Source organism: Bos mutus, chromosome X (genome assembly GCF_027580195.1).
Source record: "Bos mutus isolate GX-2022 chromosome X, NWIPB_WYAK_1.1, whole genome shotgun sequence".
Taxonomy (NCBI): domain Eukaryota; kingdom Metazoa; phylum Chordata; class Mammalia; order Artiodactyla; family Bovidae; genus Bos; species Bos mutus.
The window spans coordinates 29168758-29308100 of record NC_091646.1 but is presented as its reverse complement, the minus strand read 5'-3'; the positions used below and the strand labels follow the sequence as shown (position 1 = coordinate 29308100).

The 139343-nt window shown below is 41.4% G+C and overlaps 2 protein-coding genes and 1 non-coding gene across 3 annotated transcripts in view; all 3 read left to right on the top strand.

The window, feature by feature from the left end:
• Nucleotides 1–28805: 28805 nt before the first annotated feature.
• Nucleotides 28806–106520, top strand: IL13RA1 (interleukin 13 receptor subunit alpha 1). The gene is made up of 11 exons (XM_070365545.1): nt 28806–28979; nt 35040–35179; nt 40913–41051; nt 42306–42426; nt 55333–55520; nt 58575–58726; nt 64605–64652; nt 64927–65059; nt 68781–68877; nt 72475–72559; nt 104051–106520. Exons 1-11 carry the CDS (start codon nt 28901–28903, stop codon nt 104141–104143), a joined length of 1275 nt encoding a protein of 424 aa, XP_070221646.1. The 5' UTR covers nt 28806–28900; the 3' UTR covers nt 104144–106520.
• Nucleotides 33615–33742, top strand: LOC138986566 (small nucleolar RNA SNORA35). The gene has a single exon (XR_011463379.1). It is a non-coding gene; the product is annotated as a small nucleolar RNA SNORA35 (small nucleolar RNA).
• Nucleotides 106521–136766: 30246 nt separating the features above from the next.
• Nucleotides 136767–139343, top strand: part of ZCCHC12 (zinc finger CCHC-type containing 12) — a 3189-nt gene continuing 612 nt past the window's right edge. Inside the window, exons 1-4 of the mRNA XM_005903818.3 lie at nt 136767–136977; nt 137327–137378; nt 137551–137708; nt 138118–139343. The exon at nt 138118–139343 is cut by the window's right edge and continues 612 nt beyond it. Of these exons, the coding sequence (XP_005903880.1) occupies nt 138228–139343 (1116 nt within the window). The 5' untranslated portion in view covers nt 136767–136977; nt 137327–137378; nt 137551–137708; nt 138118–138227. The remainder of the gene's footprint in view (nt 136978–137326; nt 137379–137550; nt 137709–138117) is intronic.

Here is a 139343-nt window from a genome sequence, read left to right as displayed (position 1 = left end):
ATGACCTTTTCCTTTGTGTAAAAGTGAACTACCACAGCAAACTGCTCCTTGAATAACACAAAACTCTGTTCCAAAACAAACACCTAGAAATGTTGTATAAAATACAACATCACACATAGATATTTCACACTGTGTCCCCTCTCCTCAAACCTCCAGTTTCTCCTGTACCATGTCACTCTCAGCAAATGATCTTTCTTCTGATTTCACTCAAAAAATAGGACTCAGAAGAGGATGTCCCAATCTTCCCTACTGCCAACTCTCCCAAACTCTATGCTGCCTTTCCTCCTGATCTCCCCTCATCTCATGACCACGTATATGCTGATGACTCCCACAGGCATATCTCCAACCCAAATATCTCTGAACTTGCAAATTCTATGCCCAACTGTATCATGTCTCCCCTTGCATATCTCATATTTAACCAGGTCTCTTGATTTCCATCCCCCAAGCCTGCTTGTTTCCCAGAATTCCTCATCTGTGTAAATGACATCACCACTCAATGTTTGCTCAGGCCAGAAACCTAAGACTTGGTTCTATCACCTCTGTCTGTCTCACACACACCCTGTCTTGATCCTTCAGCATATACTTTTGGCTGAACCTTCACAATATACCTGTAATTTTACCCTTTCTTGTCACCCCCATTCTGCTGTCCTGTGCCAAGTCGCTTCAGTCATGCCTGACTCTTTGCAACCCAGTAGATTGTGGCCAGCCAGGCTCCTCTGTCTGGGATTCCTCAAGCAAGAATACTGGAGTGGGTTGCCGTGCCCTCCTCCAGGGGATCTTACTGACCCAGGGATCGAACCTGGGTCTCCTGAGTCTCCTGCACTGCAGGCAGACTCTTTACCACTGAGCCACTGGGGAAGCCACCTCCATTACTACCATCCTAATCTGAGTGACTTTCCTCTCCTGCCTGGCCACCCACAGTAGTCTCCTCACCTATCTCCCCCCATCCACCGTTTCCTACCTTAGAGTCTATTCTCACCTCTACAGCTGAAGTGGGCTTCATAAAACTTAAGACAAGGACGTCCCTGGTGGTCCAGTGGTTCAGAGTCCATTCTTCTGCTGCAGGGGCACAGGTTTGATCCCTGGTTGGGAAAATAAGATCCCACATGCAGCGTGAAGAGGGCAAATACATAAATGAAACGTCAGTCAGACTGTGGCATGCCCCTCTGTTCAAGCCCTCCAGTGGATCTCTTCTCACTCCAATAAAAGCAAAAGCCTGCTACGCTCTGGCTGATCTGGTGCTTTGGGATCTTTGGTGTGCCCCCGATCTCTTTCTCTCTCTCCAGTTGCCCACCATGCTCCAGCGACACACACCCTATTGTTTTTCCTTGAACATTCAGTGTCCACTTCCACCTCAGGGCACTTGGTCTTACTTCTGCCTCAAATGCTCTCACCCAAATGTTGGTAACCACTCGCTCCGCCTCCCAGCAGTTCTCATCCCCTTAGTAAACATGCTTTACTTTTCTCCATCCCAATTCATACCCTCTGACATTACAGTATTGCATTTTCTGGTTTGCTTGTGGTCTGCCTCCCTCAATTAGAATGTAAGCTTCATGCGGGCAGGGCTTTTGTCTTCTTCACTGGTGTAAGTCCTGCTCTGAAAACAGTTTCTGGCTTCATAGTACATGCTCAATAAATAATTATTGAATGACTGTCTGAAAGGCACAGTTGAGAGTACAAGAAAATAAGGTACCAGAAAGGATGAGAGAACTAAAAACTAGACTAGTATATGGGCAACTTGAGATTTGATGAGATTTGATCTCTGTGGCCAAGACTGTTAGCCCCCAATATATATTCTCCTGTGTATCTAAAACCAAACTCCTAATTTTCAGTGGGACAGTCACCCAGAATAAAGACAACCATGACTAAGTTCTGACCAATGGGATATTAAAGAAAATGTCATTGGGAAGTGACTGAGAATCTTCCTTAAAAGATAGCTGCCATGTCCCTTTTTCTTGACCTCTTGCTCTTTTCTGCTGGCTGGAATGTAAACGTGAAAGCTAGGGCCTTCTTGGACTATGAAGTGACCTGAGATACAGAGGCCACATAGACTGGAACAACAAGATAGAAAGAGCTTGGGTGCCTGAGGACATGGTGAAGATAAACACTCTATGCCAGCATGGGCTGCCTTTCTCTGGACTGGTATATGAGACAGTTTGGCTCTTATCAATGTCTCTATTATTTTGGAGTATCAGGTTCAGCTCTCAGCTGAGCCTAATACTAATCAGTTCAATGTACAAACAGAGAGAGGAGCCAAGGCTTTGAGACCAAGACCCTCATATTTAATCATGGACCATTAATTAGTTATTCCCTCAGTGAAATGGAAAATTAGGGAAAACCATGTGTCCACTGGCAGAGGAGACTAAATGAAGAGATTGCCTACCTAGGCCTGGGTTCTGTCCAGAAAAACAGAGTTCCCTTGGGAATTCATAATCACTAACAGGGAAGAATACTGGAGTGAACTGCTATTTCCTTCTCCAAGGGATCTTCCTGATCCAGGGATCAGATCTGCATCTCATGTCTCCTACATTGGCAGGTGGATTCTTTACCACTGTCACCACCTGGGAAGCCCCACTAATAGGGAAGGAGTTTTTAAAATAAGATATAAAAAGCACAACCCACAGGGTAAAATGATAAATCTGAGTATATTAAATTAAAAAACATAATTCTGAAGGACAAAAGACACCATAAATGAAGTTAAAGACATGCCCAAGAATACATAAGAAGCAAAGCAATAGTGCAAGAAAATATAAAGAATCCCATAAATCACTAAGAAAAAGGCAATGTAGTAGAACAATGGGAAAAGACCTGAAGAGGTACCTTACAGAAAACTTTTCTTGACCAACAAACAAATGAAAAGGTGCCCAACCCATATTGATTATCATACTGATTATGGATATGGTCATTAAAATAGTAACTCACCCTTACTCAGACCCTACTATGTGCCAGGCAAACTTCTATGTGCTTTTCATAAGATATCATTTCACATCCATCAAACTGGCAAAACTTTTAAAAGCACAACACATATCAACTTTTGGCAAGGATGTAAAGCAATGGAAACTTCCTGGCACTGCTGGTGAGAATAGAAGTACTTTACAGAGCAATTTGGCAATATCTGGTCAAGTTGAAGGCGCAAATATCTCTTTTAGATGGACATTTAGAGAAATCTATACATATACCCAAGAACTTTTGGAGGAACCCCATTTGTAGTAGGGAAAAAATGGAAAGGATATAAATGTCCTCCATCAAAAGAAAGGATAAATAAACATAGACCTTCTGGAATTCTCTACAACAGCGAAAATGAACTAGAGCTACATGTAGCAACATGAAGGAGTCTCAGAAAGTGCTAAATGAAAATGGTGTTTCAGAATGACACATGTACAGATTACCATTTGTACATAATTTTTTTAACTTTTTATTTTGTATTGGGGTATAGTCAGTGAACAATGTTGTGACAGTTCCAGGTGAACAGCAAAGGGACTCGGCCATATGTATACAAACTTCCCCCACCTGCCTCCAGCATCTAAGCTGCCACGTAACACTGATCAGAGTTCTATGTGCTATACAGTAGGTTCTTGTTGGTTATTCTTTCTAAATATAGCAGTGTGTACATGCCCATTCCAAACTCCCTAACTATCCCTTCCAACCACAAGTTTGTTCTCTGTGTATATAGTTTCAAAATATGCAAAAACCCTATATTATTTATGAATACCCTCACTCTGGTAGTAGTATAAAAATACTCAAGATAAGGGCACTTCTAGGGGAGAGGTGGTGTCTGAGAGACTGAGAAAGGTGCATACAGGTGCATAACGATTTAAATCTTAAGAAAGGAAACTCAGGTACACAAGGCCTAGGGTTACAGTTTATTTTTACCTATGTTTTAAAGTTAACTTTTATTTACTAATTGCTTTTATTTATTTAAAGGCTCCTGACATACTTTTTATTATATTTCAAAAATTTTTTGAATTTATTTATTGGCCTGAGCCTGGTCTTCATTGTGGCACAAGGGATCTTTTCCTATCTTTTCTTTTAAGCTGTGCAATGTAGGATCCTCAGCTGTGGCATGTGGGATTTTTTACTTGTAGCATTCGAACTTTTAGTTGGGGCATGTGGGATCTAATTCCCCGACCAGGATCGAACCGTGAATCCCTGCACTGGAAGCACAGAGTCCTAGTCACTGGACGACCAGAGAAGTTCCTAGGGTTGCAGTTTAACAAAGCTAAGTAACGGGTATATGTGTGCTCAGCATGTTCAGTTAAGTTGCTCAGTGCTGTCTGACACTTTGCGACCCCATGGACTGTAGCATGCCAGGCCTCCCTGTCCATCACCAAGTCCAGGAGCTTACTCAAACTCATGTCCATTGAGTCGGTGATGCCATCCAAACAGCTCATCCTCTCTCATCCCCTTCTCCTCTCGCCTTCAATCTTTCCCACCATCAGGGTCTTTTCCAATGAGTCTGTTCTTCCCATCAGGTGGGCAAAATACTGGAGTTTCAGCTTCAGCATCAGTCCTTCCAATGAACATTCAGGATTGATTTCCTTTAGAATGGACTGGTTGGATATCCTTGCAGTCCAAGGGGCTCTCAAGAGTCTTCTCCAACACCACAGTTCAAAGGCATCAATTCTTCAGCGCTCGGCTTTCTTTACAGTACAACTCTCACATCCACACACGACCACTGGAAAAACCATAGCCTTGACTAAACAGACCTTTGTTGGCAAAATAATGTCTCTGCTTTTTAATATGCTGTCTAGGTTGGTCATAACTTTTCTTCCAAGGAGTAAGCGTCTTTTTATTTCATGGCTGCAGTCAGCATCTGCAGTGATTTTGGAGTCCCAAAAATAAAGTCTGCCACTGTTTCCGCTGTTTCTTCATCTATTTGCCATGAAGTGATGGGACCAGATGCCATGATCTTTTTTCGGAATGTTGAGCTTTAAGACAACTTTTTCACTGTCCTCTTTCACTTTCATCAAGAGGCTCTTTAGTTCTTCTTCACTTTCTGCCATAAGGGCTCAGCATGTTAGTCTCTATATATATATCTGTGGACTTGAAATATTAACAATAAAATATATAAAGAAATAAAAGTAATCCAGTCATTTTGAGAAAAAAAAATAGAAAATGGCTTAAAAATGACATAATTGCATCATCCAAAATGTTAACATTTTAATCTAAGTTTTTTCTTTGAATTCTAATATTTATTGAGCCTGTACTTCATGCTCAGTCAGGATTCGGGACATTGTAGATGCCTTGAACCAATACAACTATGACATCCTGAATGACCCTGCCTTATGTGTTGCCAAAATCTCCAGCATAGGGTTTCAGCTCTGTTAAGAAGTATCTCTAAAATGTAGGTTTAAAGCTTTTCACTGCACAAATATTCAATATTCATCAAAGAGGTCACCCACAGTTTTCTGGAAATGATGGTAACTGATACTTTCATTGAGCGTTTACTATGTGCGAGGATCTGTTCTGAGCACTTTATCTGTATTAACACATCTAATCATCACAACAACTCTCTGAAGTAGTGCCATTATTATCATAATCATCCCTATTTTCAACAGGAAGACGCTGAGGCACAGACAAGTTAAGTAACTTGCACAAGGTCACACAGTTGGTAAATGATGGAGCCAAGATTCAGACCAGACAGTCTGGCTCCAGAGCCCTTGCTCTTAACCACTGTGAAATCTTATTTTCAGTATCGCTAATTTTACAATAATAATGCTTTCAGTTTGTTGTGTGTGGCAAATGGACATGAGTCAATAATTGACCTCCAATGTGGCACTGCCTTAATTTAATTTTGTGTGTGAATGGCTTGTCTCAATCAGAGAGAAAGCTTTTGAAAGGCAGACACCATGTTTTAAGACAATATTTTTTTGTAGATCACTGTGTCATTCAATAGCGTTTTTTGCCCATGGAAAATTTGCAATATTTACTGAATGATTGAAGCGAAATACAAGAAAATTCATGAACCTTTCCACACAGAGGCATAAAAGGTTAATTTCTTAGGTCAATCAGGAAAGATATTCCTCAAGAGACTTTTCTGTGATTTTGTCTTTCATTAATCTTTTTGTTAACAAAAGCATTATTGAAATATGAAGGGAATTTAATGATTTTCAGTATTGCCATTGAGTTGTATGATCATCACCACAATCAACTTAAAACCTTATCATCACTCTGCCTCAAAAAACCCTGTGTCCATTAACACCACTTTGCAGCCTTTCCTCTTTTCTTCCCACATCTCCTCCCAGCCCTAGGCAAGCACTAAACTAGTTTCTGTCTCTAAGGACTTGCATCTTCCAGACATCTTTCAATACGTGTTTTTTGTGTGACTAAATTCTCTCACTTAGCTAATATTTTTAGGGTGGTTGTTGTTGTTCAGTCGCTTAGTTGTGTCCATCTCTTTGTGACCCCATGGATTGCAGCATGCCAGGGTTCCCTGTACTTCACAATCTCCAGGAGTTTGCTCAAAGTCATGTCCATTGAGTTAGAGATGCCATCCAAGCATCTCATCCTCTCTCGTCCCCTTCTCCTTCTGCCCTCAATCTTTCCCAGGAACAGGGTCTTTTCAACTTAGCAGCAGCATGATACTCTGATGGTGGATCTATCAAGCTCTCCTTATAATTCTGTTCATTTTTGCTTTACAAAGATGTATTTTTGAAGCTATTTCATCAGAGGCATGCAAATCTAGAACTGTTATAGCTTCATAGTGAACCATCGAGGGCTTCCTCAATAGCTTACTACTGGTAAAGAATCTGCCTGCCAATGCAGATTCATGGATTCGATCCCTGGGTTGGGAAGATCCCCTGGAGGAGGGCATGGCAACTCACTCCAGTATTCTTGTCTGGAGAATCCCATGGACAGAGGAGCCTGGTGAGCTACAGTCCAAAGGGTTGCAAACAATTGGATATGACTGATGGATTGACCACGTAGAGAACCAAGTTATTAATCATTAAGATGTAATTTTCATTAATGTATGAATGATTTTGGCCTCAGGTTCTGTTTTGACTACTATTAGTCTAACTTCATAAGCTTTCTTTTGGTTAGTAGTGTGTACCTTGTATGTTTCCACACATCCTTACTTTCCTGTCTCTGCTATGTTTTAGATGTGCTCTTGGAAACAGCATAGAGTGCAAATCTCTTTGTTTTCTATCCTATAGGCAATCATTGTCTTTTAACTGTAGTTTAGTTCTAGTATGTTTCAACTTATTTCTACCATCTGGTTTTGTGCTTTCTGTTTGTCCCATTTTTTCTGTTTCTTTTTATCACCTCCTCTTTCGATTTCTTTTAAATGTGTGTGTGTGTGGCTGGGGGGCTCTTCATTGCAAGAGCATGTTTTATTTTTTGTAAAATATACATACTGCAGGGTTTCTTGTCAGGATTAAATGAGATGAAGAAACTCATATGAAATATTTATCCAGTGCCTAACACAGAGAAAGCACAGCTAAATGGGAACTATTATTAGAGGTTCTAGTACTCATTCATCTTTAGTTTTCCCTTGTCTCTTGCAGTTCCACTTCTGTTGTTCTCCTTTCTGCTGACAATATTCCATTTGTTTTCAGTCTGTTTTCTTTCATTTCCCCTTTCCAGGCATTTGATTTCCTGTTTCTGCTCACTCTTCAATCCCTAAGGCAGCTCCGTGGTGAAGCCCTTCAGGGAGAAGTCTGTGTGCTGTGGTTCTGTGGCACAGTAGGTGTGGGAGAAGACAGTGGCACCTTGACTGAATCCCATTCCACAAGGTGATGGCGGTCCCCCCCAACACGGGGCTTCATTTGCGTGTCATTCTAGGCTGGCCACGGTGAAAGTGAATCAGCTGCGATTATCAGTTTCTGTGAAATGGGTCTAACGCTGCAGAACCCACCAGCTAGGAAACAGTTTAATTCCTTGTGTCTCTTCCTAGAGAGGATGGCCGGATCCTGGCTGTCTGCTCTCAAGAAGTTGTCCCGCTGTGAGATTGTGGGGGTCACCATACTAGGAATGTGTGTATGGACTAAGCAGAGCCTGGAAAGAGGAACCATTTGTAGGCAAACACATTGTGGTCAGAAGGAAACTTTGTCATTGTTGTGACAGAACCACAGCTAAATTTAGCAGCTACGTACTTTGTGTGTGTGCAGTGCACATGTGTGATGCCTGGAGAAAGTAACACTTTATGTTTCCAAAAGCAAAATCTCCCCAGACCAAAAAGGAAAACTTCTTCTTACCTCAAATAAATGGTATTTGATTGCCATGATGATTCCTCACCCCACTTACTTCATATCTTCGCTTTTTCTGTGTCCTGGGTAGCATGACATTCTTTCAAAAGACATTATATCACTAGAGGAACACTGGAACTTGGTGGAGTTTTGGGTGTTTTTCTGTTCTCTGGTGCTTTCTGTGCTTGGATTGAAATAAACTGAGGTGTTGAACATCTGTATTTTGAATGGGCTTCACACAAATATGAGAGTCTAATCTCTTTTAAATGAATTAATTTCTTTTAATTGGAGGATAATTACAATACTGTGATGGGTTTTGCCACACATCAACATGAATCAGAACCCCCTTACCACCTCCCTCCCCACCCTATCCCTCTGGGTTGTCCCCGAGCACCGGCTTTGGGTGCCCTGCTTCATGCATGGAACTTGTACTGGTCATCTATTTTACATATGGTAATGTACATGTTTCAATACCATTCTCTCAAATAATCCCATAATCTTTTGATGGCAATTTTGTATATACTTTTATTCTTCACAGTAAACAGTAAATAGATGCTCTCAGTATTTTTTGAACTTTGCTCCAAAAGTCCAGTATCAACTTACAATGTGAATGAGATGCTATACATCTCTGTTAGCATGTACAGTAACAAAAGGCCTCTCTGGGATTCACAAGTTCTAAAAATACAAACTATATATGATGTATTATAACTGTCTTCACCAAAGTGAATGCTTCTGCCAGTGTGGAAAATAGGAGCAGTTTAAATTCTTGAAATCCACAGAAAAAATGTGGAGAAGAAGGTGAGATAAACATATGCTGGAGCTTCCCTGGTGGTCCAGTGGTTAAGACTCTTCCTTCCAATGCAGGGAACATGGTTTCCATCCCTGGTCGGGGAACCAAGATCCTATGTGCCCTTAGGCAACTAAACCTGCATGTTGCAATGAAGACCCAGTGCAGCCAAAAACAATAAAACCCCAAAATATATGCCGGAGACCTGGTGCAGAGTGAAACACACCTGGAGACGTGAGACAGTCTTAGGAAAAAGTAGGAAAAGGAATAGAGGAGAGAGAGGGGGGAAATGGGAGAGTGGGTATTAGAATTTTTTATATTTTTAGGTGCATCAAGTTTTAGTTGCTCACTTGGGATCTTTGACCATCATCGTGACATGCAGTTTTTTTTACAAATTTCATTTTAGTTGCAGCATGAAGGATCTAGTTCCCTGACCCAGGATCGAACCCAGAGCCCCTGTATTGGGAGCATGGAATCTTAACCACGGAACCACCAGGGAAGTCCTGGGCCTTCCAGTTGTAGTAGTCAGGTAAGAATTTGATTTGAAGTGACTCTGAGCGGGTTTCACTTCCCCTAATACGTTCTAGGCCTGTGGCTCTCAAATTTTTTGATCTCAGAACAACTTTAAACTCTTAAAACTTTTGGGAATCGCAATTCGACTTTGTTTCCCCGTCTCCCACAGGTGTTCATCCCAAGGGCACTCCTTCCTTAACATCCTGCACTCTGAACTTCCTCAGAGTTCACTTCCTGGGAAGATTAACCTATGACAAGTGTCCAGCCCAGGAACTTCCATATTCATGCAATGTACTTTCCACAGTAAGGGATATACTTGATTTCAAATAAGTAAATTTAATAACATGTGTGGGGATTATTTGTTTTGTAAACAATTTTTTAAAATCTTGTAAGGTAGTTCTTGGATAATATAGCTTAGGAAAATATGGCATAATCATTAGGGAAATGCAAATCAGAATGACAATGAGGTACCACTTCCCACTCATCAGGATGACTATTATTTTAAAAAGAAAGGAAAAGAACAAGTTTTGACGAGGATCTAGAGAAGTTGGAATGCTGGGTCACTGCTGGTAGGAATATAAAATGATGACGCTACTGTGGAAAATTGGCTACTGTGAAAAGTCTGGCAGTTCCTCAAAAAGTTAAACAGGGTTGTCATATGATCCACGCATTCTACTTCTAGATATGTACCTAAAAGAATTGAAAGCAGTGACTTTAACAGGCATTTGTACATCCACGTTCATACCAGCATTTTTCACAACAGCTGAAATGTGGACGCAGCCTAAACATCCCTTGACGGATGGATGATCAAAATGTAGTGGAATATTATTCATTCTTAAAAAGGAAGGAAATTCTGACAATGCTAAAACAATGATGAACACTGAAGACTTTATGCTAAATGAAATAAGCCAGTAACGAATGGACAAATAGTGTATTATTCCTCTTGTCTCAGTTATCTAGAAGAGTCAGATTCATAGAAACAGAAAGAACAGTGGTGATTGCCAGCGGCTGGAGGGGAGGGAAGATTGGGGAGCTACTACTTAATTCACACAGCATTTCAGATTGGGATGATGAAAAAGTTCTGGAGATGGATATTAGTGATGGGTGCACAGCAATGTGAATATTCTTAATGTCACTGAATTGTACACTTAAAATGGAAAAATTTTGTGTTATGAATATTTTACTACCAAATAATTTATTAAGACTAAGTATAAATATGTCTGGAATCTTGCAATACATTAGTAAGTTGGTTGCATAAAATAGTTAATGAGGCATTCCTTTTTATTACCAAATAATAGTTCATTGTAGGGATATTCACTGAAGGACTGATGCTGAAACTGAAGCTCCAATACTTTGACCACCTCACGTGAAGAGCCAACTAATTGGAAAAGACCCTGTTCCTGGGAAAGATTGAGGGCAGAAGGAGAAGGGGACGAGAGAGGATGAGATGCTTGGATGGCATCACCGACTCAATAGACGTGAGTCTGAGCAAACTCCTGGAGACTGTGAAGTACAGGGAAGCCTGGCATGCTGCAATCCACGGGGTTGCAAAGAGTCGGACACTACTGAGCAACTGAACAACAACAACCACCTTAAAAATATTAAGCTAAGTGAGAGAAGTTGCTGCTAAGTTGCTTCAGTCGTGCCTGACTCTGTGCAACCCCATAGACGGCAGCCCACCAGGCTCCCCCGTCCCTGGGATTCTCCAGGCAAGAACACTGGAGTGGGTTGCCATTTCGTTCTCCAATCAGAGTATCATAGTGGGAGATTTTACCATGTCTCAGTGACTGGCAGGTTCAATAAGAAAAGAAAAAACTCAGCAAGTGCATGGATTTGACCAACACAACCCACAGACTTGATACAATGTAAACACACAGAACACTGGGCTCCATAATTGGAGAATTGCTCCTCAAACACTCATGGAACACTTACAAATATCAGCTATGCATTGTGTCATAAAGCAAACTTAATCAAATCTGCAAGGCTTGGTACCATCCTGGGAAGTGAGGATGCAGAGGAGTTAAGTGCTGGCCTTGGCTTCTGTGACTTAGAAGTGGGGAGGCTGGTCCAGAGAGCCCAAGGCCACGGCCCAGCACCAGGAATGTGACCCACAACGTGGTCTAGCTGAGGTCATGCTTCTTTAAGTAGCAGAGAGTCAAAAAGAGCAATCCAGGTAAGGAGCTGTGGGCGATATGGTATCATTTCGTTGGGGAACTAAATCAAGATAGGTGTTGCTGCTCCCCCGCCCTCCCTCAAGCCTGGTGTTTTCCAAGTGAATAGTGAGACTTCCATTCCTTGCTTGCTGAAGCAAATGTCCAACAGTCTGATAAGCAAAATGACCTCTAAGTTCAATTCAGTTCAGTCGCTCTGACTCTTTGCAACCGCATGGACTGCAGCATGCCAGGCTTCCCTGTCCATCACCAACTCCTGGAGCCTAGCTAACTCATGTCCATTGAATCGGTGATGCCATCTAACCATCTCATCCTCTCTCGTCCCCTTCTCCTCCCACCTTCAATTATTCCCAGCATCAGGGTCTTTTCAAGAGTCAGTTCTTCACCTCAGGTGGCCAAAGCATTGGAGTTTCAGATGCAAATCAGGCCTTACAATGAATATTCAGGACTGATTTCTTTTAGGTTGGACTGTTTGGATCTCCTTGCAGACCAAGGGACTCTCAAGAGTCTTCTCCAACACCACAGTTCAAAGGCATCAATTCTTTGGCACCCAGCTTTCTTTATAGTCCAGTTCTCACACCCATACATGACTACTGGAAAAACCGAAGCTTTGACTAAAAGGACCTTTGTTGGCAAAGCAATGTCTCTGCTTTTTAATATGCTGTCTAGGTTGGTCATAACTTTTCTTCCAAGGAGCTTTTCTTCTTTTAATTTCATGGCTGCAGTCACCATCTGCAGTCATTTTGGAGCCCAAGAAAAGAAAGTCTGTCACTGTTTCCATTGTTTCCTCATCTATTTGCCAAGAAATGATGGGACTGGATTCCATGATCTTTGTTTTCTGAATGCTGACTTTTAAGCCAACTTTTTCACTCTGCTCTTTCACTTTCATCCAGAGGCTGTTTAGTTCTTCGTTTTCTGATAAAAGGGTGGTGTCATCTGCATATCTGAGGTTATTGATATTTCTCCTGGCAATCTTGATTCCAGCTTGTGTTTCATCCAGTCCAGCATTTCTCATGAGGTACTCTGCATATAAGTTAAATAAGCAGGGTGAAAATATACAGCTTTGAGGTGCTCCTTTCCCAATTTGGAGCCAGGAGGTTGTTCCATGTCCAGTTCTAACTGTTGCTTCTTGACCTGCATACAGATTTCTCAGGAGGCAGGTCAGGTGGTCTGATATTCCCATCTCTTGAAGAATTTTCCACAGTTTGTTGTGATCCACACAATCTTTTCTATGCAAATTTTGATTTCTTTTTTGATTTCTTCTGTGATTTGTTGGTTATTCAGCAGCGTGTTGTTCAGCCTCCAGATGTTGGAATTTTTAATAGTTTTTCTCCTGTAATTGACATCTAATCTTACTGCATTGTGGTCAGAAAAGATGCTTGGAATGATTTCAATTTTTTTGAATTTACCAAGGCTAGCTTTATGGCCCAGGATGTGATCTATCCTGGAGAAGGTTCTGTGTGCGCTTGAGAAAAAGGTGAAATTCATTGTTTTGGGATGAAATGTCCTATAGATATCAATTAGGTCTAACTGGTCTATTGTATCGTTTAAAGTTTGTGTTTCCTTGTTAATTTTCTGTTTAGTTGATCTATCCATAGGTGTGAGTGGGGTATTAAAGTCTCCCACTATTATTGTGTTATTGTTAATTTCTCCTTTCATACTTGTTAGCATTTGTCTTACATACTGCGGTGCTCCTGTGTTAGGTGCATATATATTTATAATTGTTATATCTTCTTCTTGGATTGATCCTTTGATCATTATGTAGTGACCTTCTTTGTCTCTTTTCACAGCCTTTGTTTTAAAGTCTATTTTATTGTTTTGAGGTGAGTCTCCTGTAGACAATATATGTAGGGTCTTGTTTTTGTATCCATTCAGCCAGTCTTTGTCTTTTTGGTTGGGGCATTCAACCCATTTACGCTTAAGGTAATTACTGATAAGTATGATCCCGCTGCCATTTACTTTATTGTTTTGGGTTCTGAGTTTATACACCATTTTTGTGTTTCCTGTCTAGAGAATATCCTTTAGTATTTGTTGAGAGCTGGTTTGGTGGTGCAGAATTCTCTCAGCTTTGCTTGTCTGTAAAGCTTTTGATTTCTCCTTCATACTTGAATGAAATCCTTGCTGGGTACAATAATCTGGGCTGTAGGTTATTTTCTTTCATCATTTTAAGTATGTCTTGCCATTCCCTCCTGCCTTGGAGAGTTTCTATTGAAAGATCAGCTGTTATCCTTATGGGAATTCCCTTGTGTGTTATTTGTTGTTTTTCCCTTGCTGCTTTTAATATTTGTTCTTTGTGTTTGATCTTTGTTAATTTGATTAACATGTGTCTTGGGGTGTTTTCTTTTGGTTTATCCTGTTTGGGATTCTCTGGGTTTCTTGGACTTGGGTGATTATTTCCTTCCCCAGTTTAGGGAAGTTTTCAACTATTATCTCCTCAAGTATTTTCTCATGGTCTTTCTTTTTGTCTTCTTCTTCTGGAACCCCTATGATTCGAATGTTGTAGCGTTTAATATTGTCCTGGAGGTCTCTGAGATTGTCCTCATTTCTTTTAATTTGTTTTTCTTTTATTCTCTCTGATTCATTTATTTCTACCATTCTATCTTCTAATTCACTAATCCTATCTTCTGCCTCTGTTATTCTACTACTTGTTGCCTCCAGAGTGTTTTTTTAATTTCATTTATTGCATTATTCATTATATATTGACTCTTTTTATTTCTTCTAGGTCCTTGTTAAACCTTTCTTGCATCTTTTCAATCCTTGTCTCCAAGCTATTTATCTGTGATTCCATTTAATTTCAAGATTTTGGATCAATTTCACTATCATTATTCGGAATTCTTTATCAGGTAGATTCCCTCTCTCTTCCTCTTTGTTTGGTTTGGTGGGCATTTATCCTGTTCCTTTATCTGCTGGCTATTCCTCTGTTTCTTCATCTTGTTTAAATTGCTGAGTTTGGGGTGTCCTTTCTGTATTCTGGCAGTTTGTGGAGTTCTCTTTATTGTGGCTTTTCCTCGCTGTGTGTGGGTTTGTACAGGTGGCTTGTCAAGGTTTCCTGGTTAGGGAAGCTTGTGTCGGTGTTCTGATGGGTGGAGCTGTATTTCTTCTCTTTGTTCAGTCGCGCTGTGGGGAGGGAGGGAGGGATGCTGCAAACAAATAACACTGGCGTGCGCTCGCAGTGCCTCAGCCACACTGGGTCTGCCCCCGCTCACGGCGCGTGTAGCCTCCCTGCCCACACTGCTCGGGCTCTAGGTTGTTCCGCCAGGAACAATCCGAGGCTGGCCCTGGGCTGCATGTACCTTCCAGGTCCAAGCCGCTCAGGTTCAGGCACTCGGGCAGTCCTCAGAGGCGCAGACTCAGTTGGGCCTGAGTTTTGTGCTCTTCCCAGGTCCGAGCAGCTCAAGTGATGAGGTGTTTGGCAAGCGCCAATGCTGCGACTTATCGCCTCCCCGCCACTCGGTTATCTGGGTGTAAAACCGGCGCACCTTCTCAGGCAGATGTTAACCGTCCAGACCCCCAAGAAGTTTTAGTTAGCAAAGAAGCCTGCTTACAGTTTTATAGATAATGTCTCTCTGGGGCTGCGATTGCCCCCTTCCGGCTCTGGCTGCCTGTCACCGGAGGCGGAAGGTCTGCAGCCGGCTATCTCTGTTCAATTCTTTGTTCCGTGCGCGGGCCTGGCGGTGTCTTAGGTTGGGGCTGGCTTTTCGCGTGGTAGATATCCCACAGTCTGGTTTGCTAGCCCAAATTATTTCGCTCAGATAGCGCTCAGGGTATTCAGGCCAGATTCTTACTCTAAGCGATGCAGCCCGCGCCGCGCCTCCCTGCCCAGCCCCCGCTTGCTAATGGCGCGTGCAGGCGTCTGCGCTGCTTCTCCGCTGGGGGAGTTACTGTAGGACTCGCAATCTTCGAGTTTTAATTGTTTATTTATTTTTTCTCCCCGTTATGTTGCCCTCTGTGCTTCCAAAGCTCGGCACAGATTCGGCAGTGAGAAGGTTTCCTGGTGTTTGGAAACTTCTCTCTTTTTAAGACTCCTTCCCGGGACGGAACTCCGTCCCTCCTCTTTTGTCTCTTTTTTTTGTCTTTATATTTTTCCCTACCTCCTTTCGAAGAGTTGGATTGCTTTTCTGGGTGCCTGATGTCCTCTGCCGGCATTCAGAAGTTGTTTTGTGGAATTTACTCGACGTTTAAATGCTCTTTTGATGAATTTGTGGGGGAGAAAGTGTTCTCCCTGTCCTACTCCTCCGCCATCTTGGCTCCTCCCGAAGATCTTTTTCATATAGTTTTTCTATGTATTCTTGCCACCTAATATCTTTTGCTTCTGTTAGGTCCATACCATTTCTTTGCTTTATTGTGCTCATCTTTGCATGAAATGTTCCCTTGCTATCTCTAATTTTCTTGAAGAGATCTCTAGTCTTTCCCATTCTATTGTTTTCCTCTCTTTCTTTGCACTGATCACTGAGGAAGGCTTTCTTATCTCTCCTTGCTATTCTTTGGAACTCTGCATTCAAATGGGTATATCCTTCCTTTTCTCCTTTGCCTTTTCCTTCTGTTCTTTGGAAGTGCAAATTAGCACACTGATGCCCAGAGCGGTGTCACAGCTATGCAAAGATCCTCCTCCTCAGAGAAACACCTTGGATAGAGGGGATGGAGAAGAGGCAGGAGGGACTGGAGATTTGGTGTTCAGATGTAAATCATAACACATTCTAGACAAACAATGGAGGCTTTTCAGGGCCAGAAGCTGCAGGAAACTAACATGCAAATGATGTATTTGCATCTTTAAAGTGAAGAGTCCTGGGTCCTGAGGCACCAGCACAGATGGGGCTGTTGAAGACCTGATGGTGTGTACAGACTGGCCCTGCCTGGGTCAGGGAAGGGGCAGGACCCGAATAGGGCTTTCCTCCAGGGTGGAGAGTGTAGTGAGAAGGTGGCAGGGGTCCTGGCTGAGACCTGGGCTAGTGGCCCCAATGACAGCACCCCAATCTGAGGCCAAAGGACAAGCCCTGGACTAACAATGAGGCACAGCTGCTGCTGCTAAGTCGCTTCAGTCGTGTCTGACTCTGTGCGACCCAATAGATGGCAGCCCACCAGGCTCCCCTGTCCCTGGGATTCTCCAGGCAAGAACACTGGAGTGGGTTGTCATTTCCTTCTCCAATGTATGAAAGTGAAAAGTGAAAGTGAAGTCGTTCAGTCGTGTCCAACTCCTAGCGACCCCATGGACTGCAGCCTACCAGGCTCCTCTGTCCATGGGATTTTCCAGGCAAGAGTACTGGAGTGGGTTGCCACTGCCTTTTCCAAACAATGAGGCACAGAATCCCTGAAAAAAAGAAGAGAAAAGCTAAGAGAAAAATAGCTAAGAAAAGAAGAGAAGCTAAAGGCAAAGGAGAAAAGGAAAGATTTACCCATTTGAAAGCAGAGTTCCAAAGAATAGCAAGGAGAGATAAGAAAGCCTTCCTCAGCGATAAATGCAAAGAAATAGAGGAAAACAATAGAATGAGAAAGACTAGAGGTCTCTTCAAGAAAATTAGAGATACCAAGGACACATTTCATTCAAACATGGGCACAATAAAGGCCAGAAATGCCATGGACCTAACAGAAGCAGAAAATATTGAGAAGAGGTGGCAACAATACACAGAAGAACTACACAAAAAAGATCTTCATGACCCAGATAACCATGATGGTGTGATCACTCACCTGGAGCCAGACATCCTGGATTGCAAAGTCAAGTGGGCCATGGGCAGCATCACAATGAACAAAGCTAGTGGAGGTGATGAAATTCCAGTTGAGCTATTTCAAATCCTAAAAGATGATGCTGTGAAAGTGCTGCACTCAATATGCCAGCATATTTGGAAAACTCAGCAGTGGCCACAGGACTGGAAAAGGTCCGCTTTCATTTCAGTCCCAAAGAAAGGCAATGTCAAAGAACGCTCAAAATACCACAGGATTACATTCATCTCACACGCTAGCAAAGTAATGGTCAAAATTCTCCAAGCCAGGCTTTCACGGTATATGAACCGTGAACTTCCAAATGTTCAAGCTGGATTTAAAAAAGGCAGAGGAACTAGAGATCAAGTTACCAACATCTACTGGATCTACAAAAATCAAGAGAATTCCAGAAGAACGTCTACTTCTGCTTTATTGATTATGCCAAAGTCTTTGGCTGTATAGATCACAACAAACTGTGGACAATTCTTCAAGAGATGGGAATACCAGACCACCTGACATGCCTCTTGAGAACTGTGTATTCAGGTCAAGAAGCAACAGTTAGAACCAGACATGGAACAATAGATTGGTTGCAAATTGGGAAAATAGTATATCAAGGCTGTATATTGTCAACCTGCTTATTTAACTTATATGCAGAGTACATCATGAGAAATGCTGGACTAGATGAAGCACAAGCTTGAATCAAGATTGCCAGGAGAAATATGAATAACCTCAGATATGCAGATGACACCACCCTTATGGCAGAAAACGAAGACCTAAACAGCCTCTTGATGAAAGTGAAAGAGGAGCGTGAAAAAGCTGGATTAAAACTCAACATTCAAAAAACGAAGATCATGGCATCCAGTCCCATCACTTCATGGCATATAGATGATGAAACAATGGAAACAGTGAGAAAGTTTATTTTGGGGGTCCAAAATGACTGCAGATATTGACAACCACCATGAAATTAAAAGAAGCTTGCTCCTTGGATGAAAAGCTTTTGAAATCTTTTACCTCAGATTGGGAGTTGAACCCACATGGCTGGGACTTGAACCCAGCCAAAACTGTGCTTGGGACTTGAACCCATGTGGCTGTGGCTCAAACCCAGTGAAAACCCTCCTTGGGACTTGAACCCATGTGGCTGGGGCTCAAACCCAGCCAAACCCCACAGTACCTGGTTTCAGGACCTAATGAAACTTAGCTACTTGATGTCTCATCGCAGAAAGAATTCAGTGAGAGACAAAGTGACAGGTAAGAAGTGGATTTATTCAGATTCAGAGAGAAGCACACTCCACAGACAAGTGTGGGCCATCACAGAGGGTGAATGTGGCCTCCATGAAATCTGGCATGGTCACTAGGGAGAACAGTATGGAGATTCCTTTAAAAACTGGAAATAGAACTGCCATACAGCCCCGCAATCCCACTGCTGGGCATACACACCAAGGAAATCAGAATTGAAAGAGACATGTGTACCCCAATGTTCATTGCAGCACTGTTTACTGCTTACTGCTTACTGTTTACTGTTTACTGCTGCCAGAACATGGCAGCAACCTAGATGTCCATCGGCAGACGAATGGATAAGAAAGCTATGGTACATATACACAATGGAATATTACTCAGCTATTAAAAAGAATGCATTTGAATCAGTTCTAATGAGGTGGATAAAACTGGAGCCTATTATACAGAGTGAAGTAAGTCAGAAAGAAAAATACCAATACAGTATATTAACACATATATATGGAATTTAGAAAGATGGTAACGATGACCCTATATGCTAGACAGCAAAAGAGAAACATATGTAAAGAACAGACTTTTGGACTCTGTGGGAGAAGGCAAGGATGGGATGATTTGAAAGAATAGCACTGAATCATGTGTATTATCATATGTGAAATAGACCACCAGTCCAGGTTTGATTCATGAGACAGGGTGCTCAGGGCTAGCGCCCTGGGATGACCCAGAGGGATGGGATGGGGAGGGAGGTGGGAGGGGGTTTCAGGATGAGGAACACATGTACACCCGTGGCTGATTCATGCCAATGTATGGCAAAAACCACTACAATATTGTAAAGCAATTATCCTCCAATTAAAATAAATTAATTAATTAATTAAAAAAAGAAATGTGGCATGGTTAGTTTTTATAGGCTGGGTAATTTCATACGCTAATGAGTGGGAGGACTATTCAAACTATTTTCAGGGAAGGGGTGGAGACTTCCTGGATTTGGGTCACCGCTCACTCCTTGGTCTTTTAATAGTGCTGAGGAACTGTCATGGCACCTCTGGGTGTGTCATTTCACTTGCTGATTGAGGATTAAGGTCAAGTCTTGTCTGCCATTTGATCGCATTTGATTCTAATCAGTTTATGTTGTGTCCTTGGGCTATGTTATTCTTTCAAAAGTTGTGCCTTGCCCCTTTCCCTCCTGTTACACTGTGACCAACATAGACAGCATATTAAAAAGCAGAGACATTACTTTGCCAACAAAGGTCTGTCTAGTCAAAGCTATGCTTTTTCCAGTAGTCGTGTATGGATGTGAATGTTGGACTATAAAGAAAGCTGAGCACCAAAGAACTGATGCTTTTGAACTGTGGTGTTGGAGAAGATTTTTGAGCGTCCCTTGGACTGCAAGGAGATCAAACCAGTCAATCCTAAAGGAAATCAGTCCTGAATATTCACTGGAAGAACTGATGCTGAAGCTGAAACTTCAATATTTTGGCCTCCTGATGCGAAGAACTGACTCATTTGAAAAGACCCTGATGTTGTGAAAGATTGAAGGCAGGAGAAGGGAACAACAGAGGATTAGATGGTTGGATGGTATCACTGACTTGATGGACATGAGTTTGAGCAAGCTCCAGGAGTTGGTGATAGACAAGGAAGCCTGGTATGCTGCAGTCCATGTAGTTGCAAAGAGTTGGACATGACTCAGCGAGTGAACTGACTGACAGAGGCCCTTCCTCCAAAGAGTCAGAAAGCAGAAAAGGGTCAGTTCCATAGAGGAAGGGTTTGTGGCCTGAAGGGAATGAGGCCATGGAGCCCCTGCAGGTGATATTGAATGCTCTCAAGGGGAGAGAGAGTAGGGATACCAGGCCCCAACCCCCGATCCCCATGTATTCTTTGTAGCAGAGTGCCCCAAGTTGTTTGGCCCACAGAAGAATCAGCCTCTAGGCCCCTGTGATCTGATGGTGGAGCCCGTACTTTGCCTAGAGGCTGACCCTGTTCCTGATTGCCCAAACCTCAAACTGTCCTTCCACTACCTTCTTCCCTCTAGGCAAGAATGAAAAAGTCTTGATGACTCATCTTAGACCACCAAATCTCCTAAACACCACATGTGTTATGTATGTCACTACCTGGTTCATGAAAATCTCCTTATTGCGTCTGAGATCCAGCCATAAGCTGACTACTATTCACTCATGTGCTCTCTCCCTCCTTCCACTTCTCCAGCTCCCTCCCCACTTCTTTCTCTAAGTTCTGGTCATCCTTTAAGGTCTAGTTTAACTCCCATCTATTCCAAGAAGCTCTCACAAGCAATTCCAACCATATTGGTTTGTCTTGCCTTTCTCTGAAACCTGTAACACAAAAGAGCATTTCATTTGCTTCATTTTCTCTAGTTGTTTTCTATGTCTTTCCGTAACTTACGTTAGTAGTTCCCCAAGGGCAACAGCCAGAACTATTGCCTTTTCTTGGTTGGTTGGTATCCCTGACAGCACCTAGCAAAGTGTAATTTATTTGTTCATTCAAATATATTTATTGAGTATGTACTATGTGTCAGGTATAGTTATGAGTGTTGTGGATACAGCTGGGAACAAATCAGAGCAAATTCCCTGCCCTCCTGAAGCTTACTTTTGACTGTAGAGAGACAGAGTGACCCATGATGGGAGATAGGGAGTATTGATGTGGTTTTCAATTTTCAAGGAGGTGGTCAGGGCAGGCCTCAATGAACAACGATCTGAATGAAGGGAAGGAGTGGGGCAAGAAGCAGAGGACATAGGCATGGCAAAGGCCCTGAGGCAGAAGTGCAATAGGCCTGTGTGAGGAGGGGACTGGAGGTCTCTGGGACTAGAGGAGGGCACACTGGGGGACAGCAGTGGGAAATGAGGTTAGCAAGGTAGGATGCGGTAGGGCCTTGGAGGCCATTGGAGAGTTCTGAGGAGAGGAGTGCCTCATTGATTTCAAGAGTGGAGGTTCCCTAAAAAACTAAAAATAGAACTATCATAGGATCCAGCAGTCCCATTTCTGGGCAAATATCTGGAGAAAACCATAATTCAAAGAGATACATGCATCCTAGTGTTCATTGTAGCACTACTCACAATAGCCAAGATATGGAAGCAACCTAAATGTCCATCAACAGAGGAATAGATAAATAGGATGTGACACATTTATACAATGGAATATTACTCAACCATAAAAGGAAATGAAATTGTGCCATTTGCAGAGACATGCATGGACCTGAAGACTGTCATATAGAGTGAAGGAAGTCATAAAGAGAAAAGAAAATATCATATAATATTGCTTACATGTAGAATCTAAAAAATACTAAGTCGCTTCAGTCGTGTCCGACTCTGTGTGACCCACAGACGGCAGCCCACCAGGCTCCCCCGTCCCTGGCATTCTCCAGGCAAGAACACTGGAGTGGGTTGCCATTTCCTTCTTCAATGCATGAACGTGAAAAGTGAAAGTGAAGTCACTCAGTCGTGTCCGACTCTTAGCAACCCCATGGACTGCAGCCTACCAGGCTCCTCTGTCCATGGGATTTTCCAGGCAAGAGTACTGGACTGGGTTGCCATTGCCTTCTCCGATCTAAAAAATCAAAGGCTACAAATGAACTTATCTACAAAAAAGAGAGTTACAGACATGGTTACTGGGAGGTAAGGGGAGGGGTAAAATTGAAAATTGGGATTGATAAATATACACTACTATATATAAAATAGACAACTACTAAGGACCTACTGTATAGTACACAGAACTTTGCTCAATACTATATAATGACCTATATGGGAAAAGAAGCTAAAAAAGATTAGATACGTGTACATGAATAACTGATGCACTTTGCTATACACTTGAAACTAATACAGCATTGTAAATTATAACCCCAAAAACATTTTTTAAAGAGTCAATTTAATCACTGCTGTCAAGTGTAAAGACGTAGAGATCAATGGGTTTCAGGACATTGATGAAGACTCTGCTCAGCACCTTGCTACTCTGCCTAAGGTTAAATTCAGAGGATCCCATCACAGGCCTCTTGTGTCAACAGCATTGCCTTGAGTGTACCCCCGCGACATTTCTAGACAAAAAGCACTTGCTGAAGAGCAAAGAACCTATGAGTCAATTAAACCCAGACTGATCAGGTTACATCCATCTTTATAGTCTCCATGGTGCCACACTGTGTCTTCCCTCTAGCCATCACAAATAAACTCAGAACTTGAGTAAGATTATTGTGCTTGCATGCTATACACATGGCTTCCAGAGAAGCCCCTGCTTGTTACCCCTTCCAATCAGATTGCTGGCCCTAAGCTCCTTCTAGGTAGAAATCCTGGAATCACTCTGAACAGTCTCTGGCTTCCAGAAACCTGAATCCAGTGGGAAAAATGGACATGCCTACAATCCTCTGTATTATTTGCTACAGTAGAGGAATTTGTCAAGTGCCACGGGTACTCAGGGGCTTCCCAGGTGTTGCTAGTGGTAAAGGACCCGCCTGCCAAAGCGAGAGAGGTAGGAGAAGAGGGTTTGATCCCTGGGTTGAGAAGACCCCCTGGAGAAGTGCGTGGCAACCCACTCCAGTATTCCTGCCTGGAGAATCCACATGGACAGAAGAGCCTGATGGGCTGCATTCCAGTGGGTTGCAAAGAATCAGACAGGACTGAAGTGAGTTAGCACACAGCACACATACACATGACCTATAAGGGTGAGGCGATAAGGACCTGAACAGAACAGCAGAGGTGAGGATGGGAGGAGAGTAGATCTGAGAGGTGGTTTCCCATCTAAGTGTTGTTGTTGAGTTGCTCAGTTGTGTCTGACTCCGCGACCCCATGGACTGCAGCACACCAGGCTTCCCTGTCTTTTACCATCTCCTGGAGCTTGCTCAAACTCATGTCCATGGAGTCAGTGATGCCATCCAACCACCTCATCCTCTGTCGTCCCCATCTCCTCCCACCTTCAATCTTTCCCAGCATCAGGGTCTTTTCCACTGAATCAGCTGTTCGCGCCAGGTGGCCTAAGTATTGAGCTTCAGCTTCAGCATCAGTCCTTCAGTGAATACTCAGGATTGACTTCCTTTAGGATTGATTGCATTTAAGTGAGTGCATTGCTAATAGGTGGAATGGGCAAACTATTTACACTAGATTCAGGGAAAGGAGGTGTCAAGGATAAGTTTTAGCATTCATGTCTCACTGGTTTTTGGTGGGCAGGGGGACGGTAGCTGGCTCGGGATGAGGTTCAAAAGATAACAGAGTATCCTAGCTCAGAATTTCTCAACTGTTGTCTTTTTGTACTGGGGAAGTGTACTGTAGGTGACTGTCCTGTGCCCACTAGATGCTAGTAGCATACACCCCCACACTTCAAGTCATGTCCCCCCAAAATATCTCCAGACCATGCTGCCAAACGTCCCCTGCAGAGGCAGAATTGCCCGTTTGGGAACCACTGCTCTAGTGACAGGAGGGAAGTTCCCTCTTTGCTATTTCCCTTTTTGCTTTGCATCGCAATGGTGATGAGGGTCTGTTCTGGTTTTGCTTAATAAAACGTAGAAGACCTTTTGTGAGATTTGCCCAAGGGGCCAGAATTCTTGGTTAAGCCCTTAGTCTGTGCTGGGGTCTTGTCCTTTATGAACTTTGGAGGTGGCGTCTAACTGGCTAGAAGGAGATTTGACATTGGAAAGAAGGATATCATTCTCTCTTCCCAGATATTTTCTTGTGCCCTTTTCTAGGGCTTCCCTGGTCGTAGCAGTAAAGAATCCACCTGCCAATGCAGGAGATGCAGGTTCAATCCCTGGGTTGGGAAGATCCCCTGAAGAAGGAGATGGCAGCCCACTCCAGTATTCTTGCCCGGGGAAATCCCATAGACAGAGGCACCTGGAGGGTTATAGTCTAAGGGGTCACAAAGAGTTGGGCATGAGTTAGTGACTGAACAACAACAAGTCCTTTTCTAACTCCACTTACAGAAAAGAAGAAAGCCCTAGGGAGAAGGGTAAAGATCAAGAAAGCCAACTGGATGCACCAGTCAGCCCAGAACTCCAGCCCCACCCAGTCAAAGCAAAAAGAGCTGTGATTGGGAGTCTCATACCCAAGTCATTAGGGCACGATGGATTAAAGGTTAAAGCTCAACCTGATGCTGACTCATCAGGACTTTGATTACACAAAACCAAAATGAAAACTCTGTTTACTGCAGTCCCTGGAAAGTCTTCCTTTTTTTTTTTTTTTTGAAGCAGTCTTTTTTTTTTCATTTATTACTTTTTTTTAAATTTTATTTTATTTTTAAACTTTACAATGTTGTATTAGTTTTGCCAAACATCGAAAGGAATCCGCCACAGGTATACCCGTGCTCCCCATCCTGCACCCTCCTCCCTCCTCCCTCCCCGTAAGTCTTCCTTTTGTCTTCATCTTCTTGCAGACCCAGGCAGTGGCCTAACTCAATCCAAGACGGTCTTTGAATAAATGTACACAGAGATTACAAATAAGAGTTTGATGCTGAAGAAAGAGCCTTCCTAACCCTTGCCTAGCCCTACCAAAAAATTCTTTTTTCAAATGTTGCTTGATGTTTAGGATCTAGAGGAAATGAAACTGACTTATATATAAGACTCTTACTCAGGACAGCAAGCCAGGACTACCTTGGCCATGCCACTGCCTGGGTTTTTTTTTTTTTTTTCCTCACAGTGCTCACATTTTCAGGGCCTTTTCTGGAGGCTAATGACAAGTCATGATCCTATTTTCCAATCATTTGCTGCCATTACTGCTCATTTTATTAAGTACTCGCTCAGTCTATGCAAGACAATGCCCATGGTGGCACTCAGCCATTCCCCAGGGACTCCTGTTCCAACTGGAGACTTCTTTGAAGGCAGATAATATAATCATTTTGGAAACATTATTATAAACTTATTTATGTTATGTTATAAACATATAATGTTTATAGCAAATGTCAACAAGTGTATGTGTGTGGTGATGGGGGAGGGGATTCTTACATTAGAGGGTGACTGGCCTATTTGTGGGGGGATTTAGAAATAATAGTAATATCTCAGTTCTGCTGGTTTTGATAGTTTACATAGTGTTTTCATAAACATTATTTTGTACAGTAATGTACACATGCAAAGGCTTCCCAGATGGCTCAGTGGTAAAAAAAATCCATCTGCCAATGCAGGAGACACGGGTTCAGTCCCTGGGTCAGGAAGATCCCCTGGAGAAGGGCATGGCAACCCACTCCAGTATTCTTGCCTGGAGAATCCCAGGGACAGAGGAGCCTGGCAGGCTACAGTCTATGGGGTCACAAGAGTCAGACACAACTTAGCTACTAAACAACAACAACAAAAATATACACTCAAGAATTTATTCTGAAAATTGAACCAACAAGACTCAATATCTCAAGATTCAGAGCAGGCAGGCCTGCCTTCTGGAAGTCTCTCCTGCCTCTGCTCTCCAATAACTTGTCCCTTCTTTGTGTCCCACAGTTCCCTGTTCTTGCCCTTATGATCTCCCCTCACAATGACTGCAACTTTTTGTTGGCAGGGCCTGCTTTTAATGACTGTCTACCTCAGTTTACTGAACTTGAGGGTCTAATACCAAGAGTGAGGCCATTGTTTTGGATAGGTTAAGCATTCCCGTGCCCTTTGAATAGACTCTGCATGTGTGCTACATCACTTCAGTCCTGTCTGAATCTCTGCGACCTATAGACTGAAGCCTGCCAGGCTCCTCTGTCCATGGGATTTTCCAGGTAAGAATACTGGAGTGGGTTGCCATGCCCTCCTCCAGGGCATCTTCCCAACCCAGGGATCAAACCCGTGTCTCATGTCTCCTGCATTGGCAGGCAGCTTCTTTACCACTAGTGCCACCTGGGAAGCCCCTGTGTAGACTCTAGACTAGGTGTACTATCAGTATTTTTATTGCTATACTTTTTGCAACAGATTTTAGGTGCGTAAATTGGCTTAATTCAACAAAAATACATCCCAGTTAGCGGGTCTCATCATCCGTCCAGACAAGACTCTTTTTTTTTGGCAGGGTAGGGGGAGCTTCCCAAGTGGCTCAGTGATAAACAATCTGTCTGCCAATACAGGAGACATGGGTTCAATCCCTGGGTCAGGAAGATCCCCTGGGGAAGAAAATGGCAACCCACTCCAGTATTCTTGCCTGGAAAATCCCATAGACAGAGGAGCCTGGCTGGCTGGCTACAGTCCATGAGGTCACAGAGTTGAACACAACTAAGCACCTAGCACACAATGACAAAATAATCCCCTCCCAGTGGTGTCCATGACCTTATCCCAGACAACTGTGCATATGTTTGTTACCTTATATGGCAAAAGTGACTTTGCAGGTGTGATTATATCAATGAGTTTCAAAAACTAGTTTTTATTGACATATAGGTGATTCAATGGCACCCCACTCCAGTACTCTTGCCTAGAGAATCCCATGGACAGAGGAGCCTGGTGGGCCACAGTTCATGGGGTCACTAAGAGTCAGACACGACTGAGCGACTTCACTCTCACTTTTCACTTTCATGCACTGGAGAAGGAAATGGCAACCCACTCCAGTGTTCTTGCCTGGAGAATCCCAGGGATGGGGGGGCTGGTGGGCTGCCGTCTGTATGGGTCGCAAAAGTGTTGACTTAGTTGATTTAAAATGTTGTTTTAGTTTCTACTGTACAGCAAAGTGAGTCAGTTATACATATACATAGATCCACTCTTTTTAAGATTCTATTCCCATATAGGTCACTACAGAGTATTGAGTAGAGTTTCCTGGGCTATACAGTAGCTTTTTATTAATAGAAATCAAGGATTTTGAGATAGGAAGATGATCATGGATTATCTAGGAGGTCCTATATATTTTTTCCTTTTACACTAAAAAAATTTTGTACACAAATTTTAAAAGATTACCCTCCATTTACAGTTATTACAAAACATTGGCTATATTCCTTGTGGTGTAGAATACGTCCTCGCTCCTACCTAACACCCAGTAGTTGGTACCTCCCATTCCCCTACCCCAACCACTAGCTTCTCTAGAGCTGGTGGGTCCAATCAAATCACCAGGATTTTATAAATGAAAAAGGAAGGCAGGAGGGTCAGAGTCAGAGAAAGAGATGTGACAAAGGAAGCAGAGGTCTGAGTGGTGCAGGAAGCAGTCAAGGAATGTAGCAGTCTCTAGAAGCTGGGAAAGGCAGGGAAATAGATTGACCCTCACACCCTCCAGAAGTGAACACAGGTCTGCCTACAGCTTGACTGGAGTCCGATGAGACTTCTGACCTACAGGATTCTAATATGAATATCATAAAACTGGGTGGTTTAAAGCCACTAAATTTGTGATAATTTGTTACAGCAGCCACAGGAAAACTAAAGGGTTCTTCCTCCATCCTCATCATCCTTAATCCTCACAATCACCCACTTTCAACGTATTCAGTGCGTACTTTTCCAGCTCACCTTCCATCTCCCAATATATATCTGTAAAAAAGAAGTGTATAGAAAGTTGGCTGTGAGTTTTTAAAAATCCAAGTACATAGCATGGTACTCTGTTGTGCTCAGATGCTCAGTCCTGCCTGACTCTTTGCGACCCCATGAATTGTAGCCCGCCAGGCTTCTCTGTCCATGGGATTCTCCAGGCAAGAATACTGGCCTGGGTTGCCATGACCTCCTCCAGAGGATCTTCCCACCCAGGGATCGAACCTGGGTCTCCTGCATTCCAGAGGGATTCTTACCAACTGGCCCACCAGGGAAGCCCAGTATGGTACTGTCTCTCATATTTAACATTTAGCTTTTTTCTTTCTTTCTATGTTCAACTTCACATTATGTATCACCAGCTCTCAAATATACCTTCTGTCCCGTTCACAAAGGAGGCTTCCACCAAGTGCCCTCTTTGGTCTTCCAAGTGCACCCTGTGAAGTCAGGCCTGGGATTTCTAACCCTGGAGTCAGAGTTTTAGGAAACAAGGGCTCAGAGGCCAACGACTGCAAGCTGAGACTCAGAGGCCGCCCTGCCCTGCCCGGGTGCTCGGCTGGACACGTCCGAGGTTCCTCCGGGCTGCACACAGTTCGCACCGAGCCGGGCGGCGCAGAGGCCTGGCCGCGACGAGGTCGGGGCCGCTCTGCCTGGCCGGCGATCGAACTCCCGGGGCGCGACGGAGGCTCGGCTGCCGCGGGGCCAGGTGTCGCGCCTCGGAAGCCGCTGCTGGAGCCGCGGGCGCCCCGCCCCTCGGCCGGCGCTGGCCGCGGGGTTACCTGCGGCCGGTGGGCGGGGCGGCCCTTCCCGTCTGCGCCGGCCCCCCCTGCCTCCAGGGCGGCGGAGCCGGGAAGTGGGAGAGGGAGCGAAAGAGGCGGAGACTGCGGCGGCTGCAGCCCGGCCGGGCTCCGAGCGAGCGGGGGGCTGCATGGAGCGGCCGGCGCGGCTCTGCGGGCTGTGGGTGCTGCTGCTCTACGCCGGCCGCGGCGGCGTGGCTGCGCCCGCGGGTGAGTTCGGTCCCCAGCCGGGGCAGCGGGAATCGCGGCCGAGAGGCCCGCCGGGGCGCCTGGGGCCGAGGGCCGCGGCGGAGTCGGGGTCGAGGGCCCTCTTCGGGACAGCCCGCGGCCGCGGCGGCAGGCGCCTCCCGCGCCCGGCTGGAGCTTGGGGGACCCGGGGCGACCGGGCTTTCCCGGATCCCGGGCGGCGGGGGCGGCGGGGCGGGAGGACGACGACTTGTCGCCGCACTTCCCTTGGTCGTCGGGCAGCGCCGAGGAGCCTGGCGCTAAGGCCTGGGGCCCGAAAGGAGTTCGCGGGGTCGGGGGCGGGAGTGTCCCCGTGGCCCGGAGCGGGGATGAGGGGCTGGGAGCCCGCGGGGACGGCGACCAAGGTCCGGGAGTGCGGGTGACGCGCCGAGGCTCCTTGCGCGGCGGGTCCAGCGAGGTGGCGGCAGTCGAAGGGAACCTCTGAAGCGCCTAGTCCCTGTAGCAAAGGACGGGTCTCCTCTGGCGTACAAGAAATCCATGGGAAATCCGGGGCACCATCCGCGTGGAAGCCTTTTTCTTTAGTAACCTTTGTATTTTGGAATAATTTTCGATTTACAGAAAAGTTGCACAGATGCATACTCTTCACCTGGTGCGGCCATTTAAATGAACCAACCAGTTACTGTGAAAACTTGTGGGGAGGGGCACTAATGAATTCCTGAGGGACAGCTTTTGGCCTGAGCGACCTTCTGGACGTTTTTTTGGTGAAGATAGTTAGGTTTTATTGTCACGTTGACACAAACACCCACAATTTGTTTATTGCTTTTTCAGCCAGTGCCTTGGGCTTTGAAACCCAAGTTGAAATGTTGATTAGGAAACTTGGATGCCCTCTATTGATTCAGTCAACAAAACCTATGCCCACTCTGCGTGCCTTGTGCCAGGCAGTGTTCTAGGGGCAGAGAATACAGTGATGAGCAAAACAGAGCAAGTCCTTGCCCTTTGGAGCTGGTATGCTATTGGTAGAGTCAGCTTAAGCGGGGGGCGGGGGGGGGGCGGTAAATTATAAGGTCTGTTAGAGGGCAGTAAGTACTATGGAGAAAAACAAAGCAATCTAGGGGTTTGCCATTGTAAATAGGGTGGACTACGTAGACTGCCACTGAAAAGGCAGCATTTGAGGAGAGACTTGAGGGAAGTTTGTAGTTTGCCAGTTATTCATTCAAGTGCCTGCCTTCTTTAGTACTGAGCCAGGTGTTGTGCATTGGCTTAGAGCCTTGGAGTATATTGTGTAATCTTGTGTTCCTGCTCCTAGTTCACTTGGGGGGATCTGATTTCCATATCATGGGGCAGCTACAGTGCAGAGAAGGGAGGGGGGTCACCTTTCCCTTCGGTTGTTGTCACTGAGTTATTCAGTCACGTCCAACTCTTTTCCGACCCCATGGACTGTAGCCCTCCAGGCCCCTCTGACCATGGGAATTTCCCAGGCAAGAATATTGGAGTGGGTTGCCATATCCTTCTCCAGGGGATCTTCCCGACCCAGGGATCAAACCCGCATCTCCTGCATTGCGTTGTATTGCAGGTGGGTTCTTTACTGCTGAGCCAGCAGGGAAGCCACCCATCTCTGTAGTCTCCTGATTGTCACCGTGCCACTGCAGTCCCCTCCCTCCTCCAGACTCCCTCTCCTACACACCTCACACCTGGAACAACAAACAGCTGACTCTAGCTGATACTGGCAATCCCCAACTAATCAGTTTTGTCACAGAGGTTCATTGGCGACTTGGTTACTTAGAAATACAGAAACTTTTTCCCATTGGAAATATTGATACAATTGCATTAAGATATGGAGGGGGGAAAAAGGCAAAACAAAACAGGGGACTTGACTGTTATAATGGTCTGACCTTACCCAGCTGTGGGACTTCAGGACTGGTCATTTCCCTCCCTCGTGCAACAGTGTTCTCTGTGAAAGGAGGTTGAACTCCATAAGGTTTAAGGGCTCCTCCAGCTCTAATCGTTTGAGTGTTTATAAAAATGATTAGGTTACCAGCTTAGTTTTAGTCTGTGTAGATTGGTAAGCCCACATTGTGGCATTCTTAATAACAACTAGCATTTCTATAGTGCTTACTCTATGCCGGGCAGCGCTCTAAGTTTTCCACGTGACCTATTTCAGCTTTCCACAGAACCTCTCCTGTTGGTGCTGTTACCATTCTTGTTTTGTATAGGAGGAAACAGGCACGGCAAGGCCCAGAGGCTTGCCCAGAGTCTCGTAGGTGGTAGACTGCAGGAGGGAGCTAGGCTGCTGACCCCAGCAGTGGCTTCCAGAGACCGTGCCCCTAACCACTGCACTCATTGCCTCTCTCTGCAGAAATGAGGAGAGTCCTTGGCTGGGAGGGGAGCTGGGCCTCTCCCAGAGCAGCAGGGCAGGCCTGGTGGGCATTCACGCAAGTATGTACAGGCCATTGGTAAAAAGCGAATGATCATGTATTGGAGACTTGCTTTATGATTGCCAGACTGTGTAGTCCAAACAATAGGTACCACAGGCATTCAGAAGAGGGGAAACTGAGGGCTGGGAATTCTGAGGAAGAACTGAAATTTGAGCTAGACTTTTAGGGTGGGTGACATTTGAGTTGGTGGAGGAGAAGTTACTCCCAGTTTGGGAGGCGAGCAGGAGCACAGGCCCAGAAGTAACGGTGGTGGTGCCCCTGTGGGCTCAACGAGGAGTCCGGCTTGGCAGGAGGGTGTATTGGCCAAACCAGTCAAGGCAGAAGGGCTTCATTTGCCCTTGAGGCTGAGTTGGGGTGCAGAGGGAGGGAAATGACACTGGAAGAGAAGTCAACAGGGAGACTTGACTGAGTGTGGGGCTGGAGGGAGAGGGGACTTGCCAGAGTGCAAAGCTCCGCAGGAATCTAGGATTGGAGGTGGCCCCTAGAAAGATGGGTCCTGCACGCCTTCTGTCCAGGCTCGGGCCTGACTGCTGTATGTCTGCCTGCCTCACGGGACACAGCAGAGCACCTGAGTATGATCAGGATAATAAGAGAGGTGTTGCAAGGAAAGCACTGAAAGAGGTTGATGATTAAGATGTAAAGGAAGGAGATGGATGACTCACGGTAACCTGTGATTTCCTTGACTTTTCCCGACATACGCATGCTTCTGCCAGTTCCTGTGACTGAACGAGAGACAGCACAAGCTTTGAGTTAAGCCTTATTATTAGAGACAGCATTGATCGTATTCATTCAAAATTAGAGTGGAATCTTGCGCTAGATGACCATACAGACTCACTTGAGGTTTGAAGTTTAGTCAAGGGTAGTTAACTTGAGTCCCCCTGGCTTTCCCACTCCCCTTTCCGGCCAGTGATCAACCCCTAAGAAATGGTTGGAATTAGGTGCCTAAGAAAAGTTTATCAGGCAGATAAGCTTGTTCTGTCTCTAAGGCCATGGGCAGATTATCAATTCCATAGAAAACCAAAGCAACCATTCAGAACTGTTGGTCTCCTCAAAAAGAAAGAAAGCACATAGCATGTATTTACATAGCCCTTATTCTGTGCCAGGCACTGTTTGGGGCTTTTCATCTGTCGTAACTCATTTAATCCTCATAATAACCATTTTCTTTGGGTATAATTATCATCTTCATGTTATAGATGCAGAGAGAGGCAGAGAGGTTAAGTAACTTGCTGGCTAGTAAGTAATAGAGCTGGCATCTGAGTTCAGGCAGCCTGGCTCCATAGTCTGTGCTCTTAATCACTACACTACGCTGAAACGAAATGTCTTACAGATGAAGAGCTGTTAGAGAGCTTTACAAGAAGCACAGTCTCCACTTGTTTATGAGTATGTCTGGATGTATTATACCCACATACATGTATTCAGATACGTTTAAACATTTGCAGATTGCATTTAAACTTTCTGTGAGTGTGTGTGTTTTAAATAGGAAGTAGAAGAATCTCAAGAGAAATGGAAGGAACTATTAGGGGAAAAAAGGATGGCAGAGAGCCATAAGTACCTAAAATGTAAACGAGTTAGAAGATCTGACTAAAGGATGTTTGTGTGTGTGTGTTAGTCGCTCAGTCGTGTCCTACTCTTTGCGACCCCATGGACTGTAGCCCACCAAGCTCCTCTGTCCATGGAATTCTTCAGACAAGAATATTGGAGTCAGTTGCCATTTCCTTCCCCAGGGGATCTTCCCGAGCCAGGGATCTACTTCAGAACAAATGGGCAAAAAAGAAATCCATTTGAGAGATGGGAAATAGGGGAGGCTAATATTCCATTAAAATACCAAGGTTAAAAGATAGATTTTAAAAAGTCTTAAACTACCTTGAAAATTGGGGTATGATTTAAAGTGAACCATAAATAGGTAATATTTTTATTGTGAGGGCTTTAATTTCTGTGTGGGAGTGGGAGGTGGGTGAGAAGGCAGTATGTCAGGAAGGGCTAAACCAGCTATCCTGGACTTTTGGTGCAGTGCATTTCTGGAAACTGCACAGTAAGGGAGTTAATCCTAAAGTAGAGTGTGGTCTCCAGTAGGAACAATGTTTTCATTAAAGGCTGTATACCTGATAAATGATTTGTCTTCAAAAATATCATTGATGTGATGTCAGAAAGGCCAAAATGGAATAACTGTATATCAAGTCCTAACTTAAATCCTAACTTTTAATCACTTAAAATCTTAACTTAAAATCATTGTCACCTGACCCATTGGTGCCCCCTGGCACCAGCTGTGTTTAAATGCAGTGCAATAGGAACTCCCTGCTTCTACAAGGACTTGGCCTGCTATGGGCTGCTCCTCCCCACAGCTGGGCCTTTGGTCTACCTTTCAGAAATGCTAATGGTAGTTGAGTCAGGAATGGTGGGCTGAATATTGAGAATTCATGGCCGGTGCAGGCTGCCGTGTAGAAAACTGATTTTGCGGGGAATCACAACTACATAGTGCCTGTCGGGTTGATGTTTTGGGACAAATGGCATTTTTTTGTTCAGTTAAAAAGGAAGGTAATGCTATAAATATTGCATATCATGTAAGAGGCCCAGAGCACTCCAAAGTGTTGGCATAGAGTATAAAATATAACTACCTATTGATAAGTTAATATAGCTGTAGTTTTTAAGTAATTAATAATGATTAAGTTTCCATTAGTTTAAATAACTGAGTTTTGCAATAATTTTCAACTTATAGAAAAGTTGCAAAGATAGTACAGAGAAGCCCTTATCCAGTCTCCTTGCGGCGGGGCGGGGGGGCGGGGGATGATTTTGGTAGTCCTGGCCTCAGGAGAAGTTCTCAGGAAAGTTTGAAATGATATTTCCTTTCCCTCTCTGTTTCCTTCCCTGCATTTGGCAGAAGCATGAAAACTCCTTTCCCTGGTCCTAAAGCTGAATCCAAAATAATAGAGTCAGTAAATACTTGGTGGAGACAGTGGTGGGTTTTCTCCAAATGAAACACATTTTTCAAGACATTGGTTCACTGTTTCTCCTCTTCTCTTCCCTCTTCAGATTTGCCAGAGCTACAGTTCCAGCTGTTTAGTGTCAGACCTCAAGGGAGCAACCAGGGCTGTTAAATCTCTCTCTCAGTACTTCTTTGGAATAGTCATTAAAAAACAATTACCAGGTCACGTTAGCAAGCACAGTTAAAGATGAGGCACTTCAACACATTCGCAGAACTGCTGAGAGGGAAGTGTCTATATGGAGTGCCCTTTGGTGAGCAAGTGTAGGGGACTCCAAATACCCACAGGAGGAAAAGTTGGATGTTTAAGAATATACTGTCCTCTGGGTTCACTCTATAGCAGATGATGCGGAATGGGAGCCATACTTCCTGGGTTTGCATCTCAGCTCTGTCATTTACCAGCCATGGGATATGGGGCAAGTGACTCAAAGCCCTTGTCTTGGTCTCCTCATCTTTACAAGCTGATAGTCCCTGTCTTCTAAGGTTGTGAGGGCTGAGCAGATTCGTTTGTGGAGAGTATTTATGATACTACCTGGGTCAGTAAATGTTAGCTCTCATTAACTCAGTTTTATGATTCCTGGCCTCTAGGACTTGGAGGAAAAATGAAATGAACCACTGAAAACACTGGCTGCTGTTGATAAATGTGTTTCCTGTGCTTGATTTGAACAGAATCTCAGCCACCTGTGACAAATTTGAGTGTTTCTGTTGAAAACCTCTGCACCATCATATGGACATGGAATCCTCCTGAAGGAGCCAGTCCGAATTGTAGTCTAAAGTATTTCAGTCATTTTGGCAACAAACAGGATAAGGTAAGTTTTCTGGAACAGATCACACTGATAAGGTAAAGTGATCAACTGTGAGTTGGAGCTAAGAATGAGCTACATTCTAATCTCACTTCAAAGTGGGGTTTTTAGAGTCGTGTCCAAATTTTTTTTTTTTTCACTTGCATCTTTTTTTTTTTTAATTTTTTTTATGTGGAAAATTATGAAAACAACTATGTCCAAAACTGAACATCAGAAAATATTTGCTAATCAAATACAATTGAGGTTATTAATCTCTTAGGAAATATTAGGTATCGTTGTCTAGTAGGCACTCCATAAATAATTAATTATGTTAAAATTAGTTCCTATAGGCACTCCATGAATAATTAATTATGTTAAAATTGGTTTCTGTGTTGTTGCCTGAAGCATTGTATTTATATAAGACTCTCAGTTTCTCAGGGAATTTTCTCATTTACCATCCATTAATCACATGCACAGGTAGATATGCAAGATCTATGTGTTGCCAAAGAAAATAGCCATGACAGGTGGGATTGACTAAAAGATTCCCTGATGTTTGAGGAAAAATGAGAGAAACTTTCAGCTTTTCCCAGTTGGATGTGCAACCAATTTCAGTGAATTTTTGTTAACAAGATTTCAGATTCTTTATGATAATCGTATTTAACTTAAATTTCTCTTAAGAGCCTTATTGGTTTGTAGCCCCTTATAATTGACAGGTTCCTCAAAGCATCATATTGTCTGTTCAGAACTGTTTTATACCTGTATACACTCCTTGGTTTCTGCATCTGCAGACTCAACCAACTACAGGTGGAAAATATTCAGGAAAAAAAAAAAATCCCAGAAAGTTCCAAAGCAAAACTTGAATTTTTCAAACTGTCAACTATTTCCATATCATTTACATTGTACTAGGTATTATAAGTCATCCAGAGATTAAGTATAGGAGAGGATTTAAGTATAGGGCAGAGGTCATATGCAAACACTGAGTGAAGTGAGTGAGGAAGTCGCTCAGTCGTGTCCAACTCTTTGCGACCCCATGGACTGTAGCCTACCAGGTTCCTCCGTCCATGGGATTTTCCAGGCAAGAATTCTGGAGTGGGTTGCCATTTCCTTCTCCAGGAGATCTTCCCGACTCAGGGATTGAACCCAGGTCTCCCGCATTGTAGGCAGACGCTTTACCGTCTGAGCCACCAGGGAAGATCCAAACACTAGGCCATTTTAAATAAAGGACTTGAGCATCCACACATTTTGGTGTCTACAGGAGGCCCTGGAACCAATGCCCCTCCCATGTAAGAGGGGTGATTCTTCTTTCAGTGTGTGGGTGGGGAAGATGGAAGATGTTTGGGGTTGAGTTTGCCCAGGATTTTGAGGAGGCCAATGAGAAGTTGTTATTAATGACAGTACTTCGGCTCAGTGAACTGTGGAATCATCACGTCCAGGCAGTTTGGTGGCAGGAAGAGTCCGGAGAACTAGTTAGTGCACCATGCAGCTAGCTCAGTGGCCTGGGGTAAAGTCCTTAACCTCTCTGAGCCTTCATTTCCTTGTGTGTAAACTGTGGCTTTATACTTCTCTGGCTTGCTGGGACACCAAAACTAATGTATGGGAAAGCTTAATGAAGTGAGGATGAAATGGGCTCTCCCTCCCGAGGGGAACTTGCTAATCTGCCTTCCCACAGAGGTGTTAATTGTAGTTTAGATGTCGATTGATAAGAGGCTGGTCAGTTCCAAGTATTTGCCTTTTAAGAGAGGTCCTCCAAATGCGGAAGCCAGTGAAACTCTGGTAGACCAGTTCCCCTTTTCACACTGTTGGCTTCCTCTTGTTCCGAAGGATGGGCCTTGGACAGTTGGAGTCTTAGTGACAGCTTCTGGTAGTTCAGCCTTCAGAAATTACAGGAAAGACCCTTTTTAGTGTGTCACCTAAATAATCTAACTGAAACCCCCAAGAGAGGTCACCATCTTTCTAACAGGGCCTTGTTCAGTAGCCTGTCAGCCATGCTCAAGGATGAGTCAGCTAGATATGCTGACATGCCAGCCTAGAAATGGGGCTGACTCCTTAGTATAGTTACAGAAACTTAGACATAAAAGTAACTTTAGGAGGCAGTCGAATCAGAATTGGGTTGGAAATTTTGTCTTTTCCCCTTTCAAGTCTTGTGGCCTTAGGCAGGCAAGTCATTTAACTTCTCTGAGCATGAGCCTCCATTTTCTTATTTGTAAAATGCTGGGGTGGGGCGGGGGAAGGCTAGTAAAAGTACTTACTTCGTATGAATGGTGTACATTTATGAAAGGAGATAATGTTTGTGATATACCTGGTACAGAGTTTGTGTTCAATAATTGTTAGCTTTTATTATGATTACTGTTGGATCGAATCATGTAAAATTGTTTCTTTTATAGGTCATCTGTATGGTTGAACTAGTATTATTGTTTAATCTTGGTCCCTCCCTTTTGCTCCCAAAGAAACCTATAAAGGGTGGCCTCTGCCTAAGGCCTACTCATTTATTGCAGGCATTTGCAGCATTGAAGGCTACCAATGTCAGGACCGTGATAAACACAGATTATCCCTTCCAATCAGTGATGGGGGATTTCCTGTCTGGTCCTTTTGAAGTTTACAGTCCTGAGTCTGAGAGTCAATGGCAGGAGAGATTTTCTTCCCCTCACACTGTCCTTTGAATATAGCATTAATGTCGTGAGACCACACTGGGATGTATATATTGTTATTGTTTAGTCACTAAGTCGTGTCTGACTCTTTGCAACCCCATGGACTGTAGCCTGCCAGGCTTCTGTCTCCATGGGATTTCTCAGGCAAGGATACTGGTGTGGATTGCCATTTTCTTCTCCAGAGGATCTTCCTTACTCAGGGACTGAACCCATGTCTCCTGCTTGGCAGGTGGATTTTGTTCCACTGAGACACCAGGGAAGGCCCATGCTTTGAAGCATATTGATGCAGTGGCATTATAATAGTTTGTATGTGTTATGGTGTTTTTGTGACCATCTAATGGTCCCAAATTGCTAAATGAGGTAAATCATTGAGGTCATTTTCAGTCTTCAGATTGGAGAAACATTAAGATGAGACATAGAGAATCGTAGAAAATTTTTTTAAATAGAAGACTAGTCCAAATGGCTGCCCTCCACCAGTGTTTTAGCAATATCTAATAGGATCGGGCCTCAGATTTTAGATTTCTTTCATCATCAAGAGACAGGTGAGTCTCACTCGGTGAATAAATTAAAAGGCTGTTGTTCTGTCTAGGCATCCAAAGAAGCTAAAGATCAAGCTGACCCCCCTTTCCTTCTGAGAAAGGATTAGGAATTGGGAAAGCTGCAACCTAGCCAAATGAACATTGGTCTTGAGGGGGAAGGATTGGCTCAGGACTCTGGCCTTGATTTTTGATTAATTTTCAAAGGAGCCCAGACTCTCTGAGGGGTGGAGCATAATGTCATACAGCAGCTACCAGTTGAATGAGTCACCACAGCCGAAAGTCACGTGGGAGCCATCAGACATACTTCATCAAGATCTGCTGGGAGGGATTTGGTTCCTGGTCTGATAGAGGCACACTTGATGTGGCAGTCATTGACAACTGGGATTCCTACTTTATTCATGCCAGTTTAATATTATTTGCCTTGAGCTTCAGAAGAGAATTTTTTTAAAGTATTTTCTTTTCCCCTACCATGTCGTTTCTAAGTTATTTTATTATTCATTTGCCCAAAACAAAAGGTTCAGATTTAGGTACTAAAGTATGTTTTTAATTTAAGAAATTCTATTTATTAAAAATATTTGCGTAATAAAACTCAGCCCACTCACTGGAACAATATCTAGTATAATAACTGAGATTTTTCATTGATGATTCTCACTGATGGCATTTGACCATGCATTTTCCCCTGGGTGTCCTCAAATGGCAAACGCAACTTCCACACAAGAATTATCAAGGATTCTTGGTCAGGACGGCTCCTTCAGGGGTATATGGGACTTTTGCTGAGTAAAATAGTGTGGTTGGTGAAATGTGCATTCAGAGCTTCCCTGCCGTCATCACCAAAAATCCTGGGACTGGTCGTCAGTTTCACCGGTTGAGAAACCTTATTTCCTCAGCACACATTCATCAACGCAGGGCCAGTTCCTTACTTCATCATGGGAACAATAATGCCAAAGCATTCTCAAGAGTGTTTCAAGAAACCTCATTTCCTCAGCATGTATTCATCAATCCAGGGCCAGTTCCTTACTTCACCATGAGAACAATAATGGTGAAACAGTCTCGAGAGGCTTCTGTTGGCACAGCTGGTATGTTCCATCCCTGTAGGCAGCAACTGTATGGAAAGCAAAATGATAAGTAGGTTCCTTGGCAAGGAGTCAGGAATTTGTTGTGAAAATGTACTTGGCTCAGAATAGCTGGAGGCACCACTGAGGGTAGGCATGGCTTTGCTGCTGGGACAAACTGACTCAATGTTCATGGACCGAATCACCTTTTCTCCCCATCACAATTTTGTTTGCAGACATTTCTTTTTCTCTTTTTCCAGGGCTGACCAACGAACTCCTCTTTTAGAGTGCTGTCTTGCCTAGTCCTTAGAGCTATTCAGTATCTCATAAAGTGTTGTTTTTTCCCTTGTGTCTTTGCTATGGTTTGTTGCTTGATGATTGGCTGGCTACCTCTCAGAGGACATCCTTGGGTCCTCATTTTGAGAGTCTCTCACAGTCGCCTTCATGCTCAGCTGCTGGCAGGCATGTGAAATGGCAGAGTAGCCCCTTTAGAGTGGTAGATAGAGGTAACACTGACAAAATTTCCTCTTCATGGCTCTCAGCACGTATATAAAAGGAAATGCTGTCTCCAACTTGAGTCAGAAAATATTACAAAACAGGAAGCGCCTTGGAACTCTGATTAAAAGCAGCTCCATTCTTAATAATTCCAACTCTGTCACCTTGGAAAATGTGAATTTCCTGAAGAGTCCTTTAATCTCATTATTCTAAATCATAATAACAAGACTTGTGATTTTTATCTGTAGGCTGTCTGTAAGTTGGCTGTGGTTCCACAAAGCTTATCTACCTTTCAGAATAAGAGTGTGCTGCACTCAGTGCACGTGTCAGCCCTTATCATTCCTATGTTTATGTGAGATTGTCAAAATGGTCAGTGCGGAAAGATGTTTGGTGAAAAAGTCGTTCCTCAGCCCTCAGGCTCCTCTTCTTTACTTCCTCTCCTCAGAGGTGACCAGAGTTGCCAGGTTCTTAGACCAGTTCATTTGACCTTAATCTTGATGTTATACTACGTCTACTTGGAAGTGAATTTTTATAATCTCACTGTGTTTCCTTTGAGTTTGCTCTTAGACAGTTGACATGTTAGCATGGTAGGTTTAGAGAAAATGTCATGATGTTTATACATGAAAATGTGAGGAACTGTCTCTTGTTTCTACCAAGGTTTCTCAATGGTGGCACTACTGCCATTTAATGTAGGGTAATTCTTTGTTGTGGGGGGAGGGAAGGCTGTCCTATGCCTTGTAGAGGGTTTAGCAGCATCCTTGGCCTCTGCCCACTAGATGCCAGTAGCAATTCACTCTGCCCCCGCCCCCCCCCCACCAGTTATGACAACTAAACGTGTTTCTGGACATCAACAAATGTTATCAACGGGGGGGAGAACAGAATCACACCCAGTTGAGAATCACTGAACTGCATACCATTTACTAACTTTTCATTTTCTTTACACATTTCAACATGCAAATGTTTTATTACATAAATGTATTTCTGTGCATTGGCTACAGCAATACCTTTTACATTTCTTTACCTTAGAAAATTGCTCCAGAAACTCATCGTTCAAAAGAAGTGCCCCTGAATGAGAGGATCTGTCTGCAGGTGGGGTCCCAGTGCAGCACCAATGAAAGTGAAAAGCCCAGCATTTTGGTGGAAAAGTGCATCTCGCCCCCTGAAGGTAACAACCAAAAGCACTATCTCTTGGCATTTAGAGAATACATCCAAATTATCTACCTGCTTATGTTCAGTGTTCATTAATTCATTCCATTTTCAAACACTTGAGTCTAATAAGTGTCAGGCACTTGTACTAGATGATGACAACACACTGATAACTGTGAGATGCTCACAGACAACTTGAATGACCATGCCTGGTAGTTATAGAGTACCGACTAATTTGGAAAGTAATACACACTGGCACACCCTCACATGCACACATGCACGCGCACACATGCCTTTCCCCTGAATTGAGCTTCTTAAGCTTATTCTGTGAAATGACAAAGGTGTGTATTATTATCCTGATTCATTTTATGAGGAAAAAGGAAACTGAGTGAGTTGCTGTAGATCTTCAGATCCTAGATCCAGTGCCTTAAAAAAATAACAAAAATATTATTCAGTATGGGTAAGAGGCTGGGAGCATGGTTTATAACAACTTAACCTCCCCTATTCTCATTTCCCGAGGAGTTTAATAATCTGAATAAAGCCTAAACTGTATTATGACCAAAAGGTGGTTGGTGATACAAAAAATTGTATTATGGCAAAAAGTAGCCTTTTAAGGATCACGATAGATAGCAGGTTTGAATTTTAAACAAAGGCATTTAATTTAGAGATGTTATATCGTAACTTAAAAGGCTTTCTAAAGGTAGAGATTTCAGGTCAATAAGATTTTCTGGCTCCTAAGACCATAACACCATAACACGCAATAGGAAGTGACTAAGAGTTATATTTTGTTTACCTTTCCCCAAATTGCTTCAAGAGGAATGTTTGTTTAATTTTTAAAACAAGATGTGTCAGTATTGCTCAATTGACAAGAAGGTAAATTATAACTCAGTAAATGTATTTTTTTAAACAACAAGTAGATATAATGGTTGTTTATGTTTTCACATTCATTTGGGAAACTTCCTAGTCATTTCCTATGATTGAAATATTGTTTGACCTTTAAACTCTCTCTCCAGTTAGGAGTACAAGAGTTAGGGTCCCTCAATAGTAAAGATGTCTTCTTAATCTGAGGAGATGAGAGAGAAAGTTGTGAGCAAATTAGATTTGGGTTTTCTCCCTCCTGGGTGCCTTCTGGGTCAAATGGGACTGAGAAGTTAGGGGTCAGCTTTCTGGAGAAGCAGCCTGAAGCACCCTCATCACGCCCAGCCCTCAGAGTGATTGGCTAGCTGGCACTACAAGGCGAGGACAGTTGTGAACTCTTAGCTGGATGTTCTAGGTGATCCTGAGTCTGCTGTTACTGAGCTCCAATGCATTTGGCACAACCTGAGGTACATGAAATGCACTTGGCTCCCTGGAAGGAATACAAGTCCTGACACTAACTACACTCTATACTACTGGTGAGTATGGACTGTACACTTACTTACTGCAGAGGGACTGACTGTGATTGCATTGGGAACCTTTGAAGCTAACCTAGTTAAAACATAAACAGAATACCCTATTCCTTTCTACAGTTTGCTCTAATGAAAAATGCATCTGCTCTTGGTGTCTCATTAAAAAAAAAAAAAAAAAAACCTTAACAAATAATTATAGATCCACTGGTATGTTGCAAAAAATATCCAAAGAGATCCCATCTACCCTTCACCCAGTTGCTTTCAATGGTAACATCTCATATATATGGTGCAGTATTAAAACCAGAAAATTGACATTGGTACAGTCCACTGACCTTATTCCAATTTCACCAGTGTTCCGTCCAGGCATTTGGATCTGTGTGTAGTTCTATGCAGTTTTATCATATGCAAAGATGTAGAACAGTTCCATTACCACAAGGATCCCTCTAATTGTCCTTTTATTTATTTTTAAAAATCAGTTAATCTGTTTGGCTGCACCTGGTCTTAGTGGCTACATGATAGATCTTTAGTTGTGGTATGTGTGTCTAGTTCCCTGACCAGGGATCGAACCCAGGCCCCCTGCATTGAGAGTGAGGAATCTTAGACACTGGACCACCAGGGCACTCCCAAGTTGCCCTTTTATAGCTACACCCACCTCCTTCCTGCACCCCTCTCCCCACACTCCTCTCCCCCAAGTCTCTAACCTCTGGCAACCACTCATCTGTTCTCCATCTATAATTTTGTCATTTAAAGAATGTAACAGGAACAGAATCATACAAAATATATTAATAACTGTCAGAGGCTGACTATATTTTTCAGTCTCTGCATAATACTCTGGAGATCCATCCAAGCTGTTGTATATATCAATAGTCCATTTCTTTTTCTTGCTGTGTGGTGTTCTATGATATGGATGTATCAGTTTGTTTGACCTTTTATTCACTAAAGGATATCTCGGTTATTTTCAATTTTTTTGCAAGTATGAGAAAGCAGTTATAAATATTCATGTTCAGGTTTTTATGTGAATATCACTTTTCAGTTCTCTGGAACAAATGCCTTAGGGTATAATTGCTGGATCATATGGTAATTACACATTTAGTTTTATTAAAAAACCACCAAATTATTTTCTAGAGTAACTGTATTGTTTTACATTCTCACCAGCAATGTATGAGTGATTGGTTTTTATCTTTCAAAAGGAAAATTATATCATTCCCAGAGTTAAAAAGTAGTTTACTGCCCCAGAGAATAACTTGTATTTCCTATGTGTGACTGTATCTACAAAATTTGTTAAATTTCTAAATTAATCTTTCATTATTTCCTTTCATTTGGAGCCTAGAATTGATTATTAACAACAGAACAGGGAAGAAAGAACCAGGTTAATCAACTGAATTTAGTAAAACCTGAGCATACATAGTGGCTAAAGCTCTGAATGGTGAGCAGAAATAAGAAACCCGTCTTTTTACTCCTGAAGCGTCATTGTAGAGGTGACAGCGCTGGACACGGTAGTTTATATACAAAGAAGAGTGCGTGATGGAGGCTTGCAGAAGTGCAGACAGGCGTGTGAGGAGTGAGGGTGGAGCTTGGCATGGTGGTGGAGCGAGGTGAGAGGCATTGCTGAATGGGTGGACTGCCCAGATGGGGAAGTGTCTCTGAGGCTGGAGGCTGGCGCTGAGGCAGAATGGTCTCAGGACTGGGAGTATTTCGTTTATGTGATTCCAGGTAGGGAAGCAGGAGGTCTGATGTTGGCAGGGTGCCCTGCACCTGGCCTTGTCCCCCCATCTGTCATTCATTCAGACTGTTTCTGAGAGAGTGGGGTATGGAGGGCCACATCCAGAACTTCTGAAGTTATAGGATGAACAGGGCCTTTATCCTGGAATGTCCATTTTGCCCAATGACTGGATGAAAAGTATGAATATTTTTGGTATGTGACGACCCTCGTGGCTATATCATGGAATAGGACACCAAAAAATCACATGAATTTTTGAACAGAAACCTCCCAGGTGACCTGGAGGTTGGCATTCTCTCTCTTCCCCTGTCCCCAGAGGTGCTCCCAGGCAAGTTGAGGGGCACTGCAGGCGAAGGCAGACAGCATTGAATTCACGTGGTTCAGTCTGGAGTCCCCCTGACTCCCCAGTACAGATCATTCTCATGTGAGGTCTGCAGTTTCACTTGCCTGCTGGTGGTACCTGTTGCTTCTCCTTTACTTTAAGCCCTTCAGTGGTTCCTGGCGCCTACAGTCTAAAGTCCAAACTCATCAGCAGGAGCAACAAAGCCTTTTATGCTCGCTCTCCTAACTGGCTCTGTCGCCTCAGTGTCATCCTGCACCCACCACCCAACCCACACTGAACTTCTTTCAGTTCCTCAAACTCACTCTTCAGACACTCAAACAGAAGAGTGGCATACAGACCCAACATTCAGGCAGAATAGTGGAATCACTCTGCATGCCCTTGTGGCCCAGGCCTTGCCTGTTCACCTGGACGCTTCTAACTTGTCCTTATCTCAGCTCAGGCACCTCTTCCCTTCCAGAAAGCCTTCCTTGACCTCTCTAGCCTAGGTACGTGCCCGGTTGTCATGTACCATAGTACCTTGTACTTTCCTGTGTCATAATACTCAGCACATTGCAATGTCATTTCCTGTTTACTTAGTGGTCATCCTCTCCAGGCTACCGTCTCCCTTGAGAGCAGGGGCTGTGTCTTATTCCCCCACACCCCATGCCTGACACATGGGAGGTGCTCTGTGAATAGGTTTTTGAACGTTTGGTAGTATCCAAAGTTAGACAACATTCAGGATTGGGGTGAGGACTTAGGGGGCAAGGATAAGCAACTCAGGAGCATTATAATTCAGGAACAAAAAGAGAGAAGGATGGAGTAGATCTGCCTCCCCAAGAACTAAGCCTTAAAAGAAGCAGCCTGGCCCTGGTAATGTTTTGGTGAAGTCTGGAAAGAGCCGTTACTATAGGCTTAGGATCCCTGAGTTTATTATGCTATTAATTCCCCTTGCTTTTCCTAGAGTTGTTATTGGTAAAATCACAGGGAAAACCTTCAAAGAATCTATCTTTAGCAGGGACAGGGAAAGGAAGGGAAGAAGTCTTAAAACTTTGTCTCAGTCCACAGCAGACCGTGCAGGAAAGTAACCTAAATATAGAAATTAGGGTAGCTCTGAGGCAGATGATAGCCTAGCCCTTGGAGTTCTTATTAGACAAATTTAGGGAAGTGCCTTGGAACGTGTTATTATTTAGTGGCTCAGTGTGTCTGACTCTTTTGCAACCCCATGGACTGTAGCCCACCAGGCTTCTCTGCCCATGGGGTTCTCCCAGGCAAGAATACTGGAGTGGGTTGCCATTTCCTCCTCCAGGAGAACTTCCAGACCCAGAAATCAAACCCACATCTCCTGCGAGTCCTCATTACTTATCTGTTTTATATATAGTAGTGTGTCGTGCTCAGTCACTCAGTTGTGTTTGACTCCCTGTGACCCCACCAACTGTAGCCTGCCAGGCTCCTCTGTACATGGAATTTTCTAGGCAAGAATACTGGAGTAGGTTGCCATTTCCTCCTCCAGGGGATCTTCCCGATCCAAGAATCAAACCTGCATTTCCTCCATTGGCAGATGGATTCTTTACCCTTGAGTCACCTGGAAAGCCCCACCTTGGGGCATATACCAGCACAAAATGAATCTTACTGCAGATTACAAAACTAGCATCCCCTCTGGATGAATAAATTATCAAAAACTGGCCCAATCAAATAAGAAGGCATTCTTCTTCCTCTGGACCAAAGTGTTCAACTTCAGGGCTGATGCAGCATCTTACCAAAGCTGACCGCAGACGGTGCTTGGGCTGGTTGGCTGGCTTTCAGCCCTTAGTTCATACTGTGGTGCAGGGATAAGCTACAACCATGGGATGGCATCCATCCCAAGATAGTGGGGGTTCGCTGGCACCCAGAGGTGGGGGGAATGCAGCAGGGATACCACTTCTTGTCATACACATTCCCAGAGTCGGTCATCAGCGTGGACTCTTCCTATAACATAGACCTGTACTGTCCAATACAAGAGCCACTAGTCACACATGACTGTGTTTACATTTTAATTCAAATTAATTAAAATTAAATCAAATTAAAACTTAAGTTGCTCAGTTTTACTAGCCAGTTTCACATATGGCTAGTGGCTCCTGTACCAACAGCACAAATTTCCATAATCCCAGAAAATTTTATTGGACAGGCTGGTATAAATTCTGTATCTTTTGCCCTTACCACCTTATTCTCTTTTCTGGAGCCATACTGCTTGGGTTCAAATACTGACTCTCTTACTAGCAGTGTGATTTGGGGCAAGTTACTTCTCTCTCAGCCCCAGTTTTGTAATCTGTAAAATGGGAGTAGTAACAATAGTGCTGCCTCTTAAGGATGTTTTGAGGGCTGTTATATGAAGAGTGTTTGGAGTTGGCCTAATTGCTAACATCTGTAGAGTAACCATGTAATGAAAGTGAAAGTGAAGTCGCTCAGTCGTGTCCAACTCTTTGTGACCCCATGGACTGTAGCCCACCAGGCTCCTCAGTCCATGGAATTTTCCAGGCAAGAGTACTGGAGTGGGGTGCCATTTCCTTCTCCAGGGGATCTTCCCAACCCAGGGATCGAACCCGGGTCTCCCGCACTGCAGGCAGATGCTTTACCGTATGAGCCACCAGGGAAGCCCATATAGCATGCAATACGTGCTAGCTATATGGTTTTTTATTATTCATCCCCACTCCCTTGAGGATGCAGCCGGTACACAGAGCTGACCTCTTCCACCACCTCACAGAATTGGCACCTAGCCCACCCCTGTTCCTCCCCACTCTCCCCTGGAGAGATCCTTTCCAATCTAAACCACAGAAGAAAGACACGTGGCTCATTCATTATCAAACAGTCAGAATTGGTTGAAGTACCAGTTTAAAATCACCTCAAACAAACTGCGAGAGACTGTTTCCCTAATCTCCAGTCAGAAAAAGATGGAGTCATTTTGAAGCCCCAGGGCGATGACTTCCAGTCCTTCAGGGATAGTCTGGCATTGAAGGGAGCCTGACCTTAATAGCTACAGACTAGCCAAGCCAATGAATTTTAGGGAATTTCTTAACAAACTAATCATCTTTACAGTGCAGGAAATAGTCTTTAATTTGTCCATTTCCTCCTTCTGTCAGCAGAGTGATTGTGTGGATTTCAGTGTGTGGTTTTTAACAGGAAGCACTAAAATGCCTCCTATCTTAGGTTATCATCTAATCTTTCACAAGATTTCAAAAATTTTATCTTCAAAATCAGTATTTTCCCTTTTGTTATTTTTTTCTGAAGTACAACAAAAGATTTTTTTTACATTTCTTATCTGGATTCCATGAGAATATGTGAAATACTCAGGGTACAATGAAAAAGGAATCTCAAAGGTTACTCATTAGACGAGTTCCTTTCATTATTGAACAACGTTAACTTTCTACATAGTTCTCTTTAGTTATGTAACAATAATGTCGTAAGTTTCTTCAGTTTCTATTTCTGTGTGTGTGCAAAACATTTCAGGCCTCTCTGATCTAAAAACTAGTCATGGCTGTAACTTAGTTTTTAAAAAACTGTTTTCATTCATGAACCACAGGGGCCAACAACTAGGAGAAAAAATTTATATACTATCTCTTAAAGGACAAGGTCACTTTCTATATTGAAGCATTTCTTTGAACAGCCTTTGAAGAAGTAAATACATTAGATCTGAATTAAAAAAAATTTTTTTTTGTTTTCGTTTTTTTAAAAAGACATTATTTATAGCAGTTCTAGGTTTACAACAAAATTGAGAGGAAGGTACAGAGATTTTCCATATACCCACTGCCCCTACAATTAATAGCGTTCCCCATTATCAACATCCCTCACCAATAGTACATTTGTTACAATTGATGAAGCTACACTGATATACATCACCACCATCAGAATTCTACATAGTCTATATTAGGGTACACTCTTGGCCTTCTACATTTTATGGGTTTGGACAAATGTATGACATATATCCATTGTTATAATTACCATACAGAGTACTTTCATTGCCTTAAAAATCCTCTGCGTTCCACTAATTCATCTCTCCCCTATTCCAACCCCTGGCAACCATTGATTTGTTTATTCTCCTAGTTTTGTCTTTTCCAGGATTTCATCTGGTTGGAATCAGACAGTATGTAGCATTTTCAGATGGACTTCTATCACTTAATAATACACATGTAACATTCCTCCATATCTTTTCATGGCTTGATAGTTCATTTCTTTTTGGTGCTGAATAATACTCCACTGTCTGGATGTATTACAGTTTATGTATCCATTTAGTGACTAAAGGACATCTTGATTGCTTCCAAGCTTTGTCAATGATGAATAAAGCTGCTTTAAACTTTTGTATGTTGGTTTTTGTGTAGATATAAGGTCTCAATTTCTTTTGGTAAATACCAGAGAGCACAATTACTAATCATATGGTAGGAACATGTTTGGTTTTGTAAGAAACTGTCTTCCAAAGTGCCTGTACCGTTCTGTATTTCCACCAGCAATGAGCAAGAGTTCTTGTTGCTCCACATCCTCATCAGCATTTGATATTGCCGATGTCTGGATTATGGGCGTTCTGACTGGTGTGTAGTGGTATCTTGTTGCTTTCATTTGCATTTCTCCGATGATATGTCCTTATTTGTCATCTGTATGTCTGTGAAGATCTTTGGCTCATTTTTTAGTTGAGTATTTTGCTTTATTGTTCAGTTTTATGAGTTCTTTGTATATTTTGGCTAACAGCCCTTTATCACATGTGTCTTTTGCATACATTTTCTCTCCCGCCCCTCCAGTGTTTGGCTTCTTTTCTTATTCTCTTGATATTATCTTTTGCAGAAGTTTTTAATTTTAATGAAATTCAGCTTATCAGTTATTTCTTTTAAAGATCATGCCTTGGATATTGTATCTAAAAAGTCATCACCATACCCAAGATTGTCTAGGTTTTCTCCTATGTTATCTCCTAGGAGGCTTATAGTTTGGCACTTTACATTTAGGTCTGTGATCCATTGTGAGGTTAGCTTTGTGAAGAATATAAGGTCTGTGACTAGATTCTTTTTTTTTTTTTAACATGTGGATATCCAGTTGTTCCAGCACCATTTGTTGAAGAGACTATTTGTGCTCCATTGTATTGCCTTTTCCCCTTTGTCAAAGATCAATTGACTGTATTTATGGGAAAGATCTGCTTTTTATAAGACTGGATTTGTAGCACAGTCCCCTGGAGAATTGCTGTCAAAATGCTTATCTTAGTCCCTGGGCAAAACCTTCTAAGTAGGATTCTCTGGGAGAGGGGTTGAGGGACTTGCATTTTTCAAATGATCACAGATGATTCTAAAGTAAACAAATCAAGGGTTTGGGACTCTTTCCTCTTAGTTCATTTTCTACATTGTCTTCCTTTTCTGCAGAATGTTTGCACATCTCCCTTGTGACTAATGATGTAAGGCTTTACTCTGTGTATTCTTCTAGTTACTATAAAAGAGAATCCTTTGATAACTTTGACAAAAAGTGTAATGAGCACATTCTGTCTGCCTGTACTGTGCTGGATGATTACTGGGGAAAGGTCTACATAGACGTTTTTGGAAATAAGAAAGAAGATATCAGCATTTAGAGCCACATAGTAGAGTAAGACACTTAGAAAGACCTCATGCTATGGAACACTGATCTGGCAGTGGTTCAGTTCAGGTCAGCCACTCAGTCGTGTCCGGCTCTATGCAACTGCATGGAATCTAGCACGTCAGGCTTCCCTATCCTTCACCATCTCCCAGAGTTTGCTTGAACTCATGTCCATCAAGTCTGTGATGCCATCCAACCATCTCATCCTCTATCATCCACTTTTCCTCCTGCCTTCAATCTTTCCCAGCATCAGGGTCTTTTCCAATGAATCAGTTCTTCGCTTCAGGTGGCCAAAGTATTGGAGCTTCAGCTTCAGCATCAGCATCAGTCCTTCCAATGAATATTCATGATTGATTTCCTTTAGGATAGACTGGTTTGATCTCCTTGCAGTCCAATGGACTCTCAAGAGTCTTCTCCAACACCACAGTTCAGAAGCTTCAATTCTTTGGTGCTCAGCTTTCCTTAGGGTCCAACTCTCACATCCATACATGACTACGGGAAAAACCATAGCTTTAACTAGATGGACCTTTGTTGGCAAAGTTATGTCTCTGCTTTTAATATGCTGTATAGGTTGGTATATATGCTGTATAGGTTGGTCATAGCTTTTCTTCCAAGGAGCAGCATATTTTAATTGCATGGCTGCAGTCACCATCTGCAGTGATTTTGGAGCCCAAGAAGTCTCTCACTGTTTCTACTGTTTCCGCATCTATTTGCCATGAAGTGATGGGACCAGATGCCATGATCTTTGTTTTTTGAATGTGGAGTTTTAAGCTAGCTTTTTCAGTCTCCTCTTTCACTTTCATGGATCACAATAAACTGTGGAAAATTCTGAAAGAGATGGGAATACCAGACCACCTGACCTGCCTCTTGAGAAATCTGTATGCAGGTCAGGAAGCAACAGTTAGAACTCGACATGGAACAACAGACTGGTTCCAAATAGGAAAAGTAGTCCGTCAAGGCTGTATATTGTCACCCTGCTTATTTAACTTATATGCAGAGTACATCATGAGAAACGCTGGACTGGAAGAAACACAAACTGGAATCAAGATTGCCGGGAGAACTATCAATAACCTCAGATATGCAGATGACACCACCCTTATGGCAGAAAGTGAAGAGGAACTAAAAAGCCTCTTGATGAAAGTGAAAGTGGAGAGTGAAAAAGTTGGCTTAAAGCTCAACATTCAGAAAACGAAGATCATGGCATCTGGTCCCATCACTTCATGGCAAATAGATGGGGAAACAGTGGAAACAGTGTCAGACTTTGTATTTTTGGGCTCCAAAATCACTGCAGATGGTGACTGAAGCCATGAAATTAAAAGACGCTTACTCCTTGGAAGGAAAGTTATGACCAACCTAGATAGCATATTCAAAAGCAGAAACATTACTTTCCCAACAAAGGTCCGTCTAGTCAAGGCTATGGTCTTTCCTGTGGTCATATATGGATGTGAGAGTTGGACTGTGAAGAAAGCTGAGCGCCAAAGAATTGATGCTTTTGAACTGTGGTGTTGGAGAAGACTCTTGAGAGTCCCTTGGACTGCAAGGAGATCCAACCAGTCCATTCTGAAGGAGGTCAGCCCTGGGATTTCTTTGGAAGGAATGATGCTAAAGCTGAAACTCCAGTACTTTGGCCACCTCATGCCAAGAGTTGACTCATTGGAAAAGACTTTGATGCTGGGAGGGATTGGGGGCAGGAGGAGAAGGGGACGACAGAGGATGAGATGGCTGGATGGCATCCCTGACTCGATGGACGTGAGTCTGAGTGAACTCCGGGAGTTGGTGATGGACAGGGAGGCCTGGCATGCTGCGATTCATGGGGTCGCAAAGAGTCGGACTTGACTGAGTGACTGAACTGAAAGAGGCTCTTTAGCTCCTCTTCACTTTCTGCCATAAGGATGGTGTCATTTGCATAGCTGAGGTTGATATTTCTCCCAGCAATCTTGACTCCAGCTTATGCTTCATCTAGCCCACCATTTCACATGATGTACTCTGCATATAAGTTAAATAAGCAGGAAAATAAATAAATAAAAAGCAGTTAAATAAGCAGGCTGACAATATACAGCCTTGAGGTGTTTCTTTTCCAATTTGGAACCAGTCCATTGTTCCATGTCTAGTTCTAACTGTTGCTTCTTGACCTGCATACAGATTTCTCAGGAGGCAAGTCAGGTGGTCTGGTATTCCCATCTCTTTAAGAATTTTCCAGGGTTTGTTTAGATCCACACAGTCAAAGGCTTTGGCATAGTCAATAAAGCAGAAGTAGATTTTTCTGGAAGTCTCTTGCTTTTTCAGTGATCCAAGGGATGTTTGCAATTTGATCTCTGGTTCCTCTGCCTTTTCTAAATCCAGCTTGAACATCTGGAAGTTCTTGATTCATGTTCTGTTGAAACCTGGCTTGAATAATTTTGAGCATTACTTTGCTAGCGTGTGAAATGAGTGCAGTTGTGCAGTAGTTGAGCATTCTTTGGCATTGCCTTTCTTTGGAATTGGAATGAACACTGACTTTTTCCAGTCCTGTGGCCACTGCTGAGTTTTCCAAATTTGCTGGCATATAGAGTGTAGCACTTTTACAGCATCATCTTTTAGGATTTGAAATAACTCAACTGGAGTTCCATCACCTCCACTAGCTTTGTTCATAGTGGTGCTTACTAAGGCCCACTTGACTTCACATTCTAGGATGTCTGGCTCTAGGTGAGTGATCACACCATTGTGGTTATCTGGGTCATGAAGATCATTTTTGTATAGTTCTTCTATGTATTCTTGCCACCTCTTCTTAATATCTTCTGCTTCTGTTAGGTCCATATCATTTTTGTCCTTTACTGTGACCATCTTTGCATGAAATGTTCCCTTGGTATCTCTCATTTTCTTGAAGAGATCTCTAGTTTTCCCCATTCTATTGTTTTCCTCTATTTCTTTGCATTGATCACTGAAGAAGGCTTTCTTATCTCTCCTTGCTATTCTTTGGAACTCTGCATTCAAATGGGTATATCTTTCCTCTTCTCCTTTGCCTTTAGCTTCTCTTCTTTGCTCAGCTATTTGTATGGCCTCCTCAGACAACCATTTTGCCTTTCTTTTTCTCAGGATGGTCTTGATCACTGCCTCCTGTACAATGTCATGAACCTCTGTCCATAGTTCTTCCGGCACTCTGTCTATCAGATCTAATCCCTTGAATCTATTTGTCACTTCTGCTGTATAATCATAAGCAATTTGATTTAGCTCATACCTGAATGGTCTAGTGGTTTTTCCCTACTTTCTTCAATTTAAGTCTTAATTTTGCAATAAGGAGTTCATGATCTGAGCCACAGTCAGCTCCTGGTCTTGTTTTTACTGACTGTATAGAGCTTCTCCATCTTTGGCTGCATAGAATATAATCAATTTGATTTTGGTAGGGACCATAAGATGATGTCCATGTGCAGAGTCGTCTCTTGTGTTGTTGGAAGACAGTGTTTGCTATGACAAGTGGATTCTGTTGGCAAAACTCTGTTAACCTTTGCCTTGCTTCATTTTGTAGTCCAAGGCCAAACTTGCCTGTTACTCCAGGTATCTCTTGTCTTCCTACTTTTGCATTCCACTCCGCTATGATGAAAAGGACATCTTTTTTGGGTGTTAGTTCTAGAAGGTCTTGTAGGTCATCATAGAACCATTCAACATCAGCTTCTTTGTCATTAGTGGTTGGGGTATAGACTTGGATTACTGTGAAATTGAGTGGTTTGCCTTGGAAATGAACAGAAATAATTTTGCTGTTTTGGGATTGCATCCAAGTACTGCATTTCAGAATCTTTTGTTGACTGTGAGGGGTACTCCATTTCTTCTAAGGGATTCTTGCCCACAGTAGTAGATATAATAGTCATTTGAATTAAATTTGCCTATTTGGGTCCGTTTTAGTTCACTGACTCCTCGTATGTCGATGTTCACTCTTGTTGTTTGACTACTTCCAATTTACCTTGATTCATGGATCTAACATCCAGGTTCCTATGCAGTGTTGTTCTTTACAGCATTGGACTTTACTTCCTTCACCCGTCACATCCACAACTGGGCTTTGTTTTCTCTTTGGCTCCATATCTTCATTCTTTCTGAAGCTATTTCTCCACTCTTTGCCATATTGGACATTTACCGACCTGGGAAATTCATCTTTCAGTATCATATCTTTTTGCCTTTTCATACTGTTCATGGGTTCTCAAGGCAAGAATACTGAAGTGGTTCACCATTCCCTTCTCCAGTGGACCACGTTTTGTCAGAACTCTCCACCATGATCTGTCTATCTTGGGTGGCCCTACACGGCATGGCTCATAGTTTCATTGAGTTAGACAAGGCTGTGATCCATGTGATCAGTTTGGTTAGTTTTCTGTGATTGTGGTTTTCATTCTGTCTGCCCCCTGATAGGTAAAGATTGTGTTTAAAGGACACTAATAATGTCAGAGAGGTCAATCTGGAGAAGACATGAAGCCTCAAGTGATTAGGGCATGAAATAGGGTGAGAGGAATATCATAGAGAATTCCAGAGGGTTTGCAAAGAAAGAAGTAACCGAATTTGGTGATAAGATATAAAAAAGAGGGGAGGGGTGATTTCAGAGGCTCTAATCTAATCAAGGAGCCCAGAGAAAAATGAGCTCTGGCTGATGGCAGTTGGGATGGTTAGAAAAAAAGGCAGTTTGTCCAAGAAGAGGGGACATCTGTCTTGGCTGTTGAATTTGAGGCAAGAGTGGAACTCTAAAGTGGAGCAGTTAGAAATCTGGGACTGGCTCCAAGGCAGTAGGTCAGGATTAGGAATCCTCAGTGCAGAAATTCTAGTTGAGGAGTGGAAGTGATAAATGGGCGAGTGGATGAGGGAGTAAGAAATAGAGAAGAATACACAGAGGGCTGAAGACTGGGTGTGAATTCTGTGAGAATAGAAGAAAGGAAAGGAACAAGCCAAGAGAACAAGGAAGGAGCAGACAGAGGGACTAGGGAAACTTGGAATTGAGCAGATAAGGCATTTTCAGGAAACATAAAATTTGTCCTCCTGGCTTCGTACTGTTTCCCATACAGAAGAGGAAAAAGAGTCAAGACTCCTATGGTTTCCATAGCTATTGAAAATACAATATTCATGAAAAAGGAACATTCATTTCTTCCTCAAGTGTGAAGTGGAGCCATGTTATAAAATAGGGCTTTAAAAAAAAAGCTACCCTGCCAAATTGCAAATATGGCTTTTCATGGATATCTTTAATCATTTAAAAACAAACAGACATCTGTATTTGTTTCTTGCATATGTGGTTAAAAAATAATGCAGAAGGTTATCTCATTTTATCCTGTAGGCACAACAGCCTGGGAAAAATTCTTCAGTGTGAAAACATCTACAGAGAAGGCCAACACATTGCTTGTTCCTTTAATCTGACTAAGGTGAAGGATTCCAGTTTTGAACAGCACAGCGTCCAAGTAATGGTTAAGGACAATGCAGGAAAAATCAGACCATCCTTCAATATAGTGCCTTTAACTTCTCATGGTAAGTTTTAGAAGTACTCCATGACAGTGTGGATGAAAGTGTTATGTCATCAATACGCATGATAAAAAAAATGATGATTTTGATTTGAAGATCTTCCCAGAAAAAAGGGACTATATTTATGTATATTTTTCTTTGTTCCTTGTTAAAGTAGCAAGCTTGTAAATTCTCATATTTCTTGTGCATATATGCCACATGCTTTATCCATATTTACTTATGCATATGCTGAGCCTTAGAGCAAGCAGTTAGTTGTAGAACTGAGATTGGAGCTCAGGTTCTCTGACTTTTTTAACAGTTTTAAATGTTTAGTTATTTATTTGACTTCACTGGGTCTTTGTTGAGGCATGCGGAGTCTTTGATGTTCATTGTGGCAGATGGGATCTTTAGTTACAGCATGTGGGATCTGGTTCCCTGACCAGGGATCAAACCCAGGCCCCCTGCATTGGGAACATAGAGTCTTAGCCACTGGAGCACCAGGGATGTTCCTCTCTGACTCTTAAGATCTATTCTCTTTTACTTACACTCCAGAGGATGATGCTGCAGAATAAATGTGATTTAATATAGTTGCTGAATAATCTGTCTCTTTGTTTAACAACAACAAAAAAGCTTAGACTGGAGATGGAGTGATCAGGATTGATATTCAAACTGTCTAACATTTTGAGTAACCCAGGCACGGATCAATGAGAACAACCAGTGCAGCTGAGTTTCGGCCCATTACAAAGAGCCCTCAACTTGAAAACAAAATACCTGCTTAAGGTCACTTTGGATATGGCATATACACTCTAATTTCCTCTTCATCTATAAAAGGGGGTACATAGTCCCTCTGGAACTCAGAGGATTGTTGTAAGGTCCAAATGATGTGACATATGTAAAGGCATTTTGTATATCTCTAAAGCAGAGTCATATGTGCTTAGTCACTCAGTCGTGTCTGACTCTTTTCAACCCCATGGACCATAGCCCACCAGGCTCCTCTGTCCATGGGGATTCTCCAGGCAAGAATACTGGAGTGGGTTGCCATGCCCTCCTCCAGGGGATCTTCCCAACCCAGGAATCGAACCCAGATCTCCTGCATTGCAGGCAGATTCTTTACTGCCTGAGTCACCAGGGAAGCCACATTATATTTACTTATTTGCTGTAGTATCACAACAGGGAGCTCTGATTCTAGCTAAAGTGGTACACAGAAAATTTACAAGCAAATAATCATGAATTGACAAAGGTTCCCAAGTCTGTGAGCAGAACACTATTTACTGCCCTTTCAGACAGTCGTGGAAGTGAATTCTAATAGTGCACCCAAGGCAGCTTAATTTGTAAGCCAGGGAGTGATGTTGAGGCAACTTGCCAAATGGGATCATTTGAAGCAAAGCCCTTCTCTCTCCTCCCCCTTGCTTGGAAGCATGTCCTCAATGGACCTTTTAAAGCTCATTTTGCTGCTCTTCTACCTAGAGATGAGTGGTGCTGTAAGAGATGAATGGGAGATTCTTGTTAGCCAGAAGAGGATGCTGTGAAGTTGTTTTCTGTTAATTGTCCACTCTCTTTTGTTGCTTGGTCTTAAGCATAATTGACTCCTGAAAAACTAAATTGACCAGGCTAATTTCTCTTTTTACTTTCTTTTAAATCATGGTTATGATTATATAACATTAAATATGCCATCTTAACCATTTTCAAGTGTACAGTTCAGTAGTGTTAAATATATTCACAATGTTGTGCAGTAGATCTCTAGAACTCTCTCACTTTGTAAAACTGAAACTTCATGCCCATGAAATACTAATTCTCCCTCCCCCGGCCCCTGGTAACCACCTTCCTACTTTCTGTTTCTATGGCTTTGACTGCTTTAGATGCCTCTTATAAGTGGAATCATACAGTATTGGTCCTTTTGTAATGGACTTATTTCATTAGTATCATGTCCTCCAAGTTCATCCCTGTTGTTGTTTAGTCACTCAGTCATATCCGACTCTTTGTGACCCTATGGACTATAGCCTGCCAAGCTCCTCTGTCCATGGGATTTTCTAGAGTGGGTTGTCATGCCCTCCTCCAGGGGATCTTCCCAGCCCAGGATCGAACTCACATCTCCTACATCTCCTGCATTGGCAGGTGGGTTCTTTACCACTGCACCACACGAGAAGCCCTTCATTCCTGTTGTAATCTATGACAAAACTATGCTGATGTTTTCATTGTGGTCTTTGATTGGCATAAATGAGCGCTGGCTGGGGGAACCCTTTGTACCTGATGCCCCTCAGTACCATCAGGAAGAGTCACGTCTGGACCCAAGCACTTCTTTACCCCACCCCCTTGTTGTAGCTAGATGTCTAGATTATACCCCAGCCATGCCCTAACCAGATGCAGGTCAGAATCTGCATCATCTGCCAGCCCGAAGATGTTCCTTAGATCTATTTTACTACGCAGTTTAAGCTTCCTACAAGGGACTTTCCTTCTGGTCCAGTGATCGGGACTCTGAGCTTCCACTGCAGAGGACCCAGGTTCAATCCCTGATCAGGGAAATAAGGTCCTGCATACTGTGTGGTGTGGCCAAAAACAAGAAAAAGAAACAAAGAAAAAAAAATAAGCTTCCTACATTAACTGTGATTAATCAGAAATTCTAGAACTGTATGTCTGATCATGTAAGGCCATTAAAAGCATCAGACCTATTTTGATTTACCTTTGTGACCTTCATTGTCTCTACGTATAAGTGCTGTGCCGTGTTTAGTCGCTCAGTCCTGTCCAGTTCTGTGCAACCCCATGGACTGTAGTCTGCCAGCTCCTCTGTCCATAGGGATTCCCCAGGCAAGAATGAGGATTTTCCCAACCCAGAGATCGAACCCAGGTCACCCACATTGCAGGTGGATTCTTTACCATCTGTGCCACAGGGAAGCCTAAGAATACTGGAGTGGATAGCCTATCCCTTCTCCAGGGGAATGTCCTGACCCAGAAATCAAACCGGGCTGTCCTACATTGCAGGCGGATTCTTAACCAGCTGAGCTATTAGGAAAGCCCATATGTGTATCTCATCAAAATTAACTCTGGAAATTAATTTGTATTCTTCTGTTTTTTGTCTTTCAGTGAAACCTGATCCTCCACATATTAAAAATCTCTCCTTCCAAAATGGTGACTTATATGTGCAGTGGACAAATCCACAGAATTTTCAAAGCAAATGCTTGTCTTATGAAGTAGAAGTCAATAACAGCCACGCTGAGACACATGATATTTTCTATGTAAGTTTTTTTTTTAGATAGTTGTTATTTAGAAATTTTTCTTGCATTTGTTACAGTATAATAAATTGAAATATCAATGAAAAATAGCTTATAGATTTGTCACCCGATGATAATGGTTTCTCTGAAACAGCGTGTGGTGGAAGGTTTGATGGTTTATGATAGTATTGCCTACAAGAGTTCAGGCATTCCTTAATGTATTTGCTGAAAAGTCTTTTTACTACATGTCTGTCGTGTACTACCAGGCACTATTTTACGTGCATGTGACACCTGATAAAAAAAAAAAAAAAAAATTTGCCCATGAAGCTTACCTACTAAAAAATAAGTACATAAATGAGCAAACTAATTTTAGAGAATGAATGCTATGCAGAAATTTAAGTGGGGTAATGGCAAGGCCTGAGGGAATATTAGGTAGGGTAGGTATCCACAGTGATAAGATTTGAGATGAGACCAGAACAATGAGCAGGAGCTAGCCATTTGATGATCTGGAGGTGGAGGGGACAGCGTGGTCAAAGACTTAGGCAGGAATGAGCTTGGCATGTGTGAGAAACAGGAGACTGGCATGACCAAAACATAGTAGGAAGAGGTGTCTGAGCCTAGAGCCGAGATCAGATTATGTAGCTACTTAGAGGCTCCAGTATGGCTGTTCAGTTTTTTGGAGTTTGTAGCAACTAGAGTAGTCAATACTGAGTAGTTAGTATTTTTTGGATAATGTACATTTATGCTCTTTAGAATCTAATACAAAACAAGCAGATTAGAGGTCCCTGTGGAGTAGGAAATGGCAACCCACTCCAGTAATCTTGCCTGGGGAATTCCATGGACAGAGGAGCCTGGCGGGCTACAGTCCATGGGGTCGCAAGGAGCTGGACTCCACTGAGCGACTGAGCATATACACATGCATTGGAGCACTGGGCCTAACAGGGTGTGGCATAACCTCAGGGCTCAGTTGCATTGTTATGCTCTAGAACAGAGATCTCAAACTCAGACCTCAGACATTTTTGTTTGGACCACAAAACGAAGTGGGGTTTTGTTTGCTTGTATATTACATTTGATTTTTCTGCCCAGATTGAAAACTGTGGTACCTGAGGGTATAGTTGCCATAAGGTGGCGCCTTAGGACCACTGGAACTGTGCCACTCACTTGTGTTACCTGCCTGGGCCCTGTGTCCATTTGAGTTTGAGAGGTTAGAAACCATGGGCTTTTACAGGAGTCCTGCATCTCACATGTGGGAAGATCCCTTGGTTCACTTGTTTTAGCTCGTCATGGGAATTTCGAAAACTAAAGTATTTTATTTACTAAAATAAGCCACTGTTGACAGGCTGTAACTCTTGAGGGAGCAACCAGGTCCACAGCTGAGCAGAGCTCTTCTGGGCATTTGCAAATGAAAGCATTTGTTGAAGCAGAATAATCATTTTTCATCCCAGAAACCAGGGTCTCCAAATAATGCCACAAAAGGAAAAAGCAAAGGGCTTCCATGCGGGGAGGGGGTGAGGCTTGAATTTATAACTGAGTTATCAGAAAGCCAAATATGCTTGACTATTCCAGCCTTGACTGCTCTCTTCTGTCTGAAATCCAGAGACACATGCCACTTGCATTACTCACTTGGCACTAAATGATGTCCTGCTAGCTACCCATGATCTTGACTAAAAATATAAGCTCCTGTAAGGGGGAGGAGTTAGGTGGTGTTTACTTTGTACTGTTCTGGCTACTAATACCAGCTAATGTATTAAGCAATTGCTGTGTATTAGCTATTTCAACTGGAGAAGGAAATGGCAACCCACTCCAGTATTCTTGCCTGGAGAATCCCAGGGATGGAGTAGCCTGGTGGGCTGCCACCTATGGGGTCGCACAGAGTCGTACGCGACTGAAGCGACACAGCAGCAGCAGCAACAGCAGCTATTTTAATAAGTACTTTATCTGAGTTGTCTCATTTAGTCCTCACAGTAACCCCAAGGATCTAGGCCTGTTACAGATAGGAAAACTTCAGTCTCAAAGATTATTCCTAAGGTCACATTTCTAGTAAGGGTTAGAATTCAAGATTTCAGCAAAAGTCTAACTCCAAAGCTTTTATTCTTAACCCCCTAGGGACCACCTCAGTACTTCCTCTTGCTAGTAATAGCCATCACTTATTGCTCATGATGTATTACAAATACAGTCTTCTATGTACTTCTTATAGAGTTGCTCATAGCAATCCATGAAATTGGTTCCTTTTTAACCTATGTTTTAGTGAGAAACAAGGCTCAAAGAGCAAGTTGAGTAACTTGCTACAGGCCACACAGCTAGTAAGTATGACTTCAGAGGTTGGTCTCCAGGTATTACATTTTAACCAAGAACACTGGGTATAAGACCATGTGTACAGTTGTCACTTAATAAATTCTTATTGGATTGTTACCTTTTTAAAAAAAAAAAAAACTTCTGAACTGAAGAGAGCATATATACTGTGGAGTTTATCCATCAAAACCAGAACTGTAGTCAATTTGGAATTAACTCTGTTTATACACTTGAGTTTAATGTTCTGTATCTTAGCAGATGTTCACCAGCTGCTCCATCCCCTAGATTGTCATCAGCTTTTTGTGTGCACACTGCTTTTGAGCTCAGCTGGTTAGACCCTTTCTTGGTTCTTCTTGCAAGACTTTTTGAGGAGCTATTTGGCCTGGTGTTCTAGTTAAGAGGGGGAAGTAAACTGGAGCATGAGCTGGTGCCATCCATGGCTCTGGGTCAGGGGTCGCTTATGACAGAATCATAAAGCATGGAGTGACTTATCTTTGGGCATGCCCATTCCCGCCAGCTATCCACTTGGTAATCTGTGTCCTTGTTTCCCTTTTCTCACGGAAGTATCTGAGCAGCTGATAAACTACACAAGGAGATTTACATTTGAACAAGAGCCCAGAACCATCAATTTACACAACAGGCCTCTGACTCCATATGGCCAGCACTGGGGTACAGTAACCCCCGAGTAGCTTTTTCTCTGACCTTATATGAAGTATTGACAGGATGGCTCATCATCATTCAGTTGGCCTTTCACTCTTCACAAATGCTGGTAGGAACCATTCAGTGAATGACATTGAATGCCCCAAATCATAGCATGTGTTCTAGTCTTTGTCCCATGTTTAAACATCTCTGATAGAAGTTGACTATTTTTTCCATCTGTACTGAGGTATGATTGGCAAGTAAAAATTATATGTATTTAGGTTGTACAATATTATTTTAAGGTATACAAGGTTATAATAATCATATACATTGTGAGATGATTATCACTTCAAATTAACTCATTCATAACCTCACAGACTTAGCTTTTTCTGTGGTGAGAAAACAAGATCTCTCAGCAAATTTCAGGTATACAGTACAGTATTATTAACTGTAATCATCATGTGAAAGTTGCTCACTTGTGTCCAACTCTTTGCAACCCCATGGACTATATAGTCCATGGAATTCTCCAGGTCAGAATACTGGAGTGGGTAGCCTTTCCCTTTCCCAGGGGATCTTCCCAACCCAGGGATTGAACCCAGGTCTCCTGCACTGCAGGTGGATTCTTCACTAGCTGAGCCACAACAGAAGCCCAAGTATACTGGAGTGGGTAGCCTATTCCTTCCCCAGCAGATCTTCCTGACCCAGGAACCGAACCAGGATCTACTGCATTGCAGGCAGATTCCTTACCAACTGAACTATCAGAGAAGCCCCATTCAATCCTCAGAATTCATAACTGAAAATTTGTACCCCTGACCAACATCTTTCCATTTTCCCCACTCCCCAGCCTCTGGCAGTTACCATGCTGCACTGCGCCTCAGTAAATTTGACTTATTTGAATTCCATATACAAGTGAGATCATATAGTATTTGTCTTTCTCTGTCTAACTTATTTCACTTAACATAGTGCCCTGAGGTTTCTTCCATGTTGTCACAAATGGCAGGATTTCCTTGGGGTTGCTGAATCATATGATAGTTCTATTTTTAATTTTTTGAGAAACCTCCATACTGTTCCAAAGTGACTGCAACGGTTTATATTCCCACCAACAGTGCATGAGGGTTCCTTTTCTCTACACCCTCTCCGGCACTTGTTATCTCTTATCTTTTTGACGACAGCCATTCTGTTATCAACAGTGTAAGATGATTGTGGTTTTGATGTATATTTTGCTAATGATTAGTGTATATTTTATACACTAGTGTATATTAGTGATATTAGTGTATAATAGTGTATATTAGTGATGTTGAATGTCTTTTCATGGACCTGTTGCCAAAAGTAGACTATTGAAATGAAGCAAGAGACTTTCATGTGTTGATTTTGAAATATCTGCATTTTAGGAACTGGTTATTCTCTTTACATCGTACAGCAAGTGACTTAAATTGTGTAGAGGAGAAATTTGCATTTTCTTTTGTTTTCTCTAACTCAGTCATTTAAAAACAATAATTTTGTTTAATGTTTTTATTTTTGGCTGTGCTGGGTCTTTGTTGCTGCATGGGCTTTCCTCTAGTTGCAGCAAACAGAGGCTACTCTTTCTTGTGGTGTGCAGGCTTCTCATTACTGTGGATTCTCTTGTTGCAGAGCATGGGCTTTAGGGCACACGGGTTTCAATAGCTGTGGCACATAGGCTCAGTAGTTGCAGTCCCCAGGCTCTAGAGCTCAGGCCCAATAGTTGTGGCTCACGGGCTTAGTTGCACCCCAGCATGTGGGATCTTTTTGCACCAGGGATCGAACCTGTGTCTCCTGCATGACAGGTGGATTCTTTACCACTGAACCACCAGGCAAGTCCTAACTCAGTCCTTTTTTGATATTTGATATGTTATTGGGCTTCCCAGGTAGTAGTGCTAGTGGTAAAGAATCTGCCTCCCAGTGCAGGAGGCGCAGTTTCAATCCCTGGGTCACGAAGATCCCCTGGAGAAAGAAATGACAACACACTCCGGTATTCTTTTCTGGAGAATCCCATGGACAGAGGAGCCTGGTTGGCTACAGCCCATGGGGTTGCAAAGAGTGGGACACGACTGAGCGTCTGAGCACATATTCTCAACAAGGGAGCATATTTTTAAACTATGTATTGCTATGTAGTGTACTATAGAAAAATTGCAGAAGGCATTATGGACAGCTCAGTGATTCTTCACAAATGATTTGTCACTTACAAAACCAGCTCCCCATAAGCTCAATCGTGACCTCTTTTGGTCACTACTTTCCCAAAGAGCACTTATTATGTGGACTTCGAATCCCACTAGTGCCACCTGAGAAGCCCTGTATTGGGATGTAGCCGATGAACAATGTAGTGATAGTTTTAGGTGCACAGCAGAGTGACTCAGCCATACATATACACGTATCCATTCTCCCCCAAACTCCCCTCCCATCCGGGCGGCCACATAACATTGAGCAGAGTTCCCTGTGCTGTGCAGTAGGTCCTTGTTGGTTATCCTTTTTAAATATAACACTGTATACTTGTACATCCCAAACGTCCTAACTATCCCTTAGCCCAACCCTTCCCCCTGCTAACCATAAGTTCATCCTCTAAGTCTGTGAGTCTGTTTCTGTTTCATAAATAAATTCATTTGTATCATTTATTTTTTTAATTTTTATTTTTAAATGAAGGATTATCACTTTACAATGTTGTGTTGGTTTCTGCCATACAAAAACGTGAATCAGCTATAAGTGTACATATATCCCCTCATTTATTTTTAGATTCCACACACAAGGGTTATCCTATGATATTTCCTCCCTCCATCTGACTTACTTCACTCAGTATGACAATCCTAGCACCATTTATTTTTTTAAAAACCTCCCTTTTTCCCACTATACCTGGTCTTCTATTAATGGTATAAAAAAAACTTGTTAAAATGCTTAAATGATATAAAATATGGTCTTTAATTTCTTTTGAATTTATGTATTTTTTTATATTTTTGAGGTTGAAGAGGCCAAATGTCAGAATACAGAATTTGAAGGAAACCTAGAGGTCAGTGAATTCAACTTGAGCTATTTGGACTTAAACTCAATGGTAATTGGTGATGAGGCATATCCTAAATTTGAACTGCTTTAAGGAAAACAAAGTACTTTGTTCTATAGATTATTGCCAATTTTCTTTTTCATGAGTTAAAGTCAGATAATTTACATTGCAATACGAAGTCTTTGTCATATACAGAACTTGGCAGATAATTATATTTAGGATTCAGAAGCAGAGAAAGAGAATAAACTGGTAATATTCCTTGTGTTTTTATCTTGTATCTAAGGGTACAATTTGTTTCATGGTTCCTGGTGTTCTTCCTGATACTTTGAACACAGTCAGAATAAGAGTCAAAACAAATAAGTTATGCTATGAAGATGACAAACTCTGGAGTAATTGGAGTCAAGCGATGAGTATAGGTAAGAGAATGGGATTTCATTAAAATTTAAACCATTGATGCATGGAAACTAAATTGAGGCAGAAAACATTATGGGAAAGCACTGTTCTTCATTCTTGACATCAGCCAGAGAACACTCACAATTGAAATATACTTTCTGTTTAATTATTATCAAGTCACTCAGAGTTAATTTACATTATGCAGCTCTTTGAAAATTTGCCATCCAAATGATGTTATTCTCTCTTTTGTCCTGTTTCCATCTTTGCCAACAACCTGAACAAAACTATAGAAGGCAGGCATGATTAAATCTGCAGATTGTGCAGTGCTAGAGGACTATCCTATGTGCTGGTAACAGAATCAAGAGTATGACAATGACCTTGATGACATTTTATTGAAATAAACCTGTATCTGGGATTCCCTGATAGCTCAGTTGGTAAAGAATCCACCTACAGTGCAGGAGACCCTGATTCGATTCCTGGGTTGGGAAGATCCCCTGGGAAAGGGAAAGGCTACCCACTCCAGTATTCTGGCCTATAGAATTCCATGGACTGTATAGTCCTTGGGGTGGCAAAGAATTGGACATGACTGAGTGACTTTCACACTTTCAGGTTTGAAAAAAAAAAGTTTCACTTATTAATTGCTAGAATCAAGTATAGGATTGAAAAGACATGTGCCTTATGGATACATGTATTGTAGGGTGGGGGCTAGGGTTTTATTAGATGGTAAGCTCAAAGTGACTCAACATCAGACCCTTTAAATGTCTCCCAAAGGCATATATAATCATAGGCAGCAGTGATAGTACAGCATCCAGAATAAGGGAATGCTACAGCGTGTGGCACAATGTCCTGGCCACATCTGAAGTGTGCAGTATTCCATCCTGGGCACCACATTGTAAGAGGTATATTAGGAGACTGGAATTTTTCCCTGAAAGCGTAATCAGGATGTTGAAGAATGTTAAAATTTGGGGAGGCACAGTTAATGAAGTAAGCCTAGGGAGTCATGTTTGCTGAATTCTAGTATTTGAGGTAGTGTCAAGTAGAAGAGAGAATAGGCTGTCTTTTGTGTGTGTGTGTGTGGCTCTATGGGGCAAAACAGGACCAACTTAAGAACTTCCTAACAGCTACCTTGGAGAAGGCAATGGCACCCCACTCCAGTACTCTTGCCTGGAAAATCACATGGACAGAGGAGCCTGGTAGGCTGCAGTCCATGGGGTCGCTAACAGTCGGACACGACTGAGCGACTTCACTGTCACTTTTCACTTTCATGCATTGGAGAAGGAAATGGCAACCCACTCCAGTACTCTTGCCTGGAGAATCCCAGGGATGGGAAGCCTGGTGGGCTGCCGTCTATGGGGTCGCACAGAGTCGGATACAACTGAAGTGACTTAGCAGCAGCAGCAGCAGCAACAGCTACCTAACAATAAGAGAAGCAGGCTATTGAAGTAATCAAGCCCTATTAATTGAGAGATTGAACAAGCTATATGCCAGGCTACATTATATTGCATAAGAAATTAGTGTCTTAAAAAATAGATATTCACTATCTCACAGTTTCCATGGCTCAGGAATCTGGGCACAACTTAGCTAGGTACCTCTGGCTCAAGTTCTCTCATAAGGTTCCAGTCAAGCTGTTGACTGGGTCTGTGGTTCCATCTGAAGGCTTGACTGGTGCTGGAGAATCCACTTTCAAGATCACTTATATGGTCATTGCAAATCCTCATTTTCACACTGGCTGCTGGATGGAGGCTTTAGAAGGTTTCATTTTGTGCCTCCAAATGATATGTTCAAGTTGCAATTCCTCATCCATATGAATATGACCTTATTTGGAAATAGAATTTTTACAGATGTAATCAAGTTAAGAGGAGGCCATAAGGGCTAAGTGAAAAGTGAAAAGTAAAAGTGTTAGTCTCTCAGTTGTGTTTGACTCTTTGTGACCCCATGGACTGTAGCCTGCCAGGCTTCTCAGTCCATGGAATTCTCCAGGCAAGAATACTGGAGTGAATTGCCATTCCCTTCTTCAGAGGCTTTTCCTGGCCCAGGGATCAAACCCAGGTCTCCTGCCTTGCAGGCAGATTCTTCACTATCTGAGCCACCAGGGAAGCCCTTAAGGGCTGAGAGCAGGTCCTAAATCCAGTGACTAGTATCCTTATCAGAAGAAGAGAGAATACACAGAAACAGAGAAGGCCATGTGAAGATGAAGGCAGAGATTGGAGTGATGCAGCTACAAGCCAAGGAATGCCAAGGATTCTTGAGAGCCACCAGAAGCTAATATTTTGGCCTTCTGGCCACCAGAGCTATGAGAGAATATGTTTCTATTGTTTTGGGTCAACCAGTATATGGCGATTCTTTACAGCAGCTCTAGGAAACCAATACGGAGGTCTCTCTCAGTCCCTTACCACTTGAACCTCCCCACAGGGCTACCTTATGACATGGCAGCTGGCTTCCCCAAGTGAGTGGTCCAAGAAAGAAAGAGCGTATGAGAGAACACCCAATATGAGAACCACAGCCCTTTATAACCTCGTCTCAGAAGGGACATTCCATCACTGTTGTGGTTCACACATTTAGTCTGCTGCTGCTGCTAAATCACTTCAGTCGTGTCTGACTCTGTGCGACCCCACAGACAGCAGCCCAACAGGCTCCTCTGTCCCTGGGATTCTCCAGGCAAGAACACTGGAGTGGGTTGCCATTTCCTTCTCCAATGCATGAAAGTGAAAAGTGAAAGTGAAGTCGCTCAGTTGTGTTCAACTCTTAGTGACCCCATGGACTGCAGCCTACCAGGCTCCTCCATCCATGGGATTTTCCAGGCAAGAGTACTGGAGTGGGGTGCCATTGCCTTCTCTGACACATTTAGTCTAGCCCACCCTAAAGGGGAGAGAATTACACAAGGGTGTGAATATCAGGAGGCAAGGATCATTTAGAGTCATCTTAGAGGCTGCCTAACACAATGCTAGGCCCTGATGATGCTTTCCAGATGTTCATGCCCTCATGGAAAAGATGAGGATATAAATAGACATATGCCATTCTAAGTGTTAAGTGTAGCAAGGCAGTTAATGAAAGGATTTGGAATTGGACAGTGCTGGGTTTTAGGCTTGACTCCATTACTTATTAAACCCTCTGGACAAGCCATTAAACCTTTCTCAGCCTTATACCTCTCATCTGTATAAATGGGAAATAATATTATCTATCTCTAGAACTTCCCTGGTGGCTCAGCAGTAAAGAATCCACCTGCCAGTACAGGAGATATGAGTTTGATCCCTGGATTGGGAAGATCCTCTGGAGGAAGAAATGGCAACCCAGTCCAGTATTCTTGCCTGGAGAATTCCTTGGGACAGAGGCGCCTGGTGGGCTGCAGTCCATGGGGTCACAGAAGAGTTGGACACTACTTAGCAACTAAAACAATGACAACAATAATGCTAAATAACCAATAAAACAAGATAATTGGTGTTAATGAGATGACATATTTTAAAAATATAACTTCTTTGTTAATAGTGTCTAAAACCAATTAAGATATCCTGGTTTCAGATAATCCTTAAGGTGCTTATTCATTCATGGAATTTTAGAGTAGGACTCCCCCCTCCCCACTAGTAACATAACAAAAGACAAGAGAATTGAAGAATTTAGGGGAATATGTTGGTGTAGAGGGCAGAAATAGCTGTAATCTCGTTAGTCTAATATAACAAGATTGCTTAGTTTATTTCTCAAAAGGTTTTATTTCTCATGTCTTTCTGTTTGCTTTCCATTTTCCAGGTCAGAAGGCCAATCAGACATTTTACATAACCACATTACTCATCATTCCAGTCATCGTTGCAGCCGCAGTCATTGTCCTTCTGCTGTATTTGAAAAGGTAAGGCAGCTGCTCAGGCAGGCTTTCTGCTAGCCTGGCTACTATTCTTTGTGGGTGTGTTTGATGTCTTCCCAGTGTGTTGGCAGCATTTTGGCTATACCTGGCTTTTGGTAGGATGGCGTGGCAAGTATTACTGTGCCCATTTTCTAGTGAGCAAAGTGTTAGTCTTCCAAGGTGCTTCTCAGGCAGCGCTCTGTTTGTACAGTTTTAGAATGTTGATAAGACTTACGTTCACTCAACTCCCTAAAACACCTAATTTGTCAACCATTACTTGCTAGCTCTTAAGTTTTAGAAGTGGAGATCATTACCAATTAAATGACTTGTCTAATGTGAAGGCAAAATGAGTTGCTACTTAATGCTATAGGATAAAGTACTTCAAGTTCTAAGACATGATACTCATTCTTGGAGAATTTTTTACTTTCTTGATTTCATCATAGGGACTAGTCTGGTGCTATTATTTGCTCTTTCAGGAAAATACCTAAAGTTGGAATAAGTTTACTAAGCTGGTTCTAGAATCAATATTTTATCATTATTTCAGTATTCTTTAAACATGCATGTGTTGAGTGCCTATTTATGTGCCAGCTCAGTTCAGTTCAGTTGCTCAGTTATGTCTGACTCTTTGTGACACTATGGACTGCAGCACGCCAGGCTTCCCTGTCCATCACCAACTCCCAGACCTTGCTCAAACTCATGTCCATTGAGTCGGTGATACCATCCAACCATCTCATCTTCTGTCATCCCCTTCTCCTCCTGCCTTCAATCTTTCCCAGCATCAGGGTCTTTTCCAATGAGTTAGTTCTTCACATCAGGTGGCCAAATTATTAGACTTTCAGCTTCAGCATCAGTCCTTCCAATGAATATTCAGGACTGATTTCCTTTAGGATTGACTGGTTGGATCTCCTTGCAGTCCAAGGGACTCTCAAGAGTCTTCTCCAGCAGCACAGTTCGGAAGCATCAATTCTTTGGTGCTCAACTCTCACGTCCATACTTGACTACTGGAAAAACCATAGCTTTGACTAGATGGACCTTTGTCAGCATTATGTGCCAGGCACTCTTCTAATTGCTAGAGCTGTGGTGCTGAACAGGACAAAATCCCTACCTATGGGTTCACATAGTGAGTAGTAAAGTTATAGAGTTGGGCTGGGGAGAAAGGCTAGGAAGTGATATGAGGCTACACTTACATGGAATGCCAGGCAAGGCCTCTCTGAGAAAGTGACATTTGAAGACAGACTTAAAGGAGTTAGCCAGTCAGATATTCAAAGAAAGAACATTCTAGGCCAAAAGAACAGCAAGTGCAAAGGTCCTGAGGCTGGAATGAGCTTAGTGTGTCTTGTTAGAGGAGAGCATACAAGGGGGGAGAACAAGAGGATATGAGGCAGGAGAGGCTGGCAAGACCAGATCATGTAGGCTGTGGCATGGAATTGAGATGTTATCCTAAGCATGATGGGAAAATATTAGAGAGTTTTAAGCAGGAGAGGGATGTGATTGGATTGACTGTCATAAAGGATCGTTGTATTGTTGAGTGAAGACTTGACTTGGACAAGAGTAAAAAGCAGATAGACCAGTTGAGAAACATTGTAGTGCTTGGGTGGAAAGATGAGAATAGTGTAGGCCAGGAGGTTTGCAATGAAGGTAGTAAGAAATATTCTGATGCAGGATGTATTTTGTGGAGAAGGCAATGGCACCCCACTCCAGTACTCTTGCCTGGAAAACCCCATGGATGAAGGAGCCTGGTAGGCTGTAGTCCATGGGGTCGCTAAGTCGGCCACGACTGAGCAACTTCACTTTCACTTTTCACTTTCATGCATTGGAGAAGGAAATGGCAACCCACTCCAGTGTTCTTGCCTGGAGAATCCCAGGGACGAGGGAGCCTGGTGGGTTGCCGTCTATGGGGTTGCGCAGAGTCGGCCATGACTGAAGTGACTTAGCAGCAGCAGCAGGATGTATTTTGAAGATGAAATTAATAATAGCACTTGCTGATGGCTGCTTGTTTTTGGAGGTTGTAGGAGTAATTGAGGATTCAAGGGATAACTCTTAGATTTTTGGCTTCAGCACCTGAGTGAATATTGCAGCCTTTTACTGAGATGGGGAAGATTGGGAGGAGATCTGACTTTAGGGAAAAGGTGAGAACTTCAGTTTTGAACATGATAAGTTTGGAATGCCTATTAAATATCCAGGTAGAGATGCTGAATCATTACCTGTATACATGAGTATACAGGAGTTTAAAGAAGAGGTTTGGGCCAGAGTTAGAAATTTGGGAGTCCTCAGCATATAAATAGATTTAAAGCCCTAAGACCAGAAGAGAGTGCTCATAAAGTGAGGGAGATAAAGAGGGCAAAACACTGAACCCTAGGACACATCAATATTTAGAGACCTAGGAGATGAGGTAGGTGCACCAGAGGGTACTGTTGGATTGGCCAAAAAGTTCGTTTGGGTTTTTCCACACCATCTTACAGAGAAACCTGAATGAACTTTTGGGCCAATGTAATACTATCAGATGCAAAAACAGAATTCAGACAAAACGGTAATTCAAAAAGATACATGCACTGCTATGTTCATAACAGCACTCTTTACAATAGCCAAGACATGGAGACAACCTAAATATCCATTGACAGAGAAAGGGATAAAGAACATGTAGTATATTTATACAGTAGAATATTACTCAGCTATTAAACAATGAAATAATGCCATTTGCAGCAACATTGATGCAGTGGGAGATTATCATTTGTCATATGATATCACTTATTGTGGACTCTAAACTGTGACACAAATGAACTTATTTGTGAAACAGAAACAGAATCACAGACATAGAGAATAGACTGATGGTTGCAAGGGGGAGGGGTGTGGGGGAAGGGACGGATTGGGAATTTGGAGTTAGCAGATGCAAACAATTATGTATAGAATGGACAAATAATAAGGTCCTACTGTACAGCATAGGGAACTATATTCAGTATCCTGTGGTAAACCATAGTGGAAAAGAATATACGTTTATATGTATAACTAAGTCACTTTGCTGTACAGAACTAATTAACACAACATTGTAAATCAACTATACTTCAATTAGAAAAATTGAAAAAAAATTTAAAATAGAAGACGAATTAGAAAAAGAAAAGAAAAATTAAAGAGGAATGTCCCCTGTTCTCAGATTTTTTTTTAAAAAATTATAAACAGCAGGCTCCCATGTGATCTGTGATAAGTAAAACACCATTATTATTTAAATGATAGGGTATAACACACACACACACACAGGCCCACACACACAATTATAACTATGTGAGGTGATGGATATGTTAATTACCTTGATTGTGATGATCTTTTCACAATGTACACCTACATAAAACTCACTTTGTACACCTCAGATTTATACAATTTTTGTTTGTCAAGTATACCTCAATAAAGCTGGAAAACCCACACTTGATACTCTTGAGACATTGATTTCTCAGCGTGCTTTAGAAATTTCTTCACAACTGCATTATCACTAAAGATGACTTGCGTACCATGTCTTTTGTCTAAGCCCTCTTTTAATATGGCTGTATTTAAGAGGAACATTTCTATGGACTGGAAGATTTGATCAGAAATGTCCCTGTTTTCTTAAAGGCTCAAGATCATTATATTCCCTCCAATTCCTGATCCTGGCAAGATTTTTAAAGAAATGTTTGGAGACCAGAATGATGATACCCTGGTAAGTACTGACTATATGGGGTATAAAATTGATTTTTTGAGGGGAGGCTATAGGATTAAAAAAATTTTTTTTTGGTAAAATATACATAACATAAAATTTACCATTTTAACCAGTTTTAAATATCAGGTCAATGACATTAAGTACATTTACAATGTTGTTGGACCATCCTCAACCATCCTCACTATTTCCAGAATGTTATCATCATCCTAAACAGAAACTGTACCTGGTAAACAATAATTCTCCATTCCCCTCAACACCTGACAACCTCTAATTCTGCTTTCTGTCTCTATGAAGTTGCCTAGTCTAGGTACCTAATATAAATGGAATCCTACAATATTTGGCCTTTTGTGTCTGACTTCTTTCACTTAGCATAATGTTTTCAAGGTTCATCCATGTTGTAGCATGGGTCAGAATTTCATTTCAAAATTGGTTATTTTAAAGTACATTTTGTCTAAAAGATTAAAGAACTGATTTAAAATGCTGTATCTCAGGCCAAACATAATATTTAAGAAATCCCCAGAATACTTCACCCAGTTTGTATTGCTGGGCTTCTTTCTCTTTCTGGGGAAGAGAATGTATTTGATCCAAACATGCAGGGGGAAGAGCCTCCTTTATGAAACTAAACTGATAGGTAGGTCTTCTGACTCTTGGATAATCTTTCAAATTTAATTTGGGGAAATATAAACATAAGATAAACAGTCAAAGGGCTTCCCTCATGGCTCCATGATAAAGAATCTGCCTGCAATGCAGGAGACACAGGAGATGCGAGTTTGATCTCTAGGTCAGGACAATCCCCTGGAGGAGGAAATGGCAACCCACTCCATTATTCTTGCCTGGAGAATCCCATGAACAGAGGAGCCTGGTGAGCTATAGTCCTTGGGGTTGCAAAGAGTCACACATGACTGAGCTACTGAGTACACATGCATGCAAACAGTTGAGTTCGATTTTATTCATGCTATTGCCTGGAAAGCTGGCCTCAGAAGACACGGAACTAGAGCAACCTCTTACCCCCCGAACTGTTAGAGTTAGGTGGCTACAGATACTCCTGCTGGAATTTATGGCTGGGAGAGCTAAGACCTTGTGGGAACAAAAGAGTTTGTGGTTTCTCTGATAAATACATTCACCCAAATAAGATAATAAAGACACTAAATAAAATAAATATCAATATTATTGTATGTATCTTAAAGTAATCATTTCAGGCATAAGACACTTAATTCAGGGAAATAGTAGAACATAGTAGATAATAGCTTGTGCTCTGGAGTCAGATTGTCTGGATTCGGATCTCTGCTGTGTCATGTACCATCTATTTGACCTTAGGTAACTTCCTTAACCTCCCTGTGTCTCAGTTTTCACACTTGTAAAGTGAAGGTAATAATAGGTGGCACTAGCAGTAAAGAACCTGCCTGCCAGTGCAGGAGACATAAGAGATGTGGGTTCGATCCCTGGGTTGGAAAGATCCCCTGGAGGAGGGTATGTCTATCCACTCCAGTATTCTTGCATGGAGAATTCCATGGACAGAGGAGCCTGTCAGGTTACAGTCCACAGAGTTGCAAAGAGTCGGACATGACTGAAGCAGTTTATCATGCATAATGTTGTTATGTGGATTAAATTAATACATAGAAACTCCTTAGTGTGCCTGGAAATTACTTTATAGGTGCTTAGTAAATATTAGTGCTTGGTGCTTCACAGGTGGCTCAGTGGTAAAAGAATCTGCCTGCAATGCAGGAGACCTGGCTTCGTTCCCTGGGTCGGGAAGATCCCCTAGAGGAGGGCATGGCAACCCTGTCCAAAATTCTTTCCAGGATAATCCCATGGACAGAGGAGCCTGGTAGGCTACAGTTCATGGAGTTGCAAGAGTCAGACATGACTATTGTATTAACTTTTTAGTTAACAACTAAACAACCACAACAAATGTTAGTGCTTAGTATTACTATTGATAATACTTTCCATTTCTCTTTAATGCCCGAACAGTTCTTATAATAACGGGTGGTTCACAGTGGCAGTGATGCTATGTGGCTAGGGAAGGAAGGCACAGAGGCTCGCATGCTGGATCTTTTTCACCAAATCAGGGTCATAGACAGTGGGTAACTCTGCTATATAGGGCACCACTAGGCAGGGAGATCCAGAAGTCAGCTGCCTAATGAAGGACTCATATATTGTGACCGAGGTGGCTGTGGCAACCAGTGGTTCTTCACCTTTGAGTCACAGTTGACTGGAATGCTTGTAAGAATATAGAATCCTGGGCCCTGTTTCAAGAAGTTCGAACTCACTGGTCTGGGATGGTTCCCAGGAATCTGCACACTTAACAGGAGCCCAACAGTGATGCCTTTCCTGGCAAGATCATTCACAGACCACACTTTGAAAATCACTGTTACCGATATTTTCCTTAGGATTACCCCTGTGTCTTCATTTTACCAGCTGCTGTGATAGATGCTGGAGGCTAAGAATTGTGCAAGTATTCTAATAACACCTGTAACCAGCGACTGGCAGTCTCCCATGTGTACACAGTGTATTCAGTGCTCCATCTTCACACCCACCCTGTGGTGTCAGTGCTCTTAGTAGCATTTTGTAGATGAGGAATTGGAGCCTCAGTGAGGTTAGATAACTTTACTGTAGTCACACAGCAAGGAAATAATAAGGTGGGATTTGACCAAGAAGTGTCTGATTCTAGAGTTCTCTCTTTCCACCATGCTGCAGGGCCTTTTGTAAGACAGGATGTTTGTCCTCAAGAGCCTCACAGTCTCCTTAGAGTTCTGTGTGGTAGAAATACTGGGTTGGGATAGAGGAGTTCCCAGAAATAGATTTGGAGTCACATTTTGGTTGGTCTCTATGAGAAGGTAATAGGAATATCATTCTTTGGGGTTTTGTTTGTTTGCTTGTTTGTTTTTAAGTTTATTTATTTTAATTAGAGGCTAATTACTTTACAATATTGTATTGGTTTTGCCATACATCAACATGAATCCTTTTCATTGGCATGGCCAATGATGCTGATGCTGGGAAAGATTGAAGGCAGGAGAAGGGGACGACAGAGGATGAGATGGTTGGATGGCATCACTGACTCGATGGACATGAGTTTGAGCAAGCTCCAGGAGTTGGTGATGGACAGGGAAGCCTGGCATGCTGCACTCCATGGGGTCGCAAAGAGTCAGACACAACTGAGTGACTGAACTGACTGGCCTGGCCAAAAAGTTTGTTCAGGTTTTTCTGTAAGATGGAATGGAAAACCCTAATGAACTTTTTGGCCAACCTAAATAGTTAAAATTGGAGTAGAGTTGATTACAATGTTGTGTTAGTTTCAGGTATACAGCACAGTGATTCAGTTATACATATACATGTATCTATTCTTTTTCAAATTATTTTCCCATTTAGGTTGTTAGGTAATATTGAGCAGAATTCCCTGTGCTATATGGTAGGTCCTTGTTGGTTATCCATTTTAAATATATCAATAGCGGTGTGTACACGTCAATCCCAAACTCCCCAGTCTATCCCTTTCCCCTACCCTCCCTGCCCCTGGTAACCATAAATCTATTCTGTAAGTTTGTTCTGTATTTCTGTTCTATAAATAAGCTCATTTGTATCATTTTTTTTAGATTCTGTGTATAAGCAATATCATACAATATTTGTCTTTGTCTGACTTACTCCCAGACAATCTCTAGGTCCGTCTAAGTTGCAAATGGCATTCTTTTTAATGGCCAAGTAGTACTCCATTGTATAAATATACCACATCTTTTTTATCCGTTCCCCTGTCAATGGACATTTAGGCTGCTTCCATGTCTTAGCTACTGTAAACAGTGCTTCAGTGAACACTGGGGTGCATATATCCTTTTGGACCATGGTTTTCTCCAGATATATGCCCAGCAGTGGGATTTCTGGATCATATGGTAGCTCTCTTTTTAACTTCTTAAAGAATATCCATACTGTTCTCCATAGTGGCAGTACCAATTTACATTCCCACCAATGGTGTAGGAGGGTTCCCTTGTCTCCACACCTATCATTCTGACAACAACCTGAAGGGAATGAATTAGAGACAGGAAGTGCTATCACAGTTGCTAACTGATAATCTAGTCCTGAATTTGTCCCATAGATGTTTTGTTTGGCCAGTGTAGTGTATTTAAAAATTTTCAATTTGGGATCTTAAGCAGGGCATGGACTACCAATTCATCTCAGGCCCTACCATTCCCAATTCCCACTGTGGTTTCACACATTGACCTAACATGCTAGACCCCTGAAAGGCATTTGAGTTTGCTACCACTCTTAGCAGAATGAAGACAGGCAAAGTGCCATGACACAAATGCCTAATGTCTGTGAAAACGTGTTTGGACTCATTGATATATATGAGACATACAACCAAAGATATATGAATTTCCAGCTTATTAAATTTCTAAAAAGTGCTAATATCCAGTGTTAACAAATGGATGGGGGACTGGTACTCTTCACACACCACTGGTGGGCCTGTAAAATGCCCTTCTTTCCAGAGAGCAACCCAATAAAATGTAATCAGAATCATCTTCAATATTATAATTATTTCTTTAGGAATTTATTTTAGGAAAATAATCCAACAATGACATAAGGATGGCCAATGCAGATTTTGTTTCTAACACAAAAAATTAGAAGCCAAGGAAACATCAACAGTCAAGAATAAGTTTTTTAACAAGTTAGGTTTTCAAAGCATTTAGTGTCCTAACAAAATACTTACGACATAAGTATAAAAAACGTATCATAAATGTGTAGTGTATTACAATCCTAATTTTTATAAAAATTCATCAATATATACATAGAACAATGAGTGGAAGGAAATAGGTCAAAATAATCATCTCTGGGCAGAAAGATTGTGGATAATTGATATTATTTTGTCTCTCCATGTTTCTGAAATTTCCAAATTGCCTGTAATGAGCATGTATTACTTTTATAATAAAAAGAAACTCCATACAAGTCATTAAGGGAAAAGCGAATATCATGGTCATCCAAGCCTGTGAGATAATAGGGATTCGAACTTAGGTGGTAGCAGAGGCGATTGATGCAAAAGACATTATTAAAGGGAACTCATTATGACTCAGTGACTCTGTGTGGGTGATGAAAGGTGGTGAGAGTAAAAAATAATTTCAGGGTTTCAAGTCTGGGTGATAGAGTGAATGATAATAACATTGACAGCAAAATCAAATCAATTATCTTTCTCAGAGATGGGAAAATTGCTTTTTTTCAATTTGCTGTCTAGAGGATAATATGTTGTCCCGATGAGTCAGATAATTCTGTAATTTAGTGAGGCGGATACACTGACAAGATGGACCACTAAAAGCATAAGATGTTTTTGTTTGTGGTGGCTGCAGACCATTAAATAAAATCAGTGTTTAAAACTAAAAATATAATAAAAGTGCCAGGCAGGGGAAAGGATAATAGAACAAATCTCCATGTTTGCTTTTTAACTGGATGACTAATCTACTTTCTCTACATGACAATAATCCTCACAAACTGAACTGCATATACTAGCGGAAAGACTGTCATTTTACTTCTAGAACCATTGAATTATGAAATGAATAATTACAGCATGAACATTGCCCGAGAGGTCATCTAATGAGGTATATGTTTACATGTTTAGTTGCCTTTAATTATAAATTTTCAAAACTCTAGGTTCTGGTCCAGGCCCTCACTTTTAAGATGGAGACACTGGGGGCCGTGGAGAAATTTCTTAAGGACTATCACATAGACAGATAATTCCAGAACCTGCACTAAAAGTCACTGTAGCCCAAAGTGACCAGCTTCTAATCCCAAGAAATAATCCATGCCCTTTCTAAACACTTTCTTCTTCCATGCTGTGCCATCAGTAGTGGTACTTAAAATGTATTTAGGTGTGGCTACCAATAAATTAAATCTTCTGTATAGTTTTCCTTAAGGTTTCTAGTGTTTTGACAATGTTTTGTTTATCACTGTAGTAACATTTTGGCCAACAGCATTTTTTCCTGTTGCTTTGCTGTTTTCCCTTTCTTTGTGACTAATTGGGCCACTGGCCATATTTGGGGGTGGGTGATTTGCAGAGGGAATTGCTTTTCTTCTGCATCTGCATTTCTTTTCATCCCTAAAATATTATCTATTCTTCCCCTGCTTCTTGGAAACCAATTTTATTTTCAGTCCTGTGCCAGTTTTGAATTCCTGATTAGAAAACAGCCTTTTTAACTTGAAGTTGACTTCCAAGTACTGCTGAATTTTTTTAAACCTCAGTATGTATCTTTAAAAGCTAAGATCGCTTCTTAAATAGCCAAAATAGCATGGCCTCACTTTAAAAATGATTATGTCCTTAATATCGTCTAATACGGGCTTACCAGGTAGCACTAGTGGTAAAGAATCCGCCTGCCAATGCAGGAGACATAAGAGATGCAGGTTCGATCCCTGGGTTGAGAAGATCCCTTGGAGAAGGAAATAGCTACTCAGTCCAGTATTCTGCATTGGAGAAGGAAATGGCAACCCACTCCAGTGTTCTTGCCTGGAGAATCCCAGGGACAGGGGAGCCTGGTGGGCTGCCGTCTGTGGGGCTGCACAGAGTCGCACACGACTGAAGCGACTTAGCCAGTATTCTTGCCTAGAGAATCCCATGGACAGAAGAGTGGGCTACAGTCCATAGTGTCGCAAAGAGTCAGACACAACTGAAGCGACTTAGCATGCATGCACATCATCTAATGCTCAGTCCATATTCCAATCTTTCCAGCTGTCCCAGGTATCAGGAGACAGATAATATCCAGTTGTCCACCCATAGTGAGGCTAAGCTCGACCACTGTATTTAAGATGGTGATAACATGTCGTCTCCCCTTGCCACTGGAAGATAATCTGTGTGGTGTTATGTTAGCACCCTGTCAACTCTTCAGCTGATGCTTTTTATTGGTCACTTAGTATCCTTGCTTGATTCAATAATCTCACTAGTGGTTGTGAAATGATGATGATTTTTCTCATCTATCATTTAATCTACATTTCTAAGCTGACAGTTTCCTATAAGCACTGCTCTCAATTATCAGCTAGGCTCCTTTTAATTGTTCTGGAATTCAGTTTCTGCTAGAAAGGCAGGAAATGTATTTAATTCTTTCCCTTTAATTATCAATTTTTAAAGTGAGGGTTTGAATTGATAACCACCTCAACTGATATCAAATTAGTCCCCTCCATACCACATTCAGCTAGTTCTTTTTAAGCTACAGTGATTTGAAGGCATGGGGATTTATGATTCATATTGTGCAATTTTCTGTTGTGAATGTTGCTCTGAAAAAGACAGAGGCACGTAATCCATTGACTTTCACATACAAGTCCAGTGTTTTGTGTGATGCTAAGGTGCATGAAGCCCACTTCACCCCTGTGGATAGTTCACTGCAGGAAATAACTAAATCTTGAAAGCACTCTTCAATTGAGACTTGATGTTCCATTATTCTACGACTTTTATTTCTTTCTTTAAAAAATAATAGTTACATACATGTTATTTTTCTAGGATGACTACCAACTAAAAACTACTTGTGTTCACCACCCAAACACCTGTTATATTTTCACCTAGGATGTTTTTCATCTTTGGCCATTATTCTGTTGTTGATTATCTTATTTAAAAAATCAATCGGGTAAGAATTGAGTTGTGGACTGTAGTTTTGTGGATTTAGGTTTTTTCTACAAGTAATTTCAAAATTAGACTGACATATAATTGGATAATAGGCCAGAGCTTTTGCTTTTGTCCCTTTAACCTTATGTGAACATATTCGCAGACATAGTGCTCAAAGGCCCTGTTGCTGATGATGGGTAAAAATGAGAGTAATAAAAGTTTCAGGAATAAAAAAAGGCAATTAAAAAATTAATGTATTTTTAGAAGCCATTTCTGCTGCAGTGTGCAGATTGCTTTTTTCCTGTCCAACACAGTTTAAGCATTGAGTCTAATGAGCAGAAACCAATGAAAATGTAATATTCAGGTTACTTTTTTTTTTAATTAAAATCATTTTTACTGTCATCCCTTGGTATCTGTGGGGATTGGCTTTAGGACCCCCTCAAATACCAAAATTCATGGATGTTCAAGTCCCTCATATAAAATGGTGTAGTATTTGCACATAACCTATGAATATCCTCTGGAGGACTCACTGCACTTTTACCGGTAAATGGAAAAATAGTAACAAAAATAGTAATAACAGTTCATATTTATTGAACTTTTGCTCTGTGTCAGAAACTTGTCCAAGTCTTTCCTTCATTAATTTGTCCCCCTTATGCAGTAGGTTTTATCTCCACTATACAGATGAAGAAAATGAAGTACCAGAGGGATTATGTGTAACTCATTTGAGGTTACACAGCTGCTACCTAGCAGAGCTAGGATCTCAACTAACAAGTGTTTGAGCTGGGATATGAACTCAGGCATTCTTATCCTCTGGTCCACTGTTTTCAAAAAATATATTTCTTTTTTTTGACTGTACTGGGTCTTAGTTGCAGCATGTGGGATCTTTGATATTAGTTGCAGCATGTGAACGCTTAGTTGTGGCATGTGGGATCTAGTTCCATGACCAGGGATCAAACCCAGGCCCCCGGCATTGAGACTGGGGAGTCTTAGCCAATGGACCACCAAGGAAGTCCCCTCCAGTCCACGCTTTTATTTTTTATTTTTTAATATAAATTTATTTATTTTAATTGGAGGCTAATTACTTTACAATATTGTACTGGTTTTGCCATACATCAACATGAATCCACCATGGGTGAACACATGTTCCTCATCCTGAACCCCCCTCCCACATCCATCCCTATACCATCCCTCTGGGTCATCCCAGTGCACCAGCCCTGAGCATCCTGTATCATGCATCCAACCTGGACTGGTGATTCATTTCACATATGATATTATACATGTTTCAATGCCATTCTCCCAAATATCCCACCCTCGCCCTCTACCACAGAGTCCAAAAGACTGTTCTTTACATCTTTGTCTCTTTTGCTGTCTCACATACAGGGTTATTGTTACCATCTTTCTAAATTCCATATATATGTGTTGGTATAATGTATTGGTCTTTTTCTTTCTGACTTATTTCACTCTGTATAATATGACTCCAATGTATTCTTTTTAATGGCTGAGTAATACTCCATTGTGTATATGTACCACTGCTTTCTTATCCATTCATCTGCTGATGGACATCTAGGTTGCTTCCATGTCCTGGCTATTATAAACAGTACTGCGATGAACATTGGGGTACACATGTCTCTTTCAATTCTGGTTTCCTCGGTGTGTATGCCCAGCAGTTGGATTGCTGGGTTGTATGGCAGTTCTATTTCCAGTTTTTAAAGGAATCTCCACACTGTTCTCCATAGTGGCTATACTAGTTTGCATTCCCACCAACAGTGTAAGAGGGTTCCCTTTTCTCCACTCCCTGTCCAGCATTTATTGCTTGTAGACTTTTGGATAGCAGCCATTCTGACTGGCATCAAATGGTACCTCATAGTGGTTTTGATTTGCATTTCTCTGATAATGAGTGATGTTAGGCATCTTTTCATGTGTTTGTTAGCCATCTGTATGTCTTCTTGGGAGAAATGTCTGTTTAGTTTTTTGGCCCATTTTTTGATTGGGTAGTTTATTTTTCTGGAATTGACCTGCAGGACTTGCTTGTATATTTTTGAGATTAATTCTTTATTTTTGCTTTTATTTCCGATATTCTGGGAGGTGGGTCATAGAGGATCCTGCTGTGATTTATGTCAGAGAATGTTTTGCCTATGTTCTCCTCTAGGAGTTTTATAGTTTCTGGTCTTATGTTTAGATCTTTAATCCATTTTATTTTTGTGTATGGTGTTAGAAAATGTTCTAGTTTCATTCTTTTACAAGTGGTTGACCACTTTTCCCAGCACCACTTGTTAAAGAGATTGTCTTTTCTCCATTGTATATTCTTGCCTCCTTTGTCAAAGATAAGGTGTCCATAGGTGCGTGGGTTTATCTCTGGGCTTTCTATTTTGTTCCATTGATCTATATTTCTGTCTTTGTGCCAGTACCGTACTGTCTTGATGACTGTGGCTTTGTAGTAGAGCCTGAAGTCAGGCAGGTTGATTCCTCCAGTTCCATTCTTCTTTCTCAAGATTGCTTTGGCTATTCGAGGTTTTTTGTATTTCCATACAAATTGTGGAATTATTTGTTCTAGCTCTGTGAAAAATACCGTTGGTAGCTTAATAGGGCGGAGAAGGCAATAGCACCCCACTCCAGTAATCTTGCCTGGAAAATCCCATGGACGGAGGAGCCTGGTGGGCTGCAGTCCATGGGGTCACTAAGAGTCGGACACGACTGAGCGACTTCACTTTCACTTTTCACTTTCATGCATTGGAGAAGGAAATGGCAACCCACTCCAGTGTTCTTGCCTGGAGAATCCCAGGGATGTGGGAGCCTGGTGGGCTGCCGTCTATGGGGTCACACAGAGTCGGACATGACTGAAGCGACTTAGCAGCAGCAGCAGCAGCTTGACAGGGATTGCATTGAATCTATAGATTGTTTTGGGTAGTATACTCATTTTCACTATATTGATTCTTCCAATCCATGAACATGGTATATTTTCCATCTATTAGTGTACTCTTTGATTTCTTTCACCTGTGTTTTATAGTTTTCTATATATAGGTCTTTAGTTTCTTTAGGTAGATATATTCCTAAGTATTTTATTCTTTTTGTTGCAATGGTGAATGGAATTGTTTCCTTAATTTCTCTTTCTGTTTTCTCATTACTAGTGTATATGAATGCAAGGGATTTCTGTGTGTTGATTTTATATCCTGCAACTTTACTATCTTCATTGATTAGCTCTAGTAATTTTCTGGTGGAGTCTTTAGGGTTTTCTATGTAGAGGAAAATGTCATCTGCAAACAGTGAGAGTTTTACTTCTTCTTTTCCAATTTGGATTCCTTTTATTTCTTTTTCTGCTCTGATTGCTGTGGCCAAAACTTCCAAAATTATGTTGAATAATAGTGGTGAAAGTCGGCACCCTGTCTTGTTCCTGACTTTAGGGGAAATGCTTTCAATATTTCACCATTGAGGATAATGTTTGCTGTGGGTTTGTCATATATAACTTTTATTGTGTTGAAGTATGTTCCTTCTTTTCTTGCTTTCTGGAGAGTTTTTTTTTTATCATAAATGGATGTTGAATATTGTCAAAGGCTTTCTCTGCATCTACTGAGATAATCATATGGCTTTTATTTTTCAATTTGTTAATGTGGTGTATTACATTGATTGATTTGCAGATACTGAAGAATCTTTGCATCCCTGGGATAAAGCCACTTGGTCATGATGTATGATTTTTTAATGTGTTGTTGGATTCTGATTGCTAGAATTTTGTTAAGGATTTTTTCATCTATGTTCATCAGTGATATTGGACTGTAGTTTTCTTTTTTTGTGGCATCTTTGTCAGGTTTTGGTATTAGGGTGATAGTGGCCTCATGGAATAAGTTTGGAAGTTTACCTTCCTCTGCAATTTTCTTGAAGAGTTTGAGTAGGATAGGTGTTAGCTGTACTCTAAATTTTTGGTAGAATTCAGCTGTGAAGCTGTCTGGTCCTGGGCTTTTGTTTGCTGGAAGATTTCTGATTAGAGTTTCAATTTCCATGCTTGTAATGGGTCTGTTAAGATTTTCTATTTCTTCCTCATTCAGTTGTGGAAAGTTGTACTTTTCTAAGAATTTGTCCATTTCTTCCAAGTTGTCCATTTTATTGGCATATAATTGCTGATAGTAGTCTCTTATGATCCTTTGTATTTCTGTGTTGTCTGTTGTGATCTCTCCATTTTCATTTCTAATTTTATTGATTTGATTTTTCTCCCTTTGTTTTTTGATGAGTCTGGCTAATGGTTTGTCAATTTTATTTGTCTTCTCAAAGAACCAGCTTTTGGTTTTGTTGATTTTTGGTATGGTCTCTTTTGTTTCTTTTGCATTTATTTCTGCCCTAATTTTTAAGATTTTTTTCCTTCTACTAGCCCTGGGGTTCTTCATTTCTTCCTTTTCTAGTTGCTTTAGGTGTAGAGTTAGGTTATTTATTTGACTTTTTTCTTGTTTCTTGAGGTATGCCTGTATTGCTATGAACCTTCCCTTAGCACTGCTTTTACAGTATCCCACAAGTTTTGGGTTGTTGTGTTTTTCATTTTCATTTGTTTCTATGCATATTTTGATTTCTTTTTTGATTTCTTCTGTGATTTGTTGGTTATTCAGCAGCTTTTTGTTCAGCCTCCATATGTTGGAATTTTTAATAGTTTTTCTCCTGTAATTGACATCTAATCTTACTGCACTGTGGTCAGAAAAGATGCTTGAAATTATTTCAATTTTTTTGAATTTACCAAGGCTAGCTTTATGGCCCAGGATGTGATCTATCCTGGAGAAGGTTCTGTGTGCACTTGAAAAAAAGGTGAAATTCATTGTTTTTGGGTGAAATGTCCTATAGATATCAATTAGGTCTAACTGGTCTAGTGTATCGTTTAAAGTTTGTGTTTCCTTGTTAATTTTCTGTTTAGTTGATCTATCCATAGGTGTGAGTGGGGTATTAAAGTCTCCCACTGTTATTGTGTTATTGTTCATTTCTCCTTTCATACTTGTTAGTATTTGTCTTACATATTGCAGTGCTCCTATGTTGGGTGCATATATATTTATAATTGTTATATCTTCTTCTTGGAGTGGTCCTTTGATCATTATGTAGTGTCCTTCTTTGTCTTTTTCCACAGCCTTTGTTTTAAAATCTCTTTTATCTGATATGAGTATTGCTACTCCTGCTTTCTTTTGGTCTCTATTTGTGTGGAATATCTTTTTCCAGCCCTTCACTTTCAGTCTGTATGTGTCCCTTGTTTTGAGGTGAGTCTCTTGTAGACAATATATATAGGGGTCTTTTTTTTTTATAGGGGTCTTGTATTTGTATCCATTCAGCCAGTCTTTGTCTTTTGGTTGGGGCATTCAACCCATTCACATTTAAGGTAATTATTGATAAGTATGATCCCATTGCCATTTACTTTATTGTTTTGGGTTAGAGTTTATACACCCTTTTTGTGTTTGCTGTCTAGAGAAGATTCTTTAGCATTTGTTGGAGAGCTGGTTTAGTGGTGCTGAATTCTCTCAGCTTTTGCTTGTCTGTAAAGCTTTTGATTTCTCCTTCATATTTGAATGAGATCCTTGCTGGGGACAGTAATCTGGGCTGTAGGTTATTTTCTTTCATCACTTTAAGTATGTCCTGCTATTCCCTGCTGGCCTGAAGAGTTTCTATTGAAAGATCAGCTGTTATCTTTATGGGGATCCCCTTGTGTGTTATTTGTTGTTTTTCCCTTACTGCTTTTAATATTTGTTCTTTGTGTTTGATCTTTGTTAATTTGATTAATATGTGTCTTGGGGTGTTTTGCCTTGGGCTTATCCTGTTTGGGACTCTCTGCATCCCAAACAGGGAAGTTTTCAACTATTATCTCCTCAAGTATTTTCTCATGGTCTTTCTTTTTGTCTTCTTCTTCTGGGACTCCTATGATTCAAATGTTGGGGCATTTAACATTGTCCCAGAGGTCTCTGAGATTGTCCTCATTTCTTTTTTTTTTTTTTTTTTTAATTTTAAATTTTTTATTTTATTTTTAAACTTCACATAATTTTATCAGTTTTGCCAAATATCAAAATGAATCCACCACAGTTATACATGTGTTCCCCATCCTGAACCCTCCTCCCTCCTCCCTCCCCATACCATCCCTCTGGGTCATCCCAGTGCACTAGCCCCAAGCATCCAGTATCATGCATCGAACCTGGACTGGCATCTCGTTTCATACATGATATTTTACATGTTTCAGTGCCATTCTCCTATATCTTCCCACCCTCTCCCTCTCCCACAGAGTCCATAAGACTGTTCTATACATCAGTGTCTCTTGCTGTCTCATACACAGGGTTATTGTTACCATCTTTCTAAATTCCATATATATGCGTTAGTATACTGTATTGGTGTTTTTCCTTCTGGCTTACTTCACTCTGTATAATAGGCTCCAGTTTCATCCACCTCATTAGAACTGATTCAAATGTATTCTTTTTAATGGCTGAGTAATACTCCATTGTGCATATGTACCATAGCTTTCTTATCCATTCATCTGCTGATGGATATCTAGGTTGCTTCCATGTCCTGGCTATTAGAAACAGTGCTGCGATGAACATTGGGGTACATGTGTCTCTTTCCCTTCTGGTTTCCTCAGTGTGTATGCCCAGCAGTGGGATTGCTGGATCATAAGGCAGTTCTATTTCCAGTTTTTTAAGGAATCTCCACACTGTTCTCCATAGTGGCTGTACTAGGTTGCATTCCCACCAACAGTGTAAGAGGATTCCCTTTTCTCCACTCCCTCTCCAGCATTTATTATTTGTAGACTTTTGGATCGCAGCCATTCTGACTGGTGTGAAATGGTACCTCGCAGTGGTTTTGATTTGCATTTCTCTGATAATGAGTGATGTTGAGCATCTTTTCATGTGTTTGTTAGCCATCTGTATGTCTTCTTTGGGGAAATGTCTATTTAGTTCTTTGGCCCATTTTTTGATTGGGTCATTTATTTTTCTGGAGTTGAGCTGTAGGAGTTGCTTGTATATTTTTGAGATTAGTTGTTTGTCAGTTGCTTCATTTGCTATTATTTTCTCCCATTCTGAAGGCTGTCTTTTCACCTTGCTAATAGTTTCCTTTGATGTGCAGAAGCTTTTAAGGTTAATTAGGTCCCATTTGTTTATTTTTGCTTTTATTTCCAGTATTCTGGGAGGTGGGTCATAGAGGATCCTTCTGTGATGTATGTCAGAGAGTGTTTTGCCTATGTTCTCCTCTAGGAGTTTTACAGTTTCTGGTCTTATGTTTAGATCTTTAATCCATTTTGAGTTTATTTTTGTGTATGGTGTTAGAAAGTGTTCTAGTTTCATTCTTTTACAAGTGGTTGACCAGATTTCCCAGCACCACTTGTTAAAGAGATTGTCTTTAATCCATTGTATATTCTTGCCTCCTTTGTCAAAGATAAGGTGTCCATATGTGCGTGGATTTATCTCTGGGCTTTCTATTTTGTTCCATTGATCTATATTTCTGTCTTTGTGCCAGTACCGTACTGTCTTGATAACTGTGGCTTTGTAGTAGAGCCTGATGTCAGGTAGGTTGATTCCTCCAGTCCCATTCTTCTTTCTCAAGATTGCTTTGGCTATTTGAGGTTCTTTGTATTTCCATACAAATTGTGAAATTATTTGTTCTAGCTCTGTGAAGAATACTGTTGGTAGCTTGATAGGGATTGCATTGAATCTATAAATTGCTTTGGGTAGTATACTCATTTTCACTATATTGATTCTTCCAATCCATGAGCATGGTATATTTCTCCATCTATCAGTGTCCTCTTTGATTTCTTTCACCAGTGTTTTATAGTTTTCTATATATAAGTCTTTAGTTTCTTTAGGTAGATATATTCCTAAGTATTTTATTCTTTCCGTTGCAATGGTGAATGGAATTGTTTCCTTAATTTCTCTTTCTGTTTTCTCATTATTAGTGTATAGGAATGCAAGGGATTTCTGTGTGTCGATTTTATATCCTGCAACTTTACTATAGTCATTGATTAGTTCTAGTAATTTTCTGGTGGAATCTTTAGGGTTTTCTATGTAGAGGATCATGTCATCTGCAAACAGTGAGAGTTTTACTTATTCTTTTCCAGTTTGGATTCCTTTTATTTCTTTTTCTGCTCTGATTGCTGTGGCCAAAACTTCCAAAACTATGTTGAATAGTAATGGTGAAAGTGGGCACCCTTGTCTTTTTCCTGACTTTAGAGGAAATGCTTTCAATTTTTCACCATTGAGGATAATGTTTGCTGTGGGTTTGTCATATATAGCTTTTATTATGTTGAGGTATGTTCCTTCTATTCCTGCTTTCTGGAGAGTTTTTATTATAAATGGATGTTGAATTTTGTCAAAGGCTTTCTCTGTATCTATTGAGATAATCATATGGTTTTTGTTTATCAATTTGTTAATGTGGTGTATTACATTGATTGATTTGCGGATATTGAAGAATGCTTGCATCCCTGGGATAAAGCCCACTTGGTCATGGTGTATGATCTTTTAATGTGTTGTTGGATTCTGATTGATAGAATTTTGTTAAGGATTTTTTCATCTATGTTCATCAGTGATATTGGACTGTAGTTTTCTTTTTTTGTGGCATCTTTGTCAGGTTTTGGTATTAGGGTGATGGTGGCCTCATAGAATGAGTTTGGAAGTTTACCTTCCTCTGCAATTTTCTGGAAGAGTTTGAGCAGGATAGGTGTTAGCTCTTCTCTAAATTTTTGGTAGAATTCAGCTGTGAAGCTGTCTGGACCTGGGCTTTTGTTTGCTGGAAGATTTTTGATTACAGTTTCAATTTCCGTGCTTGTGATGGGTCTGTTAAGATTTTCTATTTCTTCCTGGTCGAATTTTGGAAAGTTGTACTTTTCTAAGAATTTGTCCATTTCTTCCACGTTGTCCATTTTATTGGCATATAATTGTTGATAGTAATCTCTTATGATCCTTTGTATTTCTGTGTTGTCTGTTGTGATCTCTCCATTTTCATTTCTAATTTTATTGATTTGATTTTTCTCCCTTTGTTTCTTGATGAGTCTGGCTAATGGTTTGTCAGTTTTATTTATCCTTTCAAAGAACCAGCTTTTGGTTTTGTTGATTTTTGCTATGGTCTCTTTTGTTTCTTTTGCATTTATTTCTGCTCTAATTTTTAAGATTTCTTTCCTTCTACTAACCCTGGGGTTCTTCATTTCTTCCTTTTCTAGTTGCTTTAGGTGTAGAGTTAGGTTATTTATTTGACTTTTTTTCTTGTTTCTTGAGGTGTGCCTGTATTGCTATGAACTTTCCCCTTAGGACTGCTTTTACCGTGTCCCACAGGTTTTGGGTTGTTGTGTTTTCATTTTCATTCGTTTCTATGCAAATTTTGATTTCTTTTTTGATTTCTTCTGTGATTTGTTGGTTATTCAGCAGCGTGTTGTTCAGCCTCCAGATGTTGGAATTTTTAATAGTTTTTCTCCTGTAATTGAGATCTAATCTTACTGCATTGTGGTCAGAAAAGATGCTTGGAATGATTTCAATTTTTTTGAATTTACCAAGGCTAGCTTTATGGCCCAGGATGTGATCTATCCTGGAGAAGGTTCCATGTGCACTTGAGAAAAAGGTGAAATTCATTGTTTTGGGATGAAATGTCCTATAGATATCAATTAGGTCTAACTGGTCTATTGTATCATTTAAAGTTTGTGTTTCCTTGTTAATTTTCTGTTTAGTTGATCTATCCATAGGTGTGTGTTCTCATTTCTTTTAATTCGTTTTTCTTTTTTCCTCTCTGATTCATTTATTTCTACCATTCTATCTTCTACCTCACTAATCCTATCTTCTGCCTCCATTATTCTACTATTTGTTCCCTCCAGAGTGTTTTTGATCTCATTTATTGCATTATTCATTATATATTGACTCTTTTTTATTTCTTCTAGGTCCTTGTTAAACCTTTCTTGCATCTTCTCTATCCTTGTCTCCAGGCTATTTATCTGTGATTCCATTTTGGTTTCAAGATTTTGGATCATTTTCACTATCATTATTCAGAATTCTTTATCAGATAGATTCCCTATCTGATATTCCTCTTTGTTTGGTTTGGTGGGCATTTATCCTGTTCTTTTACCTGCTGGGTATTCCTCTGTCTCTTCATCTTGTTTATATTGCTGTGTTTGGAGTGGCCTTTCTGTATTCTGGCAGTTTGTGTAGTTCACTTTATTGTGAAGTTTCTTGGCTGTGGGTGGGGTTGTACGGCTGGCTTATCAAGGTTTCCTGGTTAGGGAAGCTTGTGTTGGTGTTCTGGTGGGTGGAGCTGGATTTCCTCTCTCTGGAGTGCAATGAAGTGTCCAGTAATGAGTTATGAGATGTCAATGGGTTTGGAGTGACTTTGGGCAGCCTGTATATTGAAGCTCAGGGCTATGTTCCTGTGTTGCTGGAGAATTTGTGTGGTATGTCTTGCTCTGGAACTTGATGGCCCTTGGGTGGTGCTTGGTTTCAGTGTAGGTATGGAGGCATTTGATGAGCTCCTGTCGATTAATGCTCCCTAGAGTCAGGAGTTCTCTGGTGTTCTCAGGATTTGGACTTAAGCCTCCTGCTTCTGGTTTTCACTCTTATTTTTACAGTAGCCTCAAGACTTCTCCATCTATACAGCACTGTTGATAAAACATCTAGGTTAAAGATGAAAAGTTTCTCCACAGTGAGGGACACCCAGAGAGGTTCACAGAGTTACATGGAGAAGAGAAGAGAAGAGGGAGGAAGGAGATAGAGGTGACCAGAATGAGATGAGGTGGAATCAAAAGAGGAGAGAGCAAGCTAGCCAGTAATCACTTCCTTATGTGCACTCCACAGTCTGGATCACTCAGGGATGTTCAAGGAGTTCTACAGAGAAGAGAAGAGGGAGGAAGGAGACAGAGGTGGCCAGGAGGATAAAGGGGGGAATCAAAAGGAGAGAGACAGATCCAGCCAGTAATCAGTTACCTAAGTGTTCTCCACCGTCTGGAACACACAAAGAGATTCACAGAGTTGGGTAGAGAACAGAAGGGGGAGGGAGGAGATAGAGCCGACCTAGTGGAGAAAAAGGAGGATCCAAAGGGGAGAGAGCAGTCAAGCCAGTAATTTCGCTCCCAAGTAAAAATGGGTACTGAAGACTGGGTTCTTAAAGGTACAAAACTGAGAATAAATACCAAAAAGCAAAGATTAAAAATCTAGAGTAGAGGTTGGAATTTCAAGAATACAATATTAAAGAAAAAGGAAAAAAAAGTCACAAACATTATAAAATATATACATAAGTTTGCTTTTAAAAAATAGGTCTCTCTTTTTTTTTTTTGCAAAGTAATAGTAGGTTATAAAAATGAAAATTAAAGGAGTAATAGAGGACTTAAAAATAGAACAATTTTTTTAAAAAATTAAAGAATGATAGTAAAAATATATCTAGGACTTTCTCTGGTGGTGTTGTGGGCAGTGTGGGGTCAGTTTATTTTCGGGTAGTTCCTTGATCTGGCTTATATTTCTCAAGATCTATAGGCCCCTTCCTATGTAGTTTGGTGCCTACTACAGGATCTTAATCTATTGCACCTGTTACTTCCAAGGAGGTTCCCTCCATTTTAGCTTCTTCTGTTTGCTGATCTCTTCAGTGTCTAATTTCCGCCCTGGCACAAGGGGGCGGTGGTGGACACTTTTTTAGGCTCACTTGTTCAGTCATGCTGTGGGGAGGGAAGGACGCTGCAAAAAAATAACACTGGCATGTGCTTGCAGTATCTCGGCCACATTGGGTTTGCCCCTGCTCACGGCGTGTGTGCTTTCCCTGTCTACACTGCTTAGGCTCTAGGTTGCTTTGCCAGGAACTGTCTGAGGCCAGCCCCAGCTTGTATGCACTTCCCAGGTCTAAGCCACACAGGTTCAGGTACTCGGGTAGTCCTCAGAGACACAGACTCAGTTGGGCCTGTGTTTTGTGCCCTTCCCAGGTCCGAGCAGCTCAGGTGACCAGGTATTTGGTGAGTGCGGTAGCTGAACTTATCGCCTCCCCCATCCCTGCCTCTTGGTTTTCTGGGTATACAACCAGTGCACCTTCTCAGGCAGATGTTGACCGTCCAGAATCCCAAGAAGTCTTGGTTAGCTATGAAGCCTGCTTGCAGTTTGGTAGATAATGCCTCTCTGGGGCTGCATTTGCCCCCTTCCGGCTCTGGCTACCCTCGTCTGCCTGGCACCGGAGGGGGATTGCTGGTCTGCAGCCGGCTAGCTCTGCTCAGTCCTTTGTTCTGTGAGCCGGCCTGGTGGTGTCTCAGGTTAGGGCTTTTCACGTGGTAGTTATCCCACAGTCTGGTTTTCTATCCCAAGTTAGTTCCCTCAGATTGTCCTCAGGGCATTCAGGCCCAGTCCTTACTCTAAGCAATGCAGCCCAAGCCTCCCTGCCCAGCCCCTGCTTGCTCGTGGTGAATGCAGGCATCTGTGCTGCTTCTCCGCTGGGGCAGTTACTGTTGGGCATGTAATCTGTGGGGTTTAATTATTTATTTATTTTTCCTCCCAATTATGTTGCCCTCTATGGTTCTAATGCTCACCACAGACTAGGCAGTGAGAGTGTTTCCTGGTATTTGGAAACCTCTCTTTTTTAAGACTTCTTTCCCAGGACAGAGCTCCGTCCCTACCTCTTTTGTCTCTCTTTTTATCTTTTATATTTTTTCCTACCTCCTTTCGAAGACAATGGGCTGCTTTTCTGGGTGCCTGATGTCCTCTGCCAGCATTCAGAAGTTGTTTTGTGGAATTTTCTCAGCATTCAAATGTTCTTTTGATGAACTTGTGGGGGAGAAAGTGGTCTCCCCATCCTATTCCTCCACCATCTTAGGACCGCCCAGTCCATGCTTTTAACAAATCATAGTATATAACATGTTTTAATAAAATGCTCACATCTTTATTTGAATTTAACAGAAGAGAAAGAAACAGGTGGATCTGAAGGAATTTCTGAACTTTTGACAAAGCTATAAAATAATTTTTAATGATTATCAAATATAGCAAATTTTCCATATGTTCTTCCCATTATCTCCCCATTCTTGAAGTTGTCCAGTATCTACATGTCCAATGCATAAGGTCATTATGTACTATATTTTCTCCATTATAGCCCTTTTTAGTCTTAATTCTGTATGGTATGTATTTGATGCTAACTCACATTCTTTCTGTTGATGTCATTCCAGTAATTTTGGTTTCATGAAGCACCAAAAGTTTTCTCAGGATTCATGAGACCAACATTTCCTGAATTATTTACACACTGATGGAGTTTCCTTCATTAATAATTGAAAGTCATTTTAGCTAGATATAAAATCCTTGGCTTACATGTTCTTGCCTTGGGTGTCTTAAATATGTCATCCATTTTCTTCTGGCATAAATGTTGTCAAAGTCTACTGACAATTTTCTCTGTATTGAAACACTTGGTCTTTTTTGCCTGGTTGTCAAAAGACTTCTTTCCTTCAAGTCTAATAATGTTATTAGGATATGTTTCGGTGTTAGTCATTCTGGGTTGATTTTCCAAGGTATATAGTGTGCCTTTTCAGTATGTAGTTTCAAATCATTTTTTTAAATTTCAGTAAAAATTTCTTTGCTTATAAACTTTGTTATTCTGTCCCCTTATTTTATTTGCCTGTCTTCTATGTTTGTCACATCCTTTTGATAACTTTCTTTTTGATTATTTTAATCTCATTTCTTTTTGATTTAAAAGAAATCTTATTTAATTAATTCTTTTGATTTAAAAGAAATTTTCATTGTCTGTTTCTCTTAAGGTATTATCTGTTGTGTTTATTTGCCCATGTTTCCTCTAGCTAGTCTTCATTTCTGAAATGATTATTTTCTTTTACTTCTGTTTATTGGGTTTTACCATATAATTTCTCTGTTGCTCTTATTTTGAATTTTTATATTTTTTGATATCATGTACATTTTCCCATATCACATAACTTTTCTTAATATCTTTTCACTAGTTTTAAAACATTAGATTATAATTTTCATCTATTTTTTGGTGGACATCTTTCTGGCCTGCTTTAATTCTGTAACAATATTATTCTGTTGCTTATTTTTACATGAAAGTAGTTTCCCTGAAGTTTTAGAAGGAGGCTTGATTTAGGATAGTTTTTTTTTTTCTCCTAATTTCACAGCAATAGAGTTCCATCTTCTATTATTTTTGCCAATTTAATTATAGTAAATTCCTTTCTGAAATCTGACTCTGCCTGTTCACCTCCTCTACTTTTATCTGGACTCTGTAATTTGTGTCTCCTGGCTCTATCCTAACCAGTGTGGAGTCTGTTTCCATCAGTTTCTCTTCAGGGTAGACTTGGCCCAGGAAGGGAGCTTTGGGTGGTTTTGAGAGTTCAAAGGGCCCAGGTGGCTCCCAGGCTGTCCCATGGTCTCCTTGCATTTGGTCACTCTTGGACAATGCAGACTCCTACCAGACTCACTCACTTCATACATCAGCTTGCTGACATTACAGTGAGTTGTCTTAGAGTCCTGACATCTACCAGAGGCCCTGCTGATTCTGTCTCCAGACTCTCCTGTAACTAATACGATCCTGCTCTTCTAGCATCTCTAATTTGGCCACCCAGTCATATTTCAGGGTTCATTGGAGCATCACTTTGATCTGGTCTTATTGCAGACTATGTCTGTGGATTTTAGCTTTGCCTTCCTACTTAGCATGTGGACTTACCTTTCCTGCTTGTGCTTTTTATTGTGGCATTTGGGGAAACAGAAGAACTATGCTGCCTTGAAATATATACATTACCATGTGTAAAACAGATAGCTAGTGGAAAGTTGCTAGATAACACAGGAAGCTCAGCCTGGTGCTCTGTGAGGACCTAGAAGGTAGAAGAGTGGGCAGGATAGAAGGGTGGGGTGGGAGGAGAGAGACTCAAGAGAGAGGGGATATGTATATACTTATAGCTGATTCATGCTGTCATAACGGCAAAAACCAATATAACATTGTAAAGCAATTATCCTTCAATTAAAAAAAAAAATTATGCTGCCATCCATGACCTTCCTCATAGGATTTCTCTGTAAACTACAGACTGTGGGCCAACTCCTGTCTGCCAGTTGTTTGCATATAGGCTGAAAGCTGCAAATGGTGTGTATACTTTTAAGTAGTTGAAAAAATCTAAAGAAGAAAATTATATGAAATTCAAATTTCAGTGTCCATAAAGGTCAGTTGGAACACAGCCATGCCTATTCATCTGTATATGGCTGCTTTCATGCTACAGCAGCAAAGTGTCAATATCATGATGCACTTGATCAGTTCCCTATTATTGGCCATTTAGATTAATCTAAATTTTATTATTATAGGCATCATTTCACAGCTAATATTAACATATATATTTCATTACTTTCTTGGGATAAATTGTTACAGTTAAGATTGCCAGATGAAAGGAGATTATATTCATTTTAAACTCTTGAATTGCCATTGACAAATTGTCATCCAGAAAGGATATACAAGTTAAATATCTATTAATATTAAGGATACTGCTTAAATAAATTATAGTGTAGTCATACAATGAAATATTATACAGAGGTTCAAGAAAATGAGGTAGGTCTATTTTACTGATGTATAAAAATATATAATATATGCTGTCTCATTAAACACTCTGGTTCAATATCTAGGGTATGATTCCTTCATATTAAGGAAATGGTGGCATTAGAATACACATACTTAAGATGAGAACTTTAAGGATTAACTCTCAACAACTTTTATATATAACATATGTGTTAATTATCATGTTGTACATTGCATGCCTAATAATTTGTTTATAACTGGAAGTTTGTACCTTTAGACAGCTTCATCCAACTCCCCTTCCCCCCTAACTTCACCTCTGATAGCCACAAATCTGATCTCTTTTTATGTGAGTTTGTTTGTTCATTTTTATTTTATTTTATTTTTTAACTTTACAATATTGTATTGGTTTTGCCAAATATCGAAATGAATCCACCACAGGTATACATGTGTTCCCCATCCTGAACCCTCCTCCCTCCTCCCTCCCCGTACCATCCCTCTGGGTCATCTCAGTGCACCAGCCCCAAGCATCCAGTATCGTGCATCGAACCTGGACTGGTGACTCATTTCATACATGATATTAGACAGCAAAAGAGACACTGAGGTATAGAACAGTCTTATGGACTCTGTGGGAGAGGGAGAGGGTGGGAAGATTTGGGAGAATGGCATTGAAACATGTATTCCTAGATATTTAATTCTTTTTTGCCCATTTTTGAAGAGTTTTAATCATAAATGGGTGCTGAATTTTGTCAAAGACTTTTTCTGCATCTATTGAGATTATATGGTTTCTATCTTTCCATTGGTTAATATGGTGTATCACCTTGATTGATTTGCCTATATTGATGAATCCTTGCATCCCTGGAATAAACCCAACTTGATCCTGGTGTATGAGCTTTTTAATGTGTTATTGAATTCTGTTTGCTAAAATTTTGTTGAGGATTTTTGAATCTATGTTCATCAGTGTTATTGGCCTGTAGTTTTCTTTTTTGGTGTTGTCTTTGTCTGGTTTTGGTATCAGGGTGATGGTGGCCTCATAGAATGAGTTTGGAAGTGTTCCTTTCTCTGCAATTTTTTGAAAGAGTTTTAGAAAGATAGGCATTAGCTCTTTTCTAAACGTTTGATAGAGTTCTCCTGTGAAGCCATCAGGTCCTGGGCTTTTGTTTTTTGGGAGATTTTTTATCACACTTTCAATTTCACTGCTCGTAATTGGGCTGTTCATAATTTCTATTTCTTCCTGGTTCAGTCATGGAAGATTGAACTTTTCTAAGAATCTGTCCATTTTCTTCCAGTTTATCCATTTTATTGCCATATAGTTGTTTGTAATAGTCTCTTATAATCCTTTGTATTTCTGCATCATCTGTTGTAACCTCTCCTCCTTCATTTCTAACTTTGTTGATTTGATTCTTCTCTCTTTTTTTCCTGATGAGTCTGGCTAAGGGTTTGTCAATTTTGTTGATCTTCTCAAAGAACCAGCTTTTAGTTTTATTAATCTTATTATTGTTTCTTTCCTTTCTATTTTATTTTGGCTCAGATCTTTTGATTTCTTTCCTTCTACTAATTTTCAGTTTTTTTGTTCTTTTTCCAGTTGTTTTAGATGTAGAGTTAGGTTGTCTATTTTGATGTTTTTCTTGTTTCTTGAGGTAGGATTGTATTGCTATCAACTTCCCTCTTAGAACTGCTTTTGCTGCATCCCATACATTTTGAGTTGCTGTGTTTTCATTGTCATTTGTTTCTGAAATTTTTTTATTTCCCTTTTGATTTCTTCAGTAACCTGTTGGTTATTTAGAAATGTGTTGTTCAATCTCCATCTGTTTGTGTTTCTTACAGTTTTTTTCTTGTGAAAAAAATCTCATCTCATCTCATAGCATGGTCAGAAAAGATGCTTGATACAATTTCAATTTTCTTAAATTTACTGAGGTTTCTTTTGTGACCCAAGATGTGGTCTATCCTGGAGAATGTTCCATGTGCACTTGAGAAGAAGGTGTATTCTTCTGCATTTGGATGGAATGTCCTGAAGATATCAATGAGATCCATTTCATCTAATGTATCATTTAAGACTTGTGTTTCATTATTAATTTTCTGTTTTGATGATCTGTCCATTGGTGTGAGTGGGGTGTTAGTCTCCTACTATTATTGTGTTACTGTCAAATTCTCCTTTTCTGTCTGTTAGTGCTTATCTTATGTATTGAGGTGCTCCTATGTTGGGTGCATAGATATTTACAATTGTTATGTCTTCCTGTTGGATTGATCCCTTGATCATTATGTAGTGTCCTTCCTTATCTCTTGTAATATTCTTTATTTTGAGGTCTACTTTGTCTGATATGAGGATTGCTACCCCAGCTTTCTTTTGCTTTCCATTTGCATGGAATATATTTTTCCATCCTCTCACTTTCAGTCTATATGTGTCTTTAGGTCTGAAGTGGGTTTCTTGTAGACAGCATATACATGGGTCTTGTTTTTGTATCCATTCAGCCAGTCTGTGTCTTTTGGTTGGAGCAATTAATCGGTTTCACTTAAAGTAATTATTGATATATTCCTAATGCCATTGTCTTAATTGTTTGGGGTTTGTTTTTGTAGATCTTTTTCTTCTCTTGTATTTCATTTGTTGTCGGAGAAGGCAATGGCTGAAATCCCATATGGAGGAGCCTGGTAGGTGCAGTCCATGGGTATATGACTGAGCAACTTCACTTTCATTTCAACCCACTTGTTCTTGTCTGGAGAATCCCAACAGCTGGTTTGATGGACATGACTGAAGCGACTACTGAATTCTCTTAACTTTTGCTTGTTTGAAAAGTTTTTGATTTCTCCATCAATTTTGAATGAGATCCTTGCCAGGTAATCTTGGTTGTAGATTTTTCTGTTTCAGTACTTTAAATATATCTTGCCATTCCCTTCTGGCCTGCACAGTTTCTGCTGAAAGATCAGCTGTTAAACGTATGGGGTTTCCCTTGTGTGTTATTTATTGCTTCTCCCTTGCTGCTTTTAATATTCTTTCTTTGTGTTTAGTCTTTGTTAGTTTGATTCATATGTGTCTTGGCATGTTTCTCCTTGGGTTTATCCTGTATGGGACTCTTTGCACCTCTTGGACTTGATTGGCCATTTCCTTTTCCATGTTGGGGAAATTTTCAATTATAATCTCTTAAAAACTTTTCTCATACCCTTTCTTTTTCTCTTCTTCTGGGACCCCCATAATTCTAATGTTGGTGCATTTAATATTGTCCCAGAGGTCTTTGAGACTATCCTCAGTTATTTTCATTCTTTTTACTTTATTCTGCTCTTCAGTAGTTATTTCCACCACTTTTTATCCCAGCTAACTGATCCCTTCTTCTGTTTCAGATATTCCGCTATTAATTCCTTCTAGAGTATTTTTAATTTCAGTAATTGTGTTGTCCGTCTCTGTATATTTATTCTTTAATTCTTCTAGGTCTTTGTTAGTTGATTCTTGTATTTTCTCCATTCTGTTCTCAAGGGTTTTGATCATCTTTAGTATCATTATACTGAATTCTTTTTCAGGTAGTTTGCCTATTTCCTCTTCGTTTATTTGGACTTTCTGTGTTTCTTGTTTGTTCCTTCATTTGTGCATTATTTCTCTGCTTTTTCATTATTTTTTTTTAAACTTATTGTGTTTGAGGTCTCCTTTTCCCAGGCTTCAAGGTTGAGTTCTGTCTTCCTTTTGGTTTCTGCCCTCCTAAAGTTTGTCCAGTGGTTTGTGTAATTTTCATATAGGGTGAAATTTGTGCTGAGTTTTTGTTGTTGTTGTTTTTCGTCTCTTGGGCAAGGTTGAATGAGGTTGGAATCCTGCTGCTGCTGATTTGGTTTGTAGTTTTGTTTTGTTTGTGGGGATGAAGCATCCTGCACAGGGTGTTACTAGTGGTTGGGTGATGCTGGGTCTTGTATTCAAGTGCTTTCCTTTGTGGGATTTCTCACCCTTTGATACTACCTAGGCTTAGTTCTCTGGTCGTCTAGGGTCTTGGAGTCAGTGCTCCCACTCCAAAGGCTCAGGGCTTGATGTCTGGTCAGGAGTGAAGATTCCACAAGTGGTTTGTTATGGCATTAAGTGATATTAAAACAAATATCCAAGAATGAGCAACCAAAGATGAATCTCAGACAAACGGCAGTTACAAAATCAGGCAAATAATAATTAAAATAATGGAATATACACATAAACATATACACCCATAAACAAAATCAAAACAGTCCAACAAAAACAAAGTACAATAGATTCACCCGGCAAACAAAGGAAATAAAAAATTTATGTAACAGTTAAGAAAAAAACTTGGAACACATGTACACCCATGGCTGATTCATGTCAATATATGGCAAAACCACTACACTATTATAAAGTAATTAGCCTCCAAGTAAAAAAATAAATTTTAAAAAATAAATAAATTTAAAAAATAGCTTTAAAAATTAAAAATAAAGGAAAAAAAAAAAAAAAAAAAAAACTGCAAAGTACAAAACTAAAGCAAGGTTCCAAGAGGGGAATAACCAATGAAAACAAAACTAACACATATGTTGAGAGGAAAGAAGGGGAAGAAACACTAGATATGCAAAATTAAATAAAGGTAGATAAAGAAGACTTATATATGTTAAAGATTAACTGCAAAGGGAGAAGAACTTTAGGAAAAGCAAATAAGGAATAATTTTAGGAAAAACAATAATAGGTTTAAAAAATTGAAATTAAAGAGAAAAGAGAAAGGAAAAATCCAAAAGAAAAAGAAAAAAAGGAAAACTTCACAGAACTGCAAATGGCCAACATAGAAGCAAAGGTTTATAACAATAAAAAGTGTTATTGAAAAGAAAAACCTCAAAAGCTTAATTAGATTTCATAGTGCCAATAAAATTTAGAACTACAATGGGGGGGAGGGGGGGATGCAAAGGAATAAAAAAGGAAAAGAAAAGAAAAAAATCCAAAAGAAACTTCAGAACAATTCAAAACATAAGAATAATAAATGTTTCTCTTGAGCCACTGCTGTCAGAGTCCTTTTCCTTGCTGGGAGTCACAGTCCACCTCACCTCCCTAGGGTGCCCCCCAACACCGTGCTGGTCTCTGGACCTGCTGTGGAGGTAGCTCAGATTCTAATCTGGTCCTACTTCTGTGTGTTCTTGCCTCCAGTGTACACAGCTATCAGAACTAGTGCATTTTTTTTTTTTTTTTTTTGGGAGTTATTTTCCTTTTATATATTCTGTAGACACAGAGTCTGCCTAGTTGATTGTGTGGATTTAGTCTGCAGCTTGTACAGCTGGTGGGAAGGTTTTGGGTCTTCTTTCTTAGCCACACTGCCCCGGGTTTCATTTTATTTTACCTCTGCCTGTGGGTCACCCATGGGGTCATCCACTTGGGTTTGCTCCTGAGGCTGCCCTGGAGGATTTGGGTTCTGCCCCAGTGAGGGCCAGTTGTGGAGGTGGTGCAGCTGCTTGGGTTGCAGGGGTTCTGGCAGCACCAGGTACTCAGGGGAGTTGGTTGCTAGGGCAGCAGGAAATATAGTGCTCTAGAAGCATATGGCAATGAGTATTGGCCACTCCAATATTCTTGTCTGGAGAACCCCCTGACAGGGAAACCTGGCAGGCCACAGCCCACAGGGTCGCAAAGAGCAGGAAACAACTGAAGTGACCCCATGCATAGACCGAAGACTTTTTTTTTTTTTTTGCTTGTGGTAGATCTGCCCCAGTGAGGGTTGAGTGTGAAGGAAATGCAGCTACTTGGGTTGCGGGGACCCTGGTGGCGCCAAGGGTGCAAGGACATGGACTGTCTCAGCCACATGAATTATGGCCCTATCAGAGTCTTTGTTTTTTTCAAGCCTCTGGTACCTGGTGATCAGAAGGCCTCTTTGGCTCTTCTTTCTCCATAGCTCTGCCCATTCAGGCACTTTTAGGGCTCCCTTGCCTGGGGTTCTTCTGTTGTTCACATGTCAGGCACATAGAGGGGCCCCCATGGGTGGGGTCTTATTCTGTAGATCAGCACATCAGGCACTTAAAGGAGCACCCTGGGTGGGGTCCTGCTCTGTAGTTCAGTGCAGTCAGGGGTTTGATGGGCCAGCCTCTATTGTTCAGCTGCCAGATGCTGGCCTGTGGGGAGAGAGGCTATGTGATGGCTCCACCCCCTATGCATGACTCAGCAGTATCACCTTGCTTCCATGGCTGCCTGGCTTTCCTCCACAGGCATTTCCCACCACAGTCTCCTCCCTCACATCCCCTTGGTCCATCTCTCCACAGTCAACAGCAGCCCTCACCCTGGGAATTGCTCCACAATCCCAGCGCTCCAGCTCCCAGCTGCTGTGCCTTCTAGGGGACTGCGTCCCTGTCCGGGGTATGTATGGCTGTGGCAAGGACTGTCTGATTCTCATTCCATTTAGGCTGCCACAGATCAGCTGTTTCACCCTCAGCCTTAAATGTTTCTCCTCTGACTCAATTGCCCCAGTGTGCCCAGACCCCAGGGCAGGTCCAGTCCCACTCATGTCCAGTCTTAGTAACATTCCTGTTTCTCCCCCTAGTTCCTTCGTCCTACTGAGTTTTTGCGTGGTTCTATATATTCTTTTCTGCTGGTCAGGTACTCCTGTTGACTCTGAGCTGGTGTTCTGCATGCACTTCTGTGTCTGAAGGTGTATTCCTGATGTATCCAAGATTTACATACCATACATTTTATTTTTATGTGTACAGTTACAAGAGTTTTAGCCAATGTATGCAATTTTGTAGCCACCACTCCAATCAAGATATAGAAAACTTCCATCATCCCTCCAAGTTCCCTCATACTCTTTTACAGTACACCCCCTTCCCTGATCGTGTACCCTTGCAACCGTTGATCTGTTTTCTATCCGTAAGTTTTTGCCGTTTCCTGAATATTATATAGATGGAATCATGATTAAAGTGAATGGGGAAAGTGTTAGTCCCTCAGTTATGTCTTACTCTTTGTGGTCGCATGGACTGTAGCCTGCCAGGCTCCTCTGTCCATGGGGTTTTCCAGGCAAGAAAACTGGAGAGGGTTGCCATTTCCTTCTCCAGGGGATCTTCCCAACCCAGGAATCAAACCTAGGTCTCCTGCATTGGCAGGCAGATTCTTTACCATTTGAGCCACCAGGGAAGCCCAAAATAATCATGCAACCCACAGATTTTTGAGTCTAGCTTGTTTCACTTAGCATGATGTTGCTGTGTTGTTGTGTATCATTGCTTTTATTTGTATTGAACCATTTACTTGTTTAAGGACATCATGACTATTCCTGATTTTTGGCTTTTATGAATAAAGGTCCTATAAACATTCATGTAGAGGTCTTTGTGTGGACATATTTTCATTTCTCTTCGGTCAGTACCTGGGAGCGAGATTTCTGGGTCATTCAGTAAGTGTATATTTTGTTCTATAAGAAACTGTCAGACTGTTTTCCATAGTGATTGTGCTATTTTACATTGCCACCAGCAATATATAAGAAGTCCAGGTACTCTGCATCCTTATCAGCACTCGGAATTGTCAGTATTTTTTTATTGTAGCCTTTCTACTAGGAGTATCACGGTTAAATATTTAGGATAATTTGGATATTTTAAACAGTGTTTCCCAACTCATCCCTCTATATGTGCTTTAAGACTGGATGCTCCTGACTTGCTGGGTCCATCTCTAGTTGCACAACATGAGGCAGCTAAATCATCATTGTCATTTGTTTTTGGTTTTTTTTCTTTCCATTTACTTCTCTAGTCTTACAGAACCAGAAAACAGCAGAGCAGAAAGGAGCTTAGAAATAATCTAATGCAGGGATTGACAAACTTTTTCTGTAAAGAAGAAGATAGTAAATATTTTTGGTTTCACAAGCCACTGGGTCTATTACAGCAACTCAGCTCTGCTGTTGTAGCGTGAAAACAGCCATAGGTGATACAGAAACAAATGGACGTGACATTTCATCCTTTCCTCTGACTTGGAAGGAAGGAAGGCAAGGACTAGGATATTGGCTTTCACCATAAGAGACACACTTAACTTGAGTTCAAGATGTGCTTACTTTGTATGCACAATTCCCTTTTCTTGCATGAAGTTGTTAATGCAAGGTCTTTCAAAACTTTTAACTGCACTGTCTTCTAGGATATTTTGTACATTGCCGTAAACCTTGATGCCTTCCTGAGCCTCTGACAGCTCTGGAGCAATGGTCAAATTTGAGCAGTAAAAAAATAGAGATAGAAACAGTTGAAGTAAGAAAAACATGTCACTCTTTCATTCTTCTACAAAAGACTTTGTTTCCAGTTTTGGAGCTGTATGTCCACAGAAGTTTACCTTTTGAGATAGCTATTAACAATCCCATGCTTTTCTTCTTGATAAATTCATTTAATTGTCCAAACAGATGAAGATTCTTGGGTCAAAACAAACAAACAAAAACCCCAAAACAAAAAGGAAAACATACACTCGGGGTTCCATGAACACAAACCTAAAAATAAGCAGTTACTGCAGGTACTCAGGAAAAGAACACGGTTTAAAAAGTCATCTTGTGCTTTTTTCTCCCTTCCAGCACTGGAAGAAGTATGACATCTACGAGAAGCAAACCAAAGAAGACACTGACTCTGTAGTGCTGATAGAAAGCCTCAAGAGAGCCTCTCAGTGACGGAGATAATTTATTTTAACCTTCAATGTGACCTTGTGAAGATTCATTCCCTTCTCCATTTATTATCTGGGACCTTGTTAAAGGGAAACTGAAACTACTGGACCATTTCAAAACAGGCAGCTCATAAGAGCCACAGGTTTTTCTGTTGAGTCGTGCACCGAAAAACTAAAAATAATAGGCCCTTTGGAGAAAAGAACAGACTCATTCTTGTTGAATTTTAAAGGCAGACATCTTTTGCGAAGGCTTCACACTAGGGGGCAAAAGCTAGAAAGTGATGATGGCAGTCGAGTTAATCTTATCAAGAATTGTGACAACTTCCTGAGGGATCTATGCCTGCTTTGAATTCTTTTTCTCAGATAATACCAACACATATTATTTGTAGGAGAACTCATTTTGGGTGCAAATGCTGAAGTCAAACTTGAGTTATAGAGAACATCTAACAAAACAGAATTGATAGAATCTGTTATCTATTGTTTGGGATCCCACTGAGTTGGGGCTACGGCTATTAAAACTCTTTAATAGTATGGAACCTTCATCCCCTCCAGCAGCATTTTTCTCTGCTTTGAAAGGCCCAGGCATCCGTGTCAGCCAGCTGTGACTACAGAAAAAGCAGAGGCAGCTTCTTTACTGAGAACTTTTGAAGCCATTGCAGGCTTTTAATGGCAGTGGAGGCAGAACAACTTATTGACTATTAGAGTTTGAAGGACACAGTTTCTAATGATGAATTTCTTCTTCACCACTGCTATTCAGATCAAGTATTTAGCACACGTCCGGATTGTATTGGGCCTCCAGCTGTGAAGCGCTGACTCCCTCAAAGAATTCACAGTCTAGTTGGGGCTCGATCAGTTTTTTCTCCCCACTAGTCATTTTCCAGACGTTTCAGCTCCCCACTCCCCACCCCGATTTCCCCTTTTGCATTCTCCCTCTGTGTATTCTTTCACCTCTCATTAGCAATTAGAATATAAATCTGCTCACAGCACCTAGAGGAGCACGGAGTAATTTGCATCTCAGGACAAGTGTGAGTAGATTGAGAAACAATGACTAATTCTCGCATATTTTTTAACTTCTATGTGAGTCTGCATTTATTTGAAGGTTTTCAGCATTTACTGTTTATGCATTTTCTACACAGAAAAGAAGTATTCTCTTCACTTAGAACTTTGATATTTGCTTGAGAAAAAAAGAATAGTTATATCTTTCTCTTTTCCCTTACTCCCCCAAATGGTTATTAGCAGGCTTCATTTCTAATACTGATAGCCAGCCATCCCAGGCTCCAACGTTAGTCCTTTGTGGGGTTTTTTTGTTTGTTTGTTTGTTTTTTGCCTATGTTAGGGCTCCATCCTCACCCATCCCCACAACATATTCATATGTGTGTATATATATATATTCCCTCTATTTCTACTTCCTCTATATTCAGAGTATGGAAATGAGAAGTCCCCCTCCTCACATAGACTCAGATTACTGGTAGGAATTTGAGAACTCTATGTCACAAGTTCTCCAAACATTCATTCATTCATATTAATAAGATAGTGCTAGTTCCAGTTCCTGCTCTTAGGGGGAAGGGAGATAAGACATCCCTACTCTTTACAGGTTTGGGCAAAAGTGGCAATGTCTTTGCACCACAGTGGAGGAGAAAATTAGGGATCATGGCAATGGCAGATGTCAAGATGTTTCCTCCCTGCACTTCTATATTTGAGGTCAGGTTGAGGCTGGAAGACAGGCATGGATGTTCCATTCTGCCCTACTGTTCTCTAGAAAGAATATTTGGTTTTCCTGTGTAGGGAAGAGATTATTATTTCCTAGCCAGATCTTATACTTCCAGAAAACACAACACCTAAATGCCTCACCCAAAGCCATTTTTCCTGTCGTCCTACTTAGATGGCAGTGGTGGGGGATGCTCTAATATTCTGATGATCTAAGGAACTACTGATGCCAGACAGTCCTGCAGCCTGGGAGTGGGAAAATTGTGTTTTGTTTCCATCTTGCTCTTTTAGTAGCAAAATAGTTGGGGGAAAAAATGGGGTGGTGAATTATGAAAGTGCCTATGGCTGTTTTATAATTCCTGAAAAGTGATCCCCAGGTCTTGAGAGCAATTGGATACTTTAATACATCAGCTTAATTCCCACTACCTATAGGAAACTAGTAGATTTATGTACTATTTGATGTCTAACCTATATTTTTTTTTTCTCCACATAGCTAAGTAAACCCACTGTAAAAATGGTCATTCTTATTCTTTCATTCAGATAAGTCTTTTCCTCATCTGGCACAGAAGGGATACATGAAACTATGTTAACATTTTTGGTAATGCCTTCAACTGGGGATCATTTTAACTTCTTGCAGAAAAGCTTGAGTAAAATAAATATTGTTTTTTTGTATGTCACCCAAATGTTTTCCTTTTGTCTTATTTCGAAGAAAGTGTTATGAGGAGTAGGTGGCAGAAAAAAAAAATGGAGTTAAAAGAATGTAAGTTGGGAAAAAATTCCAAGACTGCTAATTTATCTTACAACCATTTATCATGAGCTTCTCTGCTGTTCTTGGCATGCCTGGGTTTTCTGATAAAGGTGTGCATGTGGTTTAATATTAGCACAGCCTTTGCAAACAGTACCTAAAGGGACATAAGTGTTTGATAAATCATGGTTCTAACAAGGGAAATGGGGAACTGGTCCTTTCTGATTTTAAGCTTCCAGTAGAGAACAGTGTGGGCTTCCCTGCTAGCTCAGCTAGTAAAGAATCTGCCTGCAATGCAGGAGACCCTGGTTTGATTCCTGTGTCAGGAAGTTCCCTTGGAGAATGGATAGGCTACCCATTCCAGTATTCTCAGGCCTCCCTGGTGGCTCAAACGTTAAAGAATCTGCCTGCAATGTGGGAGACCTGGGTTCGATTCCTGGGTTGGGAAGATACCCTGGAGGAGGGCATGGCAACCCACTCTAGTATTCTTGCCTGGAGAATCCCCATGGACAGAGGAGCCTGGCAGGTTACAGTCCATAGGGTCACAAAGCATCAGACACAACTAAGTAAGCACAGCACAGAGTGCAGTGTACCTAGGAAGCTGTCATGGTATATACATGATGAGGGAGCTCTAGTTATGAATGAATCACATAAGCAAGTTAGATTTGAGACTAAGAAATTCCATTTACAAAAGTTTCCCTTTTAAGAAGTAGTAATATATATCCGTGTTTTCTTTAACTACAGCAAAATGGTTTGAATGTCATGGAGAGTTTCTCATTTGTATTATGTTCTAGGAGTGGGTCTTTAATCTGACATTTGTCACTTACCCTGCAACTTTCCAGGATCCAAGCCCTAGGGTATGGATAGGAGGTGCTGGTCTGGGTCAGGTTACTTTTGTAATTATTTAAAATGATGCAGGAAGATTCTGGAAATCTGTCTCCAGGTAAGTATAGTTTTGATTAAGAAACTGCCTTTTGATTCTCTATACATCAACACTATTAGGACAGAAAACATTTAACTGGGGGCCCTTGAGATTATATATCTGTATGAGATCTATAGAAAACAAATTCCTGTAGCTACAAATGTGTTCACCTCATCTCAGGGCAGAGGAGCCAGAACGATCTAAGCCCATTTGCTTTCCAGGATAATTTACCATTTTGTCATTTCCATGCAGTCCTACTCTTTTACAAGCACAACTTTGTGCTCACGTGAGTAGTGTTTCATGCTACTAGAATATTAATAGTTTTAGAAGAAAGTAATAGTTTTAGAAGAAAGTAATACTTTGGCCACCTGATGCGAAGAGCCAGCTCATAGGAAAAGACCCTGATGCTGGGAAAGATTGAAGGCAAAAGGAGAAAGGGGTGGCAGAGGGTGAGATGGTTAGATACCAACAACAACTCAAGGAACACAAATTTGAGCAAACTCCAGGAGACAGTGAAGAACAGGGGAGCCTGGTATGCTGCAGTCCATGGGGTCACAAGAGTTCGATTTGACTTAGCGACTGAACAACAACAGAACACTTATTTCAGAGACTCTATTTTCTTGTAAATCCTAATGATTAGATCAAGCAATAACAGGTTTTGTAAATACTGTAGCAAAATCTTGGCATGCTTCTACTTCAAGTGAGGGAGGAGTTTTGCTGACACTTGGATGTACTTTTGTATCAATCCCCAACATGATTTCTTCCTGAAGGTTCTTTGGCCTTAGCTGTCTTTTCTAGGTCACACTTGGTTTGCCATTAGCAACAGGAAAATATTTCACTGCTAGTTTTCAACATTTATTAGGTAGACCATTATATAAAAAGAGAAAATTAATAATTACCCAGTAGCTACTGTCTGCCAAGTTACATGTGTTATTTCACTAAATCCCCATATGAGTCCTATGAGATAAATTGTGCTATTATCTTCATGTTACAGATGAAGAAAGCAAGGCATAATGTGATTCAGTTGGGAGTGCAAGATCACATAGCTCATGACTGGGACAGAATTGGAAAACAAGTCAGCCTGACTTTAGAGCCTGTATAATACTGCCAGTGATGTACTTATTTGTCCTAGGAGACTAAAGAAGAAATATCTTATTTCAAATTATTACCAGATTTCTTATCAACTGGAAGACTAAGAATTTAAAGCATTTCGTTGCAAAGTGAAGTGAAAGTGAAGTTGCTCAGTCGTGTCCGACTCTTTGCAATCCGTGGACTGTAGCCCACCAAGCTCCTCCGTCCATAGGATTCTCCAGGCAAGAATACTGGAGTGGGTTGCCATTTCCTTCTCCAGGTTCTTTTCATTGCAAAGTGAGCTTTTATACACTGTCTTAAGATTCATTTGTGCATTCATTCCTCTATGAGCCAGGCAGTGTGCTAGGCGCTAGGAATTTAGAAGTGGGTAAGGTGTGTTTTGGTATCAAGTGGTTAGTGGGCTTTTCTGGTGGCTCAGATGGTAAAGAATCTGCCCACAATTTGGGAGACCCGGGTTCAGTCCCTGGGTTGGGAAGATCCCCTGGAGAAGGGAATGGCTACCTACTCTAGTATTCTTGCCTCGAGAATTCCATGGACAGAGGATGGAACACAGTCCACAGGGTGGCAAAGAGTCAGACGTGCCTGAGCAACTAACACTTTCACTTTCAGGTGGTTAGTCAGGGAGAGGCTACTTTGTACAGGGAAAGAGACCTGGATTAGAATTTAGAAGTTTCAAATGACTTTGACAGGTATCTCTTCCTATCTGCATCTACTTCCCCATCTAGAAAGTGAGATGTTAGACAGTGATTTATCATCCCATCCAAGGCTCATAACAATGGCCATAAGCTGTAGAGCTCATTTAGAAGTGAGGATCTTTGCTGTGTGCACTAGCAATGGCATGGGCAGCTTCCTTTCTCTCTCTCAGCCTCAGTATTCTCATCTGTAAAATGAGGAGGTTGGACTAGATTGGCTCTGTTCTGATATCCTGCAAAAATTAAGATGATGACTTTTGTTTTACATATCAAGAGAATATGTTTATGGTTACCGCCTATTCTTGCTACAGTAGATAGCTAGCTATCAGCAGTATCTGCCAAAAATAACCAAAGTTGGTCCTTTAATGCAACAGTAAGAACAAAGGAATTGATACATTGGAAGAATCCTGTGATTCATCCAAATCAGAATTTTCCCAAGGGCCCAGCCATGGTTGTACCTAACAAGTATTTCTTAACATGCTTTGCAGTCTTAGGTCATTTTGCCTAGAAGTGCCAAAATGGACTTTGTATAATATAGATTGCTTGTACATCTGCTACTATATCTGATGCATTCTCTAAAATAGTCCCTTTGAATTCAATACTTGGAAGTTGGGTCATTGCAATTAACTTTTGGGATTTCATTTGATCAACGTAAAACATGTACCTAATTTTAAAAGTCTTTGTGGACAAAGATCCGTATAGCCAAAGCTATGGTTTTTCCAGTAGTCGTGTATGAATGAATGTGAGAGTTGGACCATAAAGAAGGCTGAGCACCAAAGAACTGATGCTTTCAAACTGTGGTGCTGGAGAAGACTCTTGAGAGTCCCTTGAACAGCAAGGAGATCAAACTAGTCAATCCTAAAGGAAATCAGTCCTGAATATTCATTGGAAGGACTGATGCTGAAGCTGAAGCTCCAATACTTTGGCCACCTGATGTGAAGAACTGACTCACTGGAAAAGACCCTGACGCTGGGAAAGATTGAAGGCAGGAGGAGAAGGGGACAACAGAGGATGGGATGGCTAAATGGCATCACTGACTGAATGACATCACTGACATGAGTTTGAGCAAGCTCCAGAAGATAATGAAAAACAGGGAAGCCTGGTGTGCTGCAGCCCATGGGGTCGCAAAGAATCAGAAACAACTGAACAACAACAATTTTAAAAATCAAAGAATACCACGGGGCTTTAAAAAAAAAAAAAACAAAAACAGTTCCCCTGCTCTGCCACTCTTATGCTGATTCCTCCTCCCAGGGGAGAGGCTCACACCCTAATCCTTGGAACCCATGACAATGTTACTTTACATGGCAAAGTTCAGTCACTCAGTCGTGTCTGATTCTTTGTGACCCCATGGATTGCAGCACACCAGGCTTCCCTGTCCATCACCAACTCGCAGAGCTTGCTCAAACTCATGTCCATCGAGTCGGTGACATCACCCAACCATCTTATCCTCTGTCGTCCCCTTCTCCTCCTTCCTTCAGTCTTTCCCAGCATCAGGGTCTTTTCCAATGAGTCAGTTCTAAGGACTCAGCAAATGTGGTTAACATAACAGAATTTTAAGTGGGGAGATTATCTTGTATTATGAGAGTGGGTCAGATGTGGTCATTTGAGCCCCTAGAAGCAAAGAAATTTCTCTGGTTGAAAACATAAGAGGAGGAGAGATTCAAAACACAGAAAGGACCCAAAATGTTGCTGGCTTAAGGATGGAAGAAGCCATGGACAAAGTGTTGGAACCGCATCCTGCCAGCAACCTGAATGAGCCTGAAAACAGACTCTCCCCCAGTTCCTCCAGAGAGGAGCACAGGTTGGCAAGCCTGGTGTGATTTCAACCTTGTGAGACCCTGAGCAGAGAATTCAGTCATGCTGGGCTGCCCTTCTGACCTGCAGAAATGTAAGCTAATAAATTTGTGTTATTTAAAACTGCTTTTAACATCTGTAGCTGTTTCTTTTGGCATATAACTCTTTACTTTGGAATAATACCCTAATACTTAATGCTATTTCTTTATTTTTACTTAGGCTTAGAGATTATCTATTTCTAAATTTCTACTATAGAAGCTGAGGAACTAGCTTTACATACACACCACATGCACCCATAATTCCCTGCCACAAATGCAACAAATTTGAGCTTAAATATTCAGTATTTACATTATATCATATAATTATTGGTCTACAGTTGATCCATGTAAAATGCCATTAACTGTAGTGCATTTATTTTGTGATTCCCAAATCGTCTCTTTTGCTTTGATTTGTTTTTTTTTCTTCCAGTTTTATTGAGATATAATTGTCATACAGCAGTTCGTAAGTGGACAGCAAGGAGATCAAACCAGTCAATCCTAAAGGATATCAGTCCTGAATATTCATTGGAAGGACTGATGCTGAAGCTGAAGCTCCAATACTTTGGCCACCTGATACAAAAAACGGACTCATTGGAAAAGACCCTGATAACTGCACAAGATTGAAGGCAGGAGGAAAAGGGGACGACGGAGAACGAGATGGTTGGATGGCACCACTGTCTCAATGGACATGAGTTTGAGCAAGCTCCAGGAGATGGTGATTGACAGGGAAGCCTGTTATGCTGCAGTCCATGGAGTCACAAAGAGTCGGACATGACTGAGTGACTGAACTGACTGACTGACTTCATAAATTTAAGGTGTACAACATAATGATTTGATTTGCATATATCATGAAATAACTTCCACAATAAGTTTAGCAAACATCCATCATCTCACATAGATACAAAATTAAAGAAATAGGAAAAAACAATTTTTTTCTTGGGGTAAGAACTCTTAGGCTCTATTCTCTTAACTTTCACATATAACATACAGCCATGTTAATTACATCAATATTTATCATGTTGTACATTATATCCCCAGTACTTGTTTTATCTTATAACTGCAAGTTTGTACCTTTTGACTGTGTTCATCCAATTCCCCTGCCCCCTGCCTCTGGTAACCACAAATCTGATCTCTTTTTCTATGACTTTATTTGTTTGGTTTTGAAGTGTAATTGACCTATGTTGGTTCCTGTTACACAACATAGTGATTCGATGTTTCTATATATTGCAAACTGATCACTACAGTAAGTCTAGTTACAACATGTCACCATACAAAGATATCACATAGTTAGTGACTATATTCCCCACACTGTACATTTGGTTTGATTTGTTTTTCTATAAACCTACCATGTTGGCAATTTGATCTCTGGTTCCTCTGCCTTTTCGAGTCCAGGCTCAAACTTTCTATCAAAACCATTAAACTCCACTCAGTATGGTCAAGTATATTAGGTAATCTATGAGATTCTATTTTTCTTAGAGACAACCCTGCCCTCCTTCTCCATTCTGGAATGGTTGCCCTCTTTGTCTACTACCCAGCTGTCATCCCAGGAATTCCCTTTGTTTCTCTTCTGTGTTAAATTCCATTTCCTAGATCTTAGGTTGTCCTCTTGATTGCTTTATGATCTAGTTCTGCTGGACCATACCCTGCACTAACTTCTTAGGAAGATTACATGGGAGGTAATTTGAAGAAAACCTTTCTGTGTCTGAATATATCTTCATACATCATTCAGAGTTTCACCAGCTGAAGAATTCTTAATTAGAAACAATTTCCTGTAAGAATTTTGAAAACTTTATCCCAATGTTCTTGGTTCTAGTGTTGCTTTTGAAAAGTCTGATGTTCTATTGATTTCTTTTTTTTTTTTTAAGATTTCTTATTTTTTTGTATATAACTTTTTTTCTACAAACTTTAAATGTTCTCTTTTGATCTTTAGTGTTTTAACATTAAACAGTAATATACCTTCTTATCCATTGTCTTCCATTTACTGGGCTGGGCTTTTGTGAGCCCTTTCAATCAAAAAACTTATCTTTCATTTTTGAGACATTGTATTATTTCTCACATATCTTTTTTGTTTTCTCTATTTCTAGAACTCCTAAAAATTGGATATTGTATGTCTTAGACTGATTCTCTCATTTTCACATCTTTCATGCTCCAGTTAATCATCTTTTGGTTCCACTTTTGGGAGGTTTCCTCAACTTGATCTGTCTGAGCTTCAGTTCTCATCTGTAAAATGGTGATAAAAGGACCTACCTCATCAGGTTATTTTGAGATATTGATGAAATAAACCATGTAAAGTGAACTTCAATAAATGATGGCTATAATTGCATATACTGTTTTTCTAGCATCAATTCCTTTTTCCTTCTTATGTGAAAATGACAATCCTAGTGGCAGCAATATATCTTGCTTTTACAATATCTTATTATACTATTAACCTTCATTGTACTGAATTTGTAATAGCATGACATTTTCTAATTGTAATGTTTTAGAAAAATATGGTATAAATCCAGTTAGCAATATTAAAATCTTAGAATGCTAGAACTCAAAGCTTAACTCTTGTTTACATTTCTAAAAATGCTTAAGATTAAAAGTAGGGTTCCCCCCCCCTTTTTTTTTTCTACTTTTCAAGCTGCTGGGGAAAAAAAAAAAACACTCCACAGATTCACTTTCTCCCCTCACCCCTGGGGTAGATTAAAAACTGGAAAAATAATGCTATATAGCTACTCCTTGACAGTAAAATAGGTAGTTTGGTGCCCAACTCACCATTTTCTCACTATGGGAGTGCAGTGTAAACCTTGAACCTGGATTAGCTATGACCTTCACAGCCAAGAGCCAGTCTGTCTGCACATAGGGATCCCATGGAGACCAGAACTAGAATTATAGAGAAGGCCTATAAGTCAGGGACGATCTAACTTTGTTTTCTCTATTTATTTATTCATTTTTTCCAACCAGGAATGGTGTTAAAACTGTGTGACATGGGCACCAACCAATCATATCTGATGCCAGCTGTAATTTCTTGGTAGAGTTATACTGTGTGTGTTAGTCGCTCAGTTATATCTGTCTCTTTGTGACCCCATGGACTGTAGCCCTCCAGGCTCCTCTGTCCATGGAATTTTCCAAGCAAGAATTCTGAAGTGGATTGCCATTCCCTTCTCCAGAGGATCTTATGGACCCAGGGATCGAACCTGAGTCTCCTGAACTGTAGGCAGATTCTGTTTTTTTAACTTAAAAAAAATTATTTTTTTAAATTAAAAGATAATTGCTCTACAGAATTTTGTTGTTTTCTGTCAAACCTCAACATGAATAGCATGCAGATTCTTTACCGTTTGAGCCATAGGGAAGAGTTATACTAGAATGTACATTTATTGAGTGCCTACCATGTCTGCCTGCAATGCAGGAGACCTGGGTTTGATCCCTGGGTCGGGAAGATCCCCTGGAGAGGGAAATGGCAACCCACTCCAGTATTCTTGCCCAGAGAATCCCATGGACGGAAGAGCCTGGTGGGTTACAGTCCACGGGGTAGCAGAGTCGGACATGACTGAGCGACTTCACTTTCACTTTCACCATGTCCCCATCCTGTACAATGCTAGGCAACTCACTTCCTTCCTCTTAGTTTCTATTTTCTCTCCTGGGAAAAGGAGTAAGTGATCTACAGGAGCCCCTTCAGGTCTGCCATCCACCATCATTAAAATGGTAACTTTTGATTGTTTTTAGACCAAAAATGAAAGCAGATATAGAAAAATAGCAGCTAACCCAAGACTTGTAGATTTCAAAATGTAGACAAAAACAGAAGATGATTCTATAATTTACTGTTTGACTTGAGAATTGGACCAGGAGTGAATTCTAAATGCCTTATCTCCATGATGTTTCCAAAGGCACTAGAGGGGAGACAAAGCCAGCTTGACCCAAAAGGTGAGTTTGTTTTACAGCTTTTACGTTCCAGCTGCATCTCACTAGCCCTCGCCAACATGCATACACAGGATCCCTTCCTTCTTTTGAGTCTACTACTTTCTCGCAGCATTCTCTCTCCAGCTACTACCACTCCCAAATGCTCTCTCTCTGTGGCTGGCAGTCACTTGTCCACTCTGGCAAGAATCTATGTTCCAAGCCTTTCCCAACTTCCTCTCTTTTCAGATTTACCTGCCTCATTTCATCTTCCTTTTGGCCTCCACCTCCTTTAAGAAATTTGATCAGTTCATCTTTGCTAAAGTCGAGGATGGCCAAGATATTTGTGGATAATTATTCCTGGATAAGATTCATATATTTTGGAAAATCATTTATTATGGAAAAGTTCCAGCATAGAAGTAGAGAGATTTTTACAATGAATGACCAACATGTACTCATCATCTGGCTTCAACAACATGGAAAATCTGGTTTCAGCTAAACCTCCACCCATTATTTACTCCACACACAATAAATTATTTTAAAGTAAGTCCCAGGGACTTCCCTGTGGGTCCAGTGGTTAAAACTTCACTTTCCAATGCAGGGAGTGCAGGTTCAAATCCCTGGTCAGGGAGCTAAGATTCCACATGCCTTGTGGCCAAATAATAATAATAATAAAGCAGAAGCAATATTGTAACAAATAAAAGCTTTGAAAATGGTCCATGTCAAGAAAGAAAAAAAGCTAAAAAAAGTAAAACCCAAACACTATCATTTCATCAGCAAACATATCAGGGCATACATCTCTAAAAGCTGAAGACCCTTTTATTTTAAAAGTTACAGCAATACCATTATTGCACTTAAAAATGAATAATAATTACTTAATACTACCAAATATCCAGTCAATGTTCATATTTCCTTAATTGTCTCATAAATCTTTTTTAATTTGTTCAAGTGGGGATCCAAAAAGGCTCATGGTGGATTTTTGAATACTGATGCTCTGTGATACTTAGGGGCAAGGATTTGGAAACAAACAATCGTTGGCCCTTAAACCATACAATGTTGACAGCCAGTAAAGAATATGACCCTGTCACCACAAAGTAGCTTTTTTTCCCTTTCCAGATTGCTGTGACTAAACATTAGTTAAATGTCCAATTGGACGCCAGAAATTCTTTATAAGAACAGTAAGACATCTGTGAAATAAGTGAAAACTCAAGTTTGGCCTTGAAATCGCAAAGTTCTTACACAACATTGTTTTATTGGGGGAAAAAAAAACCCTGCAAGCTTGCATGCACACACACACACATACACACACTCACCCAAATGCCAACTTTTAATATATTTAGGGAATGGTCTTGCAAATGGCAGTACAAAGCATACATGTGTTGCATCGTTTTTTTCCCTCAGGATAATGACTGATATAAGCATATTGGAAATGTGATACTGAAAGAGCACTTCAGCATGGATTAAGACCAAAATAGTGCAACCCCTTTATGATATTTTTAAATGCACTGAAAATCTGAAAGCAAAGCAGAAAAACAGGTTTATGAGTCTGAATATTAAGCTCAGAAAAGTTATGCATGGTTAAGTACGTGCTCCTTAAACCTGCTGAGTGTACACTTAGTCATGCGGCTTTCATTAAGTTTCTGCCTTGAATACCATTGGGAAATATTGATATACACCATGTCTGTTACTGGCAGGATCAGTTCAGTTCAGTCGCTCAGTCGTGTCCGACTGTTTGTGACCTCATGAATCGCAGCACGTCAGGCCTCCCTGTCCATCACCAACTCCTGGAGTCCACCCAAACCCATGTCCATTGAGTCGGTGATGCCATCCAGCCATCTCATCCTCTGTCGTTCCCCTTCTCCTCCTGCTCATGATCTTTCCCAGCATCAGGGTCTTTTCCAATGAGTCAGTTCTTCACATCAGGTGGCCAAAGTATTGGATTTTCAGCTTCAACATCAGTCCTTCCAATGAACACTCAGGACTGATCTCCTTTAGGATGGACTGGTTGGATCTCCTTGCAGCGCAAGGGACTCTCAAGAGTCTTCTCCAACACCACAGTTCAAAAGCATCAATTCTTCTGTGCTCAGCTTTCTTGATAGTCCAACTCTCACATCCATACATGACCACTGGAAAAACCATAGCCTTGACTAGATGAACCTTTGTTGGCAAAGTAATGTCTCTGCTTTTTAATATGCTGTCTAGATTGGTCATAACTTTATTTTCAAGGAGTAAGCGTCTTTTAATTTCATGGCTGCAATCAACATCCACAGTGATTTTGGAGCCCAGAAAAATAAAGTCTGACACTGTTTCCACTGTTTCCCCATCTATTTCCCATGAAGTGATGGGACCAGATGCCATGATCTTAGTTTTCTGAAAAAAAGTTGAACTTTAAGCCAACTATTTCACTCTCCTCTTTCACTCTCATCAAGAGGCTCTTTAGTTCCTCTTCACTTTCTGCCATAAAGGTGGTGTCATCTGCATATCTGAGGTTATTGATAGTTCTCCCGGCAATCTTGATTCTAGCTTGTGCTTCTTCCAGCCCAGCATTTCTCATGATGTACTCTGCATATAAGTAAAATATATATAAGTTAAATATATATTAATATATATAAATATATATTTATATTAAAATATAAGTTAAATAAGCAGGGTGACAATATACAGCCTTGAAGTACTCCTTTTCCTATTTGGAACCAGTTCCATGTCCAGTTCTAACTGTTGTTTCCTGACCTGCATACAGGTTTCTCAAGAGGCAGGTCAGGTGGTGTGGTATTCCCATCTCTTTCAGAATCTTCCACAGTTTATTGTGATCCACACAGTCAAAGGCTTTGGCATAGTCAATAAAGCAGAAATAGATGTTTTTCTGGAACTCTTTGCTTTTTCCATGATCCAGCAGATGTTGGCAATTTGGTCTCTGGTTCCTCTGCCTTTTCTAAAACCAGCTTGAACATCTGGAATTTCTCAGTTCACGTATTGCTGAAGCCTGGCTTGGAGAATTTTAAGGATCATTTTACTAGTGTGTGAGATGAGTGCAATTGTGCAGTAGTTTGAGCATTTGTTGGCATGGCCTTTCTTTGGGATTGGAATGAAAACTGACCTCTTCCAGTCCTGTGGCCACTGCTGAGTTTTCCAAATTTGCTGGCATGTTGAGTGCAGCACTTTCACAGCATCATCTTTTAGGATTTGAAATAGCTCAACTGGATTTCCATCACCTGCACTAGCTTTGTTCATAGTGATGCTTCCTAAGGCCCACTTGACTTCGGACTCAGGGATGGTGGGTTCTAGGTGAGTGATCACATCATCGTGATTATCTGGGTCGTGAAGATCTTTTTTGTATAGTTCTTCTGTGTATTCTTGCCACCTCTTCTTAATATCTTCTGCTTCTGTTAGGTCCCCACCATTTCTGTCCTTTATCGAGCCCATCTTTGCATGAAATGTTCCCTTGGTATCTCTAATTTTCTTGAAGAGATCTCTAGTCTTTCTCGTTCTATTGTTTTCCTCTATTTCTTTGCATTGATTTCTGAGGAAGGCTTTCTTATCTCTCCTTGCTATTCTTCGGAACTCTGCATTCAAATGGGTATATCTTTCCTTTTCTCCATTGCTTTTCGCTTCCCTTCTTTTCACAGCTACGTGTAAAGCCTCCTCAGACAGCCATTTTGCTTTTTTGCATTTCTTTTTCTTGCGGATGGTCTTGATTACTGTCTCCTGTACAATGTCACAAACCTCTGTCTATAGTTCATCAGGCACTCTATCTATCAGATCTAGTCTCTAAAATCTATTTCTTACTTCCACTGTATAGTCATAAGGGATTTTATTTAGGTCATCCCTGAATGGTCTAGTGGTTTTCTCCACTTTCTTCCATTTCAGTCTGAATTTGGCAATAATTTAGGATATACCAGCAGGATAGAGCAGATATATTGGTGTGAAAAAAAAAAAGTGATTAAATTGAACCATGGAGTCTGGGAACAGCATTCCTGCTGCCAGGGTCTGCTGCATTCCACTTTTTTAAATTCATTCATTCAAGAAGTCTTTAAATGAGTATAGATTATATTTAAGATGCTATTATTCAAAGAAGAATAGCATATGTTTTCTGTCTTAATGTTTTTCATAGTCTGGGGCAGGGATGGAAATTTGTTTCATTTGGTGACCGGTTCTGCCTAGAGTACTGTTTCAAGAAGGATTTTGAGATAGAATTTGGATCCAGTAGGATTACAGCTAGGATCTAATAATGATGTCTCTTATTGGGTGCTGCAGGGGGATGAGATGAAGAATTTGTGCCACACAGTTGCCCTCCTGGGCTAAGGGATAGAAGGAAGTATTCATCTATATAAATAATCAAATATGCTAAAAATTAGAGCTAGAAAAAGAGGTCCAAATCAAGTGCTGTGGACAGGCAAGGTATAGAGTGACATGGGTTACGTGGCTGGGAGGAGAGCTAGAAAAATTTCTTAAAGAAAGTACTGGTTGATCTGCATTTTGAAGTGTGAGTAGAATTTGAAGAGATTATCAAAAGGGACACTCTTATCCTTGAAGGAGTTGGAGTGAAGGCAGAGATCATGGTGCCAGGATGGAATTTGGAGGCGAGATGATGGAGACAAACAGATGAGAGAGGAGCTCAGGCAAGAGGTGCGAGGGTCTCCTGTGCCAGAGAAATTGGAGAACAGGGTGCAGATCTGAAATATTTTAGAGGTGGACTCACCAAGAATGGATGGAAGGTGTCTAAGATGACAGACAGGACATCCCGGGTCGTCCAGTGGTTAAAATGCCACACTTCAAACCAGGAATGTGGGTGCCATCCCAGGTCGGGGTAACTGAGATCCCTGCATGCAGTGCAGCACGGCCAAAACAAACAAACAAAAGATGATAAATGTGCGCCTGCACACATTTTGGTCAGTAGCTACAAGACAGCAAGGGCAGCATGAAAGATCTCAATTTAGTGCTGTGATGCCAGACTGGAAGCAGTCTGTGGTCAAGGTGAAGCCCTTTAAGAAAGAAATGATACTATGGAACATCTGCCCCCAGGTTTCTTCCCTGGTGACAGAGAAATAGATCTGGCGGAAAAGATCTATTGATCTTTTGTGGCTTGAGTGGGGGTGGGGGATGAGGCAGAGGAGAAATAGGAATTCTGTTTTGGACATGTTGACATGGATTATTGGAACCATTGGGTCATGATTTCTATCAGGGTGGAGGGCACTCGGGGGTGACAGTGAGAGGAGAGTAACTTCAAGAGTCGGGGTGTCCGAAGCATAACACCAGGAAGACCGATGGGGGGCACTCCCAGGAGAAGACACATTGCAAGCCTTCTGGGCACAGCGTGAAGAAACTCCAAACCGAAGCTTACTGTGGGGTAGTCATGGGACAGTCGGAGAGTCAGAGCGCTAGGCAGGACCTTCCAGCTGAAGACTAACGCACTGCTGCCCTCTGGGGGCTCTATGGAGAAACTGTAACGGCGGCTTTGTGGAAACCTCTTAGTGAGAGGGGACGTATTTTGAGCCAGCAAGAAAAACCCCGCCTCTCAAAAGTCTTTTACAGTTCTTCCTCAATTTATTATTTTTTGGCTCTACCACGTGGCTTGAGGGATTTTAGTTCCCCCATGGGGACTGAACCCAGGTCCTCAGCGGCCAAATCCTCAAGTTCTAACCACTGGACGGCCGGGGAATTCCCCTTCAAATTCTTTTCCGCCAGATCTATTTCTCTGTCACCAGGGAAGAAACCTGGGGGCAGATGTTCCATAGTATCATTTCTTTCTTAAAGGGCTTCACCTTGACCACAGACTGCTTCCAGTCTGGCATCACAGCACTAAACTGAGATCTTTCATGCTGCCCTTGCTGTCTTGTAGCTACTGACCAAAACGCTAGCCTGGACCGCAACTCCTTATGGGACCCATGGAATTCTTGATTTTGACTGAGTCACTGGCTGGCCCTGATTTTTCATACTGTTGTAGAATATCCCACATTTAGCATTCAGGGGCTCCACTTGAATGTTTTCTTTTGCCAGTCTCCTTTTCAGTAACAGAACTGGACCTTCATCTTTTCATTCATTCAGTCAACAAATGAGCTATAGCATGCTATACATCAAATTACCAACATCTGTTGTATCATCAAAAAAGCAAGAGTTCCAGAAAAAACTCTACTTCTGCTTTATTGACTACGCCAAAGCCTTTTACTGTGTAGATCACAACAAACTGTGGAAAATTCTTCAAGAGATGAGAATACCAGACCACCTGACCTGCCTCCTGAGAAATCTGTATGCAGGCCAAGAAGCAAAAGTTAGAACTGGACATGAAACAACAGACTGGTTCCAAATTGGGAAAGGAGTATATCAAAGCTGTATATTGTCACCCTGCTAATTTAACTTATATGCAGAGTATATCATGCAATATGCCGGGCTGGATGACCCACAAGCTGGAATCAAGAGAGAAATAGCAATAACCTCAGATATGCAGATGATGTTACTGTTATGGCAGAAAGCAAAGAACTAAAGAGTTTCTTGATGAAAGTGAAAGAGAAGAGTGAAAAAGTTGGCTTAAAATACAATATTCAGAAAACTAAGATCATGGCATCTGGTCCCATCACTTCATGGGAAATAGATGGGGAAACAGTGGAAACAGTGTCAGACTTTATTTTTTGGGGCTCCAAAATCACTGCAGATGGTGATTGCAGCCATGAAATTAAAAGACGCTTACTCCTTGGAAGGAAAGTTATGACCAACCTAGATAGCATATTCAAAAGCAGAGACATTACTTTGCCAACAAAGGTTCATCTAGTCAAGGCTATGGTTTTTCCAGTGGTCATGTATGGATGTGAGAGTTGGACTGTGAAGAAAGCTGAGTGCCAAAGAATTGATGATTTTGAACTGTGGTGTTGGACAAGACTCTTGAAAGTCCCATGGACTGCAAGGACATCCAACCAGTCCATTCTAAAGGAGATCAGTCCTGGGTGTTCTTTGGAAGGAATGATGCTGAAGCTGAAACTCCAGTACTTTGGCCACCTCATACGAAGAGTTGACTCATTGGAAAAGACTCTGATGCCTGGAGGGATTGGGGGCAGGAGGAAAAGGGGACAACAGAGGATGAGATGGCTGGATGGCATCACTGACTCGATGGACGTGAGTTTGAGTGAATTCCGGGAGTTGGTGATGGACAGGGAGGCCTGGCGTGCTGCAATTCATGGGGTCGCAAAGAGTTGGACATGCCTGAGTGACTGAACTGAACTGAACTGAAAATCACTGCAGGTGGTGACTGCAGCCATGAAATTAAAAGACACTTGCTCCTTGGAAGAACAGTTATGACCAACTTAGCATATTAAAAAGCAGGGACATTACTCTGCCAATAAAGGTCCATCTAGTCAAAGCTATGGTTTTTCCAGTAGTCATGTATGAATGTGAGAGTTGGACCATAAAGAAAGCTGAGCATCGAAGAACTGATGCCTTTGAACTGTGGTGTTGGAGAAGACTCTTGAGAGTCCCTTGGACTGCAAGTAGATCCAACTAGTCTATCCTAAAGGAAATCAGTCCTGAATATTCATTGGAAGGACTGATGCTGAAACTAAAACTCCAATACTTTGGCCACCTGATGTGAAGAACTGACTCACTAGAAAAGATCCTGATACTGGGAAAGATTGAAGGTGGGAGAAGAAAGGGACGACAGAGGATGAGATGGTTGGATGTCATCACTGACTCGATGGATATGAATTTGAGTAAGCTCCGGGAGTTGGTGATGGACAAGGAAGCCATGTGCTGCAGTCCATGGGGTCGCAAAGAGTCCGACACGACTGAGCGATTGAACTAACTGAACTGATAGTGTGCTAGGTGCTGAGGATACACTGAGAAGCAAAAACAGATGGGACCCTGGGACTTCCCTGGTAGTCCAGTGGTTAAGACTCCATGGTTCCAAGGCAGTGGGTTTGATCCCTGGTAGGGGAAGTAATCCCACATGCTGTGCAGTGCAGCTCCAAATAGTAAATGCTATGCTATGCTAAGTCACTTCAGTTGTGTCCGACTCTGTGCGACCCCATAGACAGCAGCCCACCAGGCTCCCCTGTCCCTGGGATTCTCCAGGCAAGAACACTGGAGTGGGTTGCCATTTCCTTCTCCAATGCATGAAAGTGAAAAGTGAAAGTGAAGTCCCTCAGTCGTGTCCGACTCTTAGCGACCCCATGGATTGCAGCCTAACAGGCTCCTCCATCCATGGGATTTTCCAGGCAAGAGTACTGGAGTGGGGTGCCATTGCCTTCTCCACCAAATAGTAAATAGGTAAAATAAAAAATTAAAGGTTTGAATTTAACAGAGAGCTTGTTATTCGTAATAATACCAGTAAATACTTAAACAAATGGGGCCCCTCAAAAGTTGTATTACAGTCTAACTATAAAGGGAGAAAAATAATCATATAAATGTGATCATTGCTATGAAGGAAAGTTTCATGATGCAGTGAGAGCAGGTAACAAGGTAATCTGACCTAGTCTTGAAGGGTAGCAAAAACTTTTCTAAGGATGTAACATTTAAGCTGAAATTTGAAGGATTAGTGGAATTAGCCAGGAGTTAACTATTCTGGAAAATATGGAACCCATAAGGCTGGGCAAATAAGGAGCCATTTTCCTGGTTATTCTGTCTTCTAGAATGATAGTGCAGTAGGGAGATCCCAAGCTTTACACAGACAATCCTTAGGAGAACCTTTAATCCTGAGCTGGCATGTCAATTAAAGTGAAAAGTATGTGTCTAAAATCAAAATAATAATTACAGCGACAATCAGAAAATCAGGAAACATAGTAGAGATAAAAAGTAACTACAGATTAGGCTGCCCCTTTCAGAAAAGAATAGATATAAGTAGATAAAGAAATATTAATTTTCTTGAAGTCTTGAAATACTAGATTTTTACTTCTTTCTTTCATTTTTATTTTTCTAAGAATTAAACCAATTTTTTAAATCTCCATATACTCTCACTTGGACTAGAACATAATGTCTTAAGTGTTCTAGCACATTGAACTTGAATCAAATTAAGATATCAAAATCTGTCTGAACTTCAGATTCATTGTTGTTAAAATAGGGCTAATAATAAGAACTGTATCATGTATGGGGGGGGCGGTTTTGGAAACATAATGAATTAACATATCCAAACCAGTTACACCAATGCCTGGCCTTAAGCACGTGGAACGTGTTAGTGAGAGTATTAATAGCTGCAAGTAGGGAGGCCAGAAGTCCCCAAGCAGCAGGAGAAAATAAAACTGCAAGTGGCAGGCATTTCTTTTTCTTTTCTCTTCTAATCCTGTATTGTCATCAGTTCACTTCAATTCATCGCTCAGTTGTTTCTGACTCTTTGTGACCCCATGGACTGTAGCACGCCAGGCTTCCTCATCCATCACCAACTCCTAGAGCTTGCTCAAACTCATGTCCATTGAGTCAGTGATGCCATCCAACCATCTCATCCTCTGTCATCCCCTTCTCCTCCTGCCTTCCATCTTTCCCAGCATCAAGGTCTTTTCCAATAAGTCAGTTCTTCGCATCAGGTGGCCAAAGTATTGGAACTTCAGCTTCAGCATCAGTCCTTCCAATGAATATTCAGGTCTGATTTCCTTTAGAATTGACTGATTGGATCTCCTTGCAGTCCAAGGGACTCTCAAGAGTCTTCTCCAACACCACAGTTCAAAAGCATCAATTTTTCGATGCTAAGCTTTCTTTATGGTCCAACTCTCACATTCATACATGACTACTGGAAAAATCATAGCTTTGACTAGATGGACCTTTATTGGCAAAGTAATGTCCCTGCTTTTTACTATGCTGTCTAGGTTGGTCATAGCTTTTCTTCCAAGGAGCAAGCATCTTTTAATTTCATGGCTTCGGTCACCATCTGCAGTGATTTTGGAGCCCAAGAAAATAAAGTCTGTCACTGTTACCACTGTTTCCCCATGTATTTGCCATGAAGTGATAGGACCAGATGCCATGATCCTAGTTTTCTCAATGTTGAGTTTTAAGCCAGCTTTTTCACTCTCCTCTTTCATGTTCATCAAGAGGTTCTTTAGTTCCTTTTTGCTTTCTGCCATAAGGGTGGTGTCATTTGCATATCTGAGGTTATTGATATTTCTCCCGACAATTTTGATTCCAGCTTGTGATTCATCCAGCCTGGCATTTCACATGATATACTCTGCATATAAATTAAATAAGCAGGGTGACAATATATAGGCTTGAGGTGCTCCTTTCCCAATTTGGAACCAGTCCATTGTTCCATGTCCAGTTCTAACTTTGACTTCTTGACCTGCATACAGATTTCTCAGGAGGCAGGTCAGGAGGCAGATGGTATTCCTATCTCTTTAAGAATTTTCCACAGTTTGTTGTGATCCACACAGTCAAGGCTTTGGCATAGTCAATGAAGCAGAAGTAGATGTTTTTCTGGAACTCTCTTCCTTTTTCAATGATCCAATGGATGTTAGCAATTTAATCTCTCGTTCCTCTGCCTTTTCTAAATCCAGCTTGAACATCTGGAAGTTCTCAGTTCACGTACTGTTGAAGCCTAGCTTGGAGAATTTTGAGCATTAGTTTGCTAGTGTGTGAGATGAGTGCAATTGTGCAGAAGTTTGAACATTCTTTGGCGTTGCCTTTCTTTGGAATTGGAATGAAAAATGACCTCCTCTGGTCCTATGGCCACTACTGTGTTTTCCAAATTTGCTGGCATATTGAGTGCAGCACTTTCACAGCATCATCTTTTAGGATATAAAATAACTCAACTGGAATTCCATCACCTCCACTAGCTTTCTTCATAATGATGCTTCCTAAGGCCCACTTGACTTCACACACTCTAGGATGTCTGGTTCTAGGTGAGTGATCACACCATTGTGGTTATCTGGTTCCACTTGAGCTTAACTTTATCTCAAACGTTGAGCTAATCAACGTGTTTCTCCCATGGAAATGTCGTCCTTAAGCTATGTTTTTAATGAACTATGTATTTGCTTGGAAATCTGCCTTTCTTCAAAATTCATGTCAATTGTTTTATGGCCTGGGATGACTCACCTTGTGCCAGTACTATCTCAAAATGCATATTGTGGGTGAGGGGCCTGGTGCAACTCTCTCAGTACTAAGGCATTTCCTTTCTCTAATTTTCAACTTGCTAATAGGTAAATATGGAGAAGGCAATGGCACCCCACTCCAGTACTCTTGCCTGGAAAATCCCATGGACAGAGGATCCTGGAAGGCTGTAGTCCATGGGATCGCTGAGGGTTAGACACGACTGAGGGACTTCACTTTCACTTTTCACTTTCATGCATTGGAGAAGGAAATGGCAACCCACTCCAGTGTTCTTGCCTGGAGAATCTCAGGGATGGGGGAGCCTGGTGGGCTGCTGTCTATGGGGTCACACAGAGTCGGACACGACTGAAGTGACTTAGTAGTAATAGGGAAATAATTTCTTTCTAAAAACTAGCAAGAGGGCACTCTCTCTCTCTCTCCTTCTGATGTCTATGTCAGAAGCCTTCACTATCTCTTTATACTTTAATAAAACTTTGCTACACAAAAAGCTCTGAGTGATCAAGTCTTGTCACTGGCCCTAGATCAAATTCCTCTCCTCTGGAGGCCAAGAATCCTGGCGTCATTCACAGCTTGTAGCAGCAACCTTTCATTAGTATTATTATTTCAGGGCTGACCTATTTATAGAACATGTCAGAGGAAATAGTTTCAGCCTAATGGAACACTGAGGTTGCTTCAACACCATGTCATGGAAGAGGCTGGCTACTCCAGCTACACATAGGGCCAACTCTGACACTAGAAATGCTAAATGAGGAACTTTCCTGGTGGTCTAGTGGTTAAGATTCCCCTTCCAATGCAGGGGGCATGGGTTCAATCCGTGGTTGGGGAACAAAGCTTTTACCTGCCTCTCAGCCAAAAACAAACAATAAATAAATAAAACAGAAACAATATTGTAACAAATTCAGTAAAGACTTTAAATATGGTCCACATCAAAAAACTTAAAAAAAAAAGAAAGAAAGAAATGGTAAGTGGAAAAAAAGAATCAAGCCCAGTATATTGCATGTAAGTCATCTAGTTTAGAGAGGTACATAGAAGCTTGTTCTGTAGCTCATGTTCAAAAGTCATCTCCTCTTCCTTCATTCCTAACAGGTCATCTAGTCTCTACCTAAATACCTCCAACAACAGAGCGTTCCCTATCTTTAGAGAAAGGCCATTTTATTCATTGGTATACCATTCTACAATCTTTATATTATATAGCCAAAAATTACATTCGTCATATGCCTACCTCTTAATCTTCCTTCTGCCTTGGGGAACCAAACAGAAAAAAAAAAATCTTCCCTTACAATTGGAAAAACTAGAATAAGAACTGCAATAGTGTACCACATTAAACTTACTGAATTTGATAACTGGACTGTGATTATCTATGGAAATGTCCTTGTCCTTTGAAATTATGCACTAAAATATTAAGAAATAAAGTAACATGGTATGTTTAACAGACCTAGTTCAGAAAAAAGTAGCAAGAGTGATAAAATGTCAAAATGGTTTAAATTGGTGGGATCTGTATAATACGGCATATGAAAATTCTTTGTAATATTCTTGTAACTATTCTGTAACTTTGAAATTATTTCAAAATAAACAGTTAATTTTAAAAATCCTCTGTCTTCTGTATGACAGCTCTGCAAAAGTTTGAGAACATTACATTTATTCATTTCTACTTTGCTCTCTCTTGTTCATTCATTCATTCTTTGACAAATACTGATTGAGTATTTGCTTTGTGGCAGGTGCAGAGAAGATAGTCAATTCCATCTGCTCTCATGGAAACTTTGAATAAATCAAAATCATTCCACAAACTAGTTCTATTCTTTCTAACTGTGATAGAATTACAAGGGGCAGAGGGTGGTATAAAACAGCCTACCCAAAGGTTCTGAATCCAGAAATGGCCTCAGCATCTAAGGGTGTAGGGATGCAAAGGGTGGTGATCCAGAGAGACTGATGTTCCTTTATGAAAAATCTATTGGCTGAGGGGAAGGATTTGGGGGCTCAGGTGAGCAGCTTCAGACAAACATCTGACAAGTTGTTCCATCTGCTTCTTTAAATGTCACAGAGCATTGAAAAAAATTGCCTGGATTTGAAGGATAGCCACTCTGTCCCAGCAATGTAATTGTGAGAGAGATAGAACAGCCTCAGGGCCTCAGTACGGGCTGGAACCCACCAAAAGTAAGAGTCCTTAGCTAATTCCTCAGAACATTGGAAACATCCTCAGGAACAAAGAGCTCCAGTTTCTGCTGTGCCCTTGCTCTTGCCCTCAGTGATCACAACCATGCCGGATGTACAGCAATGGCAGATGGGCCCCTTCCCGCACAATTTCGAGACTGGGTTTTAGTTGACCTTAGAAGAATTCTGAGAAAGGAAACTCCAACGGTAATTATGCCCATTCCTGTAGTTGGATTTGCCTTATGGCCTAGATAAGAAAACTTTACAGCCATTAACATATATTTTTCCCCAAGAAAAAATAGTCACTAAACGCAGGGGTGAAGTCAAAGATCAAGCTGAGAATGTGCCTGTAGAAGATAGTGCCAAGGACATGAAAACCCTCAATGAATGGCAGCTCTCATTCTTTTCATGATTGGTACCAAGAGGGCTGCGTGAGGGGAAACATAGTAGCATGAGGACACTGGGTATTTAATGCCTGTGGGGCATCACCTTGTCAATGGAAAAGGGACAGGGCTCCAAGTGGAGAAGGACAACAACTTACTTTTGTGTATCTCATAGACATAAAACAGGGACTCAGAATGAACTTCTTCACCTTATTAAGAACTTGTGTGTGCTCAGTCGCTCAGTTGTGTCTGACTCTTTGCAATCCCATGGACTGTAGCCCGCCAGGCTCCTCTGTCCTTGGGATTCTCCAGATGAGAATACTGGAGCAGGTTGCCCTTTCTGCCTCCAGGGGATCTTCCTGACCCAGGGAAGTCTCCTGACCCTGTCAGTGTCTCCTGCACTGACAGGGAGATTCTTGACCACTGTGCCACCTGGGAAGCCCTATTAAGAGTTTTAGGAAGAAATAGTAACAGATGATAGTTACCAAACACACAAGACCTTACAAGGATAGTCTCCTTTAATCCTCACAATAACATTTAAAGCAAGATGGGATTATAAACTCCCTTGACAGATGTGGAAACTGAGACAGAGGAGGAGTCAGAAACTAAGTAGCAGTTGCAGAATTTGAACCTAGATGCTTTGGCTGCAGAATCTGGATACTTAACCACAATTACCCCATCTTCAGTGCATTGCTCAGGACCCCAAGGAGTAGTACTTCTTAAGAAAGTCAAATCCTCTTATTTCTTCCTCTGCCCTATTTCCTGTCCACCTCTATGATGTCTTAGACTCTCACTGACAGTTAATACAGAAATTCTTTTCTTTAAATATCTGGAATGAATAACGGCTCAGTCCAACATTTTAACAGTTTGGTGTAGTCCACATACACTTACATGAATGAATTTAATTTTATTGTTTTATCCAAAATAGGACATTTATATAGAAATGTGCACAGAACACATAAGTACATTTTAACAAACAGAAAAAAAAATGCATATGTAACACCAATCAAGGTCAGGAATAAAATACTGGGGAAGCCCACTGGAGGTTTCTTTTCAATCAAAACTCCACCCTCACCTGCAGGGTAACCACTATCCTGACTTTATTTAATATGTATATATTTAATATTTGCTTGCTTTCTTTTAGTTTTATCATCTCTGAATACATGTCTGAACAATATAGTCTCAACTGTGTTTGAGCTTTATATAAATGGATCCATACCACAAGTATTCTTTTTTTTAAACAGCTTTATTGTGCTACAGTGTGCATCCATAAAATTCATTCTTTTAAGGTGTACAAATCAATGTTTTTAAAAATAATTCAGAGTTGTGCAATCATCATCACAATCATTTTAGAATATTTTTATATCAGCAAATATTTTTATATTTGCAAAAAAAAACCATGGGAAATTCCCTGGCAGTCCAGTGGTTAAGACTCTATATTCCACTGCAAAGGGCATGGGTTCTATCCCTGGTCTGGGAACTAAAATCCTGCATGCTGCCTAGCATGGCCAAAAAAAAAAAAAAATGAAAGAAAGTCTGTACCCATTGACAGTCTCCCCCTTTTTCCTCCTCCATCAACTCCTAGCAACCATTGATCTACTTTTGGCCTCTTTACATTTGCCTGTTCTGAACATTTCCTATAAATGGAGTCATACAATACCTGACCTTTTTGTGACTGGCTTCTTTCATGGATTAGGATAATGTCCCCAAGTTTTATCCATATTGTAACATGTATCAGAACTTCCTTCCTCTTAACTATTCATCAGTTGATGGACATTTGGGTTGTTTCCATTTTGGGAGCTAATAGTGCTGTTATGAACATTTGTGTACAAGTTTTTATATTGATATACATTTCCATTTCTCTCAGGTATTCACCTATTTTATATTCCCACCAGCAATATTTGAGGATTCAAATTTCTCCATATCCTTGCCAACACTTGTCTCTTTTTTATTACAGATATCTTAGTAGGTATAAAGTGGTATCTCATTGTGGTTTTGATTTGCATTTCCCTTATGGTTAATGATGTTGAGCATCTTTTCATGTGTTTATTGGCCATTTCTATACCATCCCTGGAGAAATGTCTACTTATGATTTAAGCAACTTCTAAGAACACTTGTCTACTGAATGAAAGAGACTAAAGTTTTCTCTGAAAGAGTGTATGCTCAGTCACTCAGTCGTGTCCAACTCTTTGCAGCCCCAAGGACTGTAGCCCACCAGGATCCTCTGTCCATGGGATTTTCCAGACAAGAATATTGGGGTGGGTTTATTTGTACTATATGAACTATATGTGAACTATATATGAACTATATGTGCCATTTATGTGTACTATATGAACTTGCCCAGTATACCAAGCACCCAGGCTTGATCTTATATCTTACAATCACGCTGAACTAATTCATTCATTCTAGAAGTTTTTTTTAAAATGGTTTCTGTAGTCTTTTCTATATGCAAAATCATGTCCTCTATAAATAGATTGTTTTACTTATTTTTTTCCAGTCCAGCACTGTGTACTTCTTTTTCTTGTCTGATTTCCCGGGCTAGAACTCCAGTTCAAGATAGGACATTCTTGACTTGTTGTCTTTATTGCTTTCTATTTCATTAATTTATATTCTTATTTTTATCATTTCATGTTTCCCTAATTTTGTTGGGCTTATACTTTTTGCTTTCTCAAGTCTTGAAATAGATACCTCATGAACTTTTAACCTTTCATCATTGTCAAAAGACACTTTTCCTTCTAAGCACTGTTTTAGCTACATGCCACAAGTTTTGATGTGAGTATTTTCATTATTGTTCAACTACAAATTTTTGTAATTTCACTATGATTCTTCTTTGACCAATCTGTTATTTCAGAGTCAGTATCTTAATTTCTAAACATAGAGGTTTTCCAGTTATTTTTTCTATTTATTGATTTGTAATTTATTTGCATTATGATCAGATTTCAATTTTTGAAGTGTATTGGGACTTGCTTTCTGTCCTAGTACAAGCTCAAATTTTACAAATGTTCTGTGTGTGTATTCTATAGTCGTTGGTGGGCATTGTTCTATACATTGGCTATTAGCTCAAATTTATTAATTATGTTGTTCAAATATAATATATATATATTCTATATCCTCAGAGACAATTTTTTTCCTCTCCTTGATCAACTATGAGTGGTATCTATTTCTCCTTTACATAAGTTAACTTTTCCTTTATGTATTTTGGAATTTTGTTATAAGTGCAAAATCATTCCTAGTGAATTGAACCTTTTATCATTAAAAATAACCTTCTATCTCTAATAATGCTTTTTGCTTTTAAATGTATTTTGTCTGATACGAACACAGCTGTACAAGTTTTCTATCACTTAAATGTTATTTGTATGATTTGTCTCTCTCCCTCTTTTTTTGTCAACCTATCTGTATCCTTATATTTTGGATTAATCTCTCCTGAAAAGCATATGGGTGTATTTAGTAGTTCTATCTGACAATATTTTTTAACTTGAGCATGTAATACAGAAACATTTATAAAATTATTAATATATTTGGGTTTCTGTACTCGTATGGTTTTAATCTATCTTTTTTCCTTCTATTATTTTAACCTTTTCTTTCTTGACTTAAAAAAATTGACTCAGAATTTTTTTATTCAATTATTCTGTCACTATTATTATTATTAATTTTGGTCACGCCATGTGGCTTGTGATATCTTGGTTCCCTGACCAGTAATCAAACTTGAACCCTGCCCAATGAGAGCTCAGAGTCCTAATCACTGGACTCCCCCCCACCCCAGGGAATTCCCTGTTGCTATTATTTTAATAGTTGCTGCTGCTGCTAAGTCACATCAGTCATGTCCGACTCTGTGCGATCCCATAGACGGAAACCCACCAGGCTCCCCCGTCCCTGGGATTCTCCAGGCAAGAACACTGGAGTGGGTTGCCATTTCCTTCTCCAATGCATGAAAGTGAAAAGTGAAAGGGAAGTCGCTCAGTCGTGTCCTACTCTTAGCGACCCCACATTTTAATAGTTAGATCCTATTAATTCTTACATAGATAACTACCTTATCAAAGTATAAATTTAATAAATACCTAAATCACTTCCGATATGATACAAGTCTCTTAGAAAAGTTGAACTCCATTTATGCCCCTTCTGACATCTTTTCTTACTGTATAGTACTTAAAGTTTATTTTTTAAAAAAACAGCATAGACTTTTTTATGATTGCTTCTGTCGTCAATGTTCCCTTACACTGTCTACATACTATCGCTTTTCTTGCTCTTCATTCTTTCCTGCATTTAGTTCTTCCCAAATCATTTTCCTCCTGAAGTACATCCTTTAAAATTTCCATTAGTGCAGTCTGCTGGTAACAAACCCCCTTAGTTTTTGGTTTTTAAAAAATATCTTATTTCACCCTCTTGTTTAAGATTTTCATGAAATATGCTGCCCTCAGGGTCCCAGATAGGCAGGATCTCCTGTAAGCACCCTCACCCCGGCTTTAACTTCCAGGGCTGAGTTGAAGCCCTGGTGTGAAGTGCCTGTATGCTCTCAGTCCTTTGATGAGGGAACAGTGTCTATCTCAACAAAGTTTCAGGAGAAGCTTAAACAGGTAACAGATGAAAGTAGACAGGTAACAGAGAGGAGTAAGGCCATCAAAAGTAGCTTATACTGTTTCAACTGAAAGCTTTAGCTCCTAATCTTCAGGTTTTAAATGCTGGAAAATAAAATATGGTTTCCTCCAAGCCATCAGAGCCTGAATCTTTGCAACTGAAAGTGTCCCTTGACACCTAGCAACGTGAGACCAGAGATAAGACCGGAGACCATGCTGCTCAATAACCAACATGCTTCTCCTAGTGCTACATGGAGCGACCCCGTCTTTGATCTAATGACCCCACCCAGGCACCATGATACACAATCCATTTTCTTCCAACATTTTGCCAGATCTCTGAAGTCCAGTCTGTCTTTTGGCATCTATGATGTCACCATGTCCAACTGCAGGTCACCTGATTTGGTGATGAAGCTGAGATGGGAATCCGAGTTTTTATCTGCAGAGCTGAAGAATGGAATCCACGAACACTCAGACACTCATGGTAGCAAGTGAATAGGATTTATTAAAGAGGAGGAAAGTACAAAGTTCTCAGCATAGACACTCATAGGAGGTTAAGAGTCCCCCCCAAGATGGGACTTACAGCAGTTTTTATATCCTTCCTTAAATCATATTATTTCTAACCAATCAATTTAAAGGTCAAAATACTTAACTTCTTTATGGCCTCTCTTGATCCTTGGATTAAGTCTCCACCCTTTTTCATACCTTCTGGCAATTTTCCCATGGACCAGATGTATGGGTTTAAGACTAATGATCACCAGTTGTTTTTCCTCAAGCATATGGAAGTGAAGTGAAGTGAAGTCTCTCAGTCATGTCCAACTCTTTGCGACACCATGAACTGTAGCCTACCAGGCTCCTCTGTCCATCGGATTTTCCAAGCAATAGTCCTGGACTGGATTGCCATTTCCTTCTCCAGGGGATCTTCCTAACCCAGGGATCAAACCCGGGTCTCCCGCATTGTAGACACATGCTTTACCATCTGAGCCACCAGGGAAGTCTATGGAACAGAATTTAATTACTGCCCTTCCCTGGATCTGAGTGCTGATAATTTATCAGATTAAATACACATTCTGTAATTCAGGACAATGGAGTGGGATGTTTACAGAACACGAGACAGAGGTCTCAGAGTTCTACACTGACTGCCTAGTAATTTCTACCTCAAAGCTATTCAAATTCAGAACAAAGGGACTTCCTTGGTGGTACAGTGGATAAGAATCTGTCAGTCAATGCAGGGGACATGGGTTTGATCCCTGGTCCAGGAAGATTCCATATGCCATAGAGTAACTAAGCCCATGCCACAACTACTGAGCCTGTGTGCCACAGCTACTGAAACCCACGTGCCCTAGAGCCTGTGCTCTGCAACAAGAGAAGCCATCACAATGAGAAGCCCATGCACTGCAATGAAGAGTAGCCTTCTCTTGCCACAACTAGAGAGAGCCTGTGCAAAGAAAGAAAGATCCAGCACAACAAAAATGAAAATTAATTCATCAATTAATAAGAAATTCAGAACAAGGGTGTGGTGAGAGATTAGGGTCAGATTTCACAGCACTGGGAAGCTGAAGGCAGAGTCTGAAGGTAACCCACAAGCTACTGCCAGCATTACCCTCGACCCTGCCAGGTGACCAACCTACCTTCTCTCTTCCTCCACCACCCTCCACTCTCCACCACCAGCACCCTACTGTTCTGTCCACAAGATAAAGGCCACACTCCTGAGTTGGAAGATGCCTCATCTCCAAATTGGAACTGTCTATTCCAAAGCATTCTAACTATTGGGATTGGGAATAAGAAAGCAGAAAGGAGCAGATGAAGTACCTTGGCAGGCTAAAGAGGAACCCCACAGCAGCCAAAAGACATCGGATCATTCACTTGCTTCCAAGCAAGAACAGCCAAGAACAAGATCAACAGCAACAACAGTGTCCTTGGGCAGTCCACTTGTGCAGCACATGCTGCCACCACCTTGACCCCCACAGTGCCACAGGGACCTCCTAATCACAATCTACATGAAGGAAAGTAGACATACTTTCCCAGAACCAGAAGTAAAGGAAAAGAGAGTGTTGTGAGCTGAACTGCATCTTCCCAAAATTCATATGTGGAAGACCTAAGCCCTAGCACCTCAGAATGTGACTGTATTTGGAGATGCACATATGCATGCTCATTCATGTCCGGCTCTTTGTGACTCCATGGACTGTAGCCCTCCAGGCTCCCCCGTCCCTGGGATTCTCCAGGCAAGAACACTGGAGTGGGTTGCCATTTCCTTCTCCAATGCATGAAAGTGAAAAGTGAAAGGGAAGTCGCTCAGTCGTGTCCAACTCTTCGCAACCCCATGGACTGCAGCCTACCAGGCTCCTCCGTCCATGGGAGTCTCCTGGCAAGAGTACTGGAGTGGGTTGCCATTGCCTTCTCCAACAGAGTCCAAAATCTTTGCAAACAATTTCAGGAAGATCATGGACCCCAGGAAGAATATCTGCTCTGTCGTTGCATGTCAGCATAGGTATGCTGTGAACATATACACTGGAAGTTCAGTTCAGTCGTGTCTGACTCTTTGCGACGCCATGGACTGCAGCATGCCAGGCTTCCCTCTCTTTCACCACCAAACACATGTCCATTGAGTCAGTGATGCCATCCAACCATCTCATCCTCTGTTGTCCCCTTCTCCTCCTGCCTTCTATCTTTCCCAGCATCAGAGTCTTTTCCAGTGATCTGGCTGTTCACATCAGGTGGCCAAAGTATTGGAGCTTCAGCTTCAGCATCAGTCCTTCCAGAGATACATTGGAAGCAGATCTATTATTCACCATCCTCTTGACACCTCCGAATCAAATACAGTGCTTTATTCCCCCCTAAAAAGTAGAAATAGAGATACAGATGTACAGAACAAATGGATGGACACCAAGAGGGGACAGGAGGGGGCATGAACTGGAAGATTGGGATTGACATATATACACTACTATGTATAAAATAGACAACTGATGAGATCCTGCTGTGTAACACAGGGAACTCTGCTCAATACTCTGGTGACGAAGAGGTGACTAACATAGCATCGTATAGCAACTAAACGCCAATTAAAAAAATACAAAACCTCCTAACTCTAGCCCTAGTAAGTCAGAATATCCCACAGGCCAGGCCCAGGAATCTGCATTTGTAACAAGCACCCCAAAATGATTGAGGCAGCCAGCCTTGCCCACATCTTTTCGTGAGTATTGGTTAAAGAGTCTGAGGGCCCAAGTGCCCTCACTGTTAAATGGATGCAGTACTGCCACCTTCTTCATAGTAAAAAAAAAAGTCTGTGCAAGTTATTTGCACAAAGAAAACGCTAACGCTTTTATTTTCCACTCCCCTAATACAAAGGTGAAGAACTTTTATTGCTTATTTGATTTGGATTCCGCCTCATGTTTAATGCACCTGGCTCCAAGACCCAAAGTTGAGCCGACAGAGAGAGGGAGAAGGGAAGACTCGAGAAAACTCCTCCAGTTCCCACAACCAAGTCGCACTTGACCTCGCGGGGACCTGCTGCTTATCGCCACCCCCACCGCCGGCGCACATTGGTATCCAGCCCTAGGCTGCGCGGCAAGCCCGCCCCCGCGCCCGGTTGATTGGCCGCGCCCGCCCGCCCGTCACGCTCTTTTGTCTCGGTTAGCTGAGGATAAAAGCTGCCGCGGCTGCCGTGGGAACCGTGCTGTCTCGACTCGGCTACCAGTCTCAGCGCGGCAGTGCAAAGCAGCTTCATCGGGTGGTCCCGGCTAGCTCAGCGGCTGAGGAGGCGCCCATCCTTTTCCCCTGTAGGACCGCGGAGACCGAAGGCGGAGACGCAGCTGTCAACGCCAGAGCGTCCGCTGCCCACCAGCCCAACACAGGTAAAGAAAGGGGGGCAAGATTGCCCCGCGCGGAGAGAGGAGGGGGAAGCCCTACCAGGACTGGCGGCTCCCAGTTTAGGGAATCGAGGGTTGTGCGGCCGGGGAAGGAGCCCTCCCGCGGCCTGGCTGCGCTGAGGGAGGAGGTGGGGTTCCACTGGATGCTGCCGAATGGGTAGGATTTGCCCGGATTGAGAAAGGGGGCGTTTTCAGGGGGAGGTGGCAAGGGGCGCGTTTGGGAGTTGGGAGAATCGCAAACTGCCTTGAACCCCCTTTGCATCTCCTCATCCCTTCCGGCGGGAGGAATATGTGGGTGTGCGTCTCCAACTCCGATTCTCTTTCTCGGTGGCAGGCCACCAGAACCGAAGCTGAACTTGAATTCCGTGCGGCTGATTACAGAGCTGGTAGGACGACGATTTCCCCGGGGGAAATGGAATGGGGGGGCGCCTTCTTTGGCTTGTATTCAGAAGGTGGGAGAAGGAGTTTTCCACCTGGCTACTGCGGAGGCCGCGGGGTGGGGAGGAAGAAGCAGAATGAGGAATGAGGCTGTTTCTGACCCTTCCCCTCCCTTCCAAGCCCTCTGCGGCGGCGCAGTCTTGACGCCCTAAGGTCCTGGATCGGCGACCCCCGGTGGACAGCGATCAGTTGAAGCCCGGAGGCGAGCTTTCCCACGGAAGCCACCGGTTGCAGAAGCTGGAAGTGAAATAAAGGCGCGCACTTGTTCCTGAGCTCCTGTAAGAATCTGAGAAATAGCGGGGCGGGGTGGGGGGTGGACTTTTAGAAGGGGGTGTGGTTGAGACCGGAAACCAAGAGGTTAATGAGATCTTATTTATTCCCACAAATCTGTGACCCCTGTGCTCTATTTTGAGAGCCCACTATCCTCTCCATACACTGTTACACTTAGAAGCAACAGTTGCCGTCCCTCTTGAAGGAACCGAGGGAAGGGATAGAAGTGGCTGTAAAAAGCATCCTGCTAACACGAGACACTGGCTGGCTCCGTGAGGTTGTAATTAATTGCCAGTCTCCTGCAGGATATTTTTAGGGTAGTGGGCAGATATAAAATGTACTGTAGGATATTCAGGAAGGGAGAAAATAACCCCTGCTCCCGTTTTTTGTTTTGTTTCGTTTGTTTCTTTTTTACAGTTCCTACTGAGACAGGAGGACGACAGAACCCTCCAGCACGCCTGCAGATTAGGCTTTTTGTAAAAGCCTGAGAATCTTGTTAACATTTAGAGACCCAGTCATCATCCATCATGACTAGCATCATTGCACGCATGAGTAACAGCCGGCGGCAGAACACATCCTTGCCACCTTGGGCCCATTCTATGCTAAGGTCTCTGGAAAGGAGTCTCGGTCCTTTAATGGCCATCCTGTCAGAGAGAAACCTGAAATTGTTCTCAGGGAGGGTGGTGCCAGCCCAGGGGGAAGAAACTTTTGAGAACTGGCTGATCCAAGTCAATGAGGTCTTGCCAGATTGGAATATGTCTGAAGAAGAAAAGCTCAGGCGCTTAATTAAAACCCTGAGGGGCCCTGCGCGGGAGGTGATGCTTTTGCTGCAGGCGGCCAACCCCAACCTCAGCGTGGCAGATTTCTTGCACGCCATGAAACTGGTGTTTGGGGAGTCTGAAAGCAGTGTGACTGCTCATAGTAAATTTTTTAACACCCTGCAGGCGCAAGGGGAGAAAGCCTCCCTTTATGTGATCCGTTTAGAGGTGCAGCTCCAGAATGCTATTCAGGCAGGGATCATAGCTCAGAAAGATGCCAACCAGTCTCGCCTGCACCAGTTCCTTTTAGGGGCTGAGCTGAATGGGGACCTGCGCTTCAGGCTGAAGAATCTTCTCAGGATGTATGCAAATGAGCAGGAGCGTCTCCCCAGTTTCCTGGAGTTAATCAGGATGATAAGGGAGGAAGAGGATTGGGATGACATTTTCATTAAACAGAAGCGGGCCAAGAGATCTGAGTCAGTGGTGGCAAGGGCAACTAGCCCAGTGGCATTTGGGGGCTCCCCACCCATAGTGATTGATAATAAAGACTGTAACGTGATTGAGATAGATGATACCCCTGATGACTCAGATGAGGATGTGATCCTGGTGGGGGAGTCTCAGGACCTTCCACGTTCATTCTCGGATTCTCCTCCCTCCAGACGCAGGGCCAGACCTCAGGATCAAGTGCTAATCATTGATTCCCCCAACAATTCCCAGTTTCCATCTCCTTGCACCAGTGGGGGTTCTGGGTATAAGAATGATGGTCCTGGGAATATGCGTAGAACCAGGAAGCGAAAACACACAATTCGCTGTTCATATTGTGGTGAAGAGGGCCACTCAAAGGAAACCTGTGACAATGAGAGCAACAAGGCCCAGATGTTTGAA

Coding starts and splice junctions, on each gene's coding strand:
- IL13RA1 (XM_070365545.1), top strand. CDS start 28,901: ATGGAGCGGCCGGCGCGGCTCTGCGGGCTGTGGGTGCTGCTGCTCTAC. Junction 35,180..40,912: donor TTGGCAACAAACAGGATAAG/GTAAGTTTTCTG, acceptor TCTTTACCTTAG/AAAATTGCTCCAGAAACTCA. Junction 42,427..55,332: donor AACTACACTCTATACTACTG/GTGAGTATGGAC, acceptor TTTATCCTGTAG/GCACAACAGCCTGGGAAAAA.